This window comes from Symphalangus syndactylus, chromosome 1, assembly GCF_028878055.3.
Source record: "Symphalangus syndactylus isolate Jambi chromosome 1, NHGRI_mSymSyn1-v2.1_pri, whole genome shotgun sequence".
Lineage (NCBI taxonomy): Eukaryota > Metazoa > Chordata > Mammalia > Primates > Hylobatidae > Symphalangus > Symphalangus syndactylus.
In genome coordinates, this window is record NC_072423.2 from 90,264,425 (window position 1) to 90,405,077 (window position 140,653).

Genomic DNA, 140,653 nt, shown 5'->3' on the forward strand with positions numbered 1-140,653 from the left:
TGCCCCGCCCTCCCCGGGGATGCTGCAAGGCAGAGGTGAGAGTCCGAAGCTGGCTACGTTGGCATCTTGATCTGCCAGCAGTCCCCCACACCTCTGGCTTGTCAAACAGTGGTTGGGTGGGGTAGGTTTTTCCAGCTTTTATGTGCTGCCTTCAAGTTGAGCCACTCTGAAGCGGGATGATTCTCTAGGTCTGGGATTCCAGAATTATCTGCTCCCAAGGTTTCAGAGGTCCGGGATTCTGTAGATTTTTGTTTGTTTGTTTGTGTTTGGAGACAGGGTTTTGCTCTGTCCCCCAGGCTGGAGTGCAGTGGTGCAAACATGGCTCACTGCAGCCTCAACCTCCTGGGCTCAAGCGATCCTCCTTCCTGAGCTTCCCCAGTAGCTGGGATCACAGGCATGTGCCACTGTGCCTAGCTAATTTTTTAATTTTTTGTAGAGACAGGGTCTTGCCATGTTGCCCAGGCTGGTCTCGAACTCCTGGCCTCAAGTGATCCTCCTGCCTCAACCTCCCAAAGTGCTGGGATTACAGATGTGAGCCACTAGAGCCTGACTGGATTCGGTAGTTTGAAGATGCCACCATACATTCATTCAACACATTTATTGAGCACCTACTGTGTGCTAGGTCATGTTCTTGGTGTTGAAGCTATAGCAGTAACCGATACAGAAAAATATCTTGCCCTTGTAGGGCTTCCATTCTAGAGCAAGAAGGACAATAACAGAAACTAAATAGGAATCTTTTACATGGTGAGCAAGAAAGGCCTAGGTAGGGAGAACTGCTTTAGGTAGGGTGGTTGGGGACATGACATTTGAGCTGAGACCAACTGCTACAAAGAACTAGCCATGTAGAGACAAGCATTGTAAACGGATGGAATAGCATGTGCCAAGGCCCTGTGGCAGGTGTAGGCCTCGCATGTTTGAGCAATGGCAAGGAGGCCTTGGTGGCTGTTATTCAGTGAGCAATGGAGAAAGGGGAAGAGCTGAGGTCAGTGGTAGAGGTGGGGCCTGAGAAACCAGAGCAAGACATTCAGATGTTGTTTTGAGTGCAAAGGGAAACTTAGTTTTGCAAAGGAATGACATGATCGGATGTATGTTTCAGAAAGGGTGATTTGGGAGAACTGAAGGGGAAATCAGTGAGAAGAGAGGCTGTGCAAGTTGGGCAGGACAGAGATTCGGAGGCAGTCAGTCATAAGGGTGAAGGCAGGGGCACAAGGACAACGGCTTAGAGTTAGAACCTCCAGGTTTCATTATACTAGACAGGGCCATGGCAAAGGAGAGCTCGGATTCCTGGGGCAGCCAGGATTTGGCTCTGAACTTTAATGACCTTGAAACTCTTAGCCAGGGCCGGGAGTGGTGGCTCATGCCTGTAATCCCAGCAGTTTGGGAGGCCAACGTGGGCGGATCACCTGAGGTCAGGAGTTCGAGACCAGCCTGGCCAACATGAGGAAACCCCGTCTCTACTAAAAATACAAAAGTTAGCCCGGTGTGGTGGCGGGTGCCTGTAATCCCAGTTACTCAGGAGGCTGAGGCAGGAGAATCGCTTGAACCCAGGAAGTGGAGGTTGCAGTGAGCTGAGATAGCACCATTGTACTCCAGCCTGGGCAACAGAGTGGAACTCCGTCTCAAAAATAAAGGAGCTTTTAGACCTGCATTGTCTAATACCACAGCCACACGTAACTGTTTAATTACAATGAAACAAAATGAAAAACTCAGTTCCTCAGTCTCAATAGGCACATTTCCAGTGCTCACTTGACTACCATACGGGACAACACAGGGAGCATTTCCATCATCACAGCCACAGGACAGGGCTTCCTGGCATTCCTTAATGTATTGAGCCTCAGTTTCCCCATCTGTAAAATGCAGGTAACAGCATCTCCTCGATAGGGTGCTTGTGAGGATGACATGAGATAACGCCTGTGTGGCCTGGCACATAACACACGTTCCCTAAATGCGGGTTGTTATTGTTGCTGAGCTGGGTGGGTGGCTAACGAGAGGGATGGGGGCTGTCTCTGAGGTTTGGATTCGGAATCGTGACATCTTGTCCTGTGCAAGACGAAGGCGAGGACGGCGAGGGCACACCATTCCCGTCCCGACCCCACAGAGGCCAAGCGGCCCTTCGCTCCCACCCCGACCCGGGAAGGCCCAACGCCCCGCAAACCTGGGATGGTCCCGCTCCTCCGGCCCGAGACGGCCCCGCGCCCCGCAAACCTGGGACTACCCCGCGCCACCCCGATCCGGGAAGGCCCCGCGCCCCGCAAGCCTGGGACGGCCATGCGCCCCCCCGACCCGGGAGGGCCCCGCGCCCCACAAGCCTAGGACGGCCCAGCGCTGAGCGCCGCCTGCAGGAGTCGGGGGCGTGGTGCCCGCGGCCGGGCTGGGCGCGGCGCGGGCCGGCAGGGGGCGCTGGGCGCGGCGGGCGGGGCGCGTGGGGCGGGCAGGGGCCGGGCCAGGACCGCGCGGGGGACGAGCGCGGCGGCGGAGCGGGCGGGACCGCAGCCGAAGCCCAGCCGGGACTGTCGCGCGGGCCGCGCCGGCGATGCCGCGCCCCCGGGCCGGGCTGTAGCGGGGCCGCGGCCGGAGTGTGCGCCGGGCAGGCGGGACATGGAGGTGGTGGACGAGACGGAGGCGCTGCAGCGCTTCTTCGAAGGTGAGAGACCGCGGGCTGGCGGCGGCGACCCTCTGGCGCTGGGAACCCCCGGCTGATCTCTCCGGAGTCTGGGGACCCCCGCTGTGTTTCCGCCTCCTCTGGCTGGGGCCCTCCTTCAGGCTGGCACCAGCCTGCCGAGACAGGCTCCCAGGGCTAGGAGTCCCCTGGCGGTTACCACCCACCGCCGCTGAAGTTGGGCTCCCCCTCCCCGCTCCTCAACTCGCAGCTTCCTTGGGACTGTGTCCCCTTCCAGGTCCGGACTCCTTTGAGCCTTCCAGGACCCGGAACTTTCCCTAAATTGTGACACTCCCGCCCCCAGCAAACTTCCCGAGTCTGGGGACCCTCTACTGTGCTTCCCCAGAACCCCAAGCGGGATAGAACTCCCTTCAAGGCCCAGACCCCCAGCGTGCCTTCTAGGACCTTCCATACCTCTTGAGGCTGGACCCCAGCCTGCTTCCCAGAATCTGTGGCCCCCGCCTAGAGACCAAGACCCCCTGTGTGCCCTTCAGGTTGGCGCCATCCCCCCTGACTTCTAGGAGCTGGGACCTCCCCACTGTGCTTCCGTGAGGGTAGGACCACTTTTGAGACCGGACCTCGTTGGAGACTGCCACCTGCTTTCCACAATGCTGCCCCTAGTGACTCCTCTCCTGTTTGGGGCTGGGACCCCCCTCCCTAGCATGCTCTCCTAGGGCTGGAACCTTCTTGAAGCTGACATCCCTGCCACCGGTCACCTCTGCTCTCTGGGACCCTTCTAGTGCTGTGAACTGCATCCCACCAGCCCTCTGAGGCTCCTCAGCACTATGTCCCCCCAACCCTGGAGCTGTGCCTCTCCGACCTCGCCCCCTGAAAGAGTGACCTCACCCCCCCTTGACCCTGAAAGGAGCCCTCAGGGGTGGAATTGACATACACCCCATAATGTCTTCTTCTGCCCCCACCTGTACATTGGTTTTGGAGGTCTGTTCCTACATCTAACCAACTCCCTGTCTTTTCCTGGACGGCCCCTGCCCCTGCGACAGGGCCACCACTCCTCCTGGTGCTGGGTTCTGGAGGGATGGGACGGCAGTGGGAGGGGGAGGGGAAGTTCAGGCTGACGCCTCCCAGCCCACTCCACTTCTCAGAACCTCCCTGGAACATCTAGCCAGACCCTTTGGCCCCCTTTTGTGCCCTTGTCTACCAATGCAGCGAGCCCAGCCCCTGCCCCGAGCTCCCTCTAGTCCCTAAGGCCACATCCTGCTCCTTCATGCATTGAGAACCTTCCCTTCATGTGTGAACCTATCAGGGCTACAGGGCAGGGAACCAAGGCCCAAGTTTCAAGCCCCAGATTCCTGTGGGGTCCTGTGGAGGAGAGAAGCAGGTCTTCCGGTGCCTCAGTTTCTCTCCCTCTGTGACTTGGGAGGCAGGAACCCTTCACACCTGCTGGCTGAGCAGCCCAGGCAGGGGCACCCCCAAGCCTCAGTCATCCCAGTCCAGGATTCTGGACACCCCACAGACCCGGACCCCAAGAATTCAGGCTTGGACTAGATTGAATGGTTGACTGCGTCAGCTGGGCCATCTGAGGGTCTTAGGCAGCCCCGCATCTGTCCCGGGGCTCTGGCTCTCCCCAGACACTGTTGATCCATTGGAGCTCTCGAGGAGCGTGACGCGGTTTGAGACCTTCGGGGAAGAGGGGACCAAACATTCGTGCTTGCTTGGGTTACTGTCTGGGGTGCCTTGAGCCTGCTAGGTACCCAGAGGACCCGTAGGCCAGGCTCCCTTGACCTCCACACTGCCTGCCCCAGGACGCTGGGCCCGGACAGAGAGCAGAGGGGTGGGCCTGGCTGGCCTGGACTCCCTGGCTCCCTCCTGACCATGGGTTGGGGGGCGGGGGCTGACGCCACGGCTTAGCCATGCAGCAGCCTGGAGGGGGGAGGCTGTGCTGCTCCCTCCAGAGAGATAAGAGGAGACTCAAGAATGTCTGTGGGGAGCAGGGGAGGGGTGTGAGGCTGCCCGCCTAGGAGGGCTGGGCTGGAAACAGCTCCCAGCCCCTGCAATGGGGGAAGGTGTGGGTGGGCCCTGAGGGCTAGGGTCTGCAGGCCACTTGGGAGGGGAAGGCCCATGTGGGGGACCCACTGTAGGTGTGAGAGAAGGCCTGGGAGCAGCAGGGCCTGGTGTGCTTGTGAGTGTGAGTGTGAAGTGCGAGGGAGCGGGAAGCTGTGCTTTTGAGCTGTGGCTGCGTCACTCTTGAGTGCTGTCACACTTGGGGCTGGGGCTGGGGACACCTGAGCTCTCATCCTGGTCCCCACTTGGCCTTGGTTATCCCTCTGGACAGTGGGTAGCAGACCCTGTGCTCTTGGCTCTGGGCTGGGAGGCTGGGAAAGGGTTTTACTGAAGGGGCTGCATCACAGCACGCCCACTCACCTGACGTGGTGCCCCTCCCTGGGCACACCAAGCATAGGTGCTAGGTCCTGCCCTGTGCCGGTGGTGGGCTGGGGGCTAAGGCGCTTTGGACCTCAGGTGGGAGGCCGGGACAGGGCGGCCCCCTCGAGGCTGGTACAGCCGGGCCCCCGTGACTGCCCGGCTAATCCCCTAGAGAGAGGCAAGGCAGCCCAGATCGGCGGGCACAGGGCCTGCAGAAAGGGGACCCACCGGGCAGGATGCACTGGCTTCCAGCAGGTAACCGGGCCACAGTGTAAGGGGGCTTTGGACTCCAGAGCCAGGGCAGGCACAGGACAGGGCAGCATCTGAGAATCCTGCCAGGACTTCAGAGTTCTGGTGCAGGCTGGACCACTGAGAGTGGGGTGACCGTCTGTGCCTGGCAGGGAACCCCCAAAGAGCTCTTGCCCTCTTTAAGTCCTTTTTCCTCACCTGCAAGACAGGAGGGGGTGGCAGAGAAGAACCTCAGCTCTGAAGAAGCTCACTGCCCAGCCCTGGGGAAGAGAGACATGTTAGAGTATGAATGGCGGAGCCTAGAAGGGGTGCCTGCTGGCCCCAGATTCTAGGGGCACATGTGGCTCGAGTGAGCAGCCAGTGCCCCCCAGAAAGCAGGTGGGTGTGCAGGGAGCCTTGGAGGATGGAGGGAAGTTGCCTTCCAGCAGGTGCTGGAAAGACCACTTGGAGTTTAGTGGGCCTCTGCCCGGCCTCTGGAGCCCCACCAGGGCTGGAGGAGGGAGGCCTGGGATTTCACCCCTTCTGGAGCTGATGGGTGGCCTGGACTGGTGACTTCCTTCTCTGGCCTCATTCCCCTCCCAGGGTAAGTAAGTGGGTTGGACCAGAGCAGGGGCTTCCAATGTGATTTTTTGACCATCAAACAAACTCATAGTCTCCTGATAGGACAGATACAGTTGATAATGGGGGCTGGGCTCCTCACAGACCCCCGAGCACCAGGATACTGGTTTGAAAGCCACCCTTCCCGGCTGTGGGATGGGTGAGGGGAGGGGAATGGCGCTGGCTGAGGCTCAGAGAGAAGGGAGTTGGCCAGAGTTAGCCAGAGTGGACACCTAGCCCCTAGCTCCCTACTCTGCCACCAGTACCTTGGGGTGGGGGTGCTACCTGTCAGGGACCAACATCTCTGCCTCCAGAGGGCAGGAGGAGGTCCCAGGTAGAGACTACCTGACGATTTGGAAGAGAGGACCCCCACCTGGACAGGAATCCAGGGGCTGAGCTGGGCTTTGTGATGGGGGTGGCACTGTGGCCCGTGTCAGCCTGTGTGTCTCTGTCTGTCCCTGGTGCACCCAGGGAGTAAGTAGATGGGAAGGGTGGCCAGGCACAGGGTTTCCTGACCCCTGACTCCCAGGAAGAGGACCTGCCTCCTGGGTCCATCCAGAGCCCCCCTGAGGACTCCTGTCCTAGCCCCAGTGCATGGAGCTGATTGCCAGACCCACCCCAGGCCCTGAGCCCAGGCAGGGGAGGAAATGGTAGTGGGGGGTCTGACTCATCCCCATGTCCCCAGCACCCAGTGCAGGGCAGGGGTGGGGGTGGGCAGGAAGTGTTCTCAGGGTCATTGGAGACAACAATGGGTATGTGAACACAGGCAGCGGGGGTGGGGGACGCACCCCAGAAAGCACCTCTCTGGAGGGCCTGGGGTCAGTGCAGGGGTGAGAAGCAGGCAGTTACCAACCCTTTGGCCTCAGGGACTCTCCTGAGACTGGAAGGCTGGACAGAGTGCTCCTTGGGGTCTTAAGTAGAACCAAGGAGGGCATTTGAGGGCAGAATGGCCTTTTCCCTGGGGGCCTGGCTCCCCAATTACCAACTCCCAAGGGGTTACAGAGTGAGGGCCCTGGCAGCAGAGGCTGCTGGGTAACAGCCCAGCAGAGCTGCTGATTGGCTGCCACCCTTGGACTTTGCCCTCCCTGATAAGGAACTGGGAGCAGAAATTATTAACTGAATCATTAACTGGGTGGCCCCGCCCTACCCAGGCAGCCTGCCTTACCTTCCCACCTTCCTCCTCACGGACCTAGCACCTTCCTGGGCCTCAGTTTCTCTCATTGCCTTGGGTGCTGGAGTATGTGGGGCCTCCTCTCCTATCTCCAGGCCTTCAGCCCCTGCTGCCACCGGGTGTGGATACCTCTTGGTTGGGTCTCAGGGTGGGATGATGTAATGGTTCTGTGCATTCGCCAGCAAGGGCAGCTGGGGTCTGTTCCTAGCTCTCCTGCTTACCCACAGTCCTTCTCTTGACTGTATCAGGGCACAGCTGTGCCTCTGCTTTCTCATCTGTAACATGGGAATGCAGTTGTAATGGCAGGACCTCTGTCCCAGGGTTTCTGGGGTGATTAGGTAAGATAGTGCCTGGCCTAGTGAACACTCCATGGGTCCATGGCAGGTGTTCTGCACCCTACCTTGAAGATTACTGGTCCCCAGGGTAGGTCAGTGCCCCTAAGCTTAGGGGGCTTGTTGAGCATGTTCTGTGGTTCTGTGCACAGGGCCTGCACCATGACAGCTCTGGCCCAGCGTGGCCTGGTCTTGGTCCCTGGCGCATCCAGTGGGCCCTCCCCACCTCCCCCTCTGAGATTTGGGTTCTGTTCTTGCTGCCAGCAAGGGGGAGGGGCTTGGCTGTATTGTGGCTTCATCTGCCACACCCAGGCTCTTTGCACGTTGTCTTCCTGGAGTCCTGGGATGCAGTGGAAGCGTGGGTGATGGCCTCCCATTTCTGAGGGGGGCTGTGAGGCCGGAGAGGAAGGCGATGATGTGTCAGGCTCCCTCAAGGTGGCCACAACAGAGCTGGGACTGGAGCCTGGGTCTCAGCTGGGTGCCAGCCTGGGGTGGGCAGGGAAGGGGCCTCTCCTCCTGACATGCTGAGGGGTGGCTCCAGCACAGGCGACCATGCCAGGTGATGTCCGTGCAGCCTCCTTGACCTCTAGACCTCAGAGCCCTCACTCACATGGTCAAAGTTGCATGACATGAGCAGTTAGACCCCAGGAGTGCCAAGGCCTGGAGTGAGGGGGGACGGGCAAAGCCCCTGGGTGGGGAGGACAGTTGGGTCCGGAGCCCCCTGCCAGCCTAGATTATGGAGGGGGCTCTGGACATTCTGTCCTCCCTGTGCCCCAGGTCACATCAGTGAGGGAAGTTCTCCCTCCAGCTGACCCAGGTCCCTGCAGTCCCCGGAGTGCACAACCACAGCCTCTGTCTCTCCTTTGTGGAGTTTGAGGATCCTGTCTCCCTCTGGCCTCCCTCACTCCCCTCTCTTCTCCCTCCATGGCTGGGGCAAGGGGATCCCCATCCCCTGCCCTGCTAGCTTGGAGGCAGGGGGCTGCCTTTAGGGAGGGAAGTTGCACCTGGGACACTGAGTTCACTCAGTGGGGCTGCTTAGGGAGGGTCTGACAGCAGGTGGGGAGGGGGCTTGGAGGGAGGAAGAGGAGGCGGGAGCTCTTCCTGGGTGGCCACTAACCTAACCCACGCATGTGACGCTGTGCCTGTGGGCCTGGGCTTGCCGTTGGGTCAGTGAGCATTTGTGTACATGTGTGTCCTGGCATATATACCTGTGAAGTGTGCTGAGGTGTGAACATGCACAGGCATGCTCGTACCTCAGGGCTTTTGCACCGGCTGTCCCCACCATCTGGAACCTTCTAGAATGCTAGGCACTTTGCTGCTCTCCTCATCTGACTCTGCTCCCTAGAATGTCAGCTCCATGTGGGCAAGGCATTTGTCCCTTTTGCTCACTGCTGTAGCCCCAAAGCTGGGCACTATGCTTGCCTGACACATAACAGGTGCTCAGTAAATAACTGCTGAATGAATGAAGGCACACAGATGAACGCTGGTGTGTGCACGTGTGTGGATATGTGTGTGGAGCGTGCCACTGTGTGTGTCAGTACTGTGTATGCGTGAGTAGGGGGCATGTGGTACGTGATCATGCGCATGTCAGTTGGATACCTGACTGTGGGGTGTGCCCTTACGTATATGTGTGTGTGTTGGCAGTGTGCCTGCGTGGGGCCACACCGGTGTGTAGGCACAGATGGGTACAGGTGACGCTGGTGGAGACCTGTGTCCACCCCAAGCTGCAGGGTCTCTACCTGGCACCTGGTGGCCTGCCTGCCCTGGTCCCTGTGGGAGAGAGTAGGAACAGGTAGCAGCTGCCGGCCTCGGTGCTGTTGGACCTGGCCTTGGAGCATCTTGGGGCTGTGAGTTTAGCCTTGTGTTGACCTGAGGACAGGATGGCAGCTTCGTGGGGACTTGGAGTGGATATAGCCATAGCCCAAGGGTGGCTAAAGATTCTGGGTCTCCTAGAAGAGAGGGTTCTCTGGCTGGGCCAGTGGCTCATGCCTGTAATCCCAGCACTTTGGGAGGCCCAGGCAGGTGGATCACCTGAGGTCAGGAGTTCGAGACCAGCCTGGCCAACATAGTGAAATCCTGTCTCTACAAAAAATACAACAATTAGCCAGGCGTGGCGGCAGGCACCTGTAATCCCAGCTCCTTGGGAGGCTGAGGTGGGAGAATCACTTGAACTCAGGAGGCAGAAGTTGCAGTGAGCCAAGATTGTGCCACTGCACTCCATCCTGGGCAGCAGAGTGAAACTTTGTCTCAAAAAAAAAAAGGTAAAAAAAGAGAGGGGTATCTGTAGGCAGCCTGTGGGGGTTCTTCTGCATTTTGGATAAGAAGTTGGGAGAGAACAAAGACTACTGTGACTCAGATTGAAGAGCCTGACAGAAAAATGGCTCAAGAGCCCCATCTTTGTCAGGTGTGGCTGCTGGGACCAAGCTAACTGAGATTTGATGCAGAGAGGCAAAGGGTTGCTTGCACAAGCAAACATCTGACCTGATGGCATTTTGACTAAGAAGACTCTGGTCACAAGTTGAAGCCTGGAGCAGGACAGCTAGCAGTTATAGATCTTTTTTTTGAGACAGAGTTTCGCTCTGTCGCCCAGGCTGGAGTGTGGTGGCACGATCTCGGCTCACTGCAACCTCCGCCTCCCGCGTTCAAGTGATTCTCCTGCCTCAGCCTCCTGAGTAGCTGGGATTACAGGCACGTGCCACCACGCCTGGCTAGTTTTTGTATTTTTAGTAGAGGCAGGGTTTCACCATGTTGATCAAGCTGGTCTCGGACTCCTGACCTAGTGATCTGCCCACCTTGGCCTCCCAAAGTGCTGGGATTACAGGTGTGAGCCACCTCACCTGGCTATAGATCATATCAATAAAGAGAGAAAGCCCAAACCAAAGGAGGTGAGGCCCACTGTGCCTTGCCCCCAAGTAAACTGGTTGGGAGATGAGCCACAGCACTGGGGGCCCTCTGTGACTGGGGCGATGGGGAGGGGCTGCCAGGGCAGGCAGGGAGGCAGTCACAGAAGGCTGACCCACTGGAAGGGATGGCTGGGGCCGAGGCCCCGAGGCTGGACTGTGCTGTGCATGTGTAAGAATAGCAGCAGAGTGCTGACCGTGCCTCAGAGGGACTTAGGAGAAGGCGAGGAGGTCCCTCAGAGTCTCTAGAGCAGGTTTGCAGCAAGGCAGAGAGGCCTGGGAGAGAGGGGACAGCCTGGGCGGGGGCATGAGGGCAGGAAAGGAGATGGGAGTCCCAAGAGAGATGGAAACAGGGCGGTTCACCCTGACTGCGAAATGGCCTCCTGGGGGTCACCTCGTTTAAGGCTCACTCCATGGCAGGGATTCGTGCTCCATCTGATGGAGAAGGAAGCCAGGGCTCAGGTCATTTGCTGAGGGTCACAGCCATGAAGTGGGAAGTCCACATTAGAAACCAGGCCTCTTTGACTCTGGGGGTCTCTCTGGGCATCGTGGTTATGCCCAGGTGGGCTGTCCCTTGACTGCTACCACCCTGGCCCTCAGCTGCTGCCTGAAGCTAGGGCACTCCTCAGGTTCAGATGCCCCGAGTGGACACTCAGAGCACCTGGGGTTCTCGGAAATAGGCCTGGGCCCTGGTGTCCTCTGCACCCCAGGTTCAGATCCACCAAGCCTGGCCAGCATCCTCGGGCCCCGGCCCACCCTACCCACAGCCACGTGGCTGACGGGATTTCCGCCATGTTTGGGGCATGAATTGACAAGTGCCCCATTGACGGGGCAGGGGAGGGGGTGGGCAGGGCACAAGCCTCCCACTGTGCCGTGTCCCCACCCTCCCCCGTTCCCCGGGACAATGACCGAGACTCAGCCAACGGCCACAGCTGGTGGGGGGCGGGGGGGGGGCACATGAGCACAAGGAGGGGCGGAAGGGAGGGGTCCTGGGTGGAGGGACCACCTGGGCCCCTGCCTGCTCTCATCCTGCACCTGGCTTGGGTGCCCTCCGTTCCTTTCCTGGCCAGCTGGGTGGACTTAAGGAGATGAGGAGAGAAGAGCGGAGGGTAGGGGAGGGGGCTGCCTTCCCATAGTCTGGATCGCAGCCTGCCTGGGAAGGGGCAGTGTCTGGTTCCTGTTCCAGGCAGGTAATAAAGGGCCTAATTAATGAGGAGCAGGTGAGGCACACAGCTCAGCAGGGCAGGGGCAGGACCTGGAGGGGCCCCAGGTAGCCCCGGCCCTGGCCATAGCATGGCCTGGCCGAGGTCCCTCGCTGGCCACTTGGCTCATCCACTCCGTGAACATTTCCTGGGTGCCTGCTGTGTGCTGGGATACTGTATCCCAGAGAGACGGAACAGGGCAGCGCTCATAGCCCAGCGCCTGCCCCTGTAAGCTATGGGCACATGCCCATCCTTTCTGAGCCTCAGTTTCCTCGTCTGTAAAATGAAGAAAAAGAAAATCATCTACCTTGTAGGGTTGGGATGAGAATTCAAGATGAACCATGTAAAGTGCATGGCACAGGGCTGGGCACAGAGTGGCCACTGGGTGAGTGAGCTGTGGGTGGTGGGCGGGTGGTGGACAGACACTCATCCTGCCCAGCGAGGTGTGTGTAGGCGGGAAGGTAAAGAGCTGATGAGGAATTACAATGCCCCTGCCCATCCCCTGCTAAAGAGAATGGGAGAGTCAGAGATGGCCTCTTGGGGGAATTTACATTTAAGACAAAACCTAAAGCCTGAATAGGACTCGGCTTTCTCAGGCTTAGGGAACAGCATGGAACGGCATGTGTGAAGGCCTGATGTGGGATGGAAGATGGAAAGGAGGCAGGGGCTGACCACGGAGAGGAGGGGAGGCAGGGGACCTGGGGAAGGAGAAAAGGCTGTTGGGGGCAGGCAGGGGACCATGTCAGGCCTTGGACTGCCAGAGGGCTCCGGATTTCTCCCCAGCAGTGGGAAGTTGTTGAAGGGTTTGAGAAGGGAAGGACAGAGATGCTGGTTTGTGAGCTCATGGTGCTGTTTTCAGGTTATTGGGCCCTGGGCAGCCTCTGGCGGGCCCGACTTCCCTTCTCTCAGAGAGGTCTTGAGGATCAGAATGAGCCATATGGCCCATGTTCTGCTTTCTGCCTGGCAGGTACCCCTGGTTGGGCTCCAGTGATGTTCTGAGGCTCTGTTGGGACAGTGGGGAGGGGCGCTCCCAAGAGTGTGCCCATGGGACCCTGCCCCCGTCCTGGGTTCTTGGGGGCTCTATCCCAGCCTCAGCAATCCCTGGGCTTTGGTAAGCCCCCACCCTCGTCTTGTCCACCTGGAATGTCTGTTAGAAATCTCCAGTGTGGTTCATGGGCGGGCTGGGGGCCGAGCGGCGTGGGGAAGAGATGACGCGGCCTCCAGGGCTTCCAGGAGAAGGTGTGGGGTCAGCGTTCCTCAGGAGGCCCTCCGAGCCCCCAACCCTCAAACTTCTTCCCCACCCACTGGCCTCCCCCCAACGCTGCCCCATCAGCTCCCTCCTCCCACCTCCTTCCTCCGTCCGCCCGGACCCTGGCACGGGAGGGTCCCTCCTCCCCCAAAGCACATCTGGTTCTCGTTAGGGTCTCCCAGGATGCCTCTGCCTGAGGCCCCCTATCCCGAGGGAGGTGGGCAGGAGGATTAGGGGTGATTAGGAGTGCTCCTGGCCAGGAGAGGAGGGGGCTGGGTCTGTTATAAATAGCAACACCATGACTGCATCAGCCCATCATTCACTGTAGATTCCAAGTTCAGGCTCAAAAACTTGCAGCTTTAGCGGTCAGGGTGGGGGCGACTCTCCAGGTGGGGTGGGGAAGGCACAGCAACCGCCAGCCATACTCTCCCCCTTGGAGTCAGGCCCCTGCACCTGGTTGGAATCCTCCTTGCTGTGTTGCCTTGGGTAAGAGACTTGACCTCTCTGAACAGTGGGGATGGTGATCATGTTACCTATCTGAATATCCCCACTGTTTAGAGAGGGAAAATGCATAAAGCACTTAGAATTGTGCCGGGTCTGGTAGGCAGTCAGTGTGAGCTGCAGTCACTGTCACTGCCACTGTCTTTGTCATCATCACCATGATGAGTTGAGAAGCACTGGGAGATACTCACTATGAGCCACTGTCAAGTCACTGTCGCTGTCATGGTCACCATTCTGGGCTGGGAGGATTGAGTAACACACCGCAGGTGAAGAGCCTGCAGGATGCCTCGCGCATAAGAAACTCCTGTGATTAGGCCGGGTGCGGTGGCTCACGCCTGTAATCCCAGCACTTTGGGAGGCTGAGGCAGGCAGATCACCTGAGGTCAGGAGTTCGAGACCAGCCTGGCCAACATGGTGAAACCCCGTCCCTACTAAAAATACAAAAAATTAGCCGTGTGTGGTGGCGGGCGCCTGTAATCCCAGCTACTCGGGAGGCTGAGGTGGGAGAATCGCTGGAACCTGGGAGGTGGCAGTTGCAGTGAACCAAGATTGCACCACTGCACTCCAGCCTGGGAGACCCAGCAAGAGTCCGTCTCAAAAAAAAAAAAAAAAGAAAAAGTAAAGAAACTCCTGTGATTATTAATGTATTTGACTGACACAGTGCCTGGCACACAGTAGGCACTCAATAAATGGGACCCATGGTTACGGCAGGGTAGGGCCTGAGCAGAGGCAGGGTCCTGGAACCCAGGCACGGAGACTGGCCACGCCCAGCTCGAGAAGCTGCTCTTGCCCTGGCCGCACTGCCCTGGATGGCCATTGGTGGTGCGTGGTGGGTGTCCCTTGTTCCTAGCTGGGCGAGCTGGGGGTGGGGGTCAGCAGGAGGGCCCTGGCCTGTCGCAGGCAGCGCGTGACTCCTAGGAGGGCTTAGCCGCTCATTAATCACCTAAGCGGGGCTCAGCATTCTTGAAATGCCGGGTGAGGCCAGGGAGGGGCCTGGGCGGGGGGCTCCCGGGGACCCCAGGGCTCTGGGGCTGGGAAGTGAGGACGGCTATTCCGACCGCTGAGCACCCACTAAGTGGCCGGCACTTCACACACCTCATCTCGTTTCATACTCAAAACAGCCCCGTGAAGCCACAGCTGTACATGTCCCCATTGCATGAATGAGGAGACTGAGGTGCAGAGAGTGCATGTGACCTGCCCAGGGTCACTCAGCAGGGAGTGGCTGAGCCAGGATTTGTTCCTGGACCTATCTGAGCTCAACAGGAAAGGGCAGACCCCAGACTCAGGCTCCAGAGGCCTGTGGGAGGGGCCCTCCTGCCTCAGTGGGGCTGGCCAGCCTGGGTCAGCCGTGTGGGTGGGGCTGTCCTCCATTATCAGGGTTGACGCATCTCCCACGTCAGCCCCCTTATCACCCCGCCCTCTGGCTCCCCCTGCAAGGTGACCCTGGGAGGGGAAAGGCCGGCACCTCCCCCGTCCTCCCTCATGATGCCCAAGAGCCCTGGCTGCCTTTCCTCTAGGGGCCCCTCCCCTTGGTGGGGCCGGGGCCAGCGCAGAGGGCCCAGGAGAGGGCGGCAGGCAGAGGAGTGGAGCTCTGGCGGCCATCATTCCCTGCTGGGAGGCCGGGGCAAGACCTTCCTTCTCTAAGCTTCTGCCTCCTCTGGAAAAAGGGGGCTAAGTTCCCCAGCCTGTGTCCCAGAGGGTGATGGGCATATCCAATGAGGGTGCAGGGAGCTCTCCTGATTCTGATCCCCACTCCCCCCTGCAGCCAAGGCCTGGGTGCAGGAGGCTCCCACAGCCCTGTGGGCCCCCAGGATATATGGTCCCACTCAGCCAGGCCTCATGCCCCTGTGTGCCTGGAGCTGGGCCATCTGGACTGACCCCTGGAGGACAGGGCAGGACAGTGCCTGTTGGGTCCGAGCCATCCCATCGAGGGCAGTGGGCACCCACGGGGCTCTCGACTCAGTAAGCACCTCATTTGTGCCTCACGGCACCCCATAAGACAGAGGCACAGTGACCCCATTTGACAGATGAGCGGAAAGGACTTGCTCCCTGTCACACAGCTAGAAAGGGGCATGGCAGGATCGGCCTCTCTGTACCCAGATCCATGCCCTGGGCCCCTCTCCTCCTCTGAGACTCAAGGTGGCCTTGTGGTGGGGCGGGGGCATTATCAGTGCTTCCTGGAGGGGTGCCAGGCAGTGGAGGGTGAGAGCCGGCCCCCCGACATGGATACCTGGGTGGGAAGGAGCAGGGACATCTGTTTTGGAGGGCCAGCCTGGGCAGGGATGGAGGGCTGGGCCTGGAAGCCCAGGGTCTGCAGGGAGCTGGGCCCCTTCCCTAGCCCACCTCTCCTGCCCTGCAGGCCACGACATCAACGGTGCCCTGGAGCCCTCCAACATAGACACCAGCATCCTGGAGGAGTACATCAGCAAGGAGGATGCCTCCGACCTGTGAGTGGCCCTCTTGCCCGGCCTGCACCCGGGCAGCCCGTAGCCCTTCGCCTCCCTTCTGTCACCAGGGAGGTCTGAGGGCCAGACCTGGGATCTGCTGTGGTCCCACCTCTGAAAGCTGCTCCTCGTCCCTTCCCAGCCACTGACTCCTCCGAAATCTCCATAGTTCCCTGCGGGGAGGGGGCGGCTACTTCCCTGCTGGGGCTGGGGTCCTGGCTGGAGCTGAGCCGCCCCCCCTTCCCCGCAGCTGCTTCCCTGACATCTCTGCTCCAGCCAGCTCGGCCTCCTACTCCCATGGGCAGCCCGCGATGCCCGGCTCCAGCGGGGTCCACCACCTGAGCCCCCCTGGGGGTGGACCCTCCCCGGGGCGCCATGGTCCCCTCCCACCCCCAAGCTACGGTACCCCGCTGAACTGCAACAACAACAACGGCATGGGCGCTGCCCCCAAGCCCTTCCCGGTGGGCGCCGGGCCCCCCATCAAGGCCGAGCCCAAGGCTCCCTATGCCCCAGGGTGAGTGAGGGCAGGGAGTAGGGGGATACAGCGGCATAGGGGCAGGCAGGGAACAGGGCTGTGGCTGTGACCTGGGAAGTGCTAGACACTGGCCTGGCATGGGATGGGGTGGGTGACTGGCTGTGCGTGGGCAGGTGAGGGAAGGGAGGATGAGTTCAGGCCAAGGGGGGACTCCTGGGCTTTGTTCTGAGGCAGTGGGCAGCCACGAAGCTTCTAAGCAGGGGAGTGATGAGGGCTGACGTAAGTGCTAGAAAAATCTCAACGCTGTGTGGAGAGTGGACAGGAGGCGGCGGGACTGGAGGCTGTGACTGTTTACCTTCATGGGAACACCTGCGTACCCGTGCACGCACGCCGGGCCCACCCACTCACGCATCCAGCTGACGTGTACTGTGGCCACAGGAGTTGGCCCATGGCTCAGATGTGGCACCTCAGTTCCCCACTACCCAAGCAAGCCTCATGGAGCCCAGAACCCAGGCCCTATCCCCCATCTTTCTGAGGAGTCCACACCAGGGACCTGACCCAGGGCTGAACTTTGGGCCTGGCTTTGACCAAAGGTTCCAGGCAGCCACCCGGCCAGCCAGACTGCAGGGCAGCCCCCGGGGCACATGCTCACAGAGGGAGGCTAGGAGTGTGGGTCTGCAGGGGAGCTCAGGGCAAATGTAGGGGCCCCTGTCTCTGGGTGGAAGAGCATTAAAACGCTAGGTGCATGAACTCTGTGTTCAGACAGCCTGGCTCCAGCTTCAGCTTCCCCATTTATCAGCCCTCTGCCTCCGTAACCCATGGCCTCAGTTTCTTCTGTGAAGTGAGCCCTCAAATGCTTACCCCTTAAGATTATCGTGGGAAGCAAGCAGGGGCACAGAGGAAGCCCTGGGTGCATGGTGGCCACGGACACATGGCCAGCCACGCTTCCTGAGCTCCCTGGCTTCTGGGGAGAAGGGAGTGGAAGCCAGGCTTGGGGTGCCTTGGGTGAACCTATGCTGCAGAAGGCAAACTGTTTGCCTGAGGCTGTGAGGCTGTTCCTAAACTACAGGCCCCTGGGGGCAGAGGGAGGAGAACTAACATTTGGTAAGCGCCTGCTAGTGCCCGCTGCTGTATCACGTGCCTATGATTGTGTGAGCTCATCAGCTTTCCCGGGTATCCAGCTCCTGGGAGACCCCACAAGGAGCCCTGGCCGCTGCTCCCGTCAGGATTTTAATGGCACGCTGAGGCTCAGAGAGGGAAAGGGGCTTGTCCAGAGCCACACAGGGACTCTGTGGCCAGGGCCACTCCAGGGAGGGACCCAGGGCCAGGCCTGGGTCTAGGTGATAAACAAGACAGACATGAGGCTGGGCGTGGTGGCACACACCTGTAATCCCAGCACTTTGGAAGGCCAAGGTAGGTAGATTGCTTGAGCCCAGGAGTTCAAGACCAGCTTGCAACATGATGAAACCCCGTCTCTACAAAAAATACAAAAATTAGCTGGGTGTGGTGGTGTGTGCCTATAGTCCCAGCTACTCAAGAGGCTGAGGTGAGAGAATAGTTTGAGCCAGGGAGGTCGAGGCTACAGTGAGCTGTGATCATGCCACTGCTGGGGACAGAATAAGACCCTGTCTCGAAAAAAAAAAAAAAAAAAAAAAAAGGCCAGGCGCGGTGGCTCACGCCTGTAATGCCAGCACTTTGGCAGGCTGAGGCGAGCAGATCACTTGAGACCTGGAGTTCGAGACCAGCCTGGGCAATATGGTGAAACCCCATCTGTACTAAAAATACAAAAATTAGCCGGGTGTGGTGGCGCATGCCTGTAATCCCAGCTACTTGAGGGGCTGAGGCACAAGAATTGCTTGAACCTGGCAGGTGGAGGTGACAGTGAGCGGTGATTGTGCCACTGGACTCCAGCCTGGGCGACAGAGCAAGACTCTGTCTCACACACACACACAAAAACAAAACAAAAACAGACACACGGTTCTGCAGTGGCTCCTGAAGCCTAACTGGGAAGAGGTATTCACCAATACATCTCCAAGTAGAGGAATAATCAGATGCCAGAGGAACTTGAGAGGAGAGAACACAAGGTGCTGTGGACTTGGGGCATGGGACTGCAGGGACTGCGGGGTGTGAAAGACCTTAACACATTACAGAAGGCCGGGCCATTGTCAGGGAAGTGCAGGACGGAGTGGCAGCCCAGGGGGCCTGAGGCTGTGGCGAGGAGTATGGGTTTGAGTCCCCATACACGTTTTTGTATCATTCACACAAAACCTGCAGGGTCTGTGTTCTTGAATCGTTATGTAGGTCTCTACATGAGGCCCCGAAGGTGGGTGGGCGGCTGGCACAGGGATGCAGGGGGACTCTGGAGCCAGCCCCGGGGCTGTGTCCACAACAGGGCCATGGCCTCTCTGGCAGTTCCCTGGGCACGGGAATGGGGAGTTGCTCCAGATGTGGGGACCAGGGATGGCCAAAGAGCTGGATCCCATGTGGCCACAGCCTCCCACTTGCTGGGTGAGCACAGGGTTCACGCAGGACGTGTTGACCTCTTGGGTTGAGTTTGTTCTTTTTCCTGAACACTGATAAAAGTGAAACCTGCAAGAAAAAAATAAACCTGGGCTCGGTGGTGCTGGCTCCCTTCCCAGTCCACACCTGCCTCTGGTAGGGCAGCCCCCCATGACCTGCTGAAAGCCCTGAGGCCCAGCCCCCTAGGGCCCTGCATTTCCAGGAAGCTGTGGGGCTTCAGTGGGTGCAGGAAGAGAGAAGAAGGCCTGGCCCTCGGTCTGGGGCAGGAGTCTTTGAGTTCCTGTGCCATCATCAAGGACACTAGTAACTGTCCCCCAAGTGCCCTGTAGGTCTGAGGGGATCCTGGGCGGCCCCCTACCCACAATTTGGCCCCAGGCCCTGCCAGGCACCCCAATGTGGGTGGTACAGAGAAATGCCCCTAAGGGTGGATGTGACGAAACCTCAGTGTCCCCAGCTTCTGGGGGGCTGTGGGACCCTACCATGCAGAGGAGCTGCCCAGCTGGAAGGCAGAGGCTCAGCTGCTCACCCCCCGGCCCCTTCCCCTGGCTCTCGCAGCACACTGCCGGACTCTCCCCCAGACTCGGGCTCCGAGGCCTACTCCCCCCAGCAGGTGAATGGTGAGTCCAGCGGGCACCGCCCTCCTGCTCCAGGGTTTGGGCAAGTGGTTGGGGCGGCCTTATCAGGGAGGTAGGGGAGGAGGGAGGGGGCCAGCGGCTGCCCAACGGGCCGCGATTATCGCTGGTCAAATACTCCCTGGCGCTTGGCTATTGTTTCCCCACGGGCGGGTGGGGAGCCTGGCCCTGCCTCTGAGCAAGTATCCCCGTGGTGATGCCACCCGCCTGCCCGCCTGCGCCATCATGGACGCACCCTTCGGCGGTAAGTGGGTGGCTGGGGAAGGCCGTGGGTGCAGCCTGGGCGCAGGCTTCCCAGGCCGGGCCCACCTCACCTTAGAGGTGCTCAGGGGTGCCCCGGCCCCCGGGTGGCCAAGAGCAGAACCACCGCGGGAGCAGGCTCCCCGCAGTCCGGATTGGGGTCAAGAGTTCTGTTTATCTTACCAAAAACATCCCTGGAATGCCTCCTGGGGAACAAAGGGAGCTGGGGCCTCCCCACTCAGGCTGGGGGGTTGGCCCCTGAGAGCCCAGAAGAGGGGCTGCCTGCCGGAGGGGGGAGCAATGGGCAGGCCTGGGCTGGGGGGTCTCCGGAGACGCCTTCCTGAGGCCCAGAGGAGGAGCAGGCCTCAGAGGAGATGGGGATGGAGGGGGACCTTTAGATTTGGCTTGGATTCTCCTGGCCCAGCCTGGGGGCAGGAGGTGGCTAGGATGAGGTGAAAGGCTGCCCCTCCTTGGGCAGGTTTGTGCCTCTCTGCCCAGGCCTCTAGTAGGTGGCTGACCAACGGCCCTCACACCTAGGGTAGGTGGGGGGCAGCCCCCGGGCTTGGCTTAGGACGGGGTGGAAGCAGGAGACTCTGTCTTGGGGAGGACGGTGCCCAGGAGCCTGAGTGAGGTTGGTCTCAGATGCCCGCTCCCCCGTCTCTCCTGCAGAGCCCCATCTCCTGCGCACGATAACCCCTGAGACGCTGTGCCACGTGGGAGTGCCCTCCCGCCTGGAGCATCCGCCCCCACCTCCAGCCCACTTGCCAGGCCCCCCGCCACCGCCACCACCCCCACCTCACTACCCTGTCCTGCAGCGGGATCTGTACATGAAGGCCGAGCCCCCGATCCCCCCCTATGCTGCCATGGGGCAGGGGCTGGTGCCCACTGATCTCCACCACACCCAGCAGTCCCAGATGCTGCACCAGCTCCTGCAGCAGCACGGAGCTGAGTAAGACGTGGGTGGCTGGCTCCCTGGGGTGGAAAGGTGGGGTGCAGGGACCAGGGTGGGCAGGGCAGCGGGCAGGCCAGAGAGGGAGGTAGGGACCGGGATGCACCCAGGGAGGGCAGAAGGCTCTGCAGGGCAGATGGGGGTCAACATATTTACACATGTTTACCCAGCAATACCTTGAGGGGTTTACAGCCATGGCTAATTGCTCACAACTACCTTATCTGGTGGGCACAGGTATAGGTAAACTGAGGTTCTGATGGGGGAAATGTCCCGCCCAGATCATGAGCCAGGGGCAGAGCCAGGACTGGGCCTGGGGCTGTGCTCTTACCCAGACCCCAGTGATTTTGCAGCTGTGTCATGGAACCCTCAGGTTTCTGAGGAGTCTTCTTCCTAGACCCAAGCCCCCCACTCTGACTCAACCTGCAGGATTGTCTTTTCATCTGTTTTACATGTGGAGATTCCATGAAAGGTTTAGTTCACAGGAAGGTTCTGCTGTCAAAACATTTTGTAAACCAGAAGGGGAAGGAGTGCTGTGCAGTCCCCTTTAAACTCCCCACCCCAGGAAGCTCCCCTTCCCTGGTTTTTGTGGCCAAAGCCATCTGTGGCTTGTTTCTGATCACAGGGCCTGCTCTCCATAGAGCCCCCACTATAAAGGGTGACCTTGAGTGTGACACTGCAGGCAGGGACAAACTCATTCATTCCTCAAGCGATTGCTGTGATTCTGTGAGCCAGCCATGTTGCTGGGCATGGTGGAGACACCAAGTCAGGTGTGGCTCCTGTCCACAGTCTGGGGGAAGCGAAGAGTGATGGAAGCAGAAAATGACAGCATGAAGCAATGGGGATTAGGAGGAGGCAAAGCCTGAGGGCTTCCTGCAGGAGGTGTCCTCTGGGCGGGGCATATCCTGGCCCAAACAGGCTAGAGAGGGGAGAGAGGTGGATATCCAGTGGGAAGGGCCCAGGGAGAGCCAGCCCCCACGGCGCACACTGCTGTTTCCCCAGGCTCCCCACACATCCCTCCAAGAAGAGGAAGCACTCTGAATCCCCCCCCAGCACGCTCAATGCCCAGATGCTGAATGGAATGATCAAACAGGAGCCCGGGACGGTGACAGCCCTGCCTCTGCACCCCACTCGAGCCCCATCGCCACCCTGGCCTCCCCAGGGTCCGCTCTCCCCGGGCCCTGGTTCCTTGCCTCTCAGCATTGCCCGTGTCCAGACACCGCCTTGGCACCCGCCAGGTGCCCCCTCCCCAGGTACATGGCCGGCCAACTCTTCAAGATGGGGTGTGGGACCCAAGGTGCAGGGCCCACATGGGCGTTCCCTCCCTCCAGGCCTCCTGCAGGACAGTGACAGCCTCAGTGGCTCCTACCTGGACCCCAACTACCAGTCCATCAAGTGGCAGCCCCATCAGCAGAACAAGTGGGCGACCCTGTACGATGCTAACTACAAGGAGCTGTGAGTGCCCTACGACATTCCCCACTACTCCAGGCCACCCCATCTTGGGATGCTCCAGCCCAGGACCCCATCAAGGTCCTAGAGCAGGGCCTGGGAGCACTCATTTCACAGAAGAGCAAACAGGCTCAAGGAAGACCCAAGACTGGCACTCAGGGCTCCTGACTCCTAGGCCAGCCCCAGGCCTCCCTGAGAAGGTGATGACTGCCAGGGAGGGGCAGCTGGGAACCAAGTCAGGGAGAAGTGGGCAGATGGGTGTTCCCCCCCGCCCCCGCCCCCCGGCTCCTCCTTCCCCACCTCCTCCCCCTGCATTCCAGGAAGGTAGCGGAAGCTGAGCCCAAGCTGGGCCCTCCCGACAGCCCCCTCCCTAGAGGGAGGAAGGAGGGGCTGGGGAGGATCAGGTCAGAGGCTGCCTGAGAATTCCTAGTGCCCCCTCAACACCCAGATGGCTCCATCTTTCCAGGCCCCAGGCCAGGAGCCGTGTGCGGACCACTCCCCTGGCTCCCTGAGAAGGCCAGTGGGCGGGTGACAGGGTAACTGTGGATATTGCCAGGCCTGGGCCAGTGGATTAGACCAGCTGCATGGAGTTGGGTGCTCCAGGCTTTGGGGGAATTCTTAGCCAGCAGCCCCAGGGCTGGGGGCATCTGGCTGCTGGGGTGTCTGAAGGGTCCCATGAAGTCCTGCCAGGTGGGGGTGCAGTTGTATGGCACTCCAGCCTCTCTGGCATGGGGAGGAAACCCCCTACTCTTACTCCCATACTCTTTGGGCCACCCTTACCACCCCAGGCCCCAAGGCCAGGAAGCTTGGCAGCTGCAGCCCCGGAAGTGGCCCAGGCACTTCCTGGGTGCTTTGCTAGGTCAGGCAGGTGGGTGGGGCTCCGGGAGGGAAGAGGAGGTGAGCCCAGGCCTTTGGCAACACTGGCCAGGCCCAGAGACCTCTTCCCACAAGTTTGGAAGCATTTTTCCTGCCCAGCTTCCTCCAGGCCAGCACTGGGCACTCCTGTGACCACTCTTGTGCCTGGGGACCTGAGTGAGGGTGTGCTAAGGCACAGGCCAACAGTTGCTCTTTTTTTTTTTTTTTTTTTTTTGAGGCAGGGTCTTGCTCTGTTGCCCAGGCTGGAGTGCAATGGCGTAATCTCAGCTCACTGCAACCTCTGCCTCCTGGGTTCAAGCGATTCTCCTGCCTCAGCCTCCTAAGTAGCTGGGACTACAGGTGGCTGATTTTTGTATTTTCAGTAGAGGCAGGGTTTCACCATGTTGGCCAGGCTGGTCTTAAACTCTTGACCTCGTGATCTGCCTGCCTCGGCCTCCCAAAGTGCTGGGATTACAGGCGTGAGCCACCGCTCCTGGCCCAGTTGCTCTTTTTACTGTCAACTAGAGGTGTCCCAAAGGGGCCGAACATGGGACACTGAACCCAGCAACAGATGGGCAAACTGAGGCTGAGTCTGAGGGAGAGTCCAGGAGTGCCCCTTCCCTCCCCGGGCAGACAGAGGGAGTAGGAATGAGGAGGGAGTGGGAATGAGGGCATCTGGGGGCTTGAGCAAGCCGGTGGGCAGGGGCTGGGTCTGCAGCAGAGCAGGCGCCTGGTTCCACCGTTTCCAGGGCAACTAGCTGTCAGGCTCTGTGAGGCTCTGCAGACACAGTCCCTCTCGGGTGAGTGAGGGGGCTTCAGGCAGCCTTCTGGGAAGGAGCCAAGTGTGGGGAGGGCAGTCAAGCCCTCCCCTGCTCAGGATTTCCCTCCCGCCTGGTGGGCCTCAGGGTCTGGCCCTGCTTCCCCCATCACCAGGGCAGGGCGGTGGCCTAAGGCATGGGGTAGAGGAGAGAATGTTGTCTGAGGAGTTTGCAGCCCTGTACTAGAATCCTCTCCGGGACTCAGTTTCCATTTCTCAGGAGTGGGGGCAGCCGCATTGGTAGTTTGAGGATGCAGGGGTGTGGGGTGGGAAATGGTTTTGGAACCCAGCAGGTGGGAGGAACCGATGTTCCAGGCCCGGCTCTGGGGCCTCAGGGGAGTGCCCTCACCCGTCCCCCAGGCCCATGCTCACCTACCGCGTGGACGCGGACAAGGGCTTCAACTTTTCGGTGGGCGATGACGCCTTTGTGTGCCAGAAGAAGAACCACTTCCAGGTGACGGTGTACATCGGCATGCTGGGCGAGCCCAAGTATGTCAAGACGCCCGAGGGTCTCAAGCCTCTCGACTGCTTCTATCTGAAGCTGCACGGAGTGAAGGCAAGTTGGGGGCTTGGCAAGTAAGGGAGGGCAGGAGGGCCCTTTGGGGGGCATTGAAAGATCCCAGAAAAAGCAAGGGTTGGCTGGGTGCTGTGGCTCTCGCCTGTAATCCCAGCACTTTGGGAGTCGGGCAGATCACTTGAGGTCAGGAGTTCAAGACCAGCCTGGCCAACATGGTGAAACCCTATCTCTACTAAAAATACAAAAATTAGCCAGGCGTGGTGGTACGGGCCTGTAGTCTCAGCTACTTGGGAGGCTGAGGCAGGCAGGAAAATCCTTTGAACCTGGGAGGTGGAGGTTGTAGGGGGCTGAGATCACACCACTGCACTCCAGCCTGGCAACAGAGCGAGACTTCATCTCAAAAAAAAAAAAAAAAAAAAAAGCAAGCATATGTGTGCGTGTGTGTGTATGTGTGTGTAAACTAGATTCCACCCTGCCACTGCCACCCCGCCCTCCCGCCTTTTCTCCCTGTGCCTGCCCCTCAGCCTGCCTCCCCCTCGCCCTGCGCCTGCCTCCCCCTCGCCCTGCGCCTGCCTCCCTCTTGTTGGGCTCCTCAACCTGCCTCCCTGCCTCCCTTTCGCCCTGTGCCTGCCCCTTAAACGTTAGACTCCTCAGCCTGCTTCCCTCTCGTTGGGCACCTTACCCTGCCTCCCTGCCTCCTTGCTCCCTGCCTCCCTCTTGCCCCGTTTCCTGCTGCAGCCTGTGATTCCCAAGTCTGCAACCCCAGTCAAGACCCATCTCCTGAGCCCTCTACCAGGTGCCTCAGCTCCAGGTCCCAAACTAAACTCCCTGCACACTTGCCTCCCACCCTGGGCTCCCCTCTCAGGGAATGGGGCACAGGGCCTTGGTTACCTGAGCCACAAATCTGGGTCAGGGCCCTCTTTCCCCAACCTCATCATGCATCTGGCCTTGCTATTGCCCTGGAAGATCCCTCTACCGAGTCCGGTCCTCGACTCTTTCCTGTCCCTCCCCTGGTCTGGGTTACCTCCCTTCCTTGTGGAATGTCCACGGCAGCTGGGACCCCCAACTCCTGCCCCACTTGAGACTCGGGGCCACGGCACTCCCTATCCTTCCAAGGCCCCCAGTGTCCTCCCAGCAAAGCCCTGGCTTCCAAACTGCGCCACGGGGGCCTTGGGGGCCCTGCCCTCCGCTCCAGCTCTGCCACTTGTGGTACCCCAAACCTCTTGTGCCCATTGCAGCCCCTGCCCTCCACCCTGCGGCTCCCTTTGCCTTGGATGCCCTTCCCAACACCCATCCCTCCTCTCCAGGCAGACTACATGCTGGTCCCCTCCCCAGGGGCCCCTCCTCTGAGGCCCATTGGGAGACACCACAGCACAACCCCAGTAGTGGCTGATTTTGAGTCTATGAGCTCCCTGGGGGCATGGCTGGGTCTGTCGGCTTCGGTGTCATGAGTGAGCCAGGCATGGTACCTTGGCATGGCTCTGCCAGTGCACGTGGAGGAGTAGAGGAGACGTGGGTATGGAGAGGATCTGGGGAGTGAGTGGGCCTGGGTGCAAGTGGATGGGCTTGGAGGCTGCTGTGAGGTGTGTGGGTATGGATGTGAGGGAGGGTGGGGCTGTGAGTGTGTGTGTGTGTGTCTGTGTGTACGTGCATACATGCAGAGGTGGGGGGAGCGTGTGGGTGTGGAATGGGGGTGTGGGTGTTTGGGGAGTGGCTGTGCATGCGTAGCTGTGCAGAAGTTGGGGGAGTGGTATGCTGTGAGGGGGTGAGGAGGGTGTGGGTGTGAAGTAGGGTGTGGGGGGGTGTAACCATGCAGAAGGCATCTGAGCTTGTGGGAATCTCGGCTGAGGACTGGGTGCTGCCCTGTTTCCTGGTGAGCTCTAGCTGGGCCAGGCCTGGCTGAGAGGGGGCAGGAGGGCAGGACCCGCTGGGTAGCCCCGTCCCGAGGTGCCACTGGCTTCACTCCCCAACAGCTGGAGGCCCTGAACCAGTCCATTAACATCGAACAGTCCCAGTCAGACCGGAGCAAGCGGCCCTTCAACCCGGTCACGTGAGTGTCTGACCCTGTTGGGGGTGGTACCTAGAAGGGTCCACGCTAAATCTGGCTTGGGAATGGAGGGGCCAGGGAGGTACCCAGGGTGTCCGCCTCGCCTACATCGCTGGCGTGGCTCTTGCAGCCTCCCTCCCTGCCCCCTGAGCACTCTGCCTCTCCTCTGCAGGGTCAGTCTGCCCCCTGAGCAGGTCACGAAGGTGACTGTGGGGCGGCTGCACTTCAGCGAGACCACCGCTAACAACATGCGTAAGAAGGGCAAGCCCAACCCCGACCAGAGGTGAGCAGGTGGGGGCCCTGCTCCGGAACCCCTCCATTTCTGAGGCAGGAAGACACCGCCGTGTGTGGCACACCAGGCACAGAGTCCTACAGGCTGAGCCATTTCACAGATGAGAGACCTGAGATTTAGAGCCCTTCATTGACTTAAGGATGGGAAGAGCAGAAGCCTGGCTTCTGGGTTGAGAAACAGCCCTGGCTTCTTGCTGTGGGCCCTGGGGAATTTCTGCCCCCTGGTGGAGGCTCGGGTTCCTCCTCTGTAGGATGGGGTGAGATGAACATGCATCTGGCCAGGGAAAGGGTGGCCCTGGGGAGGGGGCAGGCCCTGGGTACTTCTGAGACCCCTGTGTGTCCCAGGTACTTCATGCTGGTGGTGGCCCTCCAGGCTCATGCACAGAACCAGAACTACACGCTGGCCGCCCAGATCTCAGAGCGCATCATCGTGCGGGTGAGGGCCACCTCCTCCCAGGGCATAGACAGCCCTCCCCAGGACTGGGAGAAACAGCAAGCAGAAGTACCCGGGTACTGAGAGTCAGGAGTGGGCATGCTCATCCTGCTAGGCACTGGCTGTGTGGCCTTGGGCAAGGCTCCCGCCCTCTCTGGGCTGCAGAGTCTCCACAGTAAAGCAGGGAGGTGGACAAAGACCTGGTAGCTTCTGGGATCCCACAAGTGACAAAAAGTTGTCACAATGGGAGGGACAGTTCAAGTTGGGCTTGGTGCACTGAGAAACCCTGGCTGGAAGGGGAGGGGCTGCTGTGGAGTTTCCCCTGCTCCCAGGGCCCTGCAGGTCCCCTCCCTATCCCCCAGGACTGATCCAGCCCCAACTCCCGGTAGGCCTCCAACCCAGGCCAGTTCGAGAGCGACAGCGATGTGTTGTGGCAGCGAGCACAGGTGCCCGACACCGTCTTCCACCACGGCCGCGTGGGCATCAACACAGACCGGCCGGATGAGGCGCTGGTTGTGCACGGGAATGTCAAGGTCATGGGCTCGCTTATGCACCCCTCCGACCTGCGCGCCAAAGAACACGTGCAGGAGGTGGGGATAGGGCTGTGGGGGCCGGGTGGGGCCAGAGGCTGGAGCGGGCCACGGGGGCGGGGCTCCTGGGGAGGGGGCGTGACCACGCGGAAAGGCGGGGCTGCCGGGGAAGGAAGGGAGGGAGGCTGGCCTCGAATCCCGATCTAACGACTCCAGTAGTGGGGTCTCCTCTCCACACTGCAGCCTCCAGGTTGCCGCCCTCCTGGGCTCCGGGGCCTGCTCCGGGACGGCCGCAGGAGGGGAGGGGTTCATTCCCGGGCCTGGCTTCCCGCAGGTGGACACCACCGAGCAATTGAAGAGGATCTCGCGCATGCGGCTGGTGCACTACAGATACAAGCCCGAGTTCGCCGCCAGCGCGGGCATCGAGGCCACCGCGCCAGAGACGGGTAGGGACCGGGCTGGTGCGGACTGGGATCCGGAAACCCAGAAACCTCGGGCCTCAGTGACCTCGCCCCCTGTCACCTGGAAATCCTACTCCCAGAAACCCCTCCTCTTGACTCCCGGAACTGCGCCCCTGGGAATCATGCCTTCTAGAAGTCCTGCCCCTCAGACCTTGGAAAATCGCACCTCTCCAGGTCCCCGGAACCTCACCCCATTGTCAGTGGAAATCCGAGAATCGCGGCCCAGGGACCCTCGCCCTTTGCGCTAGATGAATCCTACCTTTAACCTGCCAGAATACTACCCGCTCCCCCTGGGATCCTTACCCCCAGGAATCCGCCCCACCCCAGCCCAGGAACCTTACACCTGAGCCCTGGAATTGCAATCCGGTGAACACTGGTTTGTGGGATCCCCCTGCTCCAGGGCTCCTTGGAATCCAAATCTCTGGGTTCCAGAACTTCACCCTCTCCAATCCTGCTCCCACCGTACATTACAGAGCTGTGAGCAGCCCTTTACCACCCCCCCCAACCCATCTTTGGCTTATCCCCTGCCCCCAGGTGTCATCGCTCAGGAGGTGAAGGAGATCTTGCCTGAGGCTGTGAAAGACACCGGCGACATGGTCTTTGCCAATGGGAAAACCATAGAGAACTTCCTGGTGGTGAACAAGGTCTGTGGGTGGGGGAATGGGAGGGAGCCCAGAGGCAAGGGGAGCTAGCTGGGGGACACTCATCACCTCCATAGATACTGGGGGGCACTGCAGAGCAGAGGCAGGAACACCCTCGGCTCTCATGCTGCCTCCAGAGCGCCCTCTGCACCCCATAGGGAAGGGGTGAGTGTTCAAGGAGATGAGTGGGTAGGGATTTGGCCCCTGGAGCCTGTGTGATCAAGGGCAAGAGAAACCCTGCGGAGGGCCATGGCCTTCCACCCCCAGTAAAATGAGGGCGGTAATAGAACTGCAAAGACATCCTTGTATGGTTACCTCCAGGCTGAAATACGTGGTTTATTGTGAGGACGACGTTTGTCACTTAACCTGTCCTGAGTCTGGGCACCAAGGAGGCATGTAATAGGTCTCCACCCCAGCTGAATAGTAAAGTGCTGACATCTGAGACACCAGTCATCCGAGGGGGCAGATCCCAGGGCTGCAGCCTTCAGGCTTAGAAGAGAGCTCTGGCAGGGAGTGGGGAGGGCCATTCAGGCAGGTGGGACAGCCCAGGTGAAGGTGCAGAGGTAGAGGTGGTGCTTGGAGACAGGCACAGGAGCTGTGGGAGCCGAGGCTGGATTGGAGGGGCCCGCCCAGGTAGGGAGGCTTTGAGGGCCTCCCAGTGGCCAAGGACAGTGGCCACCCCTCCTGCCCCCGATGTCTGGCAGCCTGGGGCTCCCGGGGCTGACTGGGCCCTCTGTGTTGGCCCATGGCCCATGGCCCATGGCAGGAGCGCATCTTCATGGAGAATGTGGGGGCCGTGAAGGAGCTGTGCAAGCTGACAGACAACCTGGAGACGCGCATTGATGAGCTGGAGCGCTGGAGCCACAAGCTGGCCAAGCTGCGGCGGCTCGACAGCCTCAAGTCCACTGGCAGCTCGGGCGCCTTCAGGTAGGGGTGCGGGGTGGGGGAAGGTGAGACCCTTCTTCCCAGGGACACCCCTGATCCTGGCCCTCTTGCTGCAGCCATGCAGGGAGCCAGTTCAGCCGGGCGGGCAGCGTCCCCCACAAGAAGAGGCCCCCCAAGGTGGCCAGCAAGGTAAGGGTGAGCAGGGATGGCAGGCCCCCTTGTGGCCTCCCTTTCCAGCTTGCAGTTCTCCAGCCTCACTGCTTCTGGTGCTTCCCTCTCCTTGTGACTCTGTAGCCCTCCCAGCCCCGTTTCTCTTTCTTCTCCCTTTGCCCCTTGGGGAAATGGGGCACCCCCTTAACCGCCCCCCCCCTACCTCCAGCAGAGCCCACTGGGGGCAGCCTCAGCCTGGCCCTCTTTGCATTTGCACTTTTCCTCTTGGTCCTCAGTCATCGTCTGTGGTTCCGGACCAGGCCTGCATCAGCCAGCGCTTCCTGCAGGGAACCATCATTGCCCTGGTGGTGGTCATGGCCTTCAGGTGACTTGTCCCCTGGGCTCTCAGGGTGGCTGACTAGGGGAGTGGAGCTGCCCAGTGGAGTCAGCTGCCCATGGGCTCAGGCCTGGGGGAAGAGGAGGATGTAGCTTGGGAGATCAGGCAGCTGAGGTCTCGGTGAGGTGGGCCTTTCCGCCTCTTCCCCTCTGGGGTGACCCATTTTGCAGGCATCACCTGGGAGCCCAGCCTCAGGAGCAAGGACCACAGCCTTGTCCTAGAGAGAGGGCACTGGATGGTGGCTCCAGCTCTAACGGTCACCTTTTTCTGTGGCTCCAGCGTGGTGTCCATGTCCACACTGTACGTGCTGAGCCTGCGCACAGAGGAGGACCTGGTAGACACTGATGGGTAGGTTCCTGGAGGCCAAGCCAAGCCGCCAGGCCAGGTGGGGCTTTGGTGGGCAGTCCCAGGTCAGAGAGCCATGGGACCGTCTTCTCTAAAGGAGTTCATCCTTAGCCTCTCAGCCTGCTGGGGTGCTGTGGGGGTCCAGGGAAGGCCTCCTTGGAGGGTGGGCAGCCTTTCCCAGTCCCTGCTGACGCCGATGTTTCTGTCTGGCCTGTTTAGTGCCCCTCCAGGTAGCTGGGCCTGCGAGTCAGGGCTGTCTGAGGGGCTGGGGTTGGAACATGGGGTAGGGGGAAGGAGGGCCAGGGCAGGGCCTTGGGCTCTGTGAGCCCACAGTCACCCCCAGCTCCTGGGGCCACCTCTGACTGTGTCTTCTCTTCTCTCTTCCCCTTTGCCTGTCTCACCCTTTGCCTCTTTGCTGCCCCTTAGCTCTTTTGCCGTGTCCACTTCCTGTCTCCTGGCCCTGCTCCGGCCCCAGCCCCCTGGGGGGAGTGAGGCCTTGTGCCCATGGTACGTGCTGACCAGCGCCCCTCTCCTCTGGCTCCTGCTGCCCCTCTTCCTGCCTCCCTCCCCTCCCTCTCTGCCTCTTCCTGCCCTCCTTCCTCTCCAGGACTGTCAGGCCCTCTCCCCTCAAGCTCTCCCAGCCCCTCTGAGCTCAGCCCATCCTTCCCCAGCAGGTCCAGCCAGAGCTTTGGGACCACACAGCTCCGACAGTCCCCCATGACCACTGGGCTACCAGGCATACAGCCCTCTTTGCTGCTGGGTGCGTGTCTGGGCAGGTCTGAGGTGGGACAGGGAGGTTGCTATGTTCTGTCTTTGGGGCTCCTCCGGCTCATACAGCCTCTGGCCTCCTCAGTGACCACCAGCCTTACCAGCTCGGCCCCAGGTTCTGCTGTCCGCACCTTGGACCTGTGTTCCAGCCACCCCTGCCCTGTCATCTGCTGTTCCTCACCCACCACCAACCCTACCACTGGTCCTAGTCTTGGCCCCAGCTTTAACCCTGGCCATGTTCTCAGCCCAAGTCCCAGCCCCAGCACCAACCGCTCAGGTAAGGCTTTCTCTGGGCTGGGGCTTGGGGCGGGGGCTACCTGAGTAGAGAGAAAGGCCCAAATACTCATTGGTGGGAGGGTCTCCCGGAGCCTAGAACGAGGCTCTGGACAATGACTGGGAAGTTCCCCTGAGAGGACCAAGAGACACATGGGGTTCACTCAGTCTTGTGGGGCCCTAGAGACAGCTGGACAGGAAGCAGCCAGCTCCCCACTTCTCAGCCTGTCCCTGGTTCTATCCACAGGCCCCAGCCAGATGGCCCTTCTGCCAGTCACCAACATCAGAGCCAAGTCCTGGGGTCTTTCAGTCAATGGCATTGGCCACTCCAAGCATCACAAGAGTCTGGAGCCTCTCGCCAGCCCTGCAGTCCCCTTCCCTGGGGGGCAGGGCAAAGCCAAGAACAGTCCCAGCCTTGGTTTCCATGGCCGGGCCCGCCGAGGGGCCCCCCAGTCCAGCTTGGGCCCTGCTCAGCCCGCCTGGGCCCAGGGCCAGTCAGGTACTTGCCGCACCCCTGACACTACCCAGCCCGGCCTGGCAAGGCTCACTGGCCAGGGCCAACCTCAGCCCAGTCATGTGACTGTCTGGGTTCAAACTTGTCAGTCAATAGACGTTTGCTGAGCACAGAATAAGGATCAGGAATCAGGCCTGCAGCCTTACATAGATCGTCTCATTTAGTCCTCACAGCACTCCTGCAAGAAAGGAATTGTTGTTCCTATTGTTCAGCTGAAGAAATGGGATGGAGACTAAGGTGAAGTGACCTGCCCAGGGTTATACAGCCCCTCCGAGGCAGGGCTTGTATTTGATCCCGAGCCTGGCTCCTCCTTCACCATGCTAGCACCGGGAGGGTGTTATACCGGGTCTCCGCTACTGTTTCCCAAACCTTGGATCTTTGGTTTTAACAAAGCTACATAATCTTTTATTGCAGTTTTCAAACTGGGTTCCTCTGAGGTACCCTGGGGGCTGCCCTGGGGGTTGAAGGGGAGGCTGGGAGGCTTCCTGGCTTCAACCAGGCAGCTCTGCTCTCACCAACTTTCATTTAATGGGTTTTGTGGCTTCAAGAAAAAGAAAGCCTGGAAAATGTGGCTTACAGAGATGGAAATTCAATGTGATGGGGGAACCCCATGGGGGAGATGTTTGCCAGGCACCCGCTTACTGAGCTGCCTGCCACTCTGTGGCTGGCTCTGTACAGGGGACTGGGGATGATGAAGACAGACATGCCCCTGTCCCCAAAGACCTCACAGAGATGAAAACACAGCAGTGTGATGAGGCTCTGAGGGGACATGCAGGTAGCTTTGGGACTGGGGAGGACACTTAATCTGGATGAAGGTGGGGAGGATCAGGGAAAACCTCTCTGGAGTTGGTGACATTTGAGCTGACCTTTGGAATTTGCCCAGAAGGGATGTGGGAAGGGCACCTTCCATCTCGTCTGTATCTGATACCTGTCCTGACCACACAGGGTGTCCTGGATCCTGTTGGGGTCCTTGGGTCCCTGGGTCATGCCTCAGCTGAAAAGGTACCAGGTCCAGCAAATGTTCAGCGGCCCCGGCTTCCCCCTTCCTGGGTGGATAGTCAGGAAGCAGCAAGACTGTATGTGAACTAGATGAGCAAGAAGGCCTGTCTCCCCCATCTGGCTTGTCACACTTCAGTCCCACCTCTACCCAGCCAGCCAGCCTGCAGTCGGTTTGTTCAGGGAGGCTGCAAGGAGCAGCGTGCTGGTAGCGGTGTAATCATCGGCTTTGGGGCAGAGGGGGGCCTGATTTGTGTGATGCTGTCAACACTGCTGATTTCAAGCTACCAGTGTAACTGATGTTTCTGAACCCAGAACTGGGAGAGATGCCCGCAGTCAGGAAGAAAGGCTTCGAGCCGGCTCCTACACACCTGGCAAGGGATGTGAAGACCCATCCCTACTTCTGGGTGTTCCAGTTCTTTTGAGGAGGCAGACATCAGGCTCACGGGAACTGGGTAGTCCTAGGGCTGCTGAGGAAAGGGTGTAGTGTGATTCTGGCCATTGTGGAGGTCTGGAAAAAAATAACCTGGAACTTATTCATACTAAGGTGTCAGTGACTGCCCCAAGTCTGGCAAGGAAAGACTTGCCTGCTCCTCATTTGTGTCCTGCCTTGTCATCTTACTCCTGCCCCAACAGCCTCTCTCCTTGCAGAGCCAGTGCCCTCCCTGACCTCCATCCAGGTGCTGGAGAATTCGATGCCCATCACCTCCCAGTACTGTGCTCCAGGGGATGCCTGCAGGTGAGCTGGGCTCCCTCCCCTCACCCAGGGAGGTCCTCAGGTGACATGAGCCCAGGTGGTACAGATCGCCCAGAACTTGCCCTCTCAGGGAGGAGCCTCCCCCATAAGGCAGGGCAGCCCCTTTCCAGGCCTCTGTGGGGCTCCAGTAGATTGGGGGCTGAGGAGTCCATGGGGGAGGTTGGGTGGTGGTGGCAGTGTGCCCTCAGGCTAAGGTGCCAGTTTTGCCCCTGCAGGCCTGGGAACTTCACCTACCACATCCCTGTCAGCAGTGGCACCCCACTGCACCTCAGCCTGACTCTGCAGATGAAGTGAGTGCTGGCGTGGGGAAGTGGGAGGCAGGAGGGGAGCCAGGGAGAATCTCCCGCAGGGCCTCAGAACAGCCAAGTCTGAGGACAGCCGGAGAGTCTCTGGTATTTCCTACACGGTGGGATGAGTGCTGACTTCATTGCCTACTTCGTGGTTAACTGGCTAAATGACCTGGCCTCATGGGCTGAGGACCACATGGGATGGTCGATGGGAAAGGTTTTGTTCGAGGGCCCTGGTTATTGTGCGGTGTTTCAGGCTGGGTGGAGATTCAGAGGTGTGTGGCAGGCTGGCTGGGAGGGGGCTGGGGTTGAGGGACTTCAGAACCTCATTTCTCTGCTAACTGGGCCTGTCTACAGCTCCTCCTCCCCCGTGTCTGTGGTGCTGTGCAGCCTGAGGTCAAAGGAGGAGCCATGTGAGGAGGGGAGCCTTCCACAGAGTCTCCACACCCACCAGGACACACAGGTAGGTGGGACTGGGAAGCTGTGGGCTGGCCAGGCCCGAGCTGCTTCTCTCCTGGCACAACTGGGCCCCCAAATGGGCAAGGAGCAGAAGCTGGGAGTTAGAGTGAAGCCATCTCCACAAGTGACACTCTGGGGCCTGGGCCTCTGTGTCCCAGGGAGGGGCATGCGTGTTTGTTCATTCCACTCTGCTGAGCATCTCCTGGCCCTGCCGTGCTGGAGACCTGGGGAAGAAAGCAGATCACAGGCACTAATGTGGATGAGTGCAGTGATGGAAACAGGCATCAATGATGGAAACATTCCAATGATGGAAACAGGCAGGTGTCTGGGAGCCCAAGGCGGGGAGGGCTGTGGCTCACTGGAGGTGTCTGCAGAAGCAGGAAGGAGCCGACCTCATGCTCAGGTTGGGGAAGTGGCACAGCTAGATGTGCAGCATTAGAGGGCCCCTCAGGTTCCATGTTTGACCACCTCTTCTGGAAGAACTGGATGGCGAGCTCCTCCCTGGCCAGGTAACCGGAAGTTATGACTGTCCCTGGGGCCTATGGACCCCCAGTTTCTCCTTGAGCCTAAGAGGCCATGGGAGAAGACTCTCAGGACAAATGAAGGGAAGTAATGATTATTTTTTCTCGCCTATTCATGTGTTTACTCAGAAAATATTGATTGGGTCCCCATCTGTCCCAGGCCGTGCCGGGACACAGCTGCAGGGGAGAGAGGTGGAGTAGACACAGGTTTTGACTTCCAAGAACGTACTCTATAGTGAGGGAGAAAAGATGTGCAGAAAGCACCTGCAACAGAGGTGGGGGTGCTTCTGAGGGAGGCCCGAGCCCTGTGGCCCTGCAGAAGAGACAGTGTCCGAGAGAGAGGAAGAGCCCAGCTAGACATGCAGCAGACATGGTGCTCGGGCCTGCAACCACATAACAGACGCACAGCCAAAGCCTCAGGTAGATGGGCAAGCTGCCTGCGGCCAGGCTGCATGCCACCCTGTGAGGGAGACAGCCAGACAGACTTGGGTTTGAATCCCAGCTGTGTGATTTTGCCACAAGGTGTGATTTTTAGAAAGTGGCTCAGTTTCCTCATCCAGAAGATGGGGCTAGTAGCAACACTGTGTCACTGGATTGTACTGAGGATGGGGCTAATGAAATACTTTGATGTGCCCAGAGCATAGTGGGTGAGGGAACCCAGCACAACAGGACTGGGAAGGAGGCAGGGGCCAGGTGGAGGTGGCTGTGGACCTGCCAGTCCCGGGCACGATCTGCATGGAGTAGCTGCCATTGCTCCTTCTGCCAAAGCAGAACATGCTCCTTCCCATCTCTTCAAAGTTCTCTGCTTTTTTCCTTCATAAAACTCCCCGGCCGGGCGCGGTGGCTCACGCTTGTAATCCCAGCACTTTGGGAGGCCGAGGCAGGCGGATCACGAGGTCAGGAGATCGAGACCACGGTGAAACCCCGTCTCTACTAAAAATACAAAAAAAATCAGCCGGGCGTGGTGGCGGGCGCCTGTAGTCCCAGCTACTCGGAGAGGCTGAGGCAGGAGAATGGCGTGAGCCCGGGAGGCGGAGCTTGCAGTGAGCCGAGATTGCGCCACTGCACTCCAGCCTGGGCGGCAGAGCGAGACTCCGCCTCAAAAAAAAAAAAAAAAAAAAACTCCCCACAGACCCCAGGACTGCGATGGCCGTGGTGAGAGATGCTGGTTGGGATAAGGGCAGCAGTCTGTCCTGACCCCTCTCTCCCTTCTCTCCAGGGCACCTCTCACCAGTGGCCAATAACCATCCTGTCCTTCCGCGAATTCACCTACCACTTCCGGGTGGCACTGCTGGTGAGCAGGGGCATCCCACCTACCCCGAAGGTCTGGGCACCCCTGTCTGCGATGTGGGGCTTGAGGCATGGGGGGTTTGCACAGTATGTGGTAGGGCTGGGGGCACAGTGTCAAGCAATGTCAGCAGGGAGTGCCGTCTGCCCCGCACCCCCAGAGCCGCCTCACCTTCCCACTGCCCTTCCACCCAGGGTCAGGCCAACTGCAGTTCGGAGGCTCTCGTCCAGCCAGCCACAGACTACTACTTCCACTTCTACCGCCTGTGTGACTGAGCTGCCCTCCTGAGGCAGCACCACACCAAGGACCAGGGGTGCCCAGGCACCCCCCAACACTGGATGCAATGGTGTTACACTGGAGCCCGCTGCAGGCCAGCTCTGCTGTTCACTGGCCCTACCCGAGACTGGTGAAACTGGAAGTCTTCACACTGGAGTTGCTGTTCCAGCTGGTCGCCCCTCACGGCACAGAGGGAACCTGAGAGCCAGAGACTTCCTGGGCCTTCCTGCCTGCCACCCCCTAGGGGCCAGGACAGGACCAGTTTACCTCTTTCCAGATATGGTGGTTGGAGGGCTGGTTCAGGTGCCCTGGAGGGAAGGGGAAGCCTGTGGCCCTGATTTGTTCAGAGCCCACTCTCCCCTGCCTCCCCCTTTGAGACTGGAGCCAACCCTCTTGGAGAGAGGACCTGCCCACCTTTGAGATCAGCAGGGGGCTTGGATCCAGCCCTAAGAGACTTGGGTGGACCCCCATGAGTCAATGGAGGGCAGACGGCTCTCCCCCTTAAAGCTGTTCCCTGGGGGACGGCTTGGTAGTGGACTTTCTGGGGTTTGCCTGTTACACCAGACTCGGACTTCTAAGCTTTAAGTGTGACCCAGGAAGTTTCTTCTCCCTAGGAGGGCTTGGCTCCCAAGAAGTCCCAGGGCAGCCGAGGCCAGCCCTGGATGGGTTGGAGAAACTGACTTTGTGCCTTAAGTCTACTCAGTGCCTGGTGAAGCCACTCTCAGCCCTTCACAGGCCTGAACCAGTAGGGGCCAGTGGGCCAGGTAAGCCCTAGAGCCTTGAACCAGGAATATCCAGGAAGAGGAAAGCCCCCAGATGGTGTTGCAGCTTCACTGCCTGCATTCCTGGGAGCGTCTGGAGCTCACAGTAATCGGTGACCACATCATTCTCTCTGAGCAGAGGAGCAGGAATCCCTCAAGCAGCAGCTTGGTCTTGGCTGGTGGGCAGATGCAAATAGCTTTTGCTGTTATTAATGAAGTAATTACTAAATGCACTTAAACCAGGGCAGGAAGGAGTGGAAGGATGGAGCTAGAAAGCTCAGAGTGGGCCAGAGCAGGGGTGTGACACTTGCAAAGACAGGGCTCTGACTCTGATCCCTTCCAGGGAGCCTCAGACACCCATCCCACTCCCGACCACCAAGACCCTGGGTTAGGGAAGTTGTATCTTAAGTGCCACCTTCAAGTTTCTTAGTGGCGCCTGGTGCATTCTGAGGCTACATCCAGGCTCATGGAAGGAGTATGGTATTCATTTAGCCATGTCTGCCATGGGTCCAGAAATGGGAAAGGGAATTGCTGTCCTTGCCCTGTGGTATGCTGCCACCTCTTTGGGAAGCAGGCCTTGCCCGTCCCACCGCTCATTCTCAGCTTTGAATGGGAGGCCTTTCTATAGTGGAGCTGAATCCTTGAAGCCTATGAACTGCAGGCCCCCTTTTGCCATTGATCTCAAAGCACTTGTCCTCAGGATAGGGGAACAACAGGGGGATGCAGGAATAGCAGGGACAGCTTCCTCCCAGCCCCCTCCCCAATTTGGTTCTGCTGACATAGGAATTTTACGATTCCCATACCATGCATGGGCTGAGCCTTCCTTAGGATGACTTTGTTCTCCCTCCCACTGGGGAAATCCTCCCTATGCCTTAAAACTGCCGAGCCCCGCTCCATGTAATAGGATTCCTGGGCTTCCTCAATGGGGGTTCATGTTCTTGGACTGTGGCCCCTCAGTCCTTAACTGGAAAGTGACCTTCCACTGCCCCCTGGAGCCCCAACCCCGTTAGCAGCTGGCTGTTTCCATGCCTGGGGAGGGGTTCCTCAGTGTAAGAGTTGGGGCCAGGCTGGGGCTCCAAGCTGCTTGAGGGGGTCAACCTTGGACCAAAGTTGCCTTAAGCCTGTGGTAAAAGGGCTTCAGGGAAGGTAAGTGGGCCACCTGTTGGAAGCTGCCAGCTGCCCGGCTGGCAACGGTGTGAGTGTCTTGGCCCCGTCCCTGCCCTGGGGTCCAGCAGGTCATCCCTCCCTTCTTCTCTCTCCTTTGGCGTTTGTTCCTGTAGCCACTGGGCTAATCTCCCCCTAGCTTCAAGCTGTACATAGGGCCTCCCAGTGCAAATCCTCCTGCCCATACCGTGCCCCCTTAGAAGCCTGCGTGTGCATAGAGCGCCCCCTACCTCCCAGTTAACTCCCAGTTGTTCTCCCGGAGCTTGGTATTTATCGTGTGCCAACTCTGACTCTGAGGTGGGCAGTGAGGGAAGCAGCCCCGGGCCTGCTTGCTTCCTGTCCCCGAAATGTTCTTTTCTTCTGAAGTAAATATACATATATAAATAAATGTATAAATACTGCTTTGTATCTGAGCTTGCCTCCTTGTCTCTTCTTGGGATTGGTCTGGTGGGAGAAGAGTCACCCATAAGGCTAGGGCCAATTGGAATTCAAAGTTCTTCCTGAGAAGCCTGGAATCTCTGAGCTCCTGAACCAGAGGGCCAAATGGATGCTTCATATCCCTTATCCTCTTAGCTTCATACTGGGGCTAGGGGTGGACTCATCAGCCCCTCCCATGGCCACACCTTCCCCTCCCACGCACCTGCTGCTGCCCACCTGCATTAAAAGTAGCCACCGAGGGGAAAAGCCTTCTTAGGGGGACAAGCTGAGCCTGGTGAGGATGCCCCAGCACAGAGAAGGGTGACTATGTTTACAGCAGGGACTGGTCTAGGGCAGAATGGACCGATGTGGGTTCCTAGAGAAGTCTGTCCTAGAAACAATAGAAAAGGGTAGGCCCAGACCCTATCCACAGGTAAGCCTTAAATTCCAATGACAAAACACCGATGCCACACAAATCTCATCCCCCTTAAGTAGATCAGCAGCAGGAACTGTGAAAGGCAGATGAGAAATGGGAAAGGGAAGAGATTGGGGAAGCAATGTAGGTCCCAGCACCCCACCACCCCCACAGAATGGGCCCCAGACAGGACTGCCATACATCTGCATTTATTATGGGCAGCAGGTGGGACACTTCCAGCAACAGTAAAAAAAAAGTAATTTACAAAAGCAGAGGTTCAGTGAAGCCATCTGGTTGTTACCTAAAAGAGGAGAGGGGTATCAAAATGAGACCAATGGCCCTTCTTTCCTCCTTCTCTCCCTGCACCCCTGTGCTCCTGGGGCAAGGGCTATCGAGCATACACCTCTGAGGATGAGCCACCAGAGCTGATTCCTAGTGGCCTGTTTGGTGGATTGTCTGCAGCAGGTTTTAAGCCCTGGATCTTGACCCCCTTTCAGCCAGCTGACTTCCCAGCAGCCTCTCCAAGTCACTGGGGTCTGACTTCTAAGAATGTACATGTACAACCATGGGATGCCTGCGTCCACACTTCTATGTGGTACATCCCAAAGGCAGATCGAGGCCTTGGGCCATGTGAGCTCAGAACTGACAAAGTCACATTTGGCTCAAATCCATATGAGGGGCAGAAAGAGGCACAAATGTCTAGTGTCCCTACCCATTCCACTGAGTCTGTCTCCATCAACCAAGGGGTCATGCTGGTAAGAGCTTTAAGGACCCTGCTGACCTGACTCTGGGAGGCTTCCCTGGGCTATGCCTTGGAGGCTCATGCATCCATCCCATTGCAGCTCTTACCCTTGGGTGCTCACACGTAGATGCCGACCCAGAGCAGCAGGAAGAGGACTCCAAAGCCCATGAAGAGTGAGGCTACCAAGGAGATGAGGAGCTCTTTATAGATATCACGAGTGTACTTGGTAGAGGTGACCTCGTAACTGGGCACAGCAGTTAAGGCAAAGCGAAGGGGTGGACTGTGGAGTGCAGACAGCCCAGCCCACGGCACTCTGAGGAGAAAAGTATTGGCTCAATGCCTTCTGGGAGGCCTATCTGGCTCAGAGCAGCCAGGCAGAGGGGCCTAAGAGATGCCTTGGACTCTGGTGCTCCACTGCCATGAAGAAAATGAGACCCAGAGGAGTTAGGTCACTTGCCCCAGGTCACACAGCTCATGAGGGCGGGAGCTGGGACTAGCCCTCAGACCTCCCGACACCTGAGTGCACCCTTCCTTATACCACCTTTCCAACTGTAGCACCCCTATTCCCCGCCTCCACTCCAGCCAGGCCCCCTGCTCACTGTCCTGGAAATCCAAAGAACAAACTGAGCTCACCTGAACTTGGGAAATAAGGCCATAAACTTCCCCTGGGCATCACCAGCCCTCCTCTCCTCACCTTCTCTCAGCCCCAATCCAGTGTACGAAACTGGCGGGGTCCATGTACCTAGTGTGGTTTCTCCCTGAGCTTCCCACATCACTAATGCTGGTACTGTGGCTGCTCAGTGAAAGGATACACGAAGAACCAGGCGGTGAAGAACATGCCGATGGCCAGAAGCACCACGGTCAGATGGGGGAAGACAGCTGGGTTCACTGGGCTGGTATATCTGCTCATGGCCTCGAGCTCCTAGAGGAGGGCAAGAGATCAGAGCTATCAAAGAATCCCATGATTTCAGCCTGGAGAGAACATGGGATTATCAAGGAGCCTGTGCTGCTGTGAAACAGAGGCTGATTTTAGCCCAGAAATGTAGCTGCAGATCAATGGTCCTTAGCATTTTCTGAGGCCAATGATCTGACCACTATGAAAATGTGACTAAAGGTACGAACTCTCTGCCTGAGAAAAACCACATACAAGAAAAAGTTTGCCTACAATTTCCGGAGCTTTGTGGACCAGTATCTATAGACACCAAGCTGAGAACCCCTACTATAAGTCACTGACTGGTGGTACCCAGACCTCATCTTTTTTTTTTTTGACGGAGTCTCATTTTTTGGATGGCATCTCCGTCGCCCAGGCTGGAGGGCAGTGGCACGATCTTGGCTCACTGCGACCTCTGCCGCCCGGGTTCTAGAGATTCTCATACCTCAGTCTCTCGAGTAGCTGGGACTATAGGATTACAGGTGCGCACCACCACATCTAATTTTTGTATTTTTAGTAGAGATGGGGTTTTGCCATGTTGGCCAGGATGGTCTCGAATTCCTGACCTCAGGTGATCTGCCTGCCTCGGCCTCCCAAAGTACTGAGATTACAGGTGTGAGTCACCGTGCCCAGCCTCAATTTTTTTTTTTTTCAGACAGAGTCTCGATCTATCACCCAGGCTGGAGTGCCTGGAGTGCAGTGGTGCAAACTCGGCTCACTGCAAGCTCCGCCTTCTGGGTTCAAGTGATTCTCCTGCCTCAGCCTCCCGAGCAGCTGGGATTACAGGCGTGAACCACCATGCCCGGCTAATTTTTTGTATTTTTAGTAGAGACAGGGTTTCACCTTGCTGGCCAGGCTGGTCTTGAACTTCTGACCTCCTGATCCGCCCGCCTCGGCCTCCCAAAGTGCTGGGATTACAGACGTGAGCCACCGTGCCTGGCCCTCAATTTCTAATTCAGTATTTTCTCACTACCTGTGCTATTATGGAATCTTGTGAGCTACGGTCAAGACATTCAAGTTCTGGTTCTACTGAGTAATCTGAGTCTGAGTAAAGTGATTGTAATATCTATTTCACAGGACTGAAAAATAAGAAAGATGATGAATCAAAGCATCTAGTGCCTGGCAGGGAGTATTTCGCTCAATAGGTATTTGCTTCCTTCCTAAGGTTGTAGGGAAAATGATGAGATAATGCCTTTTATGAAAGAGGGCTGTAAACGTAAAGATCTGTACAAATGTTAACTTCATTGTCACCCGTCAGCCAATGCTTCTAAAATCCAGAACATAACAACTCTAGAGAAGTAAACTGCCCCCATTGTTCTGAGACACTGGAATTCAATTCAGTAAACAATCACGGCCCCCTTCCCCCAAAATGATAAAGACAATCACTGCCATTTATTGAGCTTCCAATTACAGGCCCTCTGTTTGGCACTGGGAATACAAAGATGAATAGACATCATCCCAGAGCTAGATGCGCGTCAGACGGTGGTCACTAGGAGGGGTGGCCGAAAACAAAGAAGTCCAGGAACGTGGCCAGAGATCTGTACAGAGGCTGTGGGCGCTCCTAGGAGTCTGGCCAAGTGCCTGAGAGTTGGAAGTGCTTCACCAAGAAACATCTGCCCAGGGCATTGTAGGATGGGCACGGGTTCGCCAGAACTTTCCAGATAAAGATAACACACCACCGGTAACAGAGATATACAAACTGGAAGGTATTCAAAATTCGCCCCACGCCTCTCACCCTTAGAAATCGCGAGCTCAGAAATCTAAGGAGTTCATGGCAAGGGGCTTCCCCCTTCCCCACCCTTCAGCCCAGGCCGGAGGTTCCAGGAGCGTCTAGCCGTCTGGATCTCCGGCGTCTGAGGAGAGAAGCGCGGTGTGGGTCAGACCCCAACGGGTCCTCGCATCCCCGTCTGGAACTCCCCTCAACCCTCTCACCATTTTGCCCCGCGCAGGCTAATCCGCCGCTCCGCCACCGGAAGAACACGTCGGCAGAAGCAGGCGCCTAGCACAACCGGAAAAGGAAGTGGCTCCGGCGCAAGTGGCATTGAGGGACTTGTAGTCCTGCGATTTCGGGTGTAGCGGGAGCAGGGGCCTGCGGGGACCTGGTGCGGGTGGAGTGGGGACAAGCGGTGGAGAAGGGTACGCCAGGGTCGCTGAGAGACTCTGTTCTCCCTGGAGGGACTGCTTGCCCTGAGAGCAGCTGTCTGAGGAGACGCAGCCTGCACTACACTCCCCAAGAGGCTGTGCGTGGCGAGCAGGTCACGTGACGGGAGCGCGGGCTTTGGAAGGCGGCTGAACGTCAGGCGACCCGCAGCTGAGCTGAGAAGGGAGCGCGGGTTTAGGACCGCCTGCCCGGGGCAACCCCGAAGCAAGCGTTAGCCGCCGAGGCCTCGTGTCCCAAAGGCCAGGTGAGACCCCATGGGAAGCGCCTCCGGGAGCGACGGGGTCCGCTTGGCGCTGGGGGCCGTGGGGAGCCGGGGTCTGGAGTGCGCGGGATTCGCAGTCAAGCGGTAGCGCCACTTTTCCCCCTGTGAGCCTTGGGCCAATCGCGTAAACTGCGAGCCTCTCTTTCCTCCATTGTAGAAAAGCGGTAATAAGTTCCACCTTATGGGGTCGTGTTGTATTTTTCCTAAGACCTTGGACGAGAAACATTTCTGACACTTGAGTTGTTTAGGCCTCTTTCCTGCCTACCTGTCTGTGGGACGCCGTGAGGGGATCAAGGGCTACATGGCCTGGTCCTCAGTCCACACTCCAGCAGCGCGGCCGGCTTGAGGCAAGAGCCGAAGGGTCACAGGCCTGGACAGGGGACATTAGAGGTTTCCGTCTGTTGTCTCAGTTAACCCTGGCAACAACCCTGAGAGACAGGCATGGTAATCGTTCTTTTGTAGACGAGAAAATAAACCTCAGTGGCTTGGTAATGTCACACGGATGGTAAATGCCGCGCCTAGATTCAAGGCCAGAGCTTTTGCCGCTGCAATTCACGGGGGAATTATTCATATTAATCAAATGAATAATTCATTGTCAATTAAGTATTAATTGATTAATAATCCAGGGATTGACCTGGAAGGACGCGTGAGAGGATGGCGAGAGGAGGGCACAGCTAAGGAAAAGTGGGAAAAGGCGGGCCTTATTCCAGCTTTCTGTTGAGATCCCAGAATGTAAGGTTAGGTTGGGAACCAGAACATGAAAGATTGTGATGCCATGCTGAAGTGTTTGGACCGAATTAGAAGGAAGAATTGAACAGTCATTGATGCTCTAGAAAGAACCCTGTGAAGAAAGAGTGGGAACAATGAAAAGGCCTGATGGAGTCTTCCGTTTCTTCTTTCTCTTTTCTTTTGTCTTCTTTTCTTTTCTTGACAGGGTCTTGCTTTGTTGCCCAGGCTGGAGTGTGGTGGCACAATCATAGCTCACTGCAGCCTGGAACTCCTGGGCTCATGTGATCCTCCCACCACGGCCTCCCAAAGTGCTGGGATTACTGGCCAGAGCCTCTGTGCCTGGCCCCAGTAGAATATTTCTTGGAGTATTGGACACATACCAACAGTGGGTACAAGATGAGTTTTTTATTTTTTTGTTTTTTTGAGACAGAGTCTCACTCTCTTGCTAGTCTGGAGTGCAGTGGCACAATCTCGGCTCACTGCATTCTCTGCCTCCTGGGTTCAAGCGATTCTCCTGCCTCAGCCTCCCAAGTAGCTGGGACTACAGGTGCGTGCCACCACACCCAGCTAATTTTTTTTTTTTTTTGTATTTTTAGTAGAGATGGTTTCACTGTGTTGGCCAGGATGGCAAGATGATTTTAAATTGCACCCCCTAAAAATCCTTTTTAAGTTGTACATTTAACACATATTAAAATGTAACTAATAGAACACAAATATTATTGCTTATGAGTTTTCCAGTTTAGTTTTTTAAAAAAAATTCTAAGTGAATGAAAGTGCAGGTTTTAGTTGGAAGTAGCAAATATCGTGAGGGTGATTTGGGAAACACTGCTATCTGGGAAACACTGAACTCTAAAGTGCAATACTCTTTTGAGCCCAGTGACTACAGCATGCCAGACCCCTAAATCAGGACCTGGGGAGGAGCCTTGGAGTTAACATTTTCAGACTGAGTGGTGGAGAGAAAACTCAAAGGGAAAGACTTGAAACTCTAGCAACATTATAATAAAAGTAGAAACTCTTATGTGCTGAGGCGATGATGAAGAGAGTTTAAAGAAGCTTGTGAGAAAGCCACATCACCTCCATTCAGATATGTTTGCAATCCTTTTTCAAGGCTGCCTTATTAGTCAGGGTTCTCCAGAGACTCAAAACAAATCAGATCTGTTTGTTTAGCTGGTGTATTTGCCTGTCTTTCAGGTCTGCCATTACGGTCCCTGGACTCCTCAAGCCCGGCCAAGCACCCTGGCCTTCTGTGGTCCTTGATGGAGACCTATGTTGCAGGGTTTTTTGTATAATAAATAATGCTGCTACCTTAGAATATCAACAATATTTTATTTCTCTAAGCACCTGGTTCAATTTCTGGTACTCGTTGAGCCTTACTATTGAGTACATTCTCCTGCTAGACTGAGTTTTTTGAGAATGGGGAACTTGTTCATCTTTTTATCTTTAGCAGTGCTGACTTGGTGTCCTTTTTGTTGTGTGGAATTTAGTTGAAGGCATGAAGTTGGTGAGATAACACCAGTTATAACCTTTCTCCTTTCCTCTGTCTCTGACTTGCCTTTCTTTTTTTAGTCATCCCTCCTCTGTGTTGCCATGGGAATTCAAGGCCTGGCCAAACTAATTGCTGATGTGGCCCCCAGTGCCATCCGGGAGAATGACATCAAGAGCTACTTTGGCCGTAAGGTGGCCATTGATGCCTCTATGAGCATTTATCAGTTCCTGATTGCTGTTCGCCAGGGTGGGGATGTGCTGCAGAATGAGGAGGGTGAGACCACCAGCCACCTGATGGGCATGTTCTACCGCACCATTCGCATGATGGAGAACGGCATCAAGCCCGTGTATGTCTTTGATGGCAAGCCGCCACAGCTCAAGTCAGGCGAGCTGGCCAAACGCAGTGAGCGGCGGGCTGAGGCAGAGAAGCAGCTGCAGCAGGCTCAGGCTGCTGGGGCCGAGCAGGAGGTGGAAAAATTCACTAAGCGGCTGGTGAAGGTCACTAAGCAGCACAACGATGAGTGCAAACATCTGCTGAGCCTCATGGGCATCCCTTATCTTGATGCACCCAGCGAGGCAGAGGCCAGCTGTGCTGCCCTGGTGAAGGCTGGCAAAGTCTATGCTGCGGCTACCGAGGACATGGACTGCCTCACCTTCGGCAGCCCTGTGCTAATGCGACACCTGACTGCCAGTGAAGCCAAAAAGCTGCCAATCCAGGAATTCCACCTGAGCCGGATTCTGCAGGAGCTGGGCCTGAACCAGGAACAGTTTGTGGATCTGTGCATCCTGCTAGGCAGTGACTACTGTGAGAGTATCCGGGGTATTGGGCCCAAGCGGGCTGTGGACCTCATCCAGAAACACAAGAGCATCGAGGAGATTGTGCGGCGACTTGACCCCAACAAGTACCCTGTGCCAGAAAATTGGCTCCACAAGGAGGCTCACCACCTCTTCTTGGAACCTGAGGTGCTGGACCCAGAGTCTGTGGAGCTGAAGTGGAGCGAGCCAAATGAAGAAGAGCTGGTCAAGTTCATGTGTGGTGAAAAGCAGTTCTCTGAGGAGCGAATCCGCAGTGGGGTCAAGAGGCTGAGTAAGAGCCGCCAAGGCAGCACCCAGGGCCGCCTGGATGATTTCTTCAAGGTGACTGGCTCACTCTCTTCAGCTAAGCGCAAGGAGCCAGAACCCAAGGGATCCACTAAGAAGAAGGCAAAGACTGGGGTAGCAGGGAAGTTTAAAAGGGGAAAATAAATGTGTTTCCCCATTATACCTCCTTGACCCCAGAATATTTGCCCTCTTGTACCCTTAAGAGCTACAGCTAGAGAAACCTTCACGGGGTGGAGAGAGGATTCTAAGGCTTTTCTAGCGTGACCATTTTCAGTAGTGCTAGTCCCTTTTTTACTTGATCTTAATGGCAAGAAGGCCACAGAGGTACTTTTCCTTTTTTAGCTCAGGAAAATATGTCAGGCTCAAACCACTTCTCAGGCAGTTTAATGGACACTAAGTCCATTGTTACATGAAAGTGATAGATAGCAACAAGTTTTGGAGAAGAGAGAGGGAGATAAAAGGGGGAGACAAAAGATGTACAGAAATGATTTCCTGGCTGGCCAACTGGTGGCCAGTGGGAGGTGATGGTGGACCTAGACTGTGCTTTTCTGTCTTGTTCAGCCTTGACCCACCTTGAGAGAGAGCCATCAGGAAGGCGCATCTTAGCAGATGGGAGGAACTGCTGAGAGAAGATAGGCAGAGAGCTGGAGCCCCTGGAGTTGACTGTGTCAGTGTTTGTAACTGATTACTGGCTGTGTCTTGGGTGGGCAGAAACTTGAACTTGCTATGTAATTTGTGTCTAGTTATTCAGAGGAGTAAGATGGTGATGTTCATCTGGCAATCAGCTGAGTTGAGACTTTGGAATAAGACACTGGTTTTCATGCGCTGTTTTTGTTATAAAGTTATGAAGAAAAAGTCAATAAAATTTTAAAAGTAACCAAAATGTCATGTTCTTTGAGAACATTTGAAAATATCCCAAGTGACCATGGCTCAAAATAGTTTTCCTTTTCACTTTCAACATGCTATAATTGCACTCGATTAACAATGGGTGGTTTGAGAGTGGCCACAAGATGGCACCATGCTCCATAAAATGGCCATGGCAGCTAGATGGAACTTCAGCCATTAGGAGGATGCTTTGTTTATTTTATCTTGCTGGGAGAGGAGTTTTAATATGTTGAATAGATTTCTGGTCTCACTCCATGTGAGATCAAAGGAGTGCCTTTAAGAAAGCCTCACAATTTAGATCAACTACCTCATAACATCCAAGCATTTACTTTGCCACTACTTGTAAACTGAAAGCTGCCATTCAGAAACCATTTTCTTGTTCCTTTTGTAACCTAAAATCCAAGATATTGTTTCCCATAGAGATGGCATGTTTTTGAACTTTGAAAGTTTTATAATCCTGATAAAGCTTGGCCCATTTGAATGTCCGATGTTTTGGCATTCCTGTCAGGGCCATTTGAAGTTAACAGGGACACTTATGTAACTGTCCGAAATTTAAGCTGGCAATATCTTGACAGATTAAACAGGTAGGGAGCCTGAAGACCAGTAGTTTTCAAGTCTTTTAATGGAGAAACCTATTCTTCAAGTGTAATCTTATGTGAAATTTTAGGATATACAAGTTCCTCTGGTTGAAGTTGGAATGGGATAAAGTTTGCCCAGCAACGGCCTCATAACTTTTTGAAAACTCTGATGTTGACAAAAAGTTCTATCCCAAGGGCAGGTAACTTTTGAAACTGATTTTCCCAGATTATACCAAGCCACACAACTTATTTGAGCTCTATTTTCTGATTCAGGTAGATTGCTTCTAAATCTGCAGTAATGGTGATAGGAACTAAAGACGGTAAGATTTTTTTTTTTTTTTTTTTTTGAGACAGAGTCTCTTGCTCTGTCACCCAGGCTGGAGTTCAGTAGTGCGATCTTGGCCCACTGCAGCCTCAGCCTCCTGGGCTCAAGTGATTCTCCCACCTCAGCCTCCCAAGCAGCTGGGATTACAGGCACAGGCCACCATGCCTGGATAATTTTTCAATTTTTTGTAAAGATGGGATCTCACTGTTGCCCAGGCTGGTCTTGAACTCCTGGGTTCAAGCAGTCCTCCCGCCTCGGCCTCCTAAAAGCTAGGATTATGTGTGCCATTCTTTCCCAGTGCTGGGATTACAGGATGAGCCACCTTGCCTGGCGAAATGTTAAGATTTCTTAGGAGTTATTGCCTCAGTGCAGTAGCTCTTAATAATTAAGGGCTTATACCCTGTGGTGGTCAAGAATGTAGTGGTTTTCTTTTGTCTTTTGAAGGTAAGTTTGTCTCCTATAGAATTTTGTTAACCTAACTTTCTGTGTACACACTGCAGGGAAGATTAATGATGCCTACAAATGTTTTTGCTCAGAAGAGCTGTTCTAGTTGGATGGTTAAGAGGCATTGCTCTGCAGTCAAGCTCTGAGGGATCACACTTGCAGAGAAAGATTTAGGCAGATAGGGAATCTTTGGAAACCAGAAATGAGTTTAAAAGTAAAGAGAGGCCAGGCGCAGTGGCTCACGCCTATAATCCCAGCACTTTGGGAGGCCGAGGCGGGTGGATCACCTGAGGTCAGGAGTTCAAGACCAGCCTGGCCACCATGGTGAAACCCTGTCTCTACTAAAAATAAATTAGCTGGGCGTGGTGGTGCAAGCTTGTAATCCCAGCTACCCGGGAGGCTGAAGCAGGAGAATTGCTTGGACCCAGGAGGTGGAGGTTGCAATCAGCTGAGATCACGCCACTGCACTCCAGCCTGGGCAACAAGAGTGAAACTCTGGTCTCAAAAAAAAAAAAAAGAAAAAAATTAGCCTGAGGTGGGAAGATGGCTTGCAGCCCGGAGGCAGAGAATGCAGTGAACTAAGATGGCAGCACCACTGCACTCCAGCCTGGGCCATACAGCCAGACCTTGTCTCAAAACAAGTAAGTAAAAATAAAGAGAAAATAATTCAAAATGGAAAGCTGAAGGACAAAAGGGCAAGGACATTGCCTCATGAATAGGAGGAAGTGATACATGTGAAACTTGGTGAGATTATTGACAGTTTCACATTTGAACACAGGAGTCATCAGAAGGACTTTGCCTTGCTCTTCCTTGCCATACTCCACCCTTGCCTTGGTGTTTTCTGGAGGGTCCTGATGTTTCTTCCTCTTCCCAATACAAAGGGGAGTCTAGTGATTTAAGAAGTTAGAGCACAGAGAGGTGAACAGTAACTCGTAGCAGAGGTACTCAGGAATCCTGTGCACACACAGATGAACATCATGGGTTACAAATGAAGTCTTTTGGTCAAAATTAACTTTATTTTTCAACTTCATAGGGATGTGATAACGAAATTGGCACACACAAAAAGGATACTGATACTGGGCCTGATTAAAAAAATGCCTCTGGCCAGGTTGTAAAAAAATGAAAGTAACAGATAAACATAGAAGTTGGAGTTGTAAAAAAGTGAGTTGGAATTCATTCTGCCATCATCTATTTGACCAGAGGCAGCTTTTCCTCTCTAAGCCTATTTTACATCTGTCAGTGGATTTGAGATCACTCATTTTACCATTGTAACATTCTGAGCCTTTTGTCACTGTGTGTCCCTTTGTGGCCATGTAAGAGACCACACTGCTATAGGCTGAGAAGGTCACAGTGGTTCAGGTGCTTTGAGGAATGGTCTTGGCTCAATAGAGCCTCACTGGTGTTTGCTCAGATTGGGCAGCCTAGGCCCAAAGCTACTTGGCTAAACAGGCTGGTGACACCACACCCAAAACTTAGGTGGCAAAGAATAGTAATAGGAAGGATCAGCACCTATTTTGGAGTGAGGAAGCCAATGGAGGTACAGCTCCTCAATTCTAAGTTGTTTTTTTTTTTTTTTTGAGACAGGGTCTTGTTCTATCACCCCAGGCTGGAGTGCAGTGGTGTGATCTCAGCTCACTCCAGGCTTGACCTCCTGGGCCCAAGTGATCCTCCTGCCTGGACCTCCCAAAAGTGTTGGGATTACAGGCATGAGCCACTGCACCCAGCTTGCTTCTAATTTTCCTACCCAGGCTGTTTTAAACCAAGTTCTCCAGCTAAGTAAAATGTGCCCAAATGGAAAACATCTAAATCTTCTGCAGCCCATTCTTCCTGTGTCTTTGTGTTGGCAAACTTCTAATCTTCCATGTCTTTGTGTTGACAAACCTAACCTTCCATGTCTTTTTGTTAACAAACCTCTAACCTTCCATGTCTTTGTGCTGACAAACCTCTCCATGGGTGGTGCATCTGACCCTATCCCAACATGCCTTAGGACGCTCATCTCCTTGACTGTCTGCCATCCCCTCCCAAAACTAAGTGGAGGCTCTGTCTTTTCCTCCTAGTTTGAGGTTCTCTTCTCCCAGTGTCCAAAATGATCAATATGCCTAGAGTAGATGCTGCTGAAGAGGCAAAGTAGTAATCCCGCCACCTGGAAGCAAAGGCTGTGGGTTGGAGGGGAAAGCGGGTGTGAGGGCTGATCATAAGCCCTAGGAGGCTCCTGAGGCACATTCCTATGTTTGCTCTCTGGAGAGATGGGCTAAACTGTTTATCTTTTAAAAACCAGATGATTAAAAAGTTACATTTTAGTATTACACTGATAGGAATTTAGGATAATCTCTTCTAAAGCCTATTTGGTTTCCAGAAGAGTTAGATACTTGAACAAGAGTGGACAGAGTAAGATACCTAGCTACAGCAATGGCAATCACAAACTGTTCTGTGGTTTTAATCTTCCTATTTCTGATTTAGAAGTATGATCATATTTAATCTTTCTGCTCCTGCTCAAAAATAATTCTATAACATCATTTAGGTTATAGAAAGTTTCTGCTTATAGCCCTTACATTCTTTATGACCAAAATCTGTGTCTTTCCTCATGACTGATAATTATCTCTCAATTTGGTCACTTATGCTAATTGCTATTTTATTAAACTTGAAATTTTAGGTTGGGAAGCAAAGGGAAACCACTAGGCATCCCCTTTGTTTCTAGGGAGAAAAGACTACCTTGTCCCATCTGCTCACTTGCTTATGGGGCTAAAAGTAGACCCCCAGTCCTAGGAGTGTTCTGTTCCTGAGGAGTGGTTAAAGAGGTGAAAAGAAGAGGTGAATTAAAAGATGAAAAGGCTTTTAAATAGCCAGCAACTCTCTCTACCATCTGTTTTGGTAAGAGCTAGCACCTCTTGTTCTCTTTAGACCCTGGAGGGAATAAACCAAAATCAGTGGTTCCAGGATCCTTCAAAGCCAAAAGACCCCAGTACCACTGTCTTGACCTTTGCCCTGCCTGCTTCTGAAACTGGAGAATGGCTTCTCCCAGCAGCCTAAGGTAGACATAGGTCACACCTATCCCTGGGCAGTGAGCTGAGCTCCCACAGACTGAGTTGTGCTGGATCTCATAATTCTAAGCATTAATATTTCCTTGCTGTTGTAATTCTTGCTCATCAGGTTCAACTGCTTTATCCCTCTGAGGTTTGCAAATGAGGATGGAGAAGGCACTGAGAAGTGGACCAGTGAGCTGAGCTCACCCTTTATGAGTGGATTTATTTATTTATTTATTTTTGAAATAGAGTCTTGCTCTGTCGCCCAGGCTGGAGTACAATGGCGTGATCTCAGCTCACTGCAACCTCCACCTCCCCAGTTCAAGCGATTCTCCTGCCTCAGCCTCCTGGGCAGCTGGGATTACAGGCGCGTGCCACCAGGACTGGCTCATTTTTCTATTTTTAGTAGAGACGGGGTTTCACTATGTTGGTCAGGCTGGTCTCGAACTCCTGACCTCGTGATCCGCCTGCCTCGGCCTCCCAAAGTGCTGGGATTACAGGCGTGAGCCACCACGCCCAGCATGAGTGGAATTTTAGTGTTAAATCTCTTCCTGACTCTGGGTTCAGTAGGTCCCTCCTCTTCTGTTACCCTTCTGGTTCTCTCTGTTCACCAACTACGTGCATGTGCCAAACTAGAAAAAGGAAATAATTTACACCCCTGCCCCAACAGCTCCTTCCCTCCTTCTAGGGACTTCTGTGTCCACCCCCCCACTTTGGGTCTTAGAACTGTGGCTAGAAGATAAAAGGGAGGAGTTTGAGTCAGAGTCTTTATGTCCCCAAACCCACCCCCCTCTGAGTATTAAACTATAGTGGCATTGTCCCTCAAGCTCCCTTCTGCTTTGGCTCCAGAGTCTTCCTCCTCCTCTTCCAGACTGGGCAGGGTGGCTGTTGTTATTGGTGAAGATAGGCATCTAGCCAGAGCTGCCCTGACTCCTTTAGTGAGCTGCAGGGACAAAATGGGGCAGACAGTGAGGGAGACAAGCGGAGCTGAACCCACCAGAGATGGAGCAGTGAGGTTAAGGCCTTCTTCCATCTGGAGGCTTTCCTCCCCTCTAGTTTAGAGAAAGCTAGCTTGGGCCATGGTACTGAGGGGAACCTCAATGAGGGCAAACGCCTGACCTGGCCACAGGTCCAATAAAGAATCCTGCCTTTGCCACGGTGAACTCCATCCCACACGACTGGGAACACCTTCTGTTACTCCCCACCCTACATGTCGTCATTTCCATTGCCCTGCCCTCTTTCCTCCCTACCGGCCATCTTCCTGGTCTCAGATACTCACTGGATGATGTCGGCGAAGGCTGACAGCAGGGGCTTCGACTGGTACTCTATGCCATGCTTGGCACACAAGGACTGCACCAGGGGAGCCACTTTGTGATAATTGTGTCGAGGCATCGTGGGAAAAAGACTTCAGGGAGAACGGGGGAGTCAGTGGTTCCTGCTTCTCTGCTCCCACCTGTACCCAACACTTACACCCTCCCCAGAACCCTGCTTCCCCAGGCTCCCTACTCACTGGTGCTCAATCTGGAAGTTGAGGTGTCCACTGAACCAGTCATTGAAGGCAGACTTGTGGACGTTGCATGTGGCCTGGAGCTGGAGGAAAAGGTCAGGGGAGAGCATGTTGAGTATCAGATGGAAAGGCCAGCCCAGCATTCTCCAGGTAAAGCTGGCTGAGGAAGGGACATGAGACTGTCTTGGTCACTCCCTTCACATGGTAGCAGAACAAGAGCCTCAGGCTAATGCGAAAATGCTGTTTGGGGGACTTTTTGTTTTTGCTATTTTCACCTACCACCCTTTTCAATAGTTGTGTTATGCTCCAGTCTTCTGAGTGACTGTCCCTTACCTGGGTGGAAACCCAGTCCATGTTCCGGTCATGATCAATGTGCATGGGGATATGGTTCATCTGTGTCACCCACACAAACCAGTTGCTTTCCAGGAACCTGTTGGATATGTTACACAGACAAAAACAGTACACACAGAGCCCAGAATTCTGATTTCCCCCTCAGATAACTGCTCCAGCCCATCTACTTTCCCAAGCCAACTCCTGAAACACCCACTCTTACCCAAAGCCCCAGCACGGCCCCTAGACCAGAAGGGTCACTCCCCAACATTTCCTTCACCAGTCCCTATCCGCCCCGACCAAATACTACCTGACTATGAAGAAAAGGCTCAGGAAGGCTTTCAGCCCCAATAGTGGCACATAAGTGAGGAAGAAGCGAACGTAGAAGGTAATCATCCAGGCCAAGTCCTACAGTGAGAAAAGCAGCGAGCATAACAGTCACCAACAACTCTTCCTCTTCCTCTCAGCAGCTCTTTCTTTGCATGGTGCAGCCATTCTCCTGGGTATCCAGACTCAGTCATCTTCAGCTTCTCAGGGGTCCAATCCTGTAATATCTAGTGCCACTGCTCCTTTCTTCCATTCCCATTGGCACCCCCCAGCCCTTCTTGCATGTCCCCTTCAAAAGTACCAAGGCCTACAAGGTCTCCTTGCCTCTAGCTCTTCCCAGCCAATCTAAATCCTTCAGCATGCTGCCAAATGAATCTGCCAGGACCATGGCTCAGTCCATGCCAGTGCCCTGATCAAATCTCTCATCACTGAACCAAGCACCATACTCTTCTCCTGATACTAGTCCTCCACAATATGTCTGGTGGTCAAACTTACCCCTCATTTCCAGCTTCTCTGCTCAGAGTTCATCCCCCCTGCCCCACCTCTGCCTGTCAGAAACCCTGCCCAGCCTCAAGGCCAGCTAGAAAAGTGACTTCACAAAGCCAGGTGCAGTCAGGCCCCTTTTGGAGTCCCCAGAACCTATTGCCTTTACCTCTTTTCTGATTAACAACCACATTCTGCTTCATCAGAAGTTTCCTTGAAAGTAGGCATTGTCTCTCATTCATCTTCCCCATTCCCAACTCAGCCCCCTGGCATTATGCCCAGTACAGGAACCTCTGAGACACTGACCGCATGAAATTACACATTGGGAATCAGGCTGCCTGCTAAGCTCAAATCATTCTGTCCCACTTAGAGATAAGGAGGATCTGTGTCTGGTTCTATTATTTTGTTCTAAATTAGGCCTGGAGTCAGTCTTAGTTTCCCCTGGGGAACCCCTATCCCCCACTCTGGGTGCTGGAGACAAGGATGTGGGCTTCTTGGGCCATGGATACTCACCACCCACTTCTTTCGCTGGATAACAAAATAGAAAACATACCACTGGAAGTAGAGGGGCAGCAAGGCTGGGGGCCCAACTGGGGAGGAAACCGAGACAAAGAGGAGGCATGAGCACAGGAAGGTCATGAAAGGGCTGGTTGATGCTGGAGAGATGGCCTCTAGCAGGGGGCTGCCTCTTCCAACCATCCCTTCTGTCTCCCCTCCAGCTGCTTGAGTGCTCTGCAATCCACTGGAATCAGCAGGCACTGAAGGTGGGCATAAATCCAAGTCTGGGGAAGGCAAAAACTCCCAAGAGGATGCCAGGGAAGGTGAGCACTCGTCAGTGACAGGCGCTTGGGAACTCAGGCCCCACGCTTGGGACTTGCTCTGCTCCCACACCTTTATTATTTTTCATTTTTCTTCTCTTTTCTACATACACACTCCATGGATCCCACACTTTTAAAAGGGTGCTAATACTCTCTTACTTACCTTGGCCACAGCCCTGTCCCTACAGTCATCTGCCCTTTGTTCCTGGCAGCTCCACCATGCAGGTGAAGGGGCAGGGGCAGGAAAGTGTGTGTGTGTTGGGAGGGACCCTGTGGATCCTTCACAGGCTGTGAAGCTCACTTCCTTAAACTAGGGAGATGGGCTTGTGCCACCCCAATCTGAAGCCCTGGAGGTCAGCTGTGGGATGGAACAGAGGGGCCTCTCTTGAAAGAAAACTGGGAGTTGAAGAAGTGTTGCATTCTACATGCTGCCTCATTTCCTTTTCTGTAGCCCTTCTCTGTGGCACCTGATGCAACCCATAACTCCTAGCATGACAATGCTCACCCATGGCTCCTCCATCTTGATGTGCCATGGATTCTAAAACTATTTCTTCCAGAGGTCTCTGCTCTACCCTTCTGCCCCATCACCTTTCTCTATTAGTGATAGTTGGTGATAGGCAGTTAGGGTGAATTCCTTCAAACTAAAATAAGATCAGTGGACTCCTTCCCTTCCTTCTTTAAAAAATTTGAAAATTTAAAGGCATTTAAAGCTCATTTTAGGCATTATGGAGCAGAGTTGTTGTTGTTTTAGAAATAAGATCTCACTCCTGCCCAGGCTGGAGTGCAGTGGCACAATCAGAGCTTACTGCAGCCTCAAACTCCTGGGCTCAAAGGATGCTCCCACTTGTTTCCCTAGTAGCTGGGACAGACTTTTTTTTTTTTTTTTTTTTTTTTTTGAGACGGAGTCTAGCTCTGTCACCCAGGCTGGAGTGCAGTGGCGCGATCTCGGCTCACTGCAAGCTCCGCCTCCCGGGTTCACGCCATTCTCCTGCCTCAGCCTCTCCAAGTAGCTGGGACTACAGGCGCCCGCCACCACGCCCGGCTAATTTTTTGTATTTTTAGTAGAGACGGGGTTTCACCGTGGTCTCGATCTCCTGACCTCGTGATCCGCCCGCCTCGGCCTCCCAAAGTGCTGGGATTACAAGCGTGAGCCACCACACCCGGCCTGGGACAGACTTTTAAAGCTGGGAATATGTGGCAGTCATCAGAAAGATCTTCTCAGTTCTAACAGCTCTTCCATTCTCTCCTCAGGACCCATCCTTCCAGAACTATCTATACCTTTGTTCCTCTGGGGGTTGGACTGGGCTCTACCAGGTTACCTTGGCCCATCTTGACAAAGTTTAAGATAAGGTTGAGGATGAAGCAAGAGGCCCCTCTATACCCCAAACACCCAGCTTCCTAGTGGAAACTGGGGTTGGATGGGAAGAACTAGTTTGCCTTCAACCAATCATCAGCCTAACTTCACTTCGCTCAGCTGAGATGGCAAACTGCTGTCATGCAGGGAGTAACTGGGAGTGGAGGTGGGGTACTTCCTCTAGCCCCTTTCCTTAAAATACCATAATCCCTTGGAGAGCCACATCCTCCTCATTCCCTCAGCATTCCCTCCTGAGGCAGCTCCCCTGTGTTGGATGGGGACACTCACTTAGGAAGAAGTATTTGTGCTGGTGGTTGTATGGCATATATTTTTTCTTCTGTTTCCCAAGCTGTGAAGAAAAGCAAACACATGAGCATTCGGAGACCAGTGATTCCTCCCTCTGTGACCTTGACCTTTCCCTGCTTGGAGGTTTAGGCCTCCTCCAGGGCTGACAGCTTGTTGGTGCTATTGGAAAGCTCCAAGAGGCCCAGCCTTACCTCCAGCACATGGAACATGAAGCCCTAGGCTGTAATCTGCAGAGCGTGTCACACCATAGTCTGCGGCTGGATGGCCCATGCTCACATGAGGGTTGTGCACAGCACAGAGTCTACAGGACCACAGGCCCTCTTGTGTTCATTCTCTTTGTCATGAGGTTTCCAGGCCCCACTGCCCTCTCCCCTTTCTCCCAAATAAATAAATACTTTTTTATTTGTTTATTTTTTAGATAGAGTCTCGCTCTTGTTGCCCAGGCTGGAGTGCAATGGCATGATCTCAGCTCACCACAACTTCCGCCTCCCTGGGTTCAAGCGATTCTCCTGCCTCAGCCTCCCGAGTAGCTAGGATTACAGGCATGTGCCGCCACGCCCAGCTAATTTTGTATTTTTAGTAGAGATGGGGTTTCTCCATGTTGTTCAGGCTGGTCTCGAACTCCCAACCTCAGGTGATCCACCCACCTCAGCCTCCCAAAGTGCTGGGATTACAGGTGTGAGGCACTGTGCCTGGCCGCCATCATGCTTTTTCACATCAGAATCTCCATGGACAACCATATCTGCCCCTATACAGGTTAAGTATTCCCTCTATATCCAGCCCCTACTTCTCCCCATCAAAATCTTTTGGTCTCTTGACTTAAACATGAGCTTTATCAAATCCCCTGAAGGCTAATTCGAGTTTGGCAAATATTTCTGGAAAAGACACCAACAACAATTTGGCAATCTGAAGGTTCCAGCAGTTTTCCCCAGTAGGTGGTGCTTATTTTTTATAAGCCGAGCTGCTGAAGAGACAGGCTGGGGCCACCATGTCAGCCAGCCAGCCTAGAACCCCTGGTGTGGGCTCACAAACAAGACAGCAAAGTTCTGCTGTCTCACTCCATGACTATGTCTGCATCGCACTCCAATTAGTTCAGGTAACCAGACAACCACAAGGGCACAAGAGGAGCACTCAACCCCTGAGCAGAGCTCTAGCTCACCCTTCCATGTGTCCACAGTTCATTTATTGAGAGCTTATTCTGTACAAGGCACTTCAGCTAGATGAAACATCCTTTCTACATTAACAGATTCAAGTACTTGAGCACCTACTGTGTGCCAGGCTATGTTCTAGATGCTCAGGATACAGAGGCGAACAATACAGACTTCCCACCCTCATGGAGTTTATAACCTTAGGGGATGAAGCTGGTGATAAATTTGTAAACAGAGACCGGGTACAGTGGCTCACGCCTGTAATCCCAGCACTTTGGGAGGCTGAGGTGGGCGGACTGCATGAGCCCAGGAGTTCGAGACCAGCCTGGGCAACATGGCGAAACCACGTCTCTACTAAAAACACAAAAATTAGCCAGGCTTGGTGGCACGCACCTGTAGTCCCAGCTACTGAGGAGGCTGAGGCAGGAGAATCTCTTGAACTTGGGAGGCGGAGGTTGTAGTGAGCTGAGACCGCACCATTGCACTCCAGCCTGGGCAACAGAGCGAGACTCTGTCTCAAAAATAAAAAAATAAAAAAAAAAATAAAGATTTGGGACCCAAAATAGCCTTTCTTCTCCCCTGCCAGCTATGAGGCTGAGGATGGGCTGCCTGTTAGTGAATGCCTGGGCAAGAGGCTGCTTGGTTCCATCCCTCTGGGGATGTTGATGCCTGTGCTGACCCCATGACATCCACATCAGTGCCTCTCAAAATTCCTGGAGGACAAGGAGGGGCAGGGGGCACTGCCCTAAATAGAACCCTTCTGACCACCAAGGGTCTAAACATAATGGGACAAGTTATAGGGATCATAAAGGCATTTGCCATTCAAGGAGGAAGCAATGGATGGGGCTCCTTTCCATAACAGTTCCACAATAGGAGGCCACCTTGGTGGGGTGGGGCTCTGCCCCACCCATCCCACCAAGCAAGGGTGCCCCTTTTTCAATTTTTCCCTCAGTAAATGTTGCTCGAGATGGGGTGATTCTCACCACCACATCCAGGTCCTCAGCAAGCATTGTTTACACTGCCTCCAAAACATCCCAAATCCATTGGCTTCATCTGCTCCTCCGTGGTCTGGCCTGGACTCGCTCCAGCCTCCTCACTGAGGTTATATCTGTGATTATACCTACCCTCTATAATTCATCCTCTCCACCTCCAGCCAGAGCAAGCCTTTTAAAGTGCAAAGCAGTTGCTGTACCCACCAGAAACCCTCCTGTGACTCCCCATTGCTATTGGAATAAAACCCAAACTTCTTACCACACCCTTACCATGGCTTTCTAAGGCCCTACATGATCTGGCCCCTCCCTAGTTTTCTGGTCTTCTCATTCTCATTGCTTACTGTCCCTGAACATCCAGGAGCCTTTGTACTTGACTGTTCTCTCTGTTCCAAATGTTCCTTCCCTGAATTTTTGCAGTGCTGGCCCTTTTCATCATTCAGGTCTCAGTTCAGATGTCAGCACCTGAAGGAGGCCATATCTGATCATGACTACCTCTCAGTTTCTGTCATATTTTACTGTTTTTAATCTGTAAGTTATGTTGAGCTCTGTTTACAATTTTTTTTTGTTTTAATCTTTTAAAAAAATTATTATTTTTACACACAGGTTGCGCTGTTACCCAGGCTGGAGTGCAGTGGCGTGATCATACTCACTGCAGCCTTCACCTCCTGGGCTCAAGCGATGCTCCCGCCTCAGCCTCCCAAGTAGATGGGACCACAGGCACGTGCCAACTGCGTCCCTTCATTCTCTATTTTTGATGTCTGCTGATAGGAATTTCCTGAAAACCCAAGTACCAAGAAGCAATAAAGGTAGTGGTGTGAGACTGTTCCCTTCCACTTAACCTGCCCATGTCTTTTTTTTAAACCCTCTGTAGTGACAGTAGAAATGCACAAGCCCCATGCCACTGCCCAGCAAATAACCACACTGCCCTTGAAGCAGCCATGGGAGTCAGACGGGGGACAGGGCTGCTTCATCATCTGCACAGTACTGACCATAATGGTATCGGACATGTAACAAACCAAGTCCATGCTCATGATGGGAAAATAAGAACATTATGGACAGGTGGTGCATGAACCTCAAGCTATGAGCTCCTCATGCCAGGCCAGCCACTACTGCCAAAGCCCTTTCAAAGTTCTCATGGCCAGGGGCGAGAGGAGAGCCAGGCTACCTTGAACTCATGCCTAGAACTGAAATGTGTTTTAACGACAATTTAATTCCTGGCAAGCTGAAATGTCACAAAGTAGAGGAGATGGACCTGGAAGAACTCTGCAGCCTAGAGCCTTGGGACAAAGGGCTTTAAATTAACTTTCCAAATAATTCTGCTGGCATCTCAGAATCTTCCATTGCCTAATGCTCACTAAAAGCTCACCAGATCTCCACCCCCAGGCATTATTCCTTCAGCAGCTACATTATTTCTGCTTACAACTTCAGATGACAACTCAAACCCAATGCTGACCACCCAGGAAGTCAGGCTGGGGATCAGCAGGGTGGGAAGTAGTACTCAGTGAATGAATGTTCCAGATATTGGACATCAAAGAAGAGTAAGACAGTCCAGCCCTGGACAGAGAAGACTGTGACAAGAAGGATACCTAAGTGTGGGAGAGAAATACAAAGTGCAAGGGGAATGCTCGCCTGGGGCAAGAGTGTCAAAAAAGCACCTCCAGGAGGTGCCATCAGTACCTTCAAGGATAGGCCATCTCATCATTTGGATCCTTCTGGTCATCCTCTGGATCCTTTGTAAAACGAGGTGCCTTTTATGCAGTAACGGTTTGCTGACTGAACTCTCTTTTTTTTTTTTTTTTTGAGACGGAGTCTCGCTCTTTCACCCAGGCTGGAGTGCAGTGGCGCGATCTCGGCTCACTGCAGGCTCCGCCCCCCGGGGTTCACGCCATTCTCCTGCCTCAGCCTCCCGCGTAGCTGGGACTACAGGCGCCTGCCACCACGCCCGGCTAATTTTTTGTATTTTTAGTAGAGACGGGGTTTCGCCGTGTTAGCCAGGATGGTCTCGATCTCCTGACCTCGTGATCCGCCCGCCTCGGCCTCCCAAAGTACTGGGATTACAGGTGTGAGCCACCGTGCCCGGCCTGCTGACTGAACTCTCTAGGGAGGATGGTGATTCCCTCCTGGGCAGCCCCCATTTACTGCCTGTTGCCTTCCAGAACTTCCAAAATGGCAAAAGCCCCAGCCAGCCCAGCCCCAGTGTCTTGCCCACACTGACAACATCGTGGGCATCTTCCCCAACCCCCCTATGTTGGCTGCCTCCTATTCCCCAAGACCTTTCCACCGATACCTCCACACACCTCCACAGAGAGGATCTTCCCCAAGGCAAAGAAGAAGGGATGCATGTTGATGTCTGGGTCTTTGCGGAAGCAATTGGGCTTGGCATGGTGCTGGAAGTGCATGTGGTTCCACCAACTGGCGGGAGCCCCCTACAGAAAAGCAGGGACACGAGTATGAAAAGCTTCCCCCGAGGCAGCCCTTAATTGCCTGAAGTTTTAAAGAGCCCCTCCCCATCCCACTGACCTTCAGGTGGCCAATCACAAAATGATGTAGCAGATGGTTCCACTTTGAGGTGCTGAAGACCGACAGGTGCCCAAAGTCATGCTGCAGCCAGCCAGCCTGGGCCTAGGTGAGAAGAGTTAACACTGAGAGCAGCCCACCAGCCTCAGTGTCCCCTTCACTGACCTCGATGCCTCCTTCAGCCTCTCCCACTTCCTTCATCTGCCAAGGCCTGTGATGCACCTCAGGAGTCAGGAAACATGGGTCCTGTCCTAGTTCTGCCTCTGCCACTGACTCACATGTGAGTTGGGGCAAATCACCATCCCTTCTGTGTTCTTCTGTTTCGCCAGCTCCGAAGCTCATGACTTTTTTTTTTTTTTTTTTTTTTTTGAGACAGTTTTGTTCTTGTTGCCCAGGCTGGAGTGCAATGGTGCGGTTTCAGGTCACTGCAACCTCCACCTCCTGGGTTCAAGTAATTCTCCTACCTCAGCCTCCCAAGTAGCTGGGATTACAGGTGCCTGCCACCATGTCTGGCTGATTTTTTTGTATTTTTAATAAGAGTTGGGGTTTCACCATGTTGGCCAGGCTGGTCTCGAACTCCTGACCTCAGGTGATCTGCCCACCTCGGCCTCCCAAACTGCTGGGATAACAGGCGTGAGCCACCACTCCTGGCCTGTTTTGAGAGACAGAGTGTCGCTCTGTTGCCCAGGCTGGAGTGCAATGGTGTCAGCTCACTGCAACCTCCGCTTCGCAGGTTCAAGCAATTCTCCTGCCTCAGCCTCCCATGTAGCTGGGATTGCAGGCACCCGCCACCACTCCCAGCTAATTGCTGTATTTTAATAGAGATGGAGTTTCACCATGTTGGCCAGGTGGTCTCGAACTCCTCACCTCAAATGATCTGCCCGTCTTGGCCTCCTAAGGTACTGGTATTACAGGCATGAGCCACTGTGCCTGGCCTTTTTGTATTTTTAGTAGAGGTGGGGTTTCACCACGTTGGCCAGGCTGGTCTTGAACTGGTCGCAAGTGATCCAGCCACCTTGGCCTCCCAAAGTGCTAGGATTACAGGCATGAGCTACCACGCCCGGCGTGAAGCTCATGGCGTATGATGGACTGACATCCAGAATACAGAAAGGACTCAAACATGAGCAGAAGGCTTGCCAAATGGGTCTTGACAGTCAAGAATTAGTGCTCAATCATTTTTAACATATTGGGCAATGTCAGTGGTGGGGAGGGAGCCAAGCTTTGCTAAGAAACCAGAAACTTGGTTCCTGGCACAGGTGGGCTGTGGCAGAGAACAAACCGCGTAGGAAGAAGGGAACCTTTGGAGAAGCAGCTAAAAAGGCAGTGAGAGAAATGAAGATGCCCATATGGCTAAAGAGCAGACAGGTGAAGACAGTGGAATGCATGTTCCTGCACTCACTCTCCTGCATACCTTCAGATCTGCCCTACTTGGAGGGCAGGAATTCTTGGCCTTCCTCAAACACCCAAGGAGCTTTTCCCCAGGGATGCTGAGCATTGCTGTGCACTTGACAAGTCAAAGGCTCTCACCTGAGCTGCACTGAGCAGCACCGCACAGAGGAGGAAGGGCAAAAAGGACGTCCCGAAGACCCAAAGGGTGAGCCAGGCTGCACCATCCAGCAGCAAGATGTGCAGCAGGTACAGCAGGAAGAAGACATGGTTGGCCTTCATGAGCCCCATCTGCTCCACTGTGGCCCGCAGCTCCCGGAACTCATCAGTCAGCTCTTTCTGCAGAAGAGGAGGAGGAGCTGTTATTCTTCTCATCTGCACCCCAACACTACTGGAGACAAGGGCCCTCTCAGGCTCAAGGACCTCCCACTGAGGTAGCTGTGGGAAGTCCACAATCCTAGGCAAAGATACTATGACAATGAGGATGACAGGAGGAGGTGCTATGGGATAGTGCCTAAGAGTTCAGGGGACTTAAGTTCTTGCTCTGCCATTTACTAACTGTGTGATCCTTGGCTGTGTTGCTTAACCTCCCTGAGCCTGTTATCTCATCTGTAAATGTGTGAGAGTTATGAGTTTATGCTTGGCGCATAGTAAGTGCTCATATTGATGATGATAACAATGATGGCAGCCATGGTAGTGGCAGTCTTGGGGGAGCCATAGGTTGCAAAGCCATGCTCCCTTGGGCCTGTGACCTCATGACTATGCAAGAGAAGCAGGGACCTCAAGACTCCCCAAAGCTACTACTGACTATGATTACTATGACTGTGATCCCATCTAGACTCTCCTTCTACCCCCTCTCTGTCCCCCTCAACAACCAATAGTTGCCACATAGCAAACACAGGGTCTTACATTCTTGGTGGGCTCAAAGCTGGGCTGCTCCGGAGACAGTTCTCCAATCAGGAGAGAGTCCATATACTTCTTCACAAGGCCCTTGTTGATGTGGAAGGCCACAAAGGGATCCTGCAAGTGCCGGGAGAAGATGAAAGGTGAGGGAGCCAGCCCCCTGGACTCCGGCAGTGTTCGCACCCAAGGCCATCCTCCTGCCCGCCAGGATAAAACCCAAGTTGAAGTGAGAGGTGAAGCCAAATGGACTTCCTGGGTCGAATGCGGACTTGGAGAACTTTTCTGTAGCTAGAGGTTTGTAAAATGCACCAATCTGTGCTCTTTAGCTAGCTAGAGGTAAAATGGACCAATCAGCACCCTGTAAAGTGGACCAATTAGCAGGACATGAGCAGGGGCAAATAAGGGAATAAAAGTTGCTCTCCTCCCACCCCCAACGTCCAGCAGCGGCAACCTGCTCAGGTCCTCTTCCACGCTGTGGAAGCTTTGTTCTTTGCTCTTCACAACAAATCTTGCTACTGCTCACTCTTTGGGTCCAGGCCACCTGTAAGAGCTGTAACACTCACTGCGAAGGTCCATGGCTTCATTCTTGAAGTCAGCAAGACCACGAACCCACCTGAAGGAACCAACTCCGGACACAGAAGCACAGGCCATATCCCTAGGCCCAGCTGCCCTTTGAGGGTGCTCCCAGGTGTCCACAGTTTAAGATCACCGAGCATCTGCTCTAGTTAGAAGGATGCATCAAGGAATGGGAAGCTTTGGCTGAGGGGGACCACCAAGAAACACCTGCCTGGGCTGGCCTTTCCCCTGGGTGTGTCCACAGACAGCTTTTGCCCAAGAATTTCAGTATAGGTGAGAAACAGGAGGGATGGGTGGGGCTGTGTCGGGGGTTGGTTCCTTCCGGTGGGTGTGGTCTCACTTCAAGAATGAAGCCCTGGACCTTCGCGGTGAGTGTTAATAGCTCTTAAAGGTGGCCCAGACCCAAAGAGTGAGCAGCAGCAAGATTTAGTGTGAAGAGCAAAAGAACAAAGCTTCCAGAGCCTGGAAGGGAACTGGAGCGGGTTGCCGCAGCTGGCTGGGGTGGCCAGCTTTTATTCTCTTAGTTGTCCCTGCCCATGTTCTGCTAATTGGTCCATTTTACAGAGCACTGATTGGCTCATTTTACAAACTTCTAGCTAGCTACAGAGCGCCGATTGGTGCGTTTTTACAGAGCACTGATTGATGCATTTTACAAACTTCTAGATACAGTAAAGTTCTCTAGGTCCCCACTCGACCCAGCAAGTCCAGCTGGCTTCACCTCTCAGGGCTATGAGACTTCCGTCCCTTCTTGCGGGTCTTTTAAAAAGTCCCTTTCCTCTCTTAGCTAGGGTTCTCCAAAAACCACGAAGAGGAAGACTTCCCTACGTCCGAACTGGGGCACTTCTGCGTTTCCCTTTCCCTCCACCGTTGTTCTGGGTAGGGCTCCACATTTCCCTAAGCACTCTGGCCACCCCCTGCCCCAAGGCAGCTAATTTGGGTTGTGCAAGGTAAGGTCCATGGTGATTAAGATTCACGTCCGCAGCTCCGGGCCCTGTAAGTGATGCGGCGGGCCCTGTAAGTGATGCGGCGTGTGGGGCGAGGGCCGGGGCGGAGCCGGCGGCCGGTGGCACCACACATCCGGACCAATCGCCGTCCCCGCCGCGGCATCCCCGGCCCCAAATCACACTGCGGGAAGCCCCAGCGTTGGTGCCTGTTTCGTCTGCGCATGCGCAGGCCCACGCCTGCGGCCTTGGCCGCAGTCAGGGCTCCTGAGTGGTCACTCTAGTTGGCCCGCGCAAGCTCTGGCCTCGCCCCCTAGGCTGGTCGCGTCAGAGGGTGGGGCGGGTCTTCGCCCCGCAGCGTCTAAGCTCTGCTGCGACGTTATGGGAACCCTAGTGACCCGCGGCACACTCTGGGACGCCAGGGTAGTGGATAGGGACAGTGGAGGGCGTCACGCTGCAGGGCACGGTATCAGAGAGGGATGCAAGGGGAGGGGACGCCATTCTGGCCGCCAAGGGGGAAATGCGGTGAAGCGAACGCCCCGACTTTCGAGTCCCTAGGGCTGAGTCCCCAGCACTCCAACCCAGCAGAGAGGTGCCGGGGCCTTAGCTCTGAGGGCTGTGGTCTAGAAAGAGAAGGAGCAGGCCCGGGGCTGGGGGGCGCGCCGACCCCGCAGTGAGACCAAGGGAAGAAGGGACAGGACCCCGCGAAGGGCCTACCGCCCCGGAGCGTAAACAGCGGTCCGCTCCGCGGAATAGCTGAAGACCTCGCTGGCCTGCGGCTCAGTGGCCTCCCCAGCGATTCAAGAACAGCTCTGGGGGTCCTCGCTAAGTGTATGCCATTCCCAATCCCTTATGTACGCCAGCGGCTGCTTGCCCTCCCCGGCCAGTGCTGTCCCTTCCGCGTCCTCCAGTCTTCACACGACGCAGGGGTCCCCAAGGCAGCGGTCTCCCCAAGCTTCCCGTTTCAGCCCCATCCTCGAGAATGGGCTCCTTTCTTGCTCCCTCTCCGCTCCTGCTGGCGAGTGGGGACCGGCACCTAGGTCCAGACGCGGCTGCGCTGCCTCTCCTAGCCATCGAGACAGGATGTGACTCCCTCCCCTGACCACTGACCCCCTCCCTCCCCAGGCGGCCTGCATCCTTGCTCTCCTCCCTCCTGGCCCACCCAGCTCGGGGTCCTGTCCGCGCCCGGAGACCTGAGGCTCGGGGTTGCAGACGGAATGCATGGCAGGGCGGCGGGGCCCTTTGTGTGTGCGTGTTGCTGGCCTCCATCCCCACTCCCCAGACTCCACTTCTCAAGGCCTCTCTCCCGCCTTTTCATCCCGCATCCGCAGGACACCCAATCACCGGGCAACAGGTATGATCAACGCCTCCGGGCTTTCCTCCGAATTAGTCGGTGTTTGGCTCCGGGTGCCCTGCACTCAGCCTCCGGTCCCGCCCTCTCCTGTGCCCCCGCCTGGCTGCGCTCACCGTGGCATCCTGCCCGGCGTAGTGGCTGATGACCCGGGAGCCCCCTGGATGCCGGCGGGTGAACTCGCTGATGTTGTACACCTTACGGTCGATCACTAGCCACCGCTCCTCGCACCCTGAGCGCTGCGCCACCTCGTCCCAGGTGAAGTAGCGCGGGGTAGGTCCCTGAGCCGGGGTCTCGGCGGCCACCGGGTCGGGGGCCATGGCTGGCTTGGCGACGCTGCGCGCCGGCCCGGCAGGGGCTGTCAGGCGCGTGCTCGGGGTCCGCGGGCTGCAGGAGTGGGTTTGCTGGCGCGCGCCCAGAGCCAGCCGCCTGCGCGCCGGGTTTTCAGCACCGCGGCGCGGACCTGCGGCCCTCGCAGCGCAGACCTCCGGACCTCGCAGCGCGCGTTCCCATTGGCCGAGCCTCGTGGCGCGGGGAGCGAGACCCCGCCCCCCGGCGGGTCTTGGGCAACTCACAGCTGGGCGGCCAACACGCGCCCCCTCGCGGGCTCCGTGAAGGCGTCGCCGCCGGATTCCACTTCCTGACGTCAGGCGGGCGTCGCGGCGTTGGCTCCCAGGGGGCGCCGCGATAGGAATAGCGGTTCCCGTGCAGGCCCTGGGTGCGGGGCCCGGCCGGGCCGGGCCGGATCTGGTGGGGCCGCGCTCCAGGAGTGGATGGACGGAGGGGCCAGGGCTGCGGGGTGGTCGCAGGAAGGGTAGTCGGGGCCGGGGCCGAGGCTTTTCCGTGCACGAGGCTGCCCGGGCGGTCGCGGACATCTTTAGTCTGTGGATGCCTTGGCCGGGGTCTCCAGACACTGACCCTCCAGGGATGGAAACTACTGCCTGCTCGTCACGTCGTGCCGCCAATTGTGCTGCCCGAAGTAGCAGCCTGAGAGCCTTTGAAAGCGCAGTTATCTTGTGAATAGCATATTTACGGTTTCTTGGGCTTGGTGGTGGTTGGGGGAGGGCTGTTAATGCTTTAATTTGTTCAATGAAACATTTAAAATGCCCCACAATGTTTATAACCCTGTTTGCCTGTTTTTGTTTTTATTTTTATTATATTTTGAAAAATTCACTGGGATCCTTGAGTGATGATCCTAGCATCTCCTGAACCTTAGGTGTTTCACCTGAAAAGCCTGGGTCTTCAAGCTGAGGCATTTCTGTTCTAGCCTGGAGGCGCCTGGGAGCCCTGGGAGACTTTTTAAGCAGAGAGATCTGGCATTTAGATCTCTGGGTTTTACAGGAGTGGGAACGCACCCAAAAGTGGGGTTGCCAGTTACAAAGCTGTTGCAGGCCTGAAGAGACCCAGAGTTTAGGTCCAAAATTTTATTTATTCAACAAACACTTTATAAAGCACCTACTGTGTGCCAGGCACTGTTCTTAGCGTTTTGCAAACCTTAACTCATTTAATTCTCCTAACAACCCTATGAGGTAGAAACTATTAACCTAATTCACAGTGAAGAAACTGAGCCGGGGAGAGGTTATTTTGTCACACAGCTTGTAAGTGGAGGGCTGAGATTTGACCCTGGCCTGTGCTCTGAACTCCCAGGCTCTGCCATATTTCTCATTACACTGGTATTTGGGCACTTAAAAGGGAAAGGAAACATAACTCTCCCAAGCACTGAGCTAGATTCTGAGCACCTAGGAGTCAGGAGAGGGTGATGCAGAATAGACTAGGTGAAATATGGCTAGACTTCTGGTAGAAAAGGATTTAATTCATTCCATCCAAATTCTTCATTTTATAGATAAGAAAATTGAGGTTCGAAATGGGGAAGGGACTTACCAAGTTCCCATAGGGAAGTTTAGATGTCCTGACTTCCAGGTAAGATGCCAGGCTATTGGACCCTGCTCAAGAATGATGGTTCACACAGCTACACCTCTGTACAGCCAATATTCCTTTTTAAAAAACCTTGCCCGACAACTTGGCAATGTCTAATGAGAGCTACAAAACATTTTCTATTCTTTGATCAAGCAGTTTCACTCTTGGTAAAGTAGGGGAGACTGTGCAAAGATGCAGAAATAGCCAATTTAATAGCAAAAACTGGAAACAACCCCGAGTCCTGACAATAAGAAAATCACCAAGCTTATTGGGATCTGTTAACACAATGAAGAATTAAAGAATGATTTTAAATGGCCAGAATGTGAACTATATTGATATAGAATCCTTCCCCATGAAATAAGCAGAACCCAAAGTAGTATGGGTTCACTGATTACAACTATATAAGAAATTCATGGGTATTAAATAACAGAAGAGAGGTCCTTTACATAAACCATTTTTCCTATGTGACGGTGCAGTGGGATAAAAGCTCTCATACTGCTGGTAGAAGTGTAAGTTGATTAATCTGGAAAAAATAGTTTGACAACTTTATATAGAAATTTAAGTTTTTTTTTTTTTTTTGAGATGGAGTCTTGCTCTGTCGCCCAGGCTGGAGTGCAGTGGCGTGATCTCAGCTCACTGCAAGCTCCGCCTCCCGGTTCACAGCATTCTCCTGCCTTAGCCTCCCAAGTAGCTGGGACCACAGGTGCCCGCCACCACTCCTGGCTAATTTTGTTTTTGTATTTTTAGTAGAGATGGGGTTTCACTGTGTTAGCCAGGATGGTCTCGCTCTCCTGACCTCGTGATCCACCCGCCTCGGCCTCCCAAAGTGTTGGGATTACAGGCATGAGCCACCGCGCCGGGCCAGAATTTAGGAATGTTTTGAATACTGAAGAGATGAAAAAAATTAGAAAAATAAAATTGTTCCCAATAATTCCATGTTTAGGAATATAGCCTAAGGAAATGTTCTTAGAAAAATATTTATAGGTCAGGCAGGGTGCCTCATGCCTATAATCCTAGCACTTTGGGAGGTCGAGGCAGGCGGATTGCCTGAGCTCAGGAGTTCAAGACCAGCCTGAACAAAAGAAATTGGCAGGGCGTGGCGACGTTCGCCTGTAGTCCCAGCTACTCGGGAGGCTGAGGCAGGAGAATTGCTTGAATCCGGGAGGCAGAGGTTGCAGTGAGCCGAAATTGTGCTACTGCACTCCAGCCTGGGCAACAGAGCAAGATTCCATCTCCACAAAAAAAAAAAAAAAAGAAAACTATTTATAATAAAAAAATATTCATTAAAGCAGTATCTATGATAGCGGGAAATGGAAACACTCTAAATGCCCATCAGTGAAATATTTTGCAGACATTGAAAATAATGTCATCTTTCCTTTAATACAGAATCAAGGACAATTTTTTTATGTAAATCTTTTTTTTATTATACTTTAAGTTTTAGGGTACTCGTGCACAACGTGCAGGTTTGTTACATATGTATCCATGTGCCATGTTGGTGTGCTGCACCCATTAACTCGTCATTTAGCATTAGGTATATCTCCTAATGCTATCCCTCCCCCCTCCCCCGAATCAAGGAAAATTAAATAATGTGATGTAAGTTTGGCTACAGAGATGACTGTTCTGTAAAAAAAGACTAGGTTGGGCACAGTGGCTCACACCTGTAATCCCAGCATTTTGAGAGGCAGAGGCAGGTGGACCACCTGAGGCCAGGAGCTCGAGACCCACCTGACCAACATGGTGAAACTCTGTCTCTACTAAAATACAAAAATTAGTGCCTGTAATCCCAGCTACTTGGGAGGCTGAGGCAGGAGAATCGCCTGGGCAACATGGTGAGACCGCATCTCAGAAAAACCCAAAAAACCCATACCACTTGTAGGATAATTCCTTGATCAACCCCACCGACCTAGAACCATTCATTAAGTGTTTTATGCAACATTTGTGGGGTGTCTCCTCTTTGTATTCCCAGCACCTACTTTGGTAAGGTGCTGGGAATACAAAGTTCAGTACTATATGGGTCATGCCTAGCCATGTCTACTGGAGGAGAGAGACAAGTGAATCACGGATTACAGGTCAGTAGGATAGATGCAAATTAAATTCATCTTGCTCAGGATGTAAACAGCTTATATGACTTGACTTTGCATTCATGTTTCTTTGCTTTTCATGTGTTCTTAGGTCAGTGTCATGTATTTTGCTACCTCCCTAACGAGCTTATAATCCAGGATAGGGCTGTGGATTCTGTTTATACTACCAGTACATATTCAAAGCACCTTGGTTTGGAGTTCTAGGTGGAATCCCACATAAATTTGCTGAATTGGCCGGGCGTGATAGCTCATGCCTGTAATCCCTGCACTTTGGGAGGGTGAGGAGGGCGGATCACCTGAGGTCAGGAGCTCCAGACCCACCTGGCCAACATGGTGAAACCCTGTCTCTACTAAAATACAAAAATTAGCCAGCGTGGTGGGGGGTTCCTGTAATCCCAGCTACTTGGGAGGGTGAGGCAGGAGAATCGCTTGAACCCAGGAGGCAGAGGTTGCAGTGAGCCGAGATTGCACCACTGCACTCCAGCCTGGGCGACAGAGCCAGACTCTGTCTCAAAATAAGTAAATAAAGAAAAAATTTGCTGAATGAACTGATGATTTCAACCTGAAAAAATACAGGTGAGTAAGCATACAGGCCACTAGGCAAATGTCGTGTTGCCCTGTCATCTCCTTACCCACCTACACAGGTGATCACACAGACTGCAATAAACCCATATCCAGGTCAACTAGAGGAAACGTTTGCCTTGTGGGCCCTGTTGATCCTAAGGGAACTTGCCTTATCATGGATATGAATCACATGCTTAATTTTAGGTTGCCACTTATGAATACTAATTGTTCTGGCCAAATTAATCCTCAAGGAACAGAACGAAATGAGCTTAAGACCCTAATGCCAGGCCAGGCACAGTGACTCGTGCCTATAATCCCAGTGCTTTGGGAGGCTGAGGTGAGAGGATTACTTGAGCCCAGGAGTTGGAGACCAGCCTAGACAACATAGTGAGACCCCTTCGCCACTGCCCCACCATTTTCTGTCTAAAGAAAAAAAAAAAAGACTTTAATGCCAATTGTAATGAAGCCATAATTGAATAACCTAACTGCCAGTGGCCGTTGGAATAACCTGAGTTATGAGTTCAAATTCTGATCCATTTTAACAAAAGATCCTAAACATAATAGTTGGCCAATAGCCTGGATCCTTTACAAAGTCAACACGTGTAGGAGGAGCAATACCGGTTGTGCTCAGCCTCTGCTGCAGCCTGCCCTCAGTCGAAGCCCCTCAGGCCATTAAAGACCAAAACCATTTTTGAAAAATCTGGATTTCTGTGAAATTGGATAACTTATTGGGGGGGCAGTGACTACAACACAGTAGGCACGCAGTAGGCACTAATAAAATTAACCGAATCAGTCTTTGTTTTAAGAAGAGTCATCTGTAATAATTCTGCAGATTAATGTTAAGTAATATGAAAAATAATTTATGACATATAGTGCTTAAACTAAAGGGAGAATCCCAATCATACCTCTACTAGAGGCAGAGCGAGAGCTAGAAACAGGACTCTTTCATTTTGCTGCATTCTAAGAATGTGGGAGATTGGGATGGGGCGGAGGCAGGCTCATGGAGGAATTCACGGGATTTCCTTAATGCAGTCTTTTTTTTTTTTTTTTTTTTTTTTTTGAGACAGAGTCTCGCTCTGTCGCCCAGGCTGGAGTGCAGTGGTGCGGTCTCGGCTCACCACAACCTCCGCCTCCCGGGCTCCTGCCATTCTCCTGCCTCAGCCTCCTGAGTAGCTGAGACTACAGGCGCCCACCACCACGCCTGGCTAATTTTTTGTATTTTCAGTGGAGACGAGGTTTCACTGTGTTCGCCAGGATGGTCTCGATCTCCTGACTTCATGATCCACCCACCTCAGACTCCCAAAGTGCTGGGATTACAGGCGTGAGCCACAGCGCCCGGCCCAGTCTTCTTATCATTGTATAGAATATAGATGCCTCAGGGACAGATATATTAAACCCACTGTTTTATAGATAAGGTGACAGATCCAAAGGGCTGGAGCCACACAAGAAATTTAGTATATTTGGGGCTAGAATTTACCGCAGAACTTATTTATAACTTTTAGTTCCTCTCTACAGGAGTTCCTTAGCAGTGAGTTCAATAAATGTTTTGGTATAAGGCCACCCTGGTTCAAAGAGGAGGAGGCTGTTGTCCTTGCTTCTCTGCGGTACCTTCTTCCTCCCAGGCCCTTAGACCTGCCTCTATTAAGTGGGAGAAGGGAGGCCTGGGCAGGTAGGTCCCAGATCTTCAGATTGCCTGGGGAATGGGTCTGGAGTCCTCTAGGCATTGTTGTAAGCATTTTGCTGGGCCTTTAATGCAACTTTCCAGTACAAATGATCTCTCTTTAAACTAAAACAAAAAAGCTAAGCTTAAAATTTTATAATGAGAGTATTTACTTCACATAGTAAGTCATCATATATCTATAAACACACCTATATATATACTCCCAATATATTTAACTTTTTCCCTATTGTTGGACATTTGTGTAGAAGTTTCACTTGTATAAATGTTGTGATGGATATTTTTGTATATAGATACTGGTTTCTATTTCCGAACATTTTCTTAGGATAAATTCTACATGTGTAATTAGTGGATCAAGTAATAACAACATTTTTAGGCTCTTGTCATTTGTTGCCAAATTGCCAATTTGCTGCCGAATTATTTCACAGGTATTCCTCGAGCGCTTAGTACGCATTCCTTAGTTTTACTGCACTTCTTGTTATCAGAACAGGAAAGGAATGGTGTCCTACAGCTCCTTGACCAAGTACCTCTCCACCAATACTATGAGCACTAAAGATGCAGTAATGAAGCACTAGACTCTGGGATGTGAAGATCTCAAATTCTATTCTCTGTGCACTTTAGAGTTGGAGAAGGATCCATCAAGTTTCAGTAGAATGTACCAAGGAAGGGAGGCAATGTGGTAGAACAGAAAGAATAAGGATTGTAGTTGAGACACTTGCAACCTGGACCTGCTAGTCCACCTACTGCTGTGTAATCTTGGACAATTATGTCCACCTCTACGGGTTTTGGATCCCTTATCTGTAAAGATGCTTTCCAGCACTAGCGATCTGTGCTTTAAATTAAAGTTTTACCTAACATACCATACCTTTTATCAATGTCCATCTAGAGATAATAACCCAGCTTATTTTATTTGAGTTTTGAGATAGGGTCTTGCTCTGTCTTGCACTCCAGGCTGGAGTGCAGTGGCACGATCATGGATCACTGAAGTCTCCACCTCTGAGGTTCAAGCATTCCTCCCACCTCGGCCTCCCGAGTAGCTGGGACTGTAGGCATGTACCACCACATCCAGCTAATTTTTTATTTTTTGTAGAGACAGGGTCTCACTGTGTTGCTCAGGCTGGTCTCAAACTTCTGGGCTCAAGTGATCCTCCCACCTTGGCCTCCCAAAGTGTTGGGATTACAGGCGTGAGCCACCACGCCTGGCCTAACCCTGTTTCTTAGATAGGGTCCCCAGCCTGTCATTTAAGGCATCTAAATTTGATGCACTTACTAAGTTGATGCCATTTTTGTTGTTGAAAATTATTTATTTTTTTAAAATAGTTATGACTTTCACCACATATTAGTAAATCATTACCTAGTGAGCTTGGTTAAAGTTTGACCTCACCAATATTGCTAGCTAAGAAAATACATGTATGGCACTTTCACATACCTTGTGTCCTTTGAGCCTCGTTATTAAAATAGGTGAGCTAGGTTAGAAATCACTATCTCTGCTGGGTGCGGTGGCTTATGCCTGTAATCCCAGCACTTTGGGAGGCCGAGGTGGGCAGATCACCTGAGGTCGGGAGTTCGAGACCAACCTGACCAACATGGAGAAACCCTGTCTCTACTAAAAATACAAAATTAACCGGGTGTGGTGGCACATGCCATGTCATCCCAGCTACTCGGGAGGCTGAGGCAGGAGAATCGCTTGAACCCGGGAGGCAGAGGTTGCAGTGAGCCAAGATTGCGCCACTGCACTCCAGCCTAGGGGATAGAGTGAGACTCCGTCTTGGGGGAAAAAAAAGAGAAAGAAAGAGAGAGAGAAAGAAAGAGAGAGAGAGAGAGAAAGAAAAAGAAAGAAATCACTACATCCTTTTTATCATGAGGAAACTGAAGGTCAGAGACAGAGGTCTAACATCACGTGGTAGGTATGGAAAAGGAATACCGTAGAGGTCTGTGATTGCTTTTGGTTTGTGACTTCCCACAAAAAGGAACAGACCCTGTTCCCCAAAGCCCAGGTCTGCTGCCTGGCTTATGACCTACACCGAATAGAGTAACTCAGCCCTCTGATAACAATGGCCCAATGGTTAGCATCTGACGCATAGCCCATTAAACTGGAATTAATCCTTGGGAGCAGGGAATGGGGGAGAAGTATTTCTGCTAGCATTGCTTAGCAAATACAGCCATATTTTTTTTGTCACGTGGAGGAGACCCTTCTGCGGTAAGAGAGAATCAGGCGTTGGCCGGGTGCAGTGGCTCACGCCTGTAATCCCAACACTTTGGGAGGCCGAGGTGGGCAGATCACGAGGTCAGGAGATCGAAACCATCCTGGCCAACATGGTGAAATCCCGTCTCTACTAAAAATACAAAAATTATCTGGGCATGGTGCCGCCCACCACGGCCTCCTAAAGTGCGGGGATTATAGGCATGAGCCACTGCTCCCAGCCTAGGTGTTTCAAACATAACGTTAAAATAGAATTTTTAATTTTTCACCCCTGTACTCACTGTGTTCCCTCATCTTGGTAAATGGTCCCATTATGTATTCATTTGCTCAACTCAAATGCTAGAATCAGACTTATTTCTCTTATTCCTTCATCTCTACCATCACTCCTGCCCCTGTAACCTTCAACTAGTGAGGTATTGATTCTACCTCCAAAGGATATTCTAGGCTGGGCACGGTGGCTCACGCCTGTAATCCCAGCACTCTGGGAGGCTGAGGTGGGCAGATCACCTGAGGTCAGGAGTTTGAGACCAGCCTGGCCAACATGGTGAAACCCTGTCTCTACTAAAAATATAAAAATTAGCCGGGCATGGTGGCGGGCGCTTGTAATCCCAGCTACTCGGGAGGCTGAGGCAGTAGAACCGTTTGAACCCATGAGGTGGAGGTTGCAATGAGCTGAGATTGCACCACTGCACTCCAGCCTGGGCGACAGAGTGAGACCCTGTCTCAAAAAAAAAAAAAAAAAAAAAGCACTTTGGGAGGCCGAGGCAGGGGGATCATGAGGTCAGGAGATCGAGACCATCCTGGCCAACATGGTGAAACCCGTCTCCTGTCTCTACTAAAAATACAAAAAATTAGCTGGGCATGGTGGCATGTGTCTGTAATCTCAGCTGCTCAGGAAGCTGAGGCAGGAGAATTGCTTGAACCCAGGAGGCGCAGTGCACTCCAGCCTGGGCAACAAGAGCGAAACTCTGTCAGAAAGAAAGAAAGAGAGAGAAAGAGAGAGAGAGGGAGGGAGGGAGGAAGGGAAAGAAAAAGAAAGAAAGGAAGGAAGGAGAGAAAAGGAAAGAAAGAAAAGATATTCTAAATGTATCTGCTTCTCTCCGTCTCCATCACTTTTGCCACTGATTGAAGCAGCATCTGTCTTTGCCTGGACCTCTTCAATAGTCTCCTAACTGAGCTCTGTGTTTTCCTTCTTTCCCCTTTACAACTGATTCTTTACAAATAAACTAAAGTAATTCTTTTAAACAATATGTCAGATAATTTCTTTCCCTTGCTCAGAACTCCCAGGAGTTCTCAGTGTACTTAAAAATACCTTACTAAGACCTTCAAGATCTCTGGTGATCTGGCGACTGCTTCCCTCTCAAACCTCGTTTCTACTGGTGCCCCCTCAGGCACTACATACTTCAGCCACACTGCCTCTCTTTCTGTGCTTTGAACATGCCAAATTCACCACTCTCTTGTTCTGCCTTCTTGTAGTACTTTTCCTTCAGATCTTTGTTAGCCTGACTCCTTAGGGTTCAGTTAGTTTTTGTTTTTGAGACAGGGTCTTACTGTGTTGCCCAGGCTGGAATGCAGTGGCACCATCATGGCTCACTGCAGCTTTGACCTCCTGGGCTCAAGTGATCCTCCCACCTCAGCCTCCTGAGTAGCTTGAACTACAGGCATGCACCACCAGGCCCGGCCAATTTTCTTAGTAGAGATGCGGTCTCGCCATAATGTCCAGATTGGTCTAGAACTTCTGGCCTCAAGCCATCCTCCTGCCTCGGCCTCCCAAAGTGCTGGGATTACAGGAGTGAGCCACTGCACCTGGCTCATTCAGTTCTTAGCTTCAATAAATATCCTTGTCTCAGAGAGGCCTTTCTTGCCTTCCTGCAGTGTTAGATTAGGTTAGAGATTGACAAGAAGAGAACACACATACACAAACACAGAGACACACACTCCTACTCTAAGTTCCGACTTTATGTAGCCAATGGTACCGGACTTGCAGGAAGAGAGATGGCTACGACCAAGCCTACACATCTGTCTCAGCCTTTCCCTTGCTCCCAATCCCTTTGCACAAGAAAGCTCCTGCCAGAACTGAGAAGGAAACCGGATTCTTGCCACATTACTGCTTTTTAAAACTCAGGCTTACATCACCAAGTCGGAAGACTACACTAACAATCTGTATGCTTCCATTTAAGGGTAGCTTTTATAAATACTGGGATCTGCTAGTCCTTAACTGTACTCAGCACTGACAAGACTCCATCTTCATCTAGGAGACGAACCACGTCTTTCCTTCCAGCTCTTCAATATTCCCCATAACCTGTCTCCCTGTGGTACCCCATCTCTTCCTGCCCTCTATCAGTTGATATCTATTACCTTATTTTTGTTTCCTCCCAGCACACTGACGACTCTCAGAAATTATTTGTTGGTTATCTGTCTCCCCGACTAAAATATGAGTAGCATGGGAGCAAGCGCTTGCACACAGCTGCACTTCCATTTCTTAGAACAGTGCTTGGCATAGGGTAGATATTCTACAAATATTTGTTGAATGAATGAGTAGATTATCTCCTACCTCCAGTCTTGCCGCCCTCTACTTTCCTCTCCATCTGTAGCCAGTCAATCTCCTGGCTTCTCCCTGACACGAAGATAAAGTCCAGCTCCTCAGAGTGTCCTGCCAGGCCTTTGCAGCCTGAGCCTGCCTGCCCCTCCAGCCTTGTCTCTCACTCTTCCTCTTGCCTGAAACTCTCCCTTCCACTTCCCCATCCCTTGGCCGCTTCTGTGTTCCAGACCTACTGAACTTCTTTCAGATGCTCAAAACTGGAGTCAGGGCTGGGTGCGGTGGCTCACGCTTGTAATCCCAGCACTTGGGAAGGCTGAAGCGGGTGGATCACCAGGTTGGGAGTTCGAGACCAGCCTGACCAACATGGTGAATCCCCATCTCTACTAAAAATACAAAAATTAGCCGGGCGTGGTGGCGCGAGCCTGTAGTCCCAGCTACTCATGAGGCTGAGGCAGGAGAACCACTTGAACCCAGGGGGCAGAGGTTGCCGTGATCCGAGATCACGCCATTGCACTCCAGCCTGGGCGACAGAGCGAGACTCTGTCTCAAAAAAAAAAAAATAATAATAATAATGAAAGAGACTTTAAAGATAGAAAACCACCTATTCTAGCAGATGTAATCCCACCTTGAGTCAAAATGCTGGGTGATTCTGTAGTAGCCACTTTCTAACTCTAGGACTTTGAGCAAGTCATGTAACTAACCTAGGGCTTGATTTTTTTCTTTTTTTCTACTTGAAAATGAAGAGTTGGGCTAGATCAGTGGTTCTTGTACTTTTGGGTTTCTCATGAAGAAGTAAAAATAGAAATCAATGTAGGGTTGCCAACTTTTCATTTTGCCAAATAAACATTTTTTAAAACTCACCAACTGTCATCATTTCATTATAAAAACATTTTAATACAAAACATTTTTAAAATGATCCAGGCGTGGTGGTATGTGCCTGTAGTTCCAGCTTCTCAGGGGGCTGAAGTGGGAGGATTGCTTGAGCCTAGGAGGTCAAGGCTGCAGTGAGCTGTGTTTGTGCCACTGTACTCTAGCCTGGGTGACAGAGCAAGACCCTATCTCAAAAAATAAACAAAAAATCCCCACAAAAACACACAAAACAAAAAAACAAAAACCATTTTAGTACCAAAAAATTAGGACATAATTTTTTCACAAAAGGCAAACATTTAAATGGAATACCCTTAGTTTTATGGAATATTCTACATTCTTTTTATTTTTCCAGTGTTTTCATTAGCTGTTGAAAACTCTGTCATATCTGGGACCAGTTTGTGGACCAGCTCTTGGGGATGACTGAATGATATCTCAGATCTCTTCCAACCTAATATTCTGAGACTTTATGCACAAGTAGTTTTCATGTTGCAGAAGGGTCCCCAGTAGGTGTATTCAGCGCTGGGGCTGAGCAGAAACAGTGAAGAGCTTTTACCTGTGCCGACGCCCGTACTATGTGCACCGGGTGTGCTATCATCAACACCTAAGGCAATCCTATGGGGTAGGTATTACTGATGACAAAATTAAGGTGTGGAGTGGCCACCACCACAGTGTGACTTTGAGTAGCTTACTTAATCTTGACTCCAAAGCCCATAGTTTTCTGCACCCAGATTCTGGTATTACGTCTAGCACTTACTTTACTCCTGGAAGCAGCCATCTCTTCTGAAAATGGCTGCTTCTCCTACTCCAGCGTTTGGACTGAGCTCAAGGGAGGTTGATCTCCAAGCCATAGTTGACCCATCCAGTCATAGGAACTTGACCCAAGGAGGGAGTGCCAGTCAGAGATCTCCCTCAGGTGTCTGAGCTTATACCTCCAGAGATTAGAAGGCATTACGTTCTAATGCAGCAAGCCATAAATGCTGACTCAGTTGTTTTCAGCAGTCCCTCTGCCATAAACTGTCTTCAGGAAGAGGGAATGAGGCCACCTCAAGGAGAAACAGGAGAGAGAACCTGGCAGCATTCAAGTCCCTGGATACAGTTGTTCCTGAGGCTGCGCCGCCCCCACCTTTCCCATGGTTAGATTGGCCTTTCCCTGAATTGAGCAAGGGAATAAATCTTTCTCTTTTCTTTTACTGTTTCTTTTTGAGACAAGGTCTTACTCTGTAGCCCAGGCTAGAGGGCAGTGGCGTGATCATGGCCCGCGCTGGTTTCAACATCTCAGACTCAAGCGATCCTCCCACCCCAGGCTTCCAAGTAGCTGGTACTACAGGCATGTGCCAACACACCTGGCTAAATTTTTTTTTTTTTGAGACAGAATCTTGCTCTGTCGCCCAGGCTAGAGTGCAGTGGCACCATCTCCACTCACTGCAAGCTCCGCCTCCCGGGTTCACACCATTCTCCTGCCTCAGTCTCTCAAGTAGCTGGGACTACAGGCGTCTGCCACCATGCCCAGCTAATTTTTTTTTGTATTTTTAGTAGAGACAGCGTTTCACTCTGTTAGCCAGGATGGTCTGGATCTCCTGACCTCGTCATCCACCTGCCTCGGCCTCCCAAAGTGTTGGGATTACAGGCATGAGCCACCGCGCCGGGCCAGAATTTAGGAATGTTTTGAATACTGAAGAGATGAAAAAAATTAGAAAAATAAAATTGTTCCCAATAATTCCATGTTTAGGAATATAGCCTAAGGAAATGTTCTTAGAAAAATATTTATAGGTCAGGCAGGGTGCCTCATGCCTATAATCCTAGCACTTTGGGAGGTCGAGGCAGGCGGATTACCTGAGCTCAGGAGTTCAAGACCAGCCTGAACAAAAGAAATTGGCAGGGCGTGGCGGCGTTCGCCTGTAGTCCCAGCTACTCGGGAGGCTGAGGCAGGAGAATTGCTTGAATCCGGGAGGCAGAGGTTGCAGTGAGCCGAAATTGTGCTACTGCACTCCAGCCTGGGCAACAGAGCAAGATTCCATCTCCACAAAAAAAAAAAAAAAAAAAGAAAACTATTTATAATAAAAAAATATTCATTAAAGCAGTATCTATGATAGCGGGAAATGGAAACACTCTAAATGCCCATCAGTGAAATATTTTGCAGACATTGAAAATAATGTCATCTTTCCTTTAATACAGAATCAAGGACAATTTTTTTATGTAAATCTTTTTTTTTATTATACTTTAAGTTTTAGGGTACTCGTGCACAACGTGCAGGTTTGTTACATATGTATCCATGTGCCATGTTGGTGTGCTGCACCCATTAACTCGTCATTTAGCGTTAGGTATATCTCCTAATGCTATCCCTCCCCCCTCCCCCGAATCAAGGAAAATTAAATAATGTGATGTAAGTTTGGCTACAGAGATGACTGTTCTGTAAAAAAAGACTAGGTTGGGCACAGTGGCTCACACCTGTAATCCCAGCATTTTGAGAGGCAGAGGCAGGTGGACCACCTGAGGCCAGGAGCTCGAGACCCACCTGACCAACATGGTGAAACTCTGTCTCTACTAAAATACAAAAATTAGTGCCTGTAATCCCAGCTACTTGGGAGGCTGAGGCAGGAGAATCGCCTGGGCAACATGGTGAGACCGCATCTCAGAAAAACCCAAAAAACCCATACCACTTGTAGGATAATTCCTTGATCAACCCCACCGACCTAGAACCATTCATTAAGTGTTTTATGCAACATTTGTGGGGTGTCTCCTCTTTGTATTCCCAGCACCTACTTTGGTAAGGTGCTGGGAATACAAAGTTCAGTACTATATGGGTCATGCCTAGCCATGTCTACTGGAGGAGAGAGACAAGTGAATCACGGATTACAGGTCAGTAGGATAGATGCAAATTAAATTCATCTTGCTCAGGATGTAAACAGCTTATATGACTTGACTTTGCATTCATGTTTCTTTGCTTTTCATGTGTTCTTAGGTCAGTGTCATGTATTTTGCTACCTCCCTAACGAGCTTATAATCCAGGATAGGGCTGTGGATTCTGTTTATACTACCAGTACATATTCAAAGCACCTTGGTTTGGAGTTCTAGGTGGAATCCCACATAAATTTGCTGAATTGGCCGGGCGTGATAGCTCATGCCTGTAATCCCTGCACTTTGGGAGGGTGAGGAGGGCGGATCACCTGAGGTCAGGAGCTCCAGACCCACCTGGCCAACATGGTGAAACCCTGTCTCTACTAAAATACAAAAATTAGCCAGCGTGGTGGGGGGTTCCTGTAATCCCAGCTACTTGGGAGGGTGAGGCAGGAGAATCGCTTGAACCCAGGAGGCAGAGGTTGCAGTGAGCCGAGATTGCACCACTGCACTCCAGCCTGGGCGACAGAGCCAGACTCTGTCTCAAAATAAGTAAATAAAGAAAAAATTTGCTGAATGAACTGATGATTTCAACCTGAAAAAATACAGGTGAGTAAGCATACAGGCCACTAGGCAAATGTCGTGTTGCCCTGTCATCTCCTTACCCACCTACACAGGTGATCACACAGACTGCAATAAACCCATATCCAGGTCAACTAGAGGAAACGTTTGCCTTGTGGGCCCTGTTGATCCTAAGGGAACTTGCCTTATCATGGATATGAATCACATGCTTAATTTTAGGTTGCCACTTATGAATACTAATTGTTCTGGCCAAATTAATCCTCAAGGAACAGAACGAAATGAGCTTAAGACCCTAATGCCAGGCCAGGCACAGTGACTCGTGCCTATAATCCCAGTGCTTTGGGAGGCTGAGGTGAGAGGATTACTTGAGCCCAGGAGTTGGAGACCAGCCTAGACAACATAGTGAGACCCCTTCGCCACTGCCCCACCATTTTCTGTCTAAAGAAAAAAAAAAAAAGACTTTAATGCCAATTGTAATGAAGCCATAATTGAATAATCTAACTGCCAGTGGCCGTTGGAATAACCTGAGTTATGAGTTCAAATTCTGATCCATTTTAACAAAAGATCCTAAACATAATAGTTGGCCAATAGCCTGGATCCTTTACAAAGTCAACACGTGTAGGAGGAGCAATACCGGTTGTGCTCAGCCTCTGCTGCAGCCTGCCCTCAGTCGAAGCCCCTCAGGCCATTAAAGACCAAAACCATTTTTGAAAAATCTGGATTTCTGTGAAATTGGATAACTTATTGGGGGGGCAGTGACTACAACACAGTAGGCACGCAGTAGGCACTAATAAAATTAACCGAATCAGTCTTTGTTTTAAGAAGAGTCATCTGTAATAATTCTGCAGATTAATGTTAAGTAATATGAAAAATAATTTATGACATATAGTGCTTAAACTAAAGGGAGAATCCCAATCATACCTCTACTAGAGGCAGAGCGAGAGCTAGAAACAGGACTCTTTCATTTTGCTGCATTCTAAGAATGTGGGAGATTGGGATGGGGCGGAGGCAGGCTCATGGAGGAATTCACGGGATTTCCTTAATGCAGTCTTTTTTTTTTTTTTTTTTTTTTTTTGAGACAGAGTCTCGCTCTGTCGCCCAGGCTGGAGTGCAGTGGTGCGGTCTCGGCTCACCACAACCTCCGCCTCCCGGGCTCCTGCCATTCTCCTGCCTCAGCCTCCTGAGTAGCTGAGACTACAGGCGCCCACCACCACGCCTGGCTAATTTTTTGTATTTTCAGTGGAGACGAGGTTTCACTGTGTTCGCCAGGATGGTCTCGATCTCCTGACTTCATGATCCACCCACCTCAGACTCCCAAAGTGCTGGGATTACAGGCGTGAGCCACAGCGCCCGGCCCAGTCTTCTTATCATTGTATAGAATATAGATGCCTCAGGGACAGATATATTAAACCCACTGTTTTATAGATAAGGTGACAGATCCAAAGGGCTGGAGCCACACAAGAAATTTAGTATATTTGGGGCTAGAATTTACCGCAGAACTTATTTATAACTTTTAGTTCCTCTCTACAGGAGTTCCTTAGCAGTGAGTTCAATAAATGTTTTGGTATAAGGCCACCCTGGTTCAAAGAGGAGGAGGCTGTTGTCCTTGCTTCTCTGCGGTACCTTCTTCCTCCCAGGCCCTTAGACCTGCCTCTATTAAGTGGGAGAAGGGAGGCCTGGGCAGGTAGGTCCCAGATCTTCAGATTGCCTGGGGAATGGGTCTGGAGTCCTCTAGGCATTGTTGTAAGCATTTTGCTGGGCCTTTAATGCAACTTTCCAGTACAAATGATCTCTCTTTAAACTAAAACAAAAAAGCTAAGCTTAAAATTTTATAATGAGAGTATTTACTTCACATAGTAAGTCATCATATATCTATAAACACACCTATATATATACTCCCAATATATTTAACTTTTTCCCTATTGTTGGACATTTGTGTAGAAGTTTCACTTGTATAAATGTTGTGATGGATATTTTTGTATATAGATACTGGTTTCTATTTCCGAACATTTTCTTAGGATAAATTCTACATGTGTAATTAGTGGATCAAGTAATAACAACATTTTTAGGCTCTTGTCATTTGTTGCCAAATTGCCAATTTGCTGCCGAATTATTTCACAGGTATTCCTCGAGCGCTTAGTACGCATTCCTTAGTTTTACTGCACTTCTTGTTATCAGAACAGGAAAGGAATGGTGTCCTACAGCTCCTTGACCAAGTACCTCTCCACCAATACTATGAGCACTAAAGATGCAGTAATGAAGCACTAGACTCTGGGATGTGAAGATCTCAAATTCTATTCTCTGTGCACTTTAGAGTTGGAGAAGGATCCATCAAGTTTCAGTAGAATGTACCAAGGAAGGGAGGCAATGTGGTAGAACAGAAAGAATAAGGATTGTAGTTGAGACACTTGCAACCTGGACCTGCTAGTCCACCTACTGCTGTGTAATCTTGGACAATTATGTCCACCTCTACGGGTTTTGGATCCCTTATCTGTAAAGATGCTTTCCAGCACTAGCGATCTGTGCTTTAAATTAAAGTTTTACCTAACATACCATACCTTTTATCAATGTCCATCTAGAGATAATAACCCAGCTTATTTTATTTGAGTTTTGAGATAGGGTCTTGCTCTGTCTTGCACTCCAGGCTGGAGTGCAGTGGCACGATCATGGATCACTGAAGTCTCCACCTCTGAGGTTCAAGCATTCCTCCCACCTCGGCCTCCCGAGTAGCTGGGACTGTAGGCATGTACCACCACATCCAGCTAATTTTTTATTTTTTGTAGAGACAGGGTCTCACTGTGTTGCCCAGGCTGGTCTCAAACTTCTGGGCTCAAGTGATCCTCCCACCTTGGCCTCCCAAAGTGTTGGGATTACAGGCGTGAGCCACCACGCCTGGCCTAACCCTGTTTCTTAGATAGGGTCCCCAGCCTGTCATTTAAGGCATCTAAATTTGATGCACTTACTAAGTTGATGCCATTTTTGTTGTTGAAAATTATTTATTTTTTTAAAATAGTTATGACTTTCACCACATATTAGTAAATCATTACCTAGTGAGCTTGGTTAAAGTTTGACCTCACCAATATTGCTAGCTAAGAAAATACATGTATGGCACTTTCACATACCTTGTGTCCTTTGAGCCTCGTTATTAAAATAGGTGAGCTAGGTTAGAAATCACTATCTCTGCTGGGTGCGGTGGCTTATGCCTGTAATCCCAGCACTTTGGGAGGCCGAGGTGGGCAGATCACCTGAGGTCGGGAGTTCGAGACCAACCTGACCAACATGGAGAAACCCTGTCTCTACTAAAAATACAAAATTAACCGGGTGTGGTGGCACATGCCATGTCATCCCAGCTACTCGGGAGGCTGAGGCAGGAGAATCGCTTGAACCCGGGAGGCAGAGGTTGCAGTGAGCCAAGATTGCGCCACTGCACTCCAGCCTGGGGGATAGAGTGAGACTCCGTCTTGGGGGAAAAAAAAGAGAAAGAAAGAGAGAGAGAAAGAGAAAGAGAGAGAGAGAGAGAAAGAAAAAGAAAGAAATCACTACATCCTTTTTATCATGAGGAAACTGAAGGTCAGAGACAGAGGTCTAACATCACGTGGTAGGTATGGAAAAGGAATACCGTAGAGGTCTGTGATTGCTTTTGGTTTGTGACTTCCCACAAAAAGGAACAGACCCTGTTCCCCAAAGCCCAGGTCTGCTGCCTGGCTTATGACCTACACCGAATAGAGTAACCCAGCCCTCTGATAACAATGGCCCAATGGTTAGCATCTGACGCATAGCCCATTAAACTGGAATTAATCCTTGGGAGCAGGGAATGGGGGAGAAGTATTTCTGCTAGCATTGCTTAGCAAATACAGCCATATTTTTTTTGTCACGTGGAGGAGACCCTTCTGCGGTAAGAGAGAATCAGGCGTTGGCCGGGTGCAGTGGCTCACGCCTGTAATCCCAACACTTTGGGAGGCCGAGGTGGGCAGATCACGAGGTCAGGAGATCGAAACCATCCTGGCCAACATGGTGAAATCCCGTCTCTACTAAAAATACAAAAATTATCTGGGCATGGTGCCGCCCACCACGGCCTCCTAAAGTGCGGGGATTATAGGCATGAGCCACTGCTCCCAGCCTAGGTGTTTCAAACATAACGTTAAAATAGAATTTTTAATTTTTCACCCCTGTACTCACTGTGTTCCCTCATCTTGGTAAATGGTCCCATTATGTATTCATTTGCTCAACTCAAATGCTAGAATCAGACTTATTTCTCTTATTCCTTCATCTCTACCATCACCCCTGCCCCTGTAACCTTCAACTAGTGAGGTATTGATTCTACCTCCAAAGGATATTCTAGGCTGGGCACGGTGGCTCACGCCTGTAATCCCAGCACTCTGGGAGGCTGAGGTGGGCAGATCACCTGAGGTCAGGAGTTTGAGACCAGCCTGGCCAACATGGTGAAACCTTGTCTCTACTAAAAATATAAAAATTAGCCGGGCATGGTGGCGGGCGCTTGTAATCCCAGCTACTCGGGAGGCTGAGGCAGTAGAACCGTTTGAACCCATGAGGTGGAGGTTGCAATGAGCTGAGATTGCACCACTGCACTCCAGCCTGGGCGACAGAGTGAGACCCTGTCTCAAAAAAAAAAAAAAAAAAAGCACTTTGGGAGGCCGAGGCAGGGGGATCATGAGGTCAGGAGATCGAGACCATCCTGGCCAACATGGTGAAACCCGTCTCCTGTCTCTACTAAAAATACAAAAAATTAGCTGGGCATGGTGGCATGTGTCTGTAATCTCAGCTGCTCAGGAAGCTGAGGCAGGAGAATTGCTTGAACCCAGGAGGCGCAGTGCACTCCAGCCTGGGCAACAAGAGCGAAACTCTGTCAGAAAGAAAGAAAGAGAGAGAAAGAGAGAGAGAGGGAGGGAGGGAGGAAGGGAAAGAAAAAGAAAGAAAGGAAGGAAGGAGAGAAAAGGAAAGAAAGAAAAGATATTCTAAATGTATCTGCTTCTCTCCGTCTCCATCACTTTTGCCACTGATTGAAGCAGCATCTGTCTTTGCCTGGACCTCTTCAATAGTCTCCTAACTGAGCTCTGTGTTTTCCTTCTTTCCCCTTTACAACTGATTCTTTACAAATAAACTAAAGTAATTCTTTTAAACAATATGTCAGATAATTTCTTTCCCTTGCTCAGAACTCCCAGGAGTTCTCAGTGTACTTAAAAATACCTTACTAAGACCTTCAAGATCTCTGGTGATCTGGCGACTGCTTCCCTCTCAAACCTCGTTTCTACTGGTGCCCCCTCAGGCACTACATACTTCAGCCACACTGCCTCTCTTTCTGTGCTTTGAACATGCCAAATTCACCACTCTCTTGTTCTGCCTTCTTGTAGTACTTTTCCTTCAGATCTTTGTTAGCCTGACTCCTTAGGGTTCAGTTAGTTTTTGTTTTTGAGACAGGGTCTTACTGTGTTGCCCAGGCTGGAATGCAGTGGCACCATCATGGCTCACTGCAGCTTTGACCTCCTGGGCTCAAGTGATCCTCCCACCTCAGCCTCCTGAGTAGCTTGAACTACAGGCATGCACCACCAGGCCCGGCCAATTTTCTTAGTAGAGATGCGGTCTCACCATAATGTCCAGATTGGTCTAGAACTTCTGGCCTCAAGCCATCCTCCTGCCTCGGCCTCCCAAAGTGCTGGGATTACAGGAGTGAGCCACTGCACCTGGCTCATTCAGTTCTTAGCTTCAATAAATATCCTTGTCTCAGAGAGGCCTTTCTTGCCTTCCTGCAGTGTTAGATTAGGTTAGAGATTGACAAGAAGGGAACACACATACACAAACACAGAGACACACACTCCTACTCTAAGTTCCGACTTTATGTAGCCAATGGTACCGGACTTGCAGGAAGAGAGATGGCTACGACCAAGCCTACACATCTGTCTCAGCCTTTCCCTTGCTCCCAATCCCTTTGCACAAGAAAGCTCCTGCCAGAACTGAGAAGGAAACCGGATTCTTGCCACATTACTGCTTTTTAAAACTCAGGCTTACATCACCAAGTCGGAAGACTACACTAACAATCTGTATGCTTCCATTTAAGGGTAGCTTTTATAAATACTGGGATCTGCTAGTCCTTAACTGTACTCAGCACTGACAAGACTCCATCTTCATCTAGGAGACGAACCACGTCTTTCCTTCCAGCTCTTCAATATTCCCCATAACCTGTCTCCCTGTGGTACCCCATCTCTTCCTGCCCTCTATCAGTTGATATCTATTACCTTATTTTTGTTTCCTCCCAGCACACTGACGACTCTCAGAAATTATTTGTTGGTTATCTGTCTCCCCGACTAAAATATGAGTAGCGTGGGAGCAAGCGCTTGCACACAGCTGCACTTCCATTTCTTAGAACAGTGCTTGGCATAGGGTAGATATTCCACAAATATTTGTTGAATGAATGAGTAGATTACCTCCTACCTCCAGTCTTGCCGCCCTCTACTTTCCTCTCCATCTGTAGCCAGTCAATCTCCTGGCTTCTCCCTGACACGAAGATAAAGTCCAGCTCCTCAGAGTGTCCTGCCAGGCCTTTGCAGCCTGAGCCTGCCTGCCCCTCCAGCCTTGTCTCTCACTCTTCCTCTTGCCTGAAACTCTCCCTTCCACTTCCCCATCCCTTGGCCGCTTCTGTGTTCCAGACCTACTGAACTTCTTTCAGATGCTCAAAACTGGAGTCAGGGCTGGGTGCGGTGGCTCACGCTTGTAATCCCAGCACTTGGGGAGGCTGAAGCGGGTGGATCACCAGGTTGGGAGTTCGAGACCAGCCTGACCAACATGGTGAAACCCCATCTCTACTAAAAATACAAAAATTAGCCGGGCGTGGTGGCGCGAGCCTGTAGTCCCAGCTACTCATGAGGCTGAGGCAGGAGAACCACTTGAACCCAAGAGGCAGAGGTTGCCGTGATCCGAGATCACGCCATTGCACTCCAGCCTGGGTGACAGAGCGAGACTGTGTCTCAAAAAAAAAAAAAAAATAATAATAATAATGAAAGAGACTTTAAAGATAGAAAACCACCTATTCTAGCAGATGTAATCCCACCTTGAGTCAAAATGCTGGGTGATTCTGTAGTAGCCACTTTCTAACTCTAGGACTTTGAGCAAGTCATGTAACTAACCTAGGGCTTGATTTTTTTCTTTTTTTCTACTTGAAAATGAAGAGTTGGGCTAGATCAGTGGTTCTTATACTTTTGGGTTTCTCATGAAGAAGTAAAAATAGAAATCAATGTAGGGTTGCCAACTTTTCATTTTGCCAAATAAACATTTTTTAAAACTCACCAACTGTCATCATTTCATTATAAAAACATTTTAATACAAAACATTTTTAAAATGATCCAGGCGTGGTGGTATGTGCCTGTAGTTCCAGCTTCTCAGGGGGCTGAAGTGGGAGGATTGCTTGAGCCTAGGAGGTCAAGGCTGCAGTGAGCTGTGTTTGTGCCACTGTACTCTAGCCTGGGTGACAGAGCAAGACCCTATCTCAAAAAATAAACAAAAAATCCCCACAAAAACACACAAAACAAAAAAACAAAAACCATTTTAGTACCAAAAAATTAGGACATAATTTTTTCACAAAAGGCAAACATTTAAATGGAATACCCTTAGTTTTATGGAATATTCTACATTCTTTTTATTTTTCCAGTGTTTTCATTAGCTGTTGAAAACTCTGTCATATCTGGGACCAGTTTGTGGACCAGTTCTTGGGGATGACTGAATGATATCTCAGATCTCTTCCAACCTAATATTCTGAGACTTTATGCACAAGTAGTTTTCATGTTGCAGAAGGGTCCCCAGTAGGTGTATTCAGCGCTGGGGCTGAGCAGAAACAGTGAAGAGCTTTTACCTGTGCCGACGCCCGTACTATGTGCACCGGGTGTGCTATCATCAACACCTAAGGCAATCCTATGGGGTAGGTATTACTGATGACAAAATTAAGGTGTGGAGTGGCCACCACCACAGTGTGACTTTGAGTAGCTTACTTAATCTTGACTCCAAAGCCCATAGTTTTCTGCACCCAGATTCTGGTATTAACGTCTAGCACTTACTTTACTCCTGGAAGCAGCCATCTCTTCTGAAAATGGCTGCTTCTCCTACTCCAGCGTTTGGACTGAGCTCAAGGGAGGTTGATCTCCAAGCCATAGTTGACCCATCCAGTCATAGGAACTTGACCCAAGGAGGGAGTGCCAGTCAGAGATCTCCCTCAGGTGTCTGAGCTTATACCTCCAGAGATTAGAAGGCATTACGTTCTAATGCAGCAAGCCATAAATGCTGACTCAGTTGTTTTCAGCAGTCCCTCTGCCATAAACTGTCTTCAGGAAGAGGGAATGAGGCCACCTCAAGGAGAAACAGGAGAGAGAACCTGGCAGCATTCAAGTCCCTGGATACAGTTGTTCCTGAGGCTGCGCCGCCCCCACCTTTCCCATGGTTAGATTGTTTGGCCTTTCCCTGAATTGAGCAAGGGAATAAATCTTTCTCTTTTTTTTTACTGTTTCTTTTTGAGACAAGGTCTTACTCTGTAGCCCAGGCTAGAGGGCAGTGGCGTGATCATGGCCCGCGCTGGTTTCAACATCTCAGACTCAAGCGATCCTCCCACCCCAGGCTTCCAAGTAGCTGGTACTACAGGCATGTGCCAACACACCTGGCTAAATTTTTTTTTTTTGAGACGGAATCTTGCTCTGTCGCCCAGGCTAGAGTGCAGTGGCACCATCTCCGCTCACTGCAAGCTCCGCCTCCCGGGTTCACACCATTCTCCTGCCTCAGTCTCTCAAGTAGCTGGGACTACAGGCGTCTGCCACCATGCCCAGCTAATTTTTTTTTGTATTTTTAGTAGAGACAGCGTTTCACCCTGTTAGCCAGGATGGTCTGGATCTCCTGACCTCGTCATCCACCTGCCTCGGCCTCCCAAAGTGCTGGGATTACAGGTGTGAGCCACTGCGCTCGGCCACACCTGGCTAATTTTAAAAATTTTTAGTAGTGATGGCATCTCACTATGTTGTCCAGACTGATCTCAAACTGCTGAGCTCAAGCAATCCTCCCACCTTGGCCTCCCAAAGTGCTGGGATTATAGGCATGAGCCACCGCGCCCCGCCTCCTCCTATTTTCTAAGCCAGTTCAAGTTTAATCAGATGCAACAAGTATAGCTCAGATCCCAGTGCTCTCATCCTTCTTCTCCAGTAAGGAGGTAGCTCACTACAGTGGAAAGAAAGTGGATCTCGGAATAAGAACTTTGGCAAGATGTGAAAAAACAATACTGCATGGTGTTACAGGCTTAGAAACTGTCAGAAGCACTCACATTCAGCCACTGCAGCCTGGGCTGTTGTCTGGAACACCAGACAGTACGGTGAGGCTTCGGTTGTGTTGAGGACAAAGGTCTTAGATGCATCTGAGAAAGGGAAACAAAATAAAAAGCCGTGCATGTTCGTTTTCAGTTCAGTTACAGCGGGTCCTCGATTAACGTCATTTCATTATAACGCTGCTGAGAGGAAAAATCGATTCCCTGCTGGGGCTACTTTCTGAGTGAAGTTTGCACGTTCTCCTCGGGTGTCTGAGCTTGTGTTGCAGGGTCTTCTCCAGGTCCCCAGACTTCCTTCCACATCCCAAAGATGTGCAAAGATGTGAACTGCACATCTAAATTGTCTACATTGTGTTTAAACTGTCCCAGTTTGAGTGAGTATGGATATGTGAGTGAGCGTGGGTGTGTGTGAGGGTGTGGGTAAGTGTGGGGTGTGAGTGGGTACATGACTGTGCATGTATGAGTGTGGGGAGGTGAGTGTGTGTGTGTGAGGGAGTGTGGGGGTGAGTGTGTTAGTGAGTGTGGGTGTATGTGTGGATATGAGTGTGTATGTGAGGGAGAGAGGGTGTGAGTGTGGGGATGTGAGTGTGGGCATGAGAGTGTGTGTGTGAGAGAGTGTGTGAGAGGCTGTGAGGGTGTGTGTGAGACAGAGTGTGAGAGTGAGTGTGAGAATGTGTGAGTGTGTGAGAGCATGAGAGTGTGTCTGAGTGTGTGTTTGTGTGAGAGTATGTGTGAGTGTGTGGGAGAGAGTGAGTGTGAGTGTGTGAGAGTGTGTCAGTGTGTGTGAGTGTGTGAGAGTGTGAGTGTGTGTGGGAGAAAGAATGTGTGTGTGTGAGTGTGTGAAAGTGTGTGTGTGGGAGAAAGAATGTGTGGTGTGTGTGTGTGTGAGAGAGAGAGTGTGTGAAAGTGTGTGTGTGAGTGTGTGAACGTGTGCCCTGGGACGGGATGGTGTCCTGCCTGGGTTCGATCCCCCCTTATACCCTGAGTTGCAGGGATAGACTCTGGTCACCTGAACTGAAACAATTAGGTAACTAATTATCTTATTTGTTTTTACCAATCTTAAATAAATGTATGTGTAGTTCACATTTATTTCAGTGTTAATATATTGGGAGTGTTTGGTCTTTATCTAGAAGTTTGGTGATGCTTTTGTGACAGAAATATACTGTAGGAACTTACCTCTGGTTTCTGTCAATTAACCTGTGGTCAAATGGGTTTTGTTATGCGTCATTTCATTTAAAGTTGCAGTTCTCAAGGACCTATCAGCAACCTTAAATGACGACCTACTGTATTTTTGAAGTAACAGCAAAATGTACAATTTATGGATGAAAACTCTCTTCTCCATCAGTCATGCTTTATGGCTATAACATTTTACAATTGTGTGTGTGTGTGTGTGTGTGTGTGTGTTTTTAGGACAGGTAAATACATAGGGCTCAAAATTCAAAAGGTATAAAAGAAAGTATAATGCAGTGAACAAAGTTTCCCTGTAATTCCTGCCTCTGACCCCACCCACCTTACCCAGCAGCCAACCAATGTCAGCAGTTAAGAAAATCTTTCCAGAGATATTCTCTGCACATATATGTTGGCTTTTGCTGCATGACAAGACCCTTCAAAGCTTAGTGAGTGAAGAAAAAAACAAGCTTGGGAATCTACGGGCCAGTGGAGCACTTCAGTCTGGGCTTGCTTAGCAGGGCTGGGTGGTAGAGGATGGCCCTCAGTCACATGTCTGGAATTGTCAGGCTGGGCGGACCAGAGGATCCTTACATGTCTAGAAGTTGACTTAACATCAGCTGAAGTGATGGCCACATGCCTCCCATCATCTGGGAGACTAGCTCCAATTAACGTGACGACAGAAGAGTTCCCAGCAGCAAAAGGGGTTATACTCCAACACGCAAGCCCTCTCAAGCTTCTGCTTTCATCATATTTGCTAATGAACCTCATATGGCCACGTCCAGGTTCAAGGGATGGAGAAATAGACCCCACATCATGGTGGAAAGAGCTGTAAAGTCGCTTTGCAAGAGGGCACACATTTAGAGAGGAGAAGAATTGAGGGCATTCTCTGCTGTCTATGACAGCACCTGTGTGTGAAGATGAGTGCATGTGTGTGCGCGTGTGTGTGTGTATGCACCTTTTCCTCTTTTGTTACATAAGTGGTAGCATAGTGTCTTTTTTTTTTTTTTTTTTTTTTTTTGAGACGGAGTCTTGCTTTTTCACCCAGGCTGGAGTGCAGTGGCGCGATCTCGGCTCACTGCAAGCTCCGCCTCCTGGGTTCACGCCATTCTCCTGCCTCAGCCTCTCCCAGTAGCTGGGACTACAGGCGCCCGCCACCACACCCGGCTAATTTTTTGTGTTTTTAGTAGAGATGGGGTTTCACCGTGGTCTCGATCTCCTGACCTCGTGATCCGCCCGCCTCGGCCTCCCAAAGTGCTGGGATTACAAGCGTGAGCCACCGCGCCCGGCCATGTCTTATGGCTTCTTGTAGCTAAAACCTGGTTCACCATCCTTGATGTCTACCAAACATGAAAGTTTATATTTTAGGTAGTAAAGGCATATTACAATCAGACAGTTTGACAGGAGAGTTCTTATCTCCTTATGTCAAATGGTAGGAAAATGAAGTGGAGGAACCTGTAACCTGTGACAAGAACACAGCAGAGCTCACTGGGACTTCACCTGAGCTCATGCCTCAGCTCATCCAGTATCTTTATGTAGTTGTTTACGGTTGGAAAGTCAGCTTCCCACAGAAATGCCTGTATAGTACCCAAATAAAGTACCTTGCTTTATAGTCTCCATTTATTTATTTATTTTTGAAAAGACAGAGGTCTCATTATGTTGCCCAAGCTGGTCTTGAACTCCTTGATTCAAGAGATCCTCTTGCCTCGGCCTCCCGAGTAGCTGGGACTACAGGCGTGAGCCACCACATCCGGGGTTCATAGTCTCCATTTAATTAGAGCTGATTCCCTTCTTGAAAAAAGACTCATTTTGTGGTTGTCGTTTATCAAAGAGGGAGCTTGTACTGTCCCCCTTTGGGTCTTGACACCACCTTTTCAGTGAGGCCTTCCCATCTAGTTTAAGAGGGCGCCCTACTTCAATTCCTGCGCCCCCTCCCTTTCCTGCCTTGTTCTTCTCCATAGCACAGTCACCACGTGACACACCATGTATTTGTTTGTTTGTTTGTTAGTTCCTTTATTGTCCATCTCTGCCAACTAGAATATAAGCTCTAGGAGGTCAAGGACTTTGTCTTGTTTACTTCTCTATCCCCAGCACCTAGAATAGTGACTGCCACATAGAAGGCTTTTGGTAAATATTTCTTGAATGAATGTTGTAAAAATTCCCACACAAGTTAGTTTCCTTTCTAAGCCCCAATGACCTCATCTTTAAGGTGGGGATTGTAATACCCACTTCACTGGGTTCCCATGAGGAGTAAGCGAGTTATGCATGCACAGCAACTCCTATGGTGCATGACATCTAGACTGATCCATCGAGGTGGATCAGAAGGTGTGTTCACAGCCTGCATTTATATAAGGGCGTCAATGTTCATAACAGCAAGTAGTACCTCTTCTGGGACATGGGAACTTTGGTGTGGATCAAAATCTTCAAATGAAAAGAAGTCAGAAAAGAAGTCAGCCTTTTAAAAGGCTAGTCTGGACATCCTCTGCAGTGTAGCAAACCAAACACTTGTTTGTCTTTCTCCCCTCCTGATTTGCCATTAAAATTAGGAAAAGAAACAATGGGAAGCTGAGGTTGAAGGATCACTTGAGCCCAGGAATTCAAAGCTGCAGTGAGCTGTGATTGCACCACTGCACTCCAGCCTGGGTGACAGAGCAAGATCCTAGAAAGAAAAGAAGAAAAGAAAAGAGAAAAGAGAGAAGAGAAGAGAAGACAAAGAAGAGGAAAGAGAGAGCGAAAGAAAGAAAAGGAAGAAAGAAAAATGGAAGGAAGGAAGAAAAAGGGGGGGAGGGAGGGAGGGAGAGAGGGAGGAAGGAAGGAATTATGGAAGGAAGGAAGGAAAGAAGAAAAGAAGGAAGGAAAACTAAGCTCATAAAACTGAAGAAAATAGGATGGCCCCTCAGTGGACAGGGAGTTAAATGAATTTCAGGGAGGTAGAAAACAGAAGCATCGTGGTGGAGGAAGTGGAATGTAGAAAACCACAGCCAAGAATGAGCATGGGAGGACACTTTTGGAGGCCGAGGCAGGCAGATCATCTGAGGTCAGGAGTTCGAGACCAGCCTGGCCAACACTGAGAAACCCCATCTCTACTAAAAATACAAAAATTAGCCAGGTGGAGTGGTGGGCACCTGTAATCCCAGCTACTTGGGAGGCTGAGGCAGGATAATCGCTTAAAACCCAGGAGGCAGAGGTTGCAGTGAGCTGAGACCGTGCCATTGCACTCCAGCCTGGGCAACAGAGCGGAAACTCCCATCTCAAAAAAAAAAAAAAAAAAAGAGGAATGCAAGAGGATACAGCTAGCCCATTGCGCACTATCAGTCCTGGAGAGGAGGATGGCGAGGGATGGGAGTGAGCCGGCAGGGCTGTGCCAGGGATTCATGAAAGTCTATCTGCTAAACAGCTGCATCTGTCGGCTGCTCACACTCTCACACTCTTGCACCCTCTCCCTCTCCCCTCATCCTGTGCTGGTAGACATCAGCCATTTAGCCCTAGATGAAGGAACTGCTAACGGAGAGCTTTGGCAGGTACAGTGAGTTGGCACCCCAGAGGAGAACCCCTCCGTCTGCCACTTCAGGTTCCCACAACCCAAAGGCCAGCTCCCAGCGCATTTGTCCTAACGTGACACATACAAATCAGCAAGCCCTACCCAGGTGCACAGATGAGCTGGTCCAGAAAGAGACTCTGGGAAAACAGGACATGCCCACTGGCTACTAGAATAGTCAACCTCGCCATCATTAATAAACACAAAATGACAATCCAAGGATGAAAACCAGCAACGTGGAAGAGAAAGACAAACTGTTCCTGTACAGAGAAACAAAGTTGGCCGTTCACTCAGGACTAACATCCTGGGGGAACAGAACATGGCTACAGGGATAAAGGGAGTAAAGAAGAGAGAGGGGACCATTTATTAGGCATGGACATCGGCTAAGCCCTGTGCTCGAGCGTTCACATATATTTCCTCATTTAACTTTGCCAATGACTTTCTGAGATTGACAATATTCTTGTTGACCATTTTACAAATGAAGAATCTGTGAGTCAGAGAAGTCAATAATTTGCCCTGAGGCCATATAGCTGCTAAAGGAAACACACTGCATTCTTTGTTTTGTTTGTTTTATATTTGTTTTTGTTCTTAGCATGGACACATTGATTAACTGAAGGGATGATCCTAACCATCAACACTTCGAAATAGTTGCATGTAACATGTTTGTGATAAAGATAAGTGAACACAGTCATGAAGAAGAAAAAAAACAACCCAGCAGTATGGAGCTCTGCTCATTGAACTGAGCTTGTTTATTTTCATAGCTAATTCCTGTCCAAGGTGACGGTGAAATTTTTATTCTACTTTTTTTTTTCATTTTCTTTTTTCTTAAATTATACCTTAAGTTCTGGGGTACATGTGCAGAATGTGCAGGTTTGTTACATAGGTATATATGTGCCATGGTGGTTTGCTGCGCCCATCAACCTGTCATCTACATTAGGTATTTCTGCTAATGCTATCCCTCCCCTCTCCCCCCACCCCTCAACAGGCCCCAGTGTGTGATGTTCCCCTTCCTGTGTCCATGTGTTTTCATTGTTCAACTCCCAGTTATGAGTGAGAACATGCAGTGTTTGGTTTCCTGTTCTTGCGTTAGTTTGCTGAAAATGATGATTTCCAGCTTCATCCATGTCCCTGCAAAGCACATGAACTCATCCTTTTTTATGGCTGCATAGTATTCCATGGTATAATATTCTACTTTTTCATAGATCTGAGTACAGGTGACATTGTTCATGACACAGTCCACCACTGATTCCCCATCTTTTGATTTTCTTGTTGTGTTTTTCCTTCCCATCCCTCTCCTGATGTTGAACCAATGCGCCATCTGTAAGCGCAGACAGTCAGAGTTTTTCTGCCATCAGTTGTAGTTTCTTCTAACTTCTCTAACCAGGGTGTAAGAGGAAAACTGTTGTTTTCAAAGTGCTCTCAGTTTTTATGGTGAGGTTTTTGCTGTCATGAGAGATGATACAATCTGGTCTGGCCACTGCACCTGTGTTTTGCAGAGCTATTCCCACTGCTAGTTCTTTCATGTCTTCATCAAAGCCTTTGGTGTCCATCAGGCACCATCTTCCTTCCAGCTGCTGAGCGGTGGCCTGGGTCAGCATGCGGAGTGCACAGAGTGGGGTCAGGCGTTGGCAGTGGGCTGTGCGACTCCCGGCACCTACAGGTGCTTTAGAAGGGACCTGCCCCAGATGCCCATTTGTTGTTAAAGTCTTGATTGCTTTTATTTTATTACGAAGATGGTATGCAGGATACATGCTTATTCTAACAAATTTAAACAAAACAGAGTAAAAGTATCCCCAGAAAGAGCTTCTATTTCTGTTTCTCCAGACTTTTTCTACGCTTATGCCAGTAGATATGTATCTTATTTTTTCTTAAGTCTTCCAACAGTTTATTAGAAAGAATGTAGATGTTTAAAAAAATCCCCACTGTCATGAACTTAACTTGAGGTTTTCAGCTCTGGTATAAGCTGAATCAAAAAAAGAAATAAAAAAAGTATTAAACTTTTTTTTTACTTATTTGCCATACTGACCGTGCAACTACAAATCTGGTCTAAATGTACACACTATCAAGCAACTATGTACAGCTTTCTTCGTCCTCCATGCTAAGAGATGTAAAAGCTTAAGGGTCAAACAATACCAAATGTATATACGTTTTTTCTTTTTTTAGACAGAGTCTCACTCTGTTACCCAGGCTGGAGTGCAATGGCGCGATCTCGGCTCACTGCAACCTCCGCCTCCCGGGTTCAAGCGATTCTCCTGCCTCAGCCTCCTGAGTAGCTGGGATTACAGGCACCCGCCACGATGCCCAGCTAATTTTTGTACTTTTAGTAGAGACAAGGTTTCCCTATGTTGGCCAGGCTGGTCTCGAAGTCCTGACCTCAGGTGATCCGCCTACCTTGGCCCCTCAAAGTGCTGGGATTATAGGTGTGAGCCACTGCACGTGGCCCAAATGAATAATTTAAAAAAACCATCTAAGTCAGGGCATTCACTAGATTTAGCTAAGATACATCTGGAACACTGACAAGTGATCACTTACATAGAATCATGTGAAGTAAATTTTTTGAAAAATAAACTTTAGTGAAAAATCCTGAAGGATAACACCAGAGGAATAGCAGGTTACCAGTAAGATGTCAGCCAATTTGTTCCAGCCACTTCTGATCCATGTTCTATAATCTAAAATTTAGTTCTGTTTCCCTAAGCTGAGAGCTTCCTATCATGTCAGTATTTATGCTATGAAGAAAAGGAGACTTAGGTGAGATGTTTGTATTTATTCCAACTGCTGCATCAATTGCCTAGGACCTCAACAGCTTCCTGGAAATCTGGGAAGTCTTCATACATCAGGTTGTTGACTTAGCCGACTTAAAATTGCCCCATACGATGGTACATATCAACCCTCTGTGAAGCCTTTTCAAAAACAAAACAGGTTGAAAAATGGGTTAAAGTAGGCAAATACAGCATGCCTTTGGAGCTATCAATTCAGGAGTTCTCTCAATTCTGAAATCTTGCAGAGCAGTTATTTTTCTTTCTCAAAATCCAAGTGATGACAATATCCTTTAGATCTAGCAATTTTTCGTCATCACTGTCTTGTGAGTCATCATCTGCTCCATCTACTTCTGGTAAATCTACATCCTTACCACCACCCATGCTGTTCATCATCTCAGAGAAATGATCAAAATTAGACATGTCTTCATCTGAATCATCTTCCATCTTTCGAATTGTTGAAGTCCACACTAAGTCAGTTAAGCTTTGCCCTTTTTTTTTGTTAACCTTGGCCATGACTGCCAGATTCTCCTTTTCATAAACAACATAAAATTGATCTGTCCGTTCTTTTAGGCTCAGGATCATTTGGATCAATAGAGTGAAAAAGATCAATTTCACTTAAATGCTTAAAATGATCATTTCCTCCAAGACAACTGAATGTAAGTTTGGATTTTTCAAAATGTCCATGAACAGCTTTACTGTCTTCAGCACAAAATTCAATGAAGACATAGTCCCTTCGATTGATCATACCGCTTTGCAGAAGCAGGCTGCATTGTGAACGGGGCAGGGGGATGGGGAAATGGGTGTGTGGGCCTCTCTGGCAGCGGCTGCGGCTAGGGAGTTGACTCCTCTCCTGAGTTTTCTCCCTGGTCGAAGCCTCTTCTTGCTCCCTTCAGGCAGCGATGGCAGCGGCAGGCTCGACATATTTATCTTAATTTTTTTTTTTTTTTTGGAGATGGAGTTTCACTCTTGTTGCCCAGGCTGGACTGCAATGGCGCAATCTCAGCTCACCGCAACCTCTGCCTCCTGGGTTCAAGTGATTCTCCTGCCTCAGCCTCCCGAGTAGCTGGAATTACAGGCGCCCTCCACCACACCCAGCTAATTTTTTTGTATTTTTAGTAGAGATGGGGTTTCACCATGCTGGCTAGGCTGGTCTTGAACTCCTGACCTCAGGTGATCTGCCCACCTTGGCCTCCCAAAGTGCTGGGATTACAGGTATGAGCCACTGCGCCCGGCCTTATCTTAATTTTTTAAACAAAGATTAGATTACGTGTTTTGTAACTTGCTTGTGGTCACTTAATATCATTGTATATCATTTTATATTAGAATATATGGCTCTGTGCCATTTAAAAAATAGTTGCATATATCACTTTATGAGTTTTTTAAATTATATGTACTTAAAAACTGGTACTTCTTTGAACATACCTATAGGCGTATCTTTGCAAATTTCTATAGGATAAGTTCCTAGAAGTGGAATTACTCATTCAAAGGGTGTACATATTTCATTGATGCTCGCCTGTGCAGGGTTTTTTGTTTCCTTGCAGCTTACAGCTCGCCCGACATTGTATATTATCATTCTTTTATATCTCTATTAATCTCTTAGATGAAAAATTGTGTCCTGCTTAATATATATTTCTTTAATTACTAATGAAATTAAGCATATTTTTGGCTATTTGACTTACATTCCTTAGCCATTTTTCCACTGTATCATTCATCTTTCTCTGTTTTTTTTTTTTGTTGTTGTTGTTGTTTTTAAGATAGAAGCTGGTATTCAACTCCTATTATGTGGACTCCAAAGCCCGTGTCCTGTGTCTAGTGCCTTATGGTGAAGGCTTGTGTCCTTAATCATGGAATCAGCGTAGCAGGGATTAATGAGTGTCTCCATCAGCTGTTAAGGCCCCAAAGCCAGTTGGGGTTGGTGGGGGAGGTGTGTTTTGTTGTGGGCAGGTCTATGCAAGCTTACCCCCAAAAGTCTGAGGGAGCTGAGAGGCCAAAGAAAGAGGCTAACAGATCCAGTTTCTTAGAAAGAAACATTTAATAGGCACTTAGGAACAGAAGCCATGTTTGTGTCTCTGGTGGCAGCAAGACAAATGGTGGATCCTGTGCCATTATTCCCAGATCCAGGGCTTATATACCATAGGTGAAGAGTATGTGTGATTCAGAAGGAATGTGTAAGATAAAGTACAATAACATTAAGGTTTAGAGCTAAGGTCAGGATTCATGGAAAGTATGTGCTGTTACGCAAGGAACTGGAAATCTTAGAGGCCTTCCCAGAGCTGGGGTTAATCAGAAGTCAACATGGCAGATTAGCATCCACCACAGAGGAGCTTCAGCCTCCACAAGGCGTTGTAAGGGGTCTGGACCCAGCGCTCCAGCCTCACCTGGCTCCTTTGACTTCCCTTTGCTTCTCCAGGTAAATGTGAGCCCTGGGCATAGGTTGGAGAGTCTAGAAAGACCTCCTCAAAGCGTATGCCCTGATGTTAATTCATGCCATTCAACTTAGCAAGTGTTTATCTGTGTCTACTGTGATTTGGGGGCACAGAAATGAGTAAGATTGACCTTTCACTCTATTTACATAGAGGGAGACAGACGCAAGCAGAGTATAATTTCCATAATGAAGGCCCAAAGTGTTTTGGGAGCATTCATGGGGATGGGAGAGGTTTCACAGGCAGTGTGTGTCTGAAGCATTCATTCTCTCTCTCTTTCTTTTTTTTTTTCTGAATGTATAAAGCTAACATAAAGCAGTCCTCGCTCTAGTTTTTTTTTTTTATTTTGCTTTAAGTTCTGGGGATACATGTGCAGAATGTGCAGGTTTGTTACATAGGTATACATGTGCCATGGTGGTTTGCTGCACCTATCAACCCATCATCTAGGTTTTAAGCCCCGCATGCATTTGGTATTTGTCCTAATGCTCTCCCTCCCCTTGATCCCCAATCCCCGACAGGCCCCAGTGTGTGATGTTCCCCTCCCTGTGTCCATGTGTTCTCATTTTTCAACCCTCACTTATAAGTGAGAACATGTGGTGTTTGGTTTTCTGTTCCTGTGTTAATTTGCTGAGAATGATGGCTTCCAGCTTCATCCATGTCCCTGCAAAGGACATTAACTCATTCTTTTTTATGGCTGCATAGTATTCCATGGTGTATATGTGCCACATTTTCTTTATCCAGTCTATCATTGATGGGCATTTGGGTTAGTCCCACGTCTTTGGTATTGTAAAGAGTGCTGCAATAAACATATGTGTGCACATGTCTTTATAGTAGAATGATTTATAATCCTTTGGGTATATACCCAGTAATGGGATTGCTGAGTCAAATAGTATTTCTGGTTCTAGATCCTTGAGGAATTGCCACACTATCTTCCACAATGGTTGAACTAATTTACACTCCCACCAACAGTGCAAAAGCATTCCTATTTCTCCACAGCCTTGCCAACATCTGTTGTTTCTTGGCTTTTTAATAATTGCCATTCTAACTGGCGTGAGATGGTATTTCATTGTGGTTTTGACTTGCATTTCTCTAATGACCAGTGATGATGAGCTTTTATTCATGTGTTTGTTGGCCTCATAAATTGTCTTCTTTTGAGAAGTGTCTGTTCATATCCTTTGCCCACTTTTTGATGGGGTTTTTTTTTTCTTGTAAATTTGTTTAAATTCCTTGTAGATTCCGGATATAAGACCTTTGTCAGATGGGTAGATTGCAAAAATTTTCTCCCATTCTGTAGGTTGCCTGTACATGCTGATGATAGTTTCCTTTGCTGTGCAGAGAAGCGTTCATTCTTAAATGGTATGAGGGTTAATTTTATGTGTCAGCTTGGCTGGGTCACAGTGCCCAAGACATCAGGTCAAACATTATTCTGAATGTTTCCATAAAGGTGTTTTTTGGATGAATTAATATTTAGGCTAGTGGTATTTGAGTAAAGCAGATTGTCCTCCATTAAGGAGGTACCCCTCATCCAATCAGTTGAAGGTCTTAATACAACAAAGACTGACCTCCCCTGAGCAGGAAGGAATTCCGTCAGAAGACAGGACCTCAGACTTGAACAGCAACATCAGCCCTTCCCTGGGTCTCCAGCCTGTCCACCCTGCAGAGTTTTTTTTTTTTTGAGATGGAGTTTCACTCTTACTGCCCAGGCTGGAGTGCAGTGGCGCGATCTGGGCTCACTGAGACCTCTGCCTCCTGGGTTCAAGCAATTCTCCTGCCTCAGACTCTCAAGTAGCTGAGATTACAGGCACTGCCACCACGCCTGGCTAATTTTTGTATTTTTAATAGTTAACGGGTTTCACCATGTTAGCCAGGCTGGTCTTGAACTCCTGACCTCAGGTGGTCAGCCAGTCTCGGCCTCCCAAAGTGCTGGGATTATAGGCGTGAGCCACTGCGCCCAGCCATCACTCTGCAGACTTTGAACTTGTCAGCCTCTATAATGCTGTGAGCCAATTTTCTCCCCCTGCCCCCTAATCCCATTGGTTCTGTTTTTCCTGGAGAGCTCTTACTAATACAGATGGATATCTGTGGCCCTCTCCAAGGGCTCCCTGGCCCATTTGCTCATAGATAAGACAGTATTTGCCAGCAGATAGAAGAGGGGCTGGGCCGGGCGCGGTGGCTCACGCTTGTAATCCCAGCACTTTGGGAGGCCGAGGCGGGCGGATCACGAGGTCAGGAGATCGAGACCACGGTGAAACCCCGTCTCTACTAAAAATACAAAAAATTAGCCGGGCGTGGTGGCGGGCGCCTGTAGTCCCAGCTACTCGGAGAGGCTGAGGCAGGAGAATGGCGTGAACCCGGGAGGCGGAGCTTGCAGTGAGCCGAGATTGCGCCACTGCACTCCAGCCTGGGCGACAGAGCGAGACTCCGTCTCAAAAAAAAAAAAAAAAGAAGAGGGGCTACCATGGACTGCATTGAGACAGCCACTCCATGCTGAAGAGGCAGAAGTCCCACCAGGTAATTGCTTGCCACTGCAAACATAGTTTAAGAGAGAGACAAACCAAGGCAAAGAAATTTCATCTCTTTCACTTTCTAGCTGGGGGGCTGGGGCACTAGGCTAAGCACTGAGAATGTGGCATTGAACAAGACTCTAAGGAAGAAGAGATTAAAACCATAATTAATTCATCTGAAATGTACCAAATGCTGCCATGGAGAAATGTGAGCATTAAGGGTGTTGAGAGGACCACGTCTGGTTGGGAAGTCAGGGAGGGCTTCTCTGAGGAAGTGGTATTTAGCTCAGATCCAAAGGAGAGGTAGAAGTCAACTGAGAGTCAGGAGAGCCTTCTGGTAGAGGGAACAGCATGTGGGAAAGCCCAGGAGAGGAGGAATTTCACAGAGTCAAGAGAAGCCTGGCATGGCTGGAGTGAGGTGGGTGGAGTGAGTGGTGGAGCTGAGATTGGAGAGGCAGCAGGGAGGCTAGTAGGATCTTGCAGGTCAATAGAAGGACTGTGGGCACTGCTTTAAGGCACACAGAAAATTATTGAAGGGTTTTCAGCAAAAAGTGGCCTGATTATTTCTTAAGCTATTTTTTCTATTTTGCCCCCCTTCTCTCCCCTCCTTCTGTGACTCTAATAACACGTATGTTAGAGTGGTTCACTGATGATCTGTTCATATTTTGTCAGTCTTTTTTCTCTCCATTCTTCATTTTGGGTAGTTTCTATTGCTATGCCTTCAAGCTCACTGATCTTTTCTTCTACAATGTCTAATCTGCTGTTTATCCCATCCAATCTAGTGTTCCTCTCAGACATTGTAGTTTCCATTTCTACAAGTTCCATTTGGATCTTTAAAAACATATCTTTCATTTCTTTCATCTCGTTCCCATTTTCCTCTAACTTCCTGAAAATATGGAGCATATTTTTGATAGCCCTTTCAATACCCTTGTCTGCTAATTCCATTATTTGTCAACACTAAGTCTGTTTCTATTCATCAATTTTTCTTCAGGACGGTAGAGGTTCTTAGGAATGAGATACTGTGGTTCATGAAAGTTTTTTAAGTATGGCCCAGGATATGAGCCACACTTGCTGATTCTTTGCATGTGTAGTAATATTTGATTGGCTGCCAGACAGTGTCAGTTTTATACTGTTGGATGATGGATTTGTTATATTCACTTAAATGATGTTGGCCTTTGTTCTGGCATGCAGTTAGTGACTTGGAATCTGATTGATGCTTTTGAGAGTTGTTTTTAAGCTTTGTTAGAGTGGATCCATAGCAGCCTTTAATCCAGGGTTAACTCATTCCCACTACTATGGCACTGCCCTGTGTGATTGTAAGGTCTTTCCACTCAGCTACTAGAAACGTCTTGGCTTTATGTGTGCTCCAGAAATCATTTGGCTTCCAGCTGGCTGGTGGTTCTTCCCCTGGCCTTGAGTCATTTCCGCTCATGTGTGTTCATACCACCACTCAGCCAGAGACTTGAGGAGATCCTCCTGCAGTTCTCTGTGCAGTCCTCCCGACTTAAGACTCTCCTGTGACTTGGTCAATACTATAGCCTGAATGTGTGTGTCCCCTCAAAATTCGTATATTGAAAGCTTAACCCCCAAGGTGATAGTACTTGGAGGTGGGGGCTTTGGGGGGGTGATTACGTCATGGAAGCTAAGCCCTCAGGAATGGGATTACTGTCCTCATAAAAGAGGCCAGAGAGAGCTTCCTGTCCCTTCCACCACATGAGGCTACAATGAAAAGATACCATCTATGAACCAGGAAGTGGGCTGTCCGATATTGAATCTGGTGGTGCCTTGGACTTCCCCACCATCAGGACTTAGAAATACATGTTTGTTGTTTAGAAGCCACTCAGTCTATAGTATTTTGTCATAGCAGCCCAAATGGACCAAGACAGTCAAGATGAGCTAAGGATGGAAACGGTGTTGCTAGCTGCCCCTCTCCTGCTCAGAGGCCTTGGCCTGATCCAGGTACATAGCTCTTATCCCCGGTGCTCTGCTCATGCCCTCATTTCAGCAAGAAGGTAAGGGTTTCTAGGAATGAGATACTGTGGTTCATGAAATCTTTTTAAAAAATAGAGTAATATTGCTAAGGTGAAACAACAACAACAACAACAAAAGGCCTATGTAATCCTGGTCTAACGAGCGACCTCTGCAGTTTTGTCCTGGAATTATTCCCTGAGCCTGAACCCATAAGCCGACTTTTGACTTCTGATCCTTGGTGCCTGTAAGAACAATGGAATCTGCTTTTCTCACTTGCCCTGAATAAAATCTGTGGAATTCAGTCATGTGAGAATATGTGAACTTCATGCTGGATGTTCTGGAACACTAAGACTTAGGGAAAATATGAATAGAAACAGATGCTGTGTTGACAAATAATGGAATTAGCAGACAAGGGTATTGAAAAGTGGTTCAGATCGATGTGTCAGAAATGTCTAGAGACAGATTATTGAGGAAAATTAACAGGAAGGCTGTCTGTACTCAAAAGCCAAATCCCTGACTGTCTTAGCAGAGGTGGGAGCCACAATGCCCAGCCTGTTAAAGAGAAGCCTTTTTATTTACAATTTCTTCTTTAAATTGAGATAAAAATTCGTGTAACAGAAAATTAACCATTTTTAAAGTGCACAATTCATGGTATTTAGGACATTCACGATGTTGTGCAACAACGCCTCTATCTAGTTCCAAAACATTTTTACCACCCTGAAAGGAAATCCTGTACCCATAGGCAGTCGCTCCCCATCTTCCCCAGCCCCTGGGAGAAGCACCCCCCCCGCTTTTTTTTCACATAAGATTTCTAAGTGCCAGGGTTGGCACTAAGAATATCTTCTCTCAAGGGCTTTGAGGCATGGGGCAAAGAGCATGCATAGGCTTTAGAGGCAGACAGGGCCAGGATCTAAAGCCAGCTTTGAAACTTATCTGTGTGACCCTGGAGTAGTTTCTCAATCTCTCCAAGCCTCAAGTTGGGATAATGTCCACTTCACATTCAATTTAAAAATATCTGAAGGAGTGTCTTTTTCAAGAATTGGGCTGGGCATGGTGGCTCACACTTGTAATCCCAGCGCTTTGGAAGGACAAGGTGGGAAGATCGCATGAGGCCAAGAGTTTGAGACCAGCCTGGACAGCATAGCGAGATCCCATCTCTACAAAAAATGTTTAAGAATGATTGAAACTCAGATATGGCGGCTGCTTATCCTTGGGGTTCTGGGAATCTTAAACTTGGTCCTGATGTCCTTGCATTAGCCTTTAGCATCAGGGAAACCATGGGAACTATATTCAAGCATATTTGCGACATCAGCTTCTACTCCCCAAAACTTAACACTGTCCTTGTCTTATAGATGCTGAAGAATGAATGAATAAGTGAGGCAATCATTACCTACTCAGGCACTTCTGGAGATGTGTTGGGAATTAAGTCTAGGTGTTTGTTACTCGGGTCACAAATGTCATTCCATGGCAACCATTGGAATAGCCTTTTCACTTTTTGTTGTTGATGTTGTTATTTTCAGAGACGGGATCTTGCTCTGTCACCCAGTGGTGCAATCACAGCTCATTGTAATCTTGAACTCCTGGGTTCAAGTGATCCTCCTAACTCAGCCTCCCAAGTACCTGGAGTTACAGGCATGCAACACCCAGCTACCTTTTAAATTTTTTGTAGAGACAGAGTCTTGCTATGTTGCCAAGGTTGGTCTCAAACTCCTGGCCTCAAGTGATCCATCCACCTCAGCCCCACCAAAGTGCTGGGATTTCAGGCATGAGCTACCATGCCCAGCCAGCCTTTTAGGTTTGACACCATTACCCCTTAGGAGTCCTCTGTTTGTGGGGACACCGTGTCTTAGACTCTTCTACTTAAGTGCCACTATGACAGGGGATGGGGTGAGGACCTGGGCATGGCCTTGCATACCCTCAGAGATACTGGCCTCCCAGTCCTAGAGGCACAGCAATGGGATAGTCACTGGGTGCCCACCCTTCCCTGATGTGCAGGAAAGCTTCCTCCCACGTTCTTAGGGCACTCACAGAAGGCATTCATCATTGCTAGTCAGTGTGGGTTCCAAGCTTTTCTGGAACTCCTGTGAATGCTGTAAGTGGATTCTGAAGGTTAAGGACAATCTGGTCCCAGGCTTCCAGGCTGGAGGAATAAACTGACAAGGGCTTTGGGGTCCCTGGCAAGTAAGCAACTTCCCAGAAGGCCTAGCAGCTAAGTCTTAGCAAGCCCAGGCGTCTCAGGGTGAATAGAGAACCAGCTGTTTTCCAAGGCTTTTCTGGGCACAGCGGAGCCAGGGGAAGGGACTGGGCCTCTTGAACTCCTGGGCGTGAGGGAGTCTGGCTTCCTGCATCCAGACAAGGCAGTTGTTTCCAGTCCCAATGGCCAGTGAGACACAACCCGACCTGCTAATGTGAGTCCTAATAAGGGGAGGGTTCCTGGAGTTGGGGTGAGCTGGAGCCTGTTCCTCTAATGCTGGCAGAGTCTCAAGAATGTAGTTCTTGGGGTTGGGTGCAGTGGCTCACGCCTGTAATTCCAGCACTCTGGGAGGCTGATGCAGGAGGATCACCTGAGCCCAGGATTCCAAGACCAGCCTGAGCAACATGGAGAAACCCCATCTCTACAAACAAACAAACCAACAACAACAACAAAAAACAAACAAAAATTAGCCAGCTGTGGTGGTATGTACCTGTGGTCCCAGCTACTGGGGAGGCTGAGGTGGGAGAATGGCTTCAGCCAGGAGGCTAAGGATGCAGTGAGCCATGATTGCACCACTGCACTCCAGCCTGGGTAACAGAGTGAGACCCTGTCTCTAAATAAATAAATAGAATGTAGTTCTCAGGGACCCAGGACTCAGAGGAGCTGTGAGTCAGAAGACAGGGTTTGCTGGATTTTATAGGTTCAGGGAGATTTCATAGGTTCAGGGAGAGCAGACCTAGGTTTCGTAAGGCAGAGAAGAGGAGGTGGATCCGCTTGGCTAGATCCAGGGTGAGGAACTTCCAGTGTGAGTTTTGGAGTTCCCCTTTTCATTGAGGTTTCCTGAAATCTTGTCAAAATTCTGTAATAACTTCCCCACTATTTTTCTGGCAGTTAGACCACAGCCCACTGATGGCTCTTAGCCAGAAGACTGAGCAAGGCACCCCCATTGGTCTCCCTGAAAGGCAGCGGATCCTTGCCTTACAGAATACACAGGTCTGCAGGATGGGTGTCATCAGTGACCGAGGAACCACTTCCCAAGCCTTGGGTCAATCTCTGGAGCTCAGCCCCACAAGGGAAGGGGAGCCAGGAGCCCTGATGCCCAGTGGGTCTTGGTTTGCCTACCTCTGTGAATGAGCAGCCCTGGACCTCCTGCCATGGAGGGGGTCCCTCTCTCTCTCTCTCTCTCTCTCTCTTCTTCTTTCTCTCTCTCTTTTCCTGTCTCTCTCTTCCCCTCTCTCTTTTGCTTTTTGCTGTGTTGATGAACTTCTGGAGAAATGTGAGTCTTTTTTGTCCATCCAGGGGTGTACGGGACTCAGCTCTTGTTCTGGCAGTTTCCCCATCTTCTGGAAAGCAGGACGGTGCACAGGACCGTGAGGGTGGGAGAAGAGGAGGACTATGGAGAACCTAGAGGGAAGGCTCTGGGATAGGATGTTTAGTAGAGAGGGCTGGAGGCGAGATGGGGAGTGGTACGAAGGAAGCTAGACACACAGATAGGGAACTGGGCATGGAGGCCATGGTCAGGGGTTTGGACTTCATTCTAAGGGGAGTAAGAGACCTGGACCCATTTTAAGTAGCAAAGGGGCATGAGTGGGCTTGCCATGAAGGACCCTCTGGCTGCAGTGTGGTCTGGGTGGGGTGGCATCAAATGGATAGACAGGCCTTATGTGGATTGAACATAGTGAGGCAGCAGGAAACCAACAGCGATTGCTGTTTTGGGCAAACAGTGGTACCACTGGCCAAGAGAAGGAAGGAGGGGTGCAGGGGCAGGTGGAGGCAATATGAGCTTAGGTTTGGGTGTTCTGAGTCTGAGAAATGTGGGTGACACCGGGCAAAGCTGTCCACTCAGCCACTGGAGACAGAGCTCTGGAGAGACTCAGGTCTGGGGGGCCCTGGGCCCTTAGGTGGTGATGGAAGCCACCTGGGGAGAGTGAGAAGGGAGTCCTGGGACAGAGCCCTGACGAACGTCCATAGCGGGGTGCTGGGCAGTGGAAAGGAGGTGGCAAGGGAGCCTGGGAAGGGCATCCGGGATGGGAGAGGGAACAGGGGAGGACAGGCTCATGGCTGCCAGGGCAAAAGCGTGGTTTAAGAAGGAGAAAGTGTGCAAGTGTCAAAAGCTTCTGAGAGGCCCAGCGCAGTGGTTTGTGCCTGTAATCCCAGGACTTTGGGAGGCGAGATGGGTGGATCACTTGAGGTCAGGAGTTTGAGACCAGCCTGGCCAACATGATGATACCCCGTCTCTACTAAAAAAAATACGAAAATTAGCTGAACGTAGTGGTCCGTGTCTGTAATCCCAGCTACTTGGGAGGCTGAGGCAGGAGAATCACTTGAACCCGGGAGGTGGAGGTTGCAGTGAGACCACACCATTGCACTCCAGCCTGGGCAACAGAGCGAGACTCTGTCTCAAGACAACAAAACAACAACAACAAAAAGCTTCTGAGAGGCTGTAGACAGAGGCCAGGCTACTGGGGGTCATGATGATGACCTTAGTGAGAGCAGTGGCATGGAAGAGATGGGCACAGATGTAACCAGAGATGGTTGCAAGGTGCTGAGAGGTGAGGGCTTGCGGCAAGTCTGGCAGTGAAGTGAACTTAGGGACAGGGAGTGGAGGAGGTGTTTACAGATACTCCAGGTGTCAACGTGCTTACATGTTTATTGGAAAGTCCAAATAGAAAGCGGGAGAGTGCCAAGTCCCCATGGAGGACGTTTGGGTGTTTCTAATTATGTTCCAATTACAACACAGCCTTCTATACACACCCTTAGGCACTTGTCCAGGTGTTTCCTTACAATAAGTTCCTAGAAGTAGAACTACTGAGTCAAAAGCTACATATTAATTTTTTTTTTTTTTTGAGATGGAGTTTCGCTTTTGTTGGCCAGGCTGGAGTGCAATGGTGTGATCCCGGTTCACCGCAACCTCCACCTCCCAGGTTCAAGCGATTCTACTGCCTCAGCCTCCTGAGTAGCTGGGATTATAGGCATGGGCCACCACACCCGGATTATTTTGTATTTTTAGTAGAGACAGGGTTTCACCATGTTGGCCAGGCTGGTCTTAAACTCCCGACTTTAGGTGATCCACCTGCCTTGACCTCCCAAGTGCTGGGATTACAGGCATGAGCCACTGCACCTGGCCAATATGTTTTACATTTCATTATACATTATGAAATTGCCCTCCACAAACTTTGAACTAGTTAAGGCAACTATTCATTGGTAATGACATCCTCACAAATATTGAATATTATCCATTTTAAGAGATCTTTGTCAGTATAACCCAAAACATTTCTCGTTGATGTTTTATATTGCATTCCTTTGGTCACTAATGAGATGGGCCTCTTTTTTTTTTTTCTTTGAGATGGAGTCACGCTCTGTCACCCAGGCTGGAGTGCAATGGCACGATCTTGGCTCACTGCAACCTCCATCTCCTGGGTTCAAGCGATTCTTTCACCTAAGCCTCTGGAATAGCTGGGATTACAGGCATGTGCCACCAGGCCCGACTAATTTTTTGTATTTTTAGTAGAGACAGGGTTTCACCATGTTGGTCAGGCTGGTCTTGAACTCCTGACCACAAGTGATCCATCCGCCTCGGCCTCCCAAAGTGCTGGGATTACAGGTGTGAGCCACTGCACCTGGCTGAGATGGGCCTCTTTTCATAGGTCACTCATTATTTTTATTTCTTAATCTATCTGTTCATATCCCCCGCCCCACGCCTTTTTTTTTTCCAAGACGGAGTCTTGCTCTGTTATCCAGGCTGGAGTGCAGTGGCACAATCTCGGCTCACTGCAACCTCTGCTTCCTGGGTTCAGATGATTCTTATGCTTCAGCCTCTGGAGTAGCTGAAATTGCAGGTGCTCACCACCATGCCCAGCTAATTTTTGTATTTTAAGTAGACACAGGGTTTTCACCATGTTGGTCAGGCTGCTCTTGAACTCCTGACCTCAAGTGATCCACCGGCCTCGGCCTCCCAAGGTGCTGGGATTATAGGCGTGAACCACTGTGCCAGGCTTCATTTTTCTATTGGGATGATAGTCTTTTTTCATTCATTTGTAAAGATATTAATTGTAACGTATTTTTTCCTATCGGTTGTTTGTCATGGAACCTCACTGATGATGTCTTTCCCTACCAGAGTTCAAAATCATTTTGTAGGAAGCTCTCCTGTTCTCCTGTGGTCTAGAACCTGGTGCTCTTGCTAAACTCTGGCATCACATCGGCGACATCACCCTCTGACCGCAAAGAGTTTCACCATCTTTCATTTTTTGCTACTCTTCTCTTGACCTACACTTCTCTTATTTTCTTTTTTTTTCTTTTCTTCTTCTTTTTAGACAGAGTCTCGCTCTGTTTCTCAGGCTGGAGTGCAGTGGCGTGATCTTGGTTCACTGCAACCTCCACCTCCTGGGTTCAAGCGATTCTCTTGCCTCAGCCTCCAGAGTAACTGGGATTACAGGTGCCTGCCACCATGCCCAGTTGATTTTTTTATTTTTAGTAGAGACAGGGTTTCACCATGTTGGCCAGGCTGGTCTTAAACTCCTGACCTCAGGTGATCCGCCCGCCTTGGCCTCCCAAAGTGCTGAGATTACAGGCATGAGCCACTGCGCCTGGCCCACTTCTGTTATTTTCTAAGCCTAATTGGGGTCCACAGTTTTCGTGGATTTTTTTCTTTAAAAAAAGCCATTGTGGCTTTTTTTGTTTTTGTGAGACAGGGCCTCACTCTGTCATTCAAGCTGGAGTGCAGTGGTGCAACCTCGTCCCACTGCTCCCACAACCTCCCAGGCTCAGGTGATCCTCCCACCTCAGCCTCCTGAGTAGCTGGGACAACAGGCATGTGCCACCACTCCTGGCTAATTTTTAAAAATTTTTTTGTAGACGTAGGGTTTCATCATGTTGCTGGTCTCAAAGTGCTGGATGCAAGCGATCTGCCTGCCTTGGCCTCCCATGCCATTGAGATTATAGGCATGAGCCACTGCACCTGGCCCGCATTTGGTGTCTGAACACTTTTCTAGCATGAACAGGCAGGCTCTGAGCTTGCTTTCCCTGGGCCCAGGCTAGATCAACTTCTACCAGGTAGGCTGGCAAAAACCCATGACATTCAGCCATCAGGGCGAGGTCCCAGTAGTGAACTCTTGCTAATCCCTGAAGAAAAGTTGCTCAAGCATCTCTGGGGAGGCCCTGGCCTTCCCTAAACCCTACCTTCTACCCTTTTCTTGGATCCTGCCTCAGCTGTTTTTACTGTCCTATTATCTCCTAAAGGGTCTCAAGCAATAAAAGTATCAAATTATTTTGTTTTATTTTATTTTATATTTATTTTTTATTTCATTTTGAGAGACAGTCTCACTGTGCCACCCAGGCTGGAGTGCAGTGGCGTGATCTCAGCTCACTGCAATCTCTGCCTCAGGTTGAAGCAATTCTCCTTCCTCAGCCTGCCAAGTAGTTGGGATTACAGGCATGCGCCACCACGCCCAGCTAATATTTGTAGTTTTAGTAGAGACAAGGTTTCACCATGTTGGCCAGGCTGTTCTCAAACTCCTGACCTCAGGTAATCTGCCTGCCTCAGCCTCCCAAAGTGCTGGGATTACAGGTGTGAGCCACTGCTCCCAGCCTCAAAATAATTTTAATGTTGGGTTTATTCTTGGAGGACTCAGGAGGTGGCAGGCATCACCTGCCAGGTGCCCTCCTTGCCACTTTGTATCTGCTGATGTCTGGCCTCTCTTGCTCTCCTTCCCCTGGTTCTTCTATGACCCGGGTGCTTGGATGACAGAAGAGGTTAGATGTTGTCAGAAAAGTGTAATCCTGTTGCTGGGAAAAAAGATGTGGGAGATTCGTGTGCAGGAGAAGAGGGAAAGGATAGTTTTCATTGTATTGTTTATTATAAAAAATTTCAAGCATAGACAAAAGTAGAGAAAATAGTATAATGAACCCTCATGTATTCATCTCCAGCTTCAACAGTTTTCAGCCCAAGGCCAGATACGTGCCATCAATACCCCACCTGCTTTCACCCACAGTGTTTCAAAGCAAATCCTGGAGATCATAAAATTTCATCTGTAAATAGCTCATTATGTATGTCATAAAGATTAAGACTCTTAAAAACATAAATATGGCTGGGTGTGGTGGCTCATGCCTGTAATCTCAGCACTTTGGGAGGTCGAGGTGGGTGGATCGCCTGAGGTCAGGAGTTTGAGACCAGCCTGGCCAACATGGTGAAATCCCACCTCTACTAAAAGTACACACAAAAAAAATAGCCAGGTGTGGTGGCGGGCGCCTGTAATCCCAGCTACTTGGGAGGCTGAGGCAGGAGAATTGCTTGAACCCAAGAGGTGGAGGTTGCAGTGAGCCAAGATTGCACCGCTGCACTCCAGCCTGGGTGACAGAGCAAGACTCCATCTCAAAAAAAATGTATACATATATTATATATATTATATTTATGTAAATACAGTACCCCAAGACCATTATTATCACCCCTAAGAAAAATTTAACAGTGAGGGAAGATGGCTGCTATGTGGATTGAACATGAGATACAGAGTAGGAAGGTCTGTCTTTCAATTCTGATTTGCTGTGCAAGACCTCAAGCAAGACGGTTAACATTTCCAAACCTTAGTGGTTGCTTATACGTAGAAATAGGAGTATTTCCCTCAAATGGGTAGCACTGGTCATTGCATAGAGCACCCTTTTTTTTTTTTTTTTGAGTCAAGAATCTTGCTGTGTCCCCCAGGTTGGAGTGCAGTGGCATGATCTCAGCTCACTGCAAGCTCCCCCTCCTGGGTTCCCGCCATTCTCCTGCCTCAGCCTCCCGAGTAGCTGGGACTACAGGCGCCCCCCAACACGCCCGGCTAATTTTTTTTTTTTTGTATTTTTAGTAGAAACGGGGTTTCACCGTGTTAGCCAAGATGGTCTCAATCTCCTGACCTCGTGATCCGCCCATCTCGGCCTCCCAAAGTGCTGGGATTACAGGCGTGAGCCACCGCGCCTGGCCAAGAGCACCCTTAACATAACTAACTCCATCTTAGAAAAAGACTCCGTTTTATATTTTGTAGGACACGTTGCCAACAGGGATAAGATGTTTTCTTTAATAAACAAATTTAAAAAAAGACTGTATCCAACCAGATAAGGTCACAAACAAGCACACACTTCCACTGTTAGTCCTCACCAGAGGACTCTGTGGCTGTAACAGGTTAGGCCTTCAGCAGCTCCAAAGGGTCGTCCTAACTGACACTGTCTCACAGTAATGCGTGATTAAAAACTCAGCATGTGCTGCCGAAGGCTCAGCTACCTCAAAGCCTCTTCTTTGCAAGGCCGATGGACCACCCCACCCAGACTAGGACTACTTTTGTGTTCTTCACTCCCTTCAACTGTTTTGTTAACGCTTTCTCCCATTTCTTTTTCCTCTTGATGTTAAATATTACTTTGTTTGTTGTGAAATGTTTAATCTGAAACTTACATGTTAAGTACTGTGTATGATTCGCGATACTGACTGACTTGTGGATGGCTTGAGCCTGTGTGCCACGGCTCTGACTCCCGGGTGAGCAGGCAGTACTAAGGAGAACCTGCCTGTGGCTCTGACTCCTGAGTGAATGGGGCAGTACTAAGGAGAACCTCCTTGTGGTTCTGACTCCTGAGTGAATGGGACAGTACTAAGGAGAACCTCCCTGTGGTTCTGACTCCCGAGTGAATGGACAGTACTAAGGAGAACCTGCCTGTGGCTCTGACTCCCTAGTGAATGGGGCAGTACTAAGAAGAACCTCCCTGTGGTTCTGACTCCCGAGTGAATGGGACAGTACTAAGGAGAACCTCCCTGTGGTTCTGACTCCCGAGTGAGCGGGCAGTACTAAGGAGAACCTGCCTTAGATGTGGGAGATTTGTGTGCAGGAGAAGAGGGAAAGGATAGTTTTCACTGTATTGTTTATTATAAAAATTTTCAAGTGTAGACAAAAGTAGAGAAAATAGTATAATGAACCCTCATGTATTCATCTCCAGCTTCAACAGTTTTCAGCCCAAGGCCAGATATGTGCCATCAATACCCCACTTGCTTCTTACCCACAGCGTTTCGAAGCAAATCCCAGAGATCATAAAATTGGGAACTCCATGTAGCTTGTGGCTTTTGTGATTGAAATAGCACCAATAAAAGCCTGACATTATAAAAAAGACACAAATGTGCGTAGACCTGCTTATCTCTGACCTTGCACTGCTTATGACAGTCCTATTTATAGAGGGGTTATCTTTCCTAAATTATCATTTTAAAAATAGCTTTATGTGTCAGCTCTCAAAGTACACTTATCTACTATTTTATTTATCTTACAATGAAGGTAGGGAAGGTAAGGGTTATTTTTCATGAAGTAGGCAGTCAGAGGCAGAAGGGGGTCTCCTGCGAGGTTGGAAGACTGCAAAGGGGAGAGCATGAAAGGAAGCCCCCCTAACACTCACCCCCATGAATGCATCCTCACCTTTGGGAAGAGGGAGAGGGGGAGGGGCAGCCCACTGGGTCATCTTCTGCTGAGCCCTTAGCTAACTCTGAAGTCAAGCATGGGTTGATGGTGTCCCTCCAGCAGGGACTTTGGCTTTGAGCTCTCATTAACTGCCTCCCACATTTGGTGTATTTGGCACATGATCAATAACACTGGTTGAATAGATTTTTTTTTTTTAAAGAGAGGAAATAAAATAGCAGGAAGAGCCTTCATATGTTAGTGTTAAAGTGGAACTTGGAGATCCGCAGGTCCAGGTCCAAGCTCTTTTTGCAATTAAGAAAACTGAGGTCCAGAGGGGAGAAGTGACTTTGCCAAAGTAACGTGGTGCCCCAGGGCTGCTAAGGCCTCCCATGTGGTCTCTCCTGCCACTTATTTCTAATTGGTTCTCTCTGGGGTGAGGGAGGTGATTTGAAGTCACCGGAGAAGAAGGGCAAGGGATCTCTTCCGTGTCTGCTTTCCCAAACGTTGGAAAGATGTCAGCCTAATCATTTACGTCCCAACAGCGTGAAGAAGCTCAGCCTGCCCTAACCACTTTTGTGACCTGGGTCCCTGGCAAGCCCACCTCGAGCCTTCTAGCAGACTTCCTCTTCCAAAAGTTCCAGCTTCAGAAGGGCTGGAGAGGTGTGTTTTAAACATTTCCTAAAGAACAGCATCTTTAATAAAAATAATCACCAGAAACTAGTACATACACCTCTATGCACACAAACTAGAAAGCCTAGAAGAAATGGATAAATTCCTGGACATAGACACCCTCCCACGACTGAACCAGGAAGAACCTGATTCCCTGAACAGACCAATAATGAGCTTAAAATGGAATCAGTAATAAATAGCCTACCAAGAACAACAACAAAAAGCCCAGGACCAGATGGGTTCATAGTCATATTCTACCAGATGTACAAAGAAGAGCTGGTACCATTCCTACTGAAACTATTCTAAAAAATCGAGGAGGAAGGACTCCTTCCCAATTCATTCTATGAGGCCAGCATCATCCTGATACCGAAACCTGGCAGAGACACAACAAAAAAAGAAAACTTCAGGCCAATATCCTTGATGAACACTGATATAAAAATCCTCAAGAAAATACTTGCAAACCAAATCCAGCAGCACATGAAAAAGCTTATCCACCACCACCAAGCTGGCTTCTTGCCTGGGATGCAAGGTTGGTTCAACATATGCAAATCAATAAATGTGATTCATCACATAAACAGAACTAAAGACAAAAACCACATGATTATCTCAGTAGACACAGAAAAGCTTTCAATACAATTCAACATCCCTTCATGTTAAACACTCTCAATAAACTAGGTATTGAAGGAACATACCTCAAAATAATAAGAGACAGCTATGACAAACCCACAGCCAACATCATACTAAGTGGGGAAAAGCTAAAAGCATTCCCCCTTGAAAACTGGCACAAGAGAAGGGCGCCATCTCTCACTACTCCTATTCATTATAGTATTGGAAGTCTTGGCAAGAGCAATCAGGCAAGAGAAAGAAATAAAGGGCATCCAAATAGGAAGAGAAGAAATCAAACTATCCCTGTTTGCAGATGACATGATTCTGTATCCAGAAAACCCCATAGTCGCAGCCCCAAAGCTCCTTCAGCTGATAAACAACTTCAGCAAAATTTCAGGGCACAGAATCAATGTACAAAAATCACTAGCATTCCTATACACCAACAACAGCCAAGCTGAGAGTCAAATAAGGAATGGAATCCCTTTTACAATTGCCACAACAAGAATAAAATACCTAGGAATACAGCTAACCAGGGAGGTGAAAAGTTTCTACTATGAGAATTACAAAGCACTGCTCAAAGAAATCAGAGATGACATGAACAAATGGGAAAATATTCCATGCTCATGGATAGGAAGAATCAATATCATTAAAATGGCCACACTGCCCAAAGCAATTTACAGATTCAATGCTCTTCCTATCAAACTACCAATGGCATTTTTCACAGAACTGAGAAAAACTATTTTAAAATTCATATGGAACCAAAAAAGAGCCCGAATAGCCAAGGCAATCTTAAGCAAAAAGAACAAAGCTGGAGAGATGCATCATGTTACCTGACTTCAAACTATGCTACAGGGCTACAGTAAGCAAAACAGCATGGTACTGGCACAAAAACAGACAGATAGACCAATGGAACAGAATAGAGAGCCCAGAAATAAGGCTGCACACCTACAACCATCTAATCTTTAACAAAGCTGACAAAAACAAACAGTGGGGAAAGGACTTCCTATTCAATAAATGATGCTGTGATAACTGGCTAGCCATATGCAGAAGATTGAAACTGGACCCCTTCTGATATGGTATGGCTCTGTGTCACCACCCAAGTCTCATGTTGAATTGTAATTCCCAGTGTTGGAGATGGGGCCTGGTGGGAGGTGATTGGATAATGGGGGTGGTTTCTAATGGTTTAGCACCATCCCCCCACTGTTCTCCTGATAGAGTTCTCATGAGATCTGGTTGTTTGAAAGTGTGTAGCACTTGCTTCTTCGCTGTCTCTCTCCTGCTCTGGACATGTGAAGACTGTGCCTGCTTCCCGTTTGCATTCTGCCATGATTGTAAGTTTCCTGAGGCCTCCCCAGACATGCCTTCTATACAGCCTATGGAAGTGTGAGTTAATTAAACCTCCTTTTTTAAATAAATTACCCAATTTCAGGTAGTTCTTTATAGCAATGTGAAAATGAATGAATACACCTTCCTTACACCATATACAAAAATCAACTCAAGATGGATTAAAGACTTAAATGTAAAATCTAAAACCATAAAAACTCTGGAAGACAACCTAGGCAATACCATTCTGGACACAGGAATGAACAAAGATTTCATAATGAAGACACCAAAATCAATTGCAAAAAAAGCAGAAATTGATATGGAATCTAATTAAAGTTAACTGTTTTGGCACAGTAAAAGAAATTGTCAACAACATAAACAGACAACCTACAGAATTAGAGAAAAAATTTTCAAACTATGCATCTGACAGAGGTCTAATATCCAGCATCTATAAGGAACTTAAATAAATTTCCAAAAAAAAAAAAGGGAAACCAAACAACCCCATTAAAAAGTGGGCAAAGGAAATAAACAGACACTTATCAAAAGAAGACATACATGTGGCCAATAAGCATATGAAAAAAAGTTCGATATCACTGGTCTTTAGAGAAATGCAAATGAAAACCACAATGAGATACAATCTCACGCCAGTCAGAATGGCTATTATTAAAAAGTCAAAAAATAACAGATGCTGGCGAGGTTATGGAGTAAAGGGAACACTTATACACTGTTGGTAGGAGTGTAAATTAGTTCAACCATTGTGGAAGGCAGTGTGGTGATTCCTTAAAGAACCAAAAACAGACCACCATTATACTCAGCAATCCCGTTACTGGGTATATACTCAGAGGAATATGTATCATTCTACCATAAAGACACATGCACACGAATGTTTATTGCAGCACTATTCACAATTGTAAAGACATGGAATCAACCTAAATCTGCATCAATGAGAGACTGGATGAAGAAAATGTAGTACATATACACCATGGACTATTATGCAGCCATAAGGAAGAATAAGATAATGTCTTTCATGGGAATGTGGGTGGCACTGGAAGCCATTATCCTTAGCAAACTAACCCAGGAACAGAAAACCACATACCACATGTTTTCATTTGTAAGTGGAAACTAAATCATAAGAACCCATGGACACAAAGAAGAGAACAACAGATACTAGGGCCTAATTGAGGGTAGAGGGTGAGAGGAGAGGGTAGAGGGTGGGAGGAGGGAGTAGAGCAGAAAAAAATAACTATTTGGTACTAGATTTAGTACCTGGGACATGAAATAATAAACCCCCATGACATGCACTTACCTATATAACAAACCTGCACATGAACCTTAAACATAAAATAAAGTTGAAAAAAAAGAACAGTGTCTTTGACATTTAATAGAGATTTCTACTTTATCTGATATTAATTTTTGCTTCTTTTGTGTATGCATTTGCCATAGCCTTAACTTTTAACTGCTTGGGGTCTTTTTTTTTTTTGAGATGGGGTCTTGCTCTGTTGCCCAGGCTGGAGTGCAGTGGCACGATCTCGGCTCACTGCAAGCTCCGGCTCCCGGGTTCACGCCATTCTCCTGCCTCAGCCTCCCAAGTTGCTGGGACTACAGGCGCCCGCCACAATGCCCAGCTAATTTTTTGTATTTTTAGTAGAGATGGGGTTTCACCGTGTTAGCCAGGATGGTCTCAATCTCCTGACCTTGTGATCCGCCCGCCTTGGCCTACCAAAGTGCTGGGATTACAGGCGTGAGCCACCGTGCCGGCAGTCATTTTGTTTTTAGTGAGTCTCCTGTAAACAACCTATAATTTAACTCTCATCTTTACTCCAGTCTGAGTCTTTGACATTTTATTGGAGGAACTTAAGCCATTGCTAATTATTGCCATAACTAATCTATATGTGGTCTTCCTCTCCAAAAGTCATAGCCCTGGTCTAATCATGAGAAAAACATCACATAAATCCCAACTGAGGGATACCTGACAATTATCAAACCAGTAGTTCTCAAAACTGCCAAGGTCGGCAAAAACAAGGAAAGTTTACAACCACTGTGGAGAACAGTTTGGAGGTTCCTCAAAAAACTAAAAATAGAACTACCGTATGATCCAGCAATCCCACTGCTGGGTATATACCCAAAAGAAAGGAAATCAACCAACCCAAATGTCCACCAGTGATAGACTGGATTAAGAAAATGTGGCACATATACACCATGGAATACTATGCAGCCATAAAAAATGATGAGTTCATGTCCTTTGTAGGGACATGGATGAAGCTGGAAACCATCATTCTCAGCAAACTATCACAAGGACAAAAAACCAAACACTGCATGTTCTCACTCATAGGTGGGAATTGAACAATAAGAACATGGACACAGGAAGGGGAACATCACACTCCGGGGACTGTTGTGGGGTAGGGGGAGGGGGGAGGGATAGCATTAGGAGATATACCTAATGTTAAATGACGAGTTAATGGGTGCAGCACACTAACATGGCACGTGTATACATAACAAACCTGCACGTTGTGCATATGTACCCTAAAACTTAAAGTATAATAATAATAAAATTTTAAAAAAAGAATTTTCCCAGAAGTAACAAGCAAAAAAAAAAAAAAAAGAAAGGAAATCAGTATATTAAAGAGATATCTGCACTCCCATATTTGTTGCAGCTCTGTTCACAGTAGCCAAGATTTGGGAGCAACCTAAGTGTCCATCAACAGATGAATGGATAAATACATACACACAATAGAGTAATATTCAGCCACATTAATCTCTTATAAAAGTCATTTTCTTAGGGTGAATACTGCACCCTGGAAGAGGGCACCTCATCCTTGAAAGCCATGGTCGCCATGCTGGTGCCTTCAAAAAAGAATGAGATCCTGTCATTTGCAACAACCTGGATGGAACTGGAGGTCATTATATTAAGTGAAATAAGCCAGACACAGAAAGACAACCATTGCATGTTCTCTTATTTGTTGGATCTAAAAATCAAAACAATTGAACCTGTGGAGATAGAGAGTAGAAGGATGGTTAGCAGAGGCAAGGAAGGGTAGTTGGGGGTGGGGGTGGAGGGGAGTTAGGGATGGTTAATGGGTACAAAACAATAGTAAGAATGAATGAATAAGACCTAGTATTTGGTAGCACAATGGGGTGACTATAGTTAATAATGACTTACTTGAACACTTTAAAATAACTAAGAGAGTATAATTGGATTATCTGTAACACAAAGGATAAATGCTTGAGGGGATGGATACCCCATTCCCCAGGATGTGATTATTATGCATTGGATACCTGTATCAAAACATCTCATGTATTCCAAAATATATACACCTACTGTGTACCCACATAAAAATAAAAAATTATTTAAAAATATAAGGAAAGTTTGAGAAACTGCCACAGACAAGAGGAACCTAAGGAGACATGATGACTAAATGCAATGTGGCTCCTGGGTTAGATTCTAGGGCAGAAAATGGACATTAGGTTGAAACTAGGGAAAGCTCAACAAAGTATAAACTTAAAAAACAAACAAACAAAAAATCCCACAAAGAAAACTCTGGGTCCAAATGGCTTCTCTGGTGAATTCTACCAAACGTTTAAGGAAAAAATAGCATCAGTTCTACATAAAAGCTTCCCAAATTAGAAGATGAAGAAATAATTCTCATATAAAAATAACTCTGAAAGAATCATAAACCTAAATGTAAGAAATTTAGAAGCTAAAATGATATAATCCTAGAACAAAACATAAGAAAAAAAATCATAGTGCACTTGAGTTAGGAAAAGATTTCTTGAATACACAAAAGTAGCAAAAACTCTAAAAGAAAAAATTAATAAATTGCATTTCATTAAAATTAAAAATGTTTTCTTCCTCAAATAACACTGTTAATAAAATAAGTCAGGTCACAGACTGAGAAAAAATATTTGTGAAACAAAAATCCATCAAAGGGCTTGTACACAGAATATGTAAAGACCTCCGACAACCCACTTATAGCAAAGCAAAAACCCAATAAAAGGTGGCAAAATATTTCAATAGTCACTTCCTTCATATATATGGGTGGCAAATAAGGCACTTCACTAAAGATTTTATGTATATCTATCTCTATAGATATATATCACAACATCATTTGTCATTAGGGAAATTCAAATCAAAACCACAATGAGATCACAGCAAGGTACCACTGCACCCAACTAAAATTTAAAACACTGAAAACACCAAGTATTGGCAAGGCTATTGAGCAATTGAGAACTCTTATGCATTGTTGGTGGGAACCCAAAATGATCCAGCCACGTTGGAATATAGTTTGGAGTTTCTTTTAAAGTTAGGCATACACTTACTATGTGAGCCAGCAATTCTGCTCCTAGGCACTTACCCAAGAGAGAAGGAAATATTTGGTCAAAGACTCGTACACGATGTGCATAGCAGTTTTATTCACAATAGCTGAAAACTGGAAAAAACTCAAATGTCCATCAACTGGTGAATGGAGAAACCAATTGTGGTATATCCATAAAATGGAATGCTATGCAGCTGTAAAAAGGAAAAAGCTACTGCTACATGCAACAACATGGATGAATCTCAAAAGCATTAAGCTAAATGAAAAAGGCCAGACACCTAAAACTACATGCTGTGTGAGTCTACTTCTATGACACTCTAGGAAAGGCAAAACTATGATGACAGGAAAAGCACCTCAGTGATTGTCGGGGACTACCAGGTAGGAAGAGAGATTTTACTGTGAAGGGGCACAAGAGACTTTCTGGGAAGTAATGTAACCACTCCCACAATCATATTACAGAAATGTTCAGTAATATGGTCAAAACATCTCATGTACCCCAAAATATATACACCTACTATGTACCCACATAAAAATAAAAAAATTATTTAAAAATATAAGGAAAGTTTGAGAAACTGTCACAGACAGAAGGAGCCTAAGGAGACATGATGACTAAATGCAGTGTGGCTCCTGGGTTAGGTTTTTTTGTTGTTGTTGTTGTTGTTTTGTTTGTTTTGTTTTGTTTTTGAGAGAGAGAGAAAGAAATGATAGAATGAGAGAGAGATAGAAATATTCTGTAATATGATTGTGGGAGTGGTTATATTACTTCTATGTATTTGTCGAAACTCATTAAATTGGTCACTTATTAATAGGGAAGTTTATTGTATGTCAGTTTTATCTCAATAAAGCTGACACAGACAATTGGCTATCAAAAGATGCCCTCCATGGATTACTTAGATGCCAGACATATTCTTCCCTGCCCTTATTGTATAACAGAAATCCTACCTGTTCATGATGATCAGAGGACAATTAGCCCTGCCACTGGGAGTAATGGTGAGCAGGGCCTCTCATACATACTTCTGCCCATTGGTTCTTGGACACAGGCATGGATTTTACCTACTGGGGACATGGTACCTTATAAAAGTCATTGTCTTAGGGTGAATGCTGCATCCTGGAGGATGCCACCTTATTCCTTGAAAGCTATGGTCTCCCTGTTGGTGCCTTCAAAAGGTTATTCCATCACTCCGCCCGGCTGTCAGCGTTTAGGTGGAGCCCTATGAGATAGGGCCAGTGGATTTCATGGTCACATACCCACTGCCACACCTCCTTTGCTCTTGAGTGTGTGCCTTAGTCCCATGCTAGACAGTGTGGGGTCTCATGTTGTCATATTGAGCACTGCAAGCCCTCAGTGCTGGCTGAGGCTCTGTGGGCAGGAAAGACTGATATGTATATCAATTACAGTCAAGATGAATTGCTGACCTTTTCAAGGTTGAACAAGGCCAATGTAATCGGCTTGTCACCAAGGGGTGCAACCAAAAGCATTCAGCTGTAATTCCAGGCTGGGTCCTGTATAAAACAAGCTCCAAAGAACAAGATCCTGGTCGGCAGAGACATGAGACCAGCCCTGGCCCACAGTGGGACAGTCACATCATCTCAGGCAAAGCACTCCTCTCATCTCTGCCCTCAGCCTCACCACTGGCAAACTGAGGAGGTTGGACTATATGAGGTTGTGAATATATGCTATTATTTTTAAATGCAGAAGTAAGTCATAAATTCATATTCATTTAACACCTTCAGCTATTGCAGAATATGTAAATTGTGAACACCCCACCTCACCATTTTCTCTGCAGAGACAACCACAGTTACCAATCTAGTGTGCCCCTTCCAGGCCTTTTTCCACCATAGCCCTGCTCAAATTTTCACTCCTTCCTAAAGCCTTCCCACATCCCAGATGCTTGCTCAGGATCCCTCTTTTTCTTCTGTTTTTGCCCCTGGGGACACTTTATATAGGAACTGATACGGTGTGGCTGTGTCCCTATCCAAATCTCATCTTGAATTGTAGTTCCCATAATCCACACATGTCACTGGAGGGACCTGGTGGGAGGTATTGGAATCACGGGGGTGGTTTTCCCCATGCTATTCTCGTAGTAGTGAGTAAGTTCTCATGAGATCTGATGGTTTTATAAGGGACTTCCCCCTTTGCTTGGCTCTCATTCTCTCTCCTGACATCTTGTGAGGAGGTGCCTTCTGCCATGATTGTAAGTTTCCTGGGGCTTCCTCAGCCATGTGGAACTGTGAGTCAATTAAACCTCTTTTCTTTATAAATTACCCAGTCTTGGGTATGTCTTTATCAACATCGTGAGAACGAACTAATACAGGAACATAAAGGGTTAGGGGACAAATGGCAAAGAGAAGAAGCTGCTTATGTGGGCAGGTCCTAGGGGCAGCAGGCCACAGTGTTCCACACTTCAGAGCTGAAACCTCTGAAGAGCTGCTTATGGAAGCAGCTAATCCAGTAGCCAGCTGATGGAGACAGCAAGTATTCCTGGGATACTTCAGCTGGTTGGAAAAGAGAGTAGGAATGTGTATCTTTTTTTTTTTTCTTCAAAAGACAGGGTCTCATTCTGTTGCCCAGGCCAGAGTGCAGTAGTGCAATCATACCTCACTATAGCCTTGGCCTTCTGGGCTCAAGTGGTCCTCCCACCCAGTCTCCTGAGTAGCTGGGACCACAAGCATGTGCCACCATGCTTGGCTAACTTTTTTTTTTTTTTTTTGAGATGGAGTCTCACTCTGTCGCCCAGGCTGGAGTGCAGTCATGCAATCTTAGTTCACTGCAACCTCTGCCTCCCAGGTTCAAGTGATTCTCCTGCCTCAGCCTCCCAAATAGCTGGGACTACAGGCACGTGCCACCACACCCAGCTAATTTTTGTATTTTTAGTAGAGACGGGGTTTCACCATGTTGGCCAGGCTGGTCTCAAACTCCTGACCTCAAGTGATCCACCCGCCTCAGCCTCCCAAAGTGCTGGGATTACAGATGTGAGCCACCATGCCCAGCCTGCCCTGCTAACTTTTGTATTTTTTGTAGAGATGAGGTCTGTCTATATTGCCCAGGTCGGTCTTGAACTCCTGGGCTCAAGCAACCCTCCTGCCTTGGCGTCCCAAAGTGTTGGGGTTACAGGCAGGAGCCACTGCACTTGGCCAGGAATGTATATTTTAAAGGACAAATTTTGAATGTGTTTGGCCAGTTTTTTATTGAGCATAACATGCATATAGTATAGTGCACAAATCTCAAGTGTACAACTTGAAGAATTTTTACACACCTGCATGCACACACTCACCCCTTATGCAACCACCACCCAGACCAAGAATGTTTCCAACACCCTGAAAATTCCGTATTCCCCTTTCCAGACAGTACCTCCCTGACCCTGCCCCAAGGTAACTACTCTTCTGACTTGTAGCACCATCAGTTAGTTTTGCTGTTCTTGAACTTCATCTAAATGGAATCATACACAGGGGGCATTTTATGTCTACCATCTTTTGCGCATCATGGAGTCTGTGAGATTCCTCCAAGCTGTTGCATGTAGCTTGTTCTTTTTTGCTGCTGAGTAGTATTTCATTGTTTGAATATGCTTTTCCTTTCTTACTACTAATGGACATTTGGCATGCTTCCAGTTTAGGGCTATTATGAGTGAAGATCCCCTGATGGGTCTTGCATGTGTTTTTGGTGGGCAGATGTACTGATTTCTCTTGTGGTTATATCTAGCAGTGGAGCTGCTGGCTCATGATTTGTTTGTTAAGGAAACAGAAAGATCTGCAGGGATTTGTCCTGGCCATGAATGACACGACAGAAGGAGCTCTAGACTGTGGGATGGTGAGAAGCACATGCGCCTGACAACATCGTCCCTCTCTGGAACAGGCAGCAGCCGGAGGCTGATCTGAAGAGCCTCAAGACTGCAGAAAGGTTACCTTGCTTAATCCCCATAACCCAGAGCACGGCTGGGCAGCTTGTTTCAAGGCAGGCATTTCAGGAACCTCCCCGGCTGTTTACCTGTGCTTCTTAATTGGGCCCCCCAGCTCAATGAGTGACTGGGGGAATAAGCTCACATCCTTGTGGCTGCAGAGAGGCTCACTGGCTCAGGCCAGGGTCCCAGTGTTCATGCCTGTCTAAAGGAGGATTTCAAGTTTTTTAGAATCAGTCCTGATTAGTGAGAAACTGAGTAACAAACCAACCTACCCCGTCACAGCAGGACAGTGCCTCCGCGGAGCTCAGCCTGTGGCACCACCAGGGCCGGCAGATCAATGTCCTAAGGCAGAGGGGCAGCAATCCCCAAGCAAACAGATTGAGATAGCCTTAAACACCCAGCGCTCAGTGTGCACACTCTGGGTGCAGCCTGGAATGCCAGAGACCAGCAGCTGCATATGACTCATAGCAAGCCCTTCCTACAACCAGAAACATCATAACATCATTGGAAGCAGACTGTAAACAGTTTAAGAGGCTGTTCCATTTGCGTCATCAGTCCGGTAGCACCCAGCACAGCCTCTGGGCCTCTGGCAGAGCCCCTGGTGCTCATATAAAAGGAGTGGACGGAAGTGGAAGGCCCCGGGCCACAGAGTCATAAAAACCTGGGCCACAGAGTTCAAGCCCCAACCCTGCCTGCCACATGTCGAGTGCTGGGTGAATCACTTTCCCTCCAAATCACAGCGTGCTCTTCGGCACAGTGGGGCTGACACTGCCTGATGGGGGTGTTAGCCCCACTGTGGAGCAATCCTCCTGCCTCAGCCTCCTGAGTAGCTAGGACTATAGGCAGGTACCATGCCCAACAAATTTTTTTTTTGGTAGAGATGGGGTCTCACTTTGTTGCCCAGACTTGTCTTGAACTCCTGGGCTCAAGTGATCCTCCTGCCTTGGCCTCCCAAAATGTTGGGATTACAAGTGTGAGCCACTGTGCCTGGCCAGGTTTTTGTTTTTTAAAGAAAGAACATGGATTAGAGGTTTATTTAACTCATTAATGAGGGATTCGGCAGGTATAAATTCTCTAGGGAGAATTTGAGGAAGAGAGTATAGAGATTTAAAAAAATGAATGTTAGAATAAAATTGATAGGTCAGATACAAAACCGGTGTTGTCCTCTAGGACAAAAATCCTTCGGAATGATCTTTTCTACCTAAGAGAAATTATTTTCACTCTGCCTGACAAAAATCTACAAGTTAACTTGGAGTTGGCCGGGCACGGTGGCTCACGCCTGTAATCCCAGCACTTTGGGAGGCCAAGGCAGGTGGATCACGAGGTCAGGAGACGAGACCATCCTGGCTAACACGGTGAAACCCCATCTCTACTAAAAATACAAAAAATTAGCCAGGCGTAGTGGCAGGCGCCTGTAGTCCCAGCTACTCGGGAGGCTGAGACAGGAGAATGTCATGAACCCAGGAGGTGGAGCTTGCAGTGAGCCAAGATCGCACCACTGCACTCCAGCCTGGGCGACAGAGCGAGACTCCGTCTCAAAAAAAAAAAAAAAAAAAACACCATGGAGTTTCACAGACCCAGAAGCCTTTAATCAGTAGTCAACAGAAAGTCACATAGAGGTGCAGACCCCTAGATCAAGTTCGCAAACCATAGCCCACAGCCCAAATCTGGCCCTTTATTTGTTTCTGTTAATAAAGCTTTATTAAAACCCAGCCATGCTCATTTGCGTATTTATTGTCTATGGCTGCTTGCATGCTACACTGGCAGAGTTGAGTAGTTGTGTAGCTGCAACAGAGGCTCGATAGCATTAAGTGGCTCTCAAACCAGAGTCAAGTCTGGTTGGAGCAGTATATACACGCAGGAACACTGGGACATAAGCCTAGAAACGTAGAGTGCACCTTTGTTGCCCAGGCTGGAGTGCAGTGGCCAGATCTCAGCTCACTGCAACCTCTGCCTCCCGCGTTCAAGTGATTCTCCTGCCTCAGCCTCCCGAGTAGCTGGGATTACAGGCATGCACTACCATGCCTGGCTAATTTTTGTATTTTTAGTAGAGACGTGGTTTCACTATGTTTGCCAGGCTGATCTCAAACTCCTGACCTCAGGTGATCTGTCTGCCTTGGCTTCTCAAAGTGCTGGGATTACAGGCATGAGCCACTGCACCCTGCCCAGATTTCCATTTCATGCCCCTTTCCCTGTACCAGGCGTGGCGGACACCAGACAGAGGGGACAGAAGGGGCCCACTAGAGCCAGGCCTAGGAGGACCTTCCGGGGAGTTGATACTTTATTTCTGAGCAATGAGGAAGTGAAGAGGCATTGGAGGGTGTTGTGGGAGGACTAGTGATGGCAGGCAGGTGGCAGTCAGAGTCCTGTGTTACAGCTGTGTGCTCTTCCTGGACAACGATTAGCTGGTCCCAGCTGTTCCTTCCCACTCCTCAGTCCTTCAGTCTTGTTTCTACCACCTCAAAGTCACCAGCATCTTTGTGTTCGTCATCTCTTCCTGAGCCTTGCAGCCACAATTGTTTGGTCGCCTCCTTCAGGTCTCGCTTTTTCCAACACCCCACTCCCCATCTGCCTCAGCATGATCTCAAAAACACAGCTCGGATCCCACAGCACCCTCCAACGCCTCTTCACTTCTTCATTGCTCAGAAATAAAGTATCAGCTCCCTGGAAGGTCCTCCCATGCCTGGCTCCAGTGGGCCCCTTCTGTCCCCTTTGTCTCATGGCCATGGGACACATTTCCTGAAGCACATACAGTTTGGCCTTCCTGCCTTCAAGGTCCAGCTCGGGGGTGCCTCGCCCAGACACCACCCAACCAGAAGTCTTCCCACTCTCCCCCGAGTTCCCATGGCCAGCTAAACTTTCCTGTTGTGGTGTCCACCATGCCTGGTATGGGGAAAGGAGCGTGAAATGGAAATCTGGGCCGGGCACAGTGGCTCACGCCTGTAATCCCAGCACTTTGGGAAGCCGAGGCGGGCGGATCATCTGAGGTCAGGGGTTCGAGACCAGCCTGGCAAACATAGTGAAACCACGTCTCTACTAAAAATACAAAAATTAGGCATGGCGGCACGTGCCTATAATCCCAGCTACTTGGGATGCTGAGGCAGGAGAATCGCTTGAACGTGGGAGGCAGAGGTGACAGTGAGCCAAGGTCATGCCACTGCACTCCAGCCTGGGTGACAAGAGTGTGACTCTGTCTCAAAAAAAAAAAAAGAAAAAAGAAAAAGAAATGGAAATCTGAAGACTCGAGTCTCATCCAGGCCCTCCTACCAGCAGGGTTTTGTCTTGGACATATCGCTCCACCTCTTCTTTCTCTATGTTTTTTTAAAAAAAAATCAGGCCAAGTCATCTGGAAATTTCCATTCATAGATAAGACTCTATAATCCTCAGCTACTGTTTCCCTTTTGTTTCTCCTGCAGACCGGATGTCCTTTAGGGCAGAGATGAGTTTATTCTTGGATCCCCACCCCTGATCACTCAGTATAGAGCTTTCCATGTGGTGAGGGCTTAGGGTAGGATGCTTGGACAAGTGAAGGAATTTCAGTGTGTTCTCTCCAACAGGCTACTGTCCATGGGGGACTTTGGGGTCCCACAATGATTTCTGTGACTTGCCCATGACATGCCCTCTGTCTAGAACGTCGCCTTCTCTCCCCACCCTTTTAGCTAGCAGTCTTGTTCTCATCCTCAAAGAGCTAATCTGATTGTCATCTCAGGACTCCCACTCTCCTCTGCAGTGCCTGCCCCAAGCTCCTATAGCCTGATGGCTCTTGCTCCTCGTTTTTACCAGGATCTTATCTTCTTTGAGGACTGTGAACACCCGAGGGCACAGGTATCTCTGCCTTAGGGCTGGCCCTGCAGTGTGTTTGCATCTACTTGCAGACAGGAGGAGAGGAGGCATACGTGGCACCGAGCCTAGGGCAGTATGTGCCCCTGGGACATTCAGAACGCTTTGCAGCCATTTTGGCTGTTCGGGGGTCTCAGGATCTAGCATCACAGAGCCCCGGTCCTGTGCCCTTGGCAGTGGGGTGACATTAACCCCAACCTCTTCGTGCCTTCTCTCCTTGTCCTCCTAACCACAGCTGAGAGGTGGCATTTTGTTCTCCTAGCAGAGGCCATTGCCTTCTGGGAGCCCCATCTCAGCCATAGCCCTGGGGTTTCCAGATGAGTGTGGGAGCTGCCTTCCACTGCTCCTGCTGGTCCTTGGCCCTTGGTCCTTGGGGGTGGTGGCTAACCAGGCCTGGGGCTGAGGGAGGGCTGGCCAGCCCCTGCAGCTCTGCAGACTGAGCCCAGGCAGATGCGGATGTGGAGGATGACTGACACCCTGGAGAGCCTTTGTGGCCCAGCATGGCTTCCGCCTTCTCTCAGCGAGGGGAGACCAGGACTGCAGACTGAATGACCATGCTGTCCAAGCAGACACATCAGAAAACAGACCATGAGGCAGCCTGCCCCCGAGGGGGCCTGGGCTTCAGCAATTGGGGGACAGAGGGCTGGGCAGTGGGGCACACAGCAGAGGCTGCGGGAAGTAGAAGCTGGGATGGCACTGGGAGGGAGGCTGGGGGATGATGGCAATGGGAGCCTGGTGTCATTCCCGCACCTGCCTGGGCATCAGAGCCACCTGGAGGCCTTCATTTTGTTTTGTTTATTAAACTTCTTCCTATTTTTTTTTAATAGGGTTCTCAATATGTTGTCCAGGTTGGAATTGAACTCCTGGGCTCAAGCGATCCTCCAGCTTCAGCTTCCTGATAAGCTGGGCCTACAGACGGCTGAGATGGTGTATTTTCTTATTTGTAATTCATTCCCATTGCCCGTTCTGTAGAGCCATCAACGAAATAGAGATGGATAGTCATGCCTTAAAAACAAACAAACAAGAACAATTCCAAGGCTAGGGAATGAACAAGCAGCTTATCCCTCTACCTGAGGTCCAGGTGAGTTCTGTGTGTGCTTTGCATGGTAAGGCAAGGAGCAATGATCGAGGAGGATGTTAGGGAGGAAGACCCCCGACCTTGGCAATTCAAGATGGCGCCTTCACACAGAGACCGTGGTGTGTGGTTGGGGCATGGCAGTGGAAGCTGTGAGACCAGTCTACCATATGAGATGGAACTTTGCATAGACATGGATGTCCCCATTGGTGATGGCCAAAGTCGGGGCTGAGGAGAATATAGGGAGCTAGAATCCATATCAAAATGTGGGAGTAGTAGAGAAGTGAAGCCTTTTGTTTGTTTAGACCACGGACTTCCTGTGTTCTTGAATCAGCATCTCCAGAAGCAAGGTCCTCAATTCCCAGTGTAGCCAGCCTGGCATGGCTGCAAGGACAAATGTTGGCATCCACAGATGTACACAAGGAGCACTGCTAAAGAAGATACAAGAGCTAAGCTGCAGACACAGGTCTACCAAGTATTTGCAGTGTGATCTGGGGCTGTTTATTTCATAGTTCTCTTCATCTATATTTTTTCATCTGATCCAGATAGAGATAACGCCTCCCATAAAGCTTTGATGTGGACATAATGTAGGTGGAGGTGCTTTGTGACCAAGTCTGGCCCTCTGCCTCTGGCCTGTGGGCCCAGGGACTATTGACCCCTCCACCTATGCTAATCATTAAGCCTCAGGAGGAGAGATGTGTATGTTTGTGATTGGGGAGTGAGGTGGTGTGGGAGTGGAGTGGTGGCCCAGGCCCAGAAGCAGCACCCTCTCAGAGGACACCGGCAAAGCCCACCTGATTTGGGTCCCCTCGATCACTGGTAGCCTGTCTGATTCTCTACCTTGGTGGTCCTGCCCAGAAAAGAGGTGGGGCATGAATGCCCAGGCCCTGGGCATGACCTTCCTGCAGGTGTAGGATGTCAACACAGGCAGATGGCTCAGTGCTGACTGACCTGACACTCTAGCCTAGAGAATTCCAGAGGTAACGAGGGCCTTGGGTATCTCATTACTCAGATAAAGACATAAAGGCACACAGAAGAAAGGGGCTTGCTAAAGATCACATGACAAATTAATATCAGGATCTATGGTTACTGGAAACCTTCCCCTCACTGAACTCAAGTCTGGCAGGGGGACAGCACAAGTTCAGGCTGGGGAGAGGGCAGGCATTCTTTCCCTGGAGGCCATGCACCTCCCAGCAGAGCACAGATGGGGGCTCTATCTGGAGGGATCTGTAGCTGTTCACCAGTGACCCCACAACCTCTTATCTCTGACCCTTTAGTGCTAACAAAGCAAACAAATTCAGAGAATGTGTGGACAAACAGTGGGGCAGACCCTGCTTCTTCCAGCCTGGCACTTTCTGTGCCAGGTAAAGGCCAGGATCTACCCAGCAGATCCAAGTGAAGCCTGGGCTGTCTCAGGCCAATGATCATGTCTGTTTCATTCACGTCATTTTTCTGCCTCCTGACTCTGCCTTGTCCTCCTGAACTCCAACGACCTTGGGAGAATCCATGTGCTTCCTCTAGCTTTAGCTGGGCAGCAGGCACCACAGGAGACAGTCCAGATCTGTGCGGCAGCTCCAGGGCCTCTCCCCCAAGTGAAGCCCCCCTGGCCTTGTTGAGACCCTTGGTGGGTACCTCGGCGGCAGAATCACATCAGCTGGGGGTCAGAGGCAGGCCTGGCCAACCCGGAAGCCCCTGGATGCTGGCTTGGAAAGAGCCCTTCAGGAAGCACCTGTGCCCAGGGACTTTGGCACCTGTCTCTCTAAGGCCAGGGCCAGCCTTGTTCATTTAGGAAACTCCCAGGACAGGCCTTCCTTCTGCCTCTCCATCACTCTAGCATTAATGTAAAACGCTCTTTGGAGAGAAGCATGTTTCCCTTTGGAAAGTCTCCAGGAGGCATCTGAGAACCGGCAACAGAAGAAAGACCTCCGAGCCTGGGAGTTCAGGGACTTGAGCCCTAACCCTTGCTGGATGACCTTGAAGCAAGTAGACCCTTGGGACTCATCCCGTAAAATGAGGGGGAAGGCAGCTGGCCTGGCTGATCTGCAGGTGGTTGTGAAAATCAAATGAGAAGTCAGTGGAAGTGTTTTACAAAGTGTAAAAGCACCGACCCGGCACAGTGGCTCATGCCTGTAATCCCAGCACTTTGGGAGGCTGAAGCAAGAGGATCCCTTGAGCCCAGGAGCTTGAGACCAGCCTGGGCAACACACTGAGATCCCATCTCTACAAAAAAAAAAATAAATAAATAGAAATTATAAAATTAGCTGGGCGTGGTGGTGCACATCTCTAGTCCTAGCTACACTTCCAACAAAAGGCAACTCAACTGAAAACATAGGAAAATCAGTGATGCTGTTGTTCCCTTCCTGGGGAGTGTGGAGGGTTGTCCTACATAAATTGTGGGTCTGAAAAGAAAGGCACTGCCATATGTGATCCTCTTAACATGGCCCCCCGGCTCCACACAGTCTGGTCCCTACCATCTCTCCAACTCATCCAGCGTGTGCTGTGGCTCTCAGCCTGGCTTCCTTCCAACTCCCAGAACTGCCCAGCTCTCTCCCCTCCAGCCATAGAGCTCCTCCCTAGAGAGCTGGAAGCCCCACTCTCCCACAGCAAGGTCCTTACTCAACTGCAGGTATCAGCTGGATAGCCCTTCCTTATCAACCTTGGATACAAGTTTCCCTCCCAGCCCCCCATTATTCTCTACCAAAGTATCCCAGTTTTTCCTTTAAAATATCAATCACAGTAAGTATTAATTGACATCTATTTACTTTTGTTGAGGTGAAATTTACATAACATGCAATTAATCATTTTAAGTATATAATTCAGGGCCACTCAGTACATTTATAATGTTGTGCAACTATCACTTCTATCTAGTTCCAAAACATTTCATCATCTCATAGGGAAACTCCAAACCCTTAAGCAATCACTCCCCAGTGCCCACTTCCCCTCAGCCCAAGGCAACCAACAGATGATCTCTAAAGATTTACCTTGCTGGCCATGTTATGTAAATGGAATAGAAAAATATGTGATCTTTTGCGTCTGGCTTCCTTCACTTAGTGCGGGGGAAAAAAGAGAGATCAGACTGTCACTGTATCTATGTAGAAAGGAAAGACATAAGAGACTCCATTTTGGAAAAGACCTGTACTTTGAACAATTGCTTTGCCGAGATGTTGTTATTTATAGCTTTGCCCCAGCCACTTTGACCCAACTTGGAACTCACAAAAACATGTGTTGTATGAAATCAAGGTTTAAGGGATCTAGGGCTGTGCAGGACATGCCTTGTTAACATGTTTACAAGCAGTATTACTTGGTAAAAGTCATCGCCATTCTCTAGTCTCAATAAACCAGGGGCACAATGCACTGTGGAAAGCTGCAGGGACCTCTGCCCTTGAAAGTGGGGTATTGTCCAAGGTTTCTCCCCATGTGATAGTCTGAAATATGGCCTCGTGGGATGAGAAAGACCTGACTGTCCCCCAGCCCGACACCCGTAAAGGGTCTGTGCTGAGGTGGATTAGTAAAAGAGGAAGGCCTCTTGCAGTTGAGATAGAGGAAGGCCACTGCCTCCCGCCTGCCCCTGGGAACTGAATGTCTCAGTATAAAACCCGATTGTACATTTGTTCAATTCTGAGATAGGAGAAAAACCACCCTATGGTGGGAGGCGAGACATATTTGCAGCAATGCTGCCTTGTTATTATTTACTCCGCTGAGATGTTTGGGTGGAGAGAAACATAAATCTGGCTTACGAGCACGTCTAGGCATAGTACTTTCCCTTGAACCTAATTATGACATAGATTCTTTTGCTCACATGTTTTTTGTTGACCTTCTCCTTGTTATCACCCTGCTCTCCTACTACATTCCTTTTTGCTGAAATAATGAAAATAATAATCAATAAAAACTGAGGGAACTCAGAGGCCGGTGCCGGTGCAGGTCCTCTCTATGCTGAGTGCCGGCCCCCTGGGCCCACTGTTGTTTCTCTATACTTTGTCTCTGTGTCTTATTTCTTTTCTCAGTCTCTCGTCCCACCCAACTAGAAACACTCACAGGCGTGGAGGGGCAGGCCACCCCTTCAACTTAGGGTAACTTTTTTTTTTTTTTAAGAGTCTCGCTCTGTTACAGCCCAGGCTGGAGTGCAGTGGCGCGATCTCGGCTCGCTGCAACCTCCGTCTCCCAGGTTCAAGTGGTTCTCCTGCCTTAGCCTCCCAAGTAGCTGGAATTACAGGCACCCGCCACCTGTATTTTTAGTAGAGACGTGTGTTCCTCACTAAACTTAATCCTTTCTAGCTTTTGATGTAAGGTGACAGACATGTGACTCTTTCTTTCACTTGAACACTTAGAGGGTTATTGGTTGGCTTAATTTTAATATTGTTGTGTCTCAGGGAATAGGGAGGCCTGAGGAGAGAGAGACAGATGGGGGAACAGCTGGTCAGTGGAGCAGTCAGGACACACACAACTCTTTTTTTGGGGGACAGGGTCTTGCTCTGTTGCCCAGACTGGAGTGCAGTGGTGCTCACAGCTCACTGCAACCTTGACATCTTGGGCTCAAGCAGTCCTCCTGCCTCAGCCTCCTGAGTAGCTGGGACTACAGGCATGCACCACCATATCTGGCTAATTTTTTTGATTTTTTTTGTAGAGATGAAGTCTCACTGTTTCCCAGGCTGATCTCAAACTCCAGGGCTCAAGTGAGCACACGACTTTTATCAATTAAATTTGCTGCCTTATATGGGTACAGTTCATGAAACCCCAAAACAATTTCAATGATAACATTAAAGATCACTGGTCGCAGATCACTATAACAGAGGCAAGAATTGCCAAAATGTGACAGAGATAGGAGGTGAGCACCTGCTGTTGGAAAAATGGTGTTGATAGACTTGCTCTACATGGGGTTGCCACAAACCTTCAGTTTGTAAAAACTTAATAGCTGCAGGGTGTAATAAAGTGAAGCTTAGGAAAACAAGGAATGCCTGTACTTGTTTTCAATTTGGGGGGTATATACCCAGGAGTGAATTGCTGAGTCACAAGGTACTTCTATGCTTAACTTTTTCAGAAATCATTCATGAATTTATTAAACTTTTTTTCTATTTCAGTAGCTTTAAGGGTATAAGTAGTTTTTGGTTACATAGATGAAGTGTATATTAGTTCATTTTCATACTGCCATAAAGAACCGCCCGAGCTTAAGTAATTTATAAAGGAAAGACGTTTAATTGACTCACAGTCCAGCATAGCTGGGGAGGCCTCAGGAAACTTACAATCGTGATGGCAGAAGGTGAAGAGGAAGCAAGGCATCTTCTTTTTTTTTTTTTTTTTGAGAGGGAGTCTCGCTCTGTCACTCAGGCTGGAGTGCAGTGGTGCGATTTCGGCTCACTGTAACCTCCACCTCCCGGGTTCAAGCAATTCTCCTGCCTCAGCCTTCTGAGTAGCTGACACTACAGGTGTGTGCCACGACACCCGGCTAATTTTTGTATTTTTACAAGAAGAGATGGGGTTTCACCACGTTGGCTGTGCTGGTCTCGAACTCCTGACCTCAAGTGATCCGCCCGCCTTGACCTCCCAAAATGTTGGGATTACAGGCATGAGCCACTGTGCCCGGCCTGCAAGGAACCTTCTTTACAAGTTGGCAGAAAGGAGAAGTGCCTTGTGAAGGGGAGAAGAGCCCCTTACAAAACCATCAGATCTCGTGAGAACTCACTCACTATCACCAGAACAGCATGGGGAACCGCCCCCATGATTCAATTACCTCCACTTGGTCTCACCCTTGACACGTGGAGATATGGGGATTATGGGGATTACAATTCGAGATGAGATTTGGGTGGGGACACAAAGCCTAACCATATCAAATTGTATAGCGGTGAAGTCTGGGATTTTAGGCCCGTCACATGAATAGCGTACATTGTTTTTCATTCCTCCCCCACTTCCCCACCCCTCTTATGCATCTCCAGTGTCCACTGTACCACCCTGTATGCCTTTGCATACCCATGGTTTAGCTCCAACTTATAAATGAGAACGTGGTATTTAGTTTTTCATTTCTGAGTTACTTCACTTAGGATAATGGCCTCCATTTCCAAGTTGTGCAAAATACATTATTTTGTTCTTTTTATGGCTGCACAGTAGTTATATATATGTCACATTTTCTTTATCCACTCATTGGTTGATGAGCACTTAGGTTGATTCCATATCTTTGTAATTGTGAATTGTGCTGCAATAAACATACATATGCAGGTGTCTTTTTGATATAATGACTTCTTTTCCTTTGGGTAGATACCCAATAGTCGGATTGCTGTATTGAATGGTGGATCTCCTTTTAGTTCCTTGAGAAATCTCCATGCTGTTTTCCACAGGGGTTGTAATAATTTACATTCCCACCAGCAGTGTATAAGCATTCCCTTTCCACCACATCCTTGCCAATATTTTGTTTGTTTGTTTGTTTGTTTGAGAAGCAGTTTCCTTCTTGTTGCCCAGGCTGAAGTGCAGTGACAAGATCTCAGCTCACTGAAACCTCCGTCTCCTGCGTTCAAGCGATTCTTCTGTCTCAGCCTCCCAAGTAGCTGGGATTACAGGCATGCCCCATCATGCCCAGCTAATTTTGTATTTTCAGTAGAGACGGGGTTTCACTATGTTAGTCAGGCTGGTCTTGAACTCCTGACCTCCTGTGATCCACCCGCCTTGGCCTCCCAAAGTGCTGGGATTACAGGCATGAGCCACTGTGCCTGGCTTTTTTTTTTTTTTTTTTTTTTTTTGAGTTTTAAATAATGGCCGTTCTGGCTGGGGTAAGGTGATATCTCATTGTGGTTTTAATTTGCATTTCCCTGATGATTAGTGAGGTTGAGCACTTTTCATATGTTTGACATTTGTATATCTTCTTTTGAGAAATGTCTATTCATGTCGTTTGTCCACTTTTTAAATAGGATTATTTGTTTTTTACTTGCTGATTTGAGTTTTTTGTAGATTCTGTATATTAGTCCTTTGTCAAATGCATAGTTTGCAAATACTTTCTCCTACTCTTTGAGTTGTCTGTTTACTCTGTTAATCATTTCTTTTGCTATGCAGAAGCTTTTTAGTTTAATTCAGTCCATTTATTTATTTTTGTTTTTGTTGCATTTGCTTTTGGGGTCTTAGTCACAAATTCTTTGCCTAGGCCAATGTCCAGAAGAGTTTTTCTTGGGGTTTCTTCTAGAATTTTTATGGTTTCAGGCCTTAGATTTAAGTTTGTAGTCCGTCTTGAGTTAATTTTTGTATGTGGTGAGAGACAGGGATCCAGTTTCATTTTTTTACATGTGACTATCCAGTTTTCCCAGCATCATTGATTGAATAAGATGTCCTTTCCCGGTCTATGTTTTTTTTGTGCTTTGTTGAAGATAAGTTGGTTGTAAGTATTTCTGGATCCTCTATTCTATTCCATTGGTCTATGCGTCTACTTTTATGCCAGTATCATTCTGTCTTGGTAACTATAGCCTTGTAGTATAATTTGAAGTCAAGTAATGTGATATCTCCAAATTTGTTCTTTTTGCTTAAGATTGCTTTGGCTGTTCAGGCTTTTTATTTTGGCTCTATATGAATTTCAGGGTTTTTTTTTCTAATTCTGTGGAAAATGAAATTGGTATTTTGATAGGAATTGTGTTGAATCTGTAGATTGCTTTGAGGCAGTATGGTCATTTACACGGTGTTGATCCTTCCAATCCATGAACATGAAATGTTTCTCCATTTGATTGTGTCATCTGTGGTTTCTCTCAGCAGTGTTTTGTAGTTCTCCTTGCAGAGCTCTTTCACCTCCTTGGTTAAGTATATCCCTAGGTACATTTTTGGTAGCTATTGTTAAAGGGATTGAGTTCCTGATTTGATTCTCAGCCTGACTATTGTGGTATGTAGTAGTGCTGCTGGTTTGTGTACATTGATTTTGTAACCTGAGACTTTACTGAATTCACTTATCAAATCTAGGAATCTTTTGGAGCAGTCTTTAGGGTTTTCTATATCCAAGATCATATCATCAGCAAACAGAGGTAGTTTGACTTCTTCTTTTCCAGTTTGGATGCCCTTTCTTTCTTTCTCTTGCCTGATTGCTCTGGTTAGGACTTTCCATTAACTTGTTTTTAATACCTCTTTTACTCACTAAATGTCCAGGCCTGCACCATGCAATATAGTAGCCACTACTCCTGTGTGCTTATTTAAAATGAAATTAGTTAAAAATTAAACAAAGTTGGCCAGGCACGGTGGCTCACGCTTATAATCCCAGCACTTTGGGAGGCCGAGGTGGGTGGATCACCTGAGGTCAGGAGTTCGAGACCAGCCTGGCCAACATGGCAAAACCCCTTCTCTACTAAAAATACAAAAATTAGCCGGGTGTGGTGACACACGCCTGTAATCCCAGCTACTCGGGAGGCTGAGACAGGAGAATCACTTGAACCTAGGAGGCGGAGGTTGCAGTGAGCCAAGATCGCGCCACTGCACTCCAGCCTGGGTGACGGAGCAAGACTCCATCTCAAAAAGGAAAAGAAAAAAGAAAAAAAATTATATTAAGTTAAAGATTCAGACCCTGTCATACTTGCTATGTTTCAAGGGCTCAGTAGCCA

At 50.3% G+C, this 140,653-nt stretch overlaps 4 protein-coding genes, 1 long non-coding RNA gene and 2 pseudogenes across 12 annotated transcripts; 2 read left to right on the forward strand and 5 right to left on the reverse strand.

The window, feature by feature from the left end:
• Positions 1 to 2,484: 2,484 nt before the first annotated feature.
• Positions 2,485 to 38,794, forward strand: MYRF (myelin regulatory factor). Of its 8 annotated transcripts, none has more exons than XM_055283479.2 (27): positions 2,485 to 2,644; positions 15,602 to 15,689; positions 15,937 to 16,200; positions 19,237 to 19,298; positions 20,223 to 20,502; positions 21,502 to 21,752; positions 21,831 to 21,954; positions 23,981 to 24,176; positions 26,111 to 26,187; positions 26,357 to 26,467; positions 26,821 to 26,911; positions 27,298 to 27,498; positions 27,773 to 27,884; positions 28,434 to 28,543; positions 29,307 to 29,467; positions 29,542 to 29,614; positions 29,872 to 29,960; positions 30,252 to 30,320; positions 30,744 to 30,824; positions 30,989 to 31,077; positions 31,171 to 31,362; positions 31,606 to 31,857; positions 33,505 to 33,607; positions 33,841 to 33,915; positions 34,270 to 34,375; positions 36,112 to 36,186; positions 36,375 to 38,794. In XM_055283479.2, exons 1-27 carry the CDS (start codon positions 2,599 to 2,601, stop codon positions 36,453 to 36,455), a joined length of 3,459 nt encoding a protein of 1,152 aa, XP_055139454.1. In that variant the 5' UTR covers positions 2,485 to 2,598; the 3' UTR covers positions 36,456 to 38,794. The 8 variants fall into 8 exon arrangements, with proteins under 8 accessions (XP_055139454.1, XP_055139629.1, XP_055139537.1 ...); XM_055283654.2 differs by having other exon boundaries at positions 33,520 to 33,607; XM_055283562.2 differs by having other exon boundaries at positions 30,992 to 31,077.
• On the reverse strand, positions 3,886 to 7,633 carry LOC129485572 (uncharacterized). Its single transcript, XR_008658750.1, has 4 exons — positions 7,459 to 7,633; positions 7,053 to 7,333; positions 5,489 to 5,550; positions 3,886 to 4,297 (listed from the first exon to the last, which is right to left on the reverse strand). It is a non-coding gene; the product is annotated as an uncharacterized lncRNA (long non-coding RNA).
• A 612-nt stretch (positions 38,795 to 39,406) lies between the features above and the next one.
• Positions 39,407 to 42,964, reverse strand: TMEM258 (transmembrane protein 258). The gene is made up of 4 exons (XM_055284712.1): positions 42,819 to 42,964; positions 40,768 to 40,877; positions 40,063 to 40,199; positions 39,407 to 39,514 (listed from the first exon to the last, which is right to left on the reverse strand). Exons 1-3 carry the CDS (start codon positions 42,819 to 42,821, stop codon positions 40,073 to 40,075), a joined length of 240 nt encoding a protein of 79 aa, XP_055140687.1. The 5' UTR covers positions 42,822 to 42,964; the 3' UTR covers positions 39,407 to 39,514; positions 40,063 to 40,072.
• On the forward strand, positions 42,375 to 47,501 carry FEN1 (flap structure-specific endonuclease 1). Its single transcript, XM_055284551.2, has 2 exons — positions 42,375 to 43,291; positions 45,605 to 47,501. The coding sequence occupies exon 2, from the start codon at positions 45,626 to 45,628 to the stop codon at positions 46,766 to 46,768; it is 1,143 nt and encodes a 380-aa protein (XP_055140526.1). The 5' UTR covers positions 42,375 to 43,291; positions 45,605 to 45,625; the 3' UTR covers positions 46,769 to 47,501.
• Positions 47,502 to 49,852: 2,351 nt separating this feature from the next.
• Positions 49,853 to 67,331, reverse strand: FADS1 (fatty acid desaturase 1). Its single transcript, XM_055284209.2, is given in 13 exon segments — positions 49,853 to 52,822; positions 53,159 to 53,284; positions 53,390 to 53,469; positions 53,720 to 53,816; positions 54,027 to 54,124; positions 55,040 to 55,116; positions 56,987 to 57,047; positions 61,442 to 61,570; positions 61,665 to 61,766; positions 63,189 to 63,386; positions 63,957 to 64,067; positions 66,935 to 67,270; positions 67,272 to 67,331. Coding segments are annotated over 13 exon segments (1,527 nt in total). The 3' UTR covers positions 49,853 to 52,770.
• A 29,066-nt stretch (positions 67,332 to 96,397) lies between these two features.
• LOC129488687 (fatty acid-binding protein 5-like) lies at positions 96,398 to 97,709 on the reverse strand (annotated as a pseudogene).
• A 1,362-nt stretch (positions 97,710 to 99,071) lies between these two features.
• On the reverse strand, positions 99,072 to 99,726 carry LOC129485342 (prostaglandin E synthase 3-like; annotated as a pseudogene).
• Positions 99,727 to 140,653: the final 40,927 nt, after the last annotated feature.

Coding starts and splice junctions, on each gene's coding strand:
- TMEM258 (XM_055284712.1), bottom strand. Junction 40,200..40,767: donor TTCACCGCCTGGTTCTTCGT/GTATCCTTTCAC, acceptor TGCTGTGCCCAG/TTACGAGGTCACCTCTACCA.
- MYRF (XM_055283479.2), top strand. CDS start 2,599: ATGGAGGTGGTGGACGAGACGGAGGCGCTGCAGCGCTTCTTCGAAG. Junction 21,955..23,980: donor GATGCTAACTACAAGGAGCT/GTGAGTGCCCTA, acceptor CCCGTCCCCCAG/GCCCATGCTCACCTACCGCG. Junction 33,916..34,269: donor AGCCTGACTCTGCAGATGAA/GTGAGTGCTGGC, acceptor GCCTGTCTACAG/CTCCTCCTCCCCCGTGTCTG.
- FEN1 (XM_055284551.2), top strand. CDS start 45,626: ATGGGAATTCAAGGCCTGGCCAAACTAATTGCTGATGTGGCCCCCAGT.